The following is a 143,564-nucleotide window of genomic DNA, read 5'->3' as shown; positions in this document are numbered from 1 at the left end:
GTTTAATGGTAGGGCTGAGGGTAGGGCTAGGAGGTGATGGGGGCAGAGGGTCCAAGCACAGGCCTCGTAGTCTCTTCCATAACCCCTACCCCCAACCTTAGGGCTCATGGATGCAACCTCCTTGTTTCCAGGCTTTCTCTTCAGTCCTCTTTTCCCAAGGGAGGACATGCTCATCCTCCTCCCCCTGCAGCAGGTGCAGGATTGGGAATGAGGGGTACAAACCATGCTGCTTCCCTGGGAGCCAGCTGGTGAGGAGGAGGCTTTTTCCTCAGCCAGCTGGCCCATATGTCCCTGTACTGTGCCTCTCCCGCCTCCGTCCCACAGGCCCTGTGTCCTGTGCACTCCCACACCTCTTGCCCTCCCACTCTTAATTCTAGCAGGCGCTAAAAGCCATCGATTACACCTCACTTCACCTGAGCACCAACCTATGGGGCAGGAGTTAATACTGTCATGGTCCCCATTTTACAGAAGAGGAAGCTGAGGCACAGAGGTGTGTTCTCAGCCTCCCACCTGTTCCTCCTCCTGGGGAGACAGGCTTGGGCAGAAACTTAAAGGTCAGCCGAGAACATCTGTAGTGGAGAGAACCAGCTCTGATGGAGTTGAAGAGTCTCATCTCTTCTCAGACCCTCTCTTTGCTCCTCTGTATGAGTGGTTGTGATAAAGATCAAGGAAGTGGCTGGTCTGAGAGCACTTGGCTTCCCTTCCTTCCTCCCTTTCACTAGGAAACTGAGGAGGCTTATAAAACGTGGTTTGGTGGGAAGAGGGTGGGCTCAGGGGTCAGCAAGCTCTTATCTGAGGCCTGGTGTGGCCCCTTGCAAACTGTAAGAACTTCAGCGAGTTCTGGAACCTGTCTGAGCCTCAGTTTTCTCATCTGTGAGATGGGCCAGGGAGACCCTCCCTCACAGAGCTCCTGGGGGAACAGGCAAGCAGCTGGCACTCAGTAGCACTCAGGGCTCCGGGCTGCCACCTGTTCTCTCCACTTATTAGGAGGTTGGTGAACGTGAAGACCCTATGCCTCCCTTAGTCCCAGTCTTGCTCTGCTTCATCTGCGAGAAGAGCGGTTCCTCCCCACCCAGAGTCACTCACGCCATCCCATGTCCTCCTGAGGCCTTCCTTACCATCACCCCATATCTAGTCCTTCAGCAAATCCTGTCAGCTCCATCTCCCACATATATGCACCATGGCCCTCCATTTCATTGCCACCACCCAGGTCCCTGCCATCCAGTCTCCCTCTTGGGAAAACTGCTCTTCCTCCCTGTCCCACGCAACAGCAAGGGTAAGATTTTTAAAATACAAACAGGATCATGCTCAACACATTTCCGTGGGGCTTCCCAATGCTCTGACCCCCAAGGCCTGTGAGGCCTGGTCCCTGCCGCCTTCTCCACCCTCATCTCACACCTGGCTGCCTCCTGCGCTCTACTTGGCCTCATTTCAGCTATTACTCTGCACAGTCCCTTCGCACTTGCTGTTCCCTCTGCCAAGACAGACTTCTCCCCCACTCCACCCCACCCCCTTTAGTTAACTCTTCTCCTGCCCAGGCTGCTTGTGGTGCTTTTGTTAAACACGTTCCTGGCGTGTTGTGTCTTCCCTTCCAAGCACTGCGCTCAGTCCGCACCGCATCATTCACTGGGTGCCTGCTGGATTACCCTCCGCCCCAGTACACACAACTGTGAGCTCCATTAGCACAGGGAGCAGCGCTGGTTCTGCTTGCTGCAGCGTCCTGGTGCCCACACACAGGGAGAGCTGAATCAATGCTTATTGAGATGAGGGAGTGAGACAAGGCAGGGCCCACATGCCCTGGTTTCCTTGGGGTGGCCCAGTTTTCACCTGTCATTCCAGCATAATAATAATGGTGCCCTGGTTCACTCTCAAGTGTCCCAGTTTGGTGATATATTATATGGTCAACCTAGTTATTGGAAAGGATGGCGGTTCACCCAAGAGCTTCTGCTCTTTCCCAGCTACGATGGTTTCCCATGTTCCCTCTATAAGCCCAGAGCTTTTTCTTCTTGCTCCTGAGATGGTTTTCTTTTTTAAATATTCTCCATGGATTGCCCCCAACCCCCAGAAATACATAAGAATTCTGTCTGTTTGCCCATTTCACTGCAGAACTGTCCTCCTGGAAGGATGCCGTGGTGATCAAATGATGTCACTGCCCTGGAAACAGTTGCCTAGGAGATAAGTGATGTCATTTCCAGGAGATGATTGTCATGGTAACATCTCAGTGGAACTAGGGGGTGGCCAGGAAAGTAAAGAGGGTGGAGGGCGGATGCAGAAGGGACAGATGTGAAGGGCGGAAGGAAAAGGGGGGCAGTGCAGGAAAAAAAGGCCAGGAAGAGGATGAGGACTGTCCCAGAGCAGTTGAAAATGACACAGAATCACAGAATCTCAGAAATGGAAAGGCATCAGAGGCCACAAAAGGCAATGGCCTCCTTTTTAGAGGCTGCTGAGACCAGAACTTGCTCAAGGTCACACCACCAATTTATAGGTGATATCAGAACCAACCCTGAGTCCTCATGACCCTCGGTTTCTTATATGGCTCATCAGTAGGAGACCTGGGTGGGAATATAAAGGATTCCTTTCAGTCATTTCATTTTAAAATTGCTTTGGCCTCAAAACAATTATTTGTGAATTTAACAAATTCTTATTATGAGCTGTGTGCTAGGCCCTCAAGAAGAACCTAAGTGACATTTTCATAGTTATTTTTTATTTTATATTTTTAAGGTTTTATTTATTTTTAGAAAGAGAGGAAGGGAGGGAGGAGAGAGAGAAACATTGATCCATGTGTGAGAGAAACAATCAGTTGCCTCTCACATGCCCCCAACTGGCACCTTGGCCCACAACCTAGGCATGTGTCCTGACTGAGGATTGAACCAGTGACCTTTCGGTTCACAGACCAGCACTCAATCCACTGAGCCACACCAACCAGGGCTATTTTATATTTTTATTGTAACTCCCCCACTAGAGTGTTAGCCCCAGGAGGACAAGTAACTCATCAAGGTATCCCTAGCACCCTGCGCTATGTCTACCATATAGTGTTTGTTGGATGAGTGAAGACAAAGGGGCAAATGACATTGTGCGGTACAGACGCACAGGACAGGAGCCCAGAGAGGGCTTCACAGTAGCTGGCAGGAAGAAGATAGGATTTCATTGATAGGATTTGAGCAGGTGAAGAAAAGAAAGCCATTCCAGGAGGAAGAGTAATGGCTTGAGTCAAAGTGAGAGAGCAGGCTCACAAGTTGGGTCTGGCTAGGGAGAGATTTCAACTGGTGGTGTTTCGGTCCACCTCTTGCGTCATACTGTAGCTGTAGCACCTACAGGTGCCTCCTCTCCTGGTAGAAAGAGCTCCAAGGGTTGGAAGGAAGAGAAGCACTAGGGTCCATGTCCTGGATATGCCTGGGGGTGGGAGTGGGGCAGCAAAAAAGACTGATCTGGCTGAAGAGACAAATGTGCAGAAGGTACATGAGAGAAGTCTGGTCGGTGAGAAAGGATAAGGTCCCAACAAGGAAGACCTAGAATGTCAGGCTTCCAGCCTCTGCATGAAGGCAACATGTTCATGAGAAGAACCAAGGACCTTGGAGACCTGCACAGAGACAGGCTCTGTCACTTCCAGCTGTGTGACCATATGAAAGTCACTTTTCCACTCTGAGCCTCTCGATTAGAGCTACGAACTTCTTCATGGATTGCCAGCTTTTAAGTTGTATGTAAAGCCCCATTTATTACGATGGCTGCTAAGTCACCCACAGAACGCAATCAGCGAATGTTATTTCCCCTCCTCTTCTTTGTATAGTCCCTGCCCTTCAGAATGGCATGGGAGTTTTAAACTTGACAGTGGATTTTCCTTCTCTAGCTCACCCAAACTTTTGAAGCCCCCGTTCTGCTAGGCACCAGAGGGGCCTATGGTCCAGTGGAGAGATGTGCACAGTAACTCAGAATAATAAAAACAATAATGCAAAGATTGGGCCTAAGTCACCTGGCAGGAAGCTTCCAGCCAGATCGGAGGCTTCCTAAGACATAGCACTTCATTAGGTCTTGAAGGATTTGATTTGGATAGCATCTTCTATAGATTGGAGAAAAAAGGACAAGAGACCAGAGAGGCAGAGGGGCTAGCTATTGTTACAACTTTCCTAGGACTCCTTTTCTCCAGTTGAGGATCAAAAAAACACATGGTGTGGTGGAGAGCCTTGAAGTGGAACAGCCCCAGTTTTGACTTAAGTGTTTCCTCTTACTGCTATGTACCTCATACCACCTGATACCTGGTGTTCTCACCTGTTAAAAAAATTATAATTTCTACCTTGCAGAGTTGCTGTGAAGATTCAGGCCACACACCTAAAGTGCCCAGGACATAGTAGGTATTTGAAATAGTTACTTTCATCAGCCTAACAACTGGACAATCTTTAGGTTCCGCCTAGCTGTGAATCAGTGTTTGCGCTTGCCTTATAGTTACAGGTTCCCCTAAGAACTGAGCACCAGCTCTCAGTCTCTGAATGGCAGGCATTCTCTAAGGGTGTATGGGAGGGTGTGGAGGGCCCAACACCTGGAACCACACCTAGCTTATGTTACAGAGCCAAGAGGCACCCCAGGCTCCCCCATCCCAAGTGATTTAAGATAGCCTATTAACCCAGCAATAGCTCCATTTTCAAGAATCCTACCCTATCCTCCAATCCAGGCAAACTTTTGAGCAGGGTTTGAAGAGTTATTTGAAATCTGAAGCAATAGCACCAATAAATTTAAACATCCTTTTCCAAACACAATTCCTTCAACTCCGAAGTGAAAACCTTAGAAGCACTGAGTATCCCCAGAATGGTATGTGTCACATCGCCCTCCCTTTTTTCTTCCAGCTCAATCGCAAGAGCATGGCAGTGAAAAGAAGCATGAACTAAGATTTAGGGGATCTGAATGCTAGTTTAGGTTCTGTTACCAATTTGGCAGTGACTCTGGGAAAAGCCATTTCACGCCTCTGGACTGTTTCCCCTACAGTAACAAGATGACCCCATCTTATTTTATAAATTATCTTGACAAGTTTTATAACATTGAGTATGCAGCACTAGAAGGAACCTTTTGAGATCACACACCTTCCAGGTTTATGCCACATGTAATTCAATAGCTCCCTACTAGGTCCTCTCCAAGAGCCCTGTTTATAACCTACAGGGCTAACTGTAATTATGTGTCCATACTCCCGCCACCCCCACCCCATTCTCAGACCAAAGAGGATGCCTTATACACACTAGGTACTTTGAGTTGAATTACAATTTCTATTCAAAATCCTACACTTAAAAAATGAGGGACCTAAGCCTCAAAGGTTGTGTGGCTTGTCACGGCTGCCTGGAGCACAGGCAGCAAGGCACTGCTAGAGCCCCCAAGGGCAGATGGAATTCTGAATGAGAAGTCTTGGACAGAAGCCAACCTGACTTTCAGGCTGTGTGAATTCCTGAGGTCCACAACCTTTGCTCCTCAGTTTCATCTGTAGGGTGGGCACAAAATCTTTTACAAGATGGTTGTAAAATAAAAATGTGTTTTTCCTAAAACCCTTCCTCTGAAGAACACTTCAGATATAAGAACAGTTTTAATATCTACGTGATATCAAAGACACAAATGTCCTGGCCACATAGTTTGTAGCTTTAAAATACCTGACCTAATTGAAGTGAAACTCAGTAACCATTTTAGCTAGCAATTAGGCCAACTTCAAACAGGTTTCTTAAGGAGTATTTATTAACATGTGGGTCATACCTCTTACTTCAGAATGAGAAAATAGGTTAAACTTCCATGCTTAAAAGTTCTGTGCTCCACCACAATATAAGCTCAAGGACAGAAATTGAGTCATGGCCATTTTCCCCAGTCTGGTACCAAGCTTTAGTCAAGAGCAAGGTATTTAAGACATTTGTGTAACTGAACCAATCCACTTAAAAAGCACGTTCGGCCCTGGCCGAGTAGCTCAGTTGGTTAGTGTCAAACCAATATGCCAAGGTTGTGGGTTTGCTCCCCAGTCAGGTCACATACAAGAATGAACTAATGAATGCATAAATAAGTGGAACAAATCGATGTTTCCTTCTCTCGCTCTCAAAACCAATCAATAAAAAGACAAAAAAAAAAAAAAGAAAAAGAAAAAGAAAAAAGCACGTTTGGTCCTGGGCACCATGCTAAAGGTGATAGAACTCATGAGGGGCTGGAGTCATTACCTGACAGAGTCCAACTGGTGGTGCTGAGCCTCAGGAGAAGCCTTGGGGTGTAGTCAAAAGGGGAGCATGCCTACAGGGTTAGGCCTTTTTCCTTTTTAAACTCAGATGGGGGTTTGATTTTCTATTTTAAGCAATACTCAAAGCTTTCTTAATAATCAGTAATTATTTCAGGGATCCAGGTTGTGCCCCTAATAAACATTACATCTAGTTCAGAAAGAATAAGAAAATTTGAGGACATGCATAAGCTCAGTATCTACCTTGAGTGTTAAATATCAACCAGCATTCCACTAGTGTGGGTCGAACACCCTCCCCTCCCAAGGTAAACACAGACCTGACCTTTCACTGAGGTGCTCGCTATACTGCGGCAGACAGCGTTTTGGTCTGCTTGGCTCCCGTGTAAGCACCAGTTATCAGGAAGTGGGTAAGTGAGGATATGTTGGCTGGGTTCAAGAACACTACTAAAATGTATGAGTCTTAGGTGTATATTAGAAAATGTGTAATGGGATCAGAGGGCAAGAAAACTTATTGTATTAAATATTTTTTACTGCTTTTGAGTATTTGAGGCTCAAACCAGGATTCAAAATGGTGACCTGTTATATAGCTCTTTGAGAGGAGGGGAAATGAAGACCATACACCTAGAGATATCCCCAAAGCAGCATTTATTTACCCACTGAATTCCAAAACATTTAATTTAGAAGTCTGGTATTTCAATAATTACCCATTTTGATTGACATGGGCTAACACACATGGCGCTGTCAGAATATACAAGGACAATAGCCAGTTACAAAAAAAAAAAAAAAAAAAATTCCATGATTCTTAAAACAATATCGCCAAAAAAAAGTTACCAGGTATCAAAACTTTAGATGCATTGCATTGAAAAGGTTTGTGCACATCATAATTTAAAGAGGCAAAAAAAAAACGGCGCCACTGAAACCTCACTTTAACAGTTTATTATAAAGCTGATGGAAAGGAGCAAGTGTTCTCTTTTATCAGCTTCCCTTAACAGTTTTCCATTAGCTGAAGAGAGAGGTGGGAGGGGTGAATTCATTTTTGCATGCACAAGATGTACTGCTTATTAACAAAAACACTATTAGCTCATTTTAAATGGATCATTTAAATATCATTATAGCCTGTTTTGGCTAATTCTCCTTTCTAAACTTCCCCATTGCTTTAGCCTGGACTTCACAACTATCAAGAGGCATAGTAAAATGCCTCATTCAGAACGCACTTGTCTGCACAATTCAAAAAGAAAGCCCCTGTGGGCTCAAAGCAACCATCAATCCAGCAACGCCCATGATGATTTATCTGAAACTGCTTCCCAGGGGGCAGGGGAGCAGATCTGAGTAGCTGTGCTGCCAATACAGATAGGTTTAGCACTAGATATTTAGTGATTGTGGCAAGGAAGAATCGGTGATGATGGGGGTAGTGGGTGAAGGAAGGGCCAGGGACCCTAAGGCTTTTCAGTTGCCTTCGCCTGCTTCTTCATCCTGCTGGTCGCTTGTCCAGAGGGTGAGGTTGTCTCGCAGCAACTGCATGATGAGTGTGGAGTCCTTATAGGAATCCTCGTTAAGTGTGTCCAGCTCGGCTATGGCATCATCGAAGGCTTGTTTGGCTAAGAGGCAGGCCTGCTCCGGTGCATTCTGGATCTCGTAGTAGAACACGGAGAAGTTGAGGGCCAGGCCCAGCCGGATGGGGTGCGTTGGCTGCATGTGCTCTTTGCTGATTTCAAAGGCTTCCTTGTAGGCTGCCTCAGAAGCTTCAACCACACTGTTTTTCTTCTCCCCAGAAGCCACCTCTGCCAAGTAACGATAGTAATCGCCTTTCATTTTCAGGTAAAACACCTTGCTCTCATACTGGAAATCATTGCAGTTCTTGATGAGAAACTTGTCAAGCAGAGCCAGGACATCATTGCACACTGTTTCCAGCTCCTTTTCAATCTTCTCCCGGTAAGCTTTGACTTTCTCCAACTTCTTTTCATTTCCATCAGCCATGGTTTTCTGCTCAATGCTGCTGATGACCCTCCAGGAAGATCGCCTGGCACCAACCACATTCTTGTAGGCCACAGAGAGGAGGTTTCGATCTTCATTGGAGAGAGGTTCATTGAGCTCTGTCACCTAGAAAATGCCAAAGATAAACACTGAGATCCAAGTCTGAAAATTTTGGAAAGGAATCTTCCTCTCAACTCAATTAACAATCCTTCTCAAAAACAAGGTTATGAGACAAGCCACTCCGGAGAAAAACCAATCAGACATAGATAATATCTAAAGGGAAGACTGTAGTCTAACTGAAGAAATAAATACTTGAAACTCAAAATATTAAATGATAAGGCCAATTCATAATCAATTCATAATTCAGGCCTTGTAAGATGTTGCCTTCACCTTGGCAGCGGTACAGTAGGGATAAAGATGATCATGGAAGGGTTGTGAGGTCATGGTACATGATGGTGGGTGAAAAAACCCCAAAGGTTCAGCTATTCTGCAAAAGATATTCTCAAAAACATGATCATGCGATTCCTTTCTCAAATGTTCAAAAATTAGAAGTCTGTTCCAGATTCTACATCCAGCTTCTTATTCTAAAAAGAACCAATGAAACCTCCCTCAAATACATATTAATAGTTAAGAGCTTCACAGATGAGATCGATGTTCACCCAGATCTAGTGGCCAGTTTCAGCCTATGGTGGTTACACATGGAATCCCACTGGTACATCCAACCCTCCCCAGACTCTGCCGAAAGGAAGTATAGCTACTCAGCAGCGAGCTTTACTCTGACCTACCTGACAGGAAACCCTGACTGGCCATCAAGGGTGAAAGCACCAATTATTTTCACTGGAAATGTTAAATGCCACAAGCTATAACTTCCACTACTTAGTTTTCCATGATGCCACCTCCAAGTGAGCCAGTTATGTCACTGGTAGAAAGAACACTGGACTTTATTGTTGTTAACCCCTAGGACCTAGTTATATGACCTTATTTGGGGAATAGGGCCTTTGCAGATTAATCAGTTAAGATGAAGTCATACTGTATTAGGGTGGATCCTACATCCATTGACTGGTGTCCTTATAAGGAAAAGGAGATTTGTAGACACACAAACACATAGAGAGAACACCTTGTGACGACAGAGGCCGAGATTGGAGTGATGTGTCTACAAGCCACGGAACACCAAGGATTATCAGAAGCCACAAGAAGCTAGGACAGAGGCAAGGAAGGATTCTTCCCGAAAGCCTTCAGAGGGAGCACAGTGCTGCCAACGCCTTGATTTGTGAGTTTTCGCCTTGCAAATTGTGACAAAACAAATTTCTGTTGTTTTAAGCCACCCAATTTGTGGTACTTTGGGGGGAAGCCCTAGGAAACTAATACAGACTTGGAATCAGAAAACCTTAGTCTGGGCCCCAGCAAAGCCACTAACTTTCTAAATTCGTCTGTATGTTCTATAAAGTAGGGAGATTCCTTAATTACATGACCTACTTGTAAAGAGAAGCACTTGGGAAGCCATAAAACACTCAACAAAAAAAGGTATTACTATAAATCAAACCGAGTAAGGACAGAACCTCCTCCAGTGGAGGGAAAAAGCCAAGTTCATTGGAGAAAGTTATTAACAGTATATTAAGAACAGACATGCTTAACATGGATTGAGAAGACTAAGCAGCTGAGAACCAGAAATTTTAAAAACAAAAATCTTTGATAGGTTTATTTGAAAACTTAGTAGCTCAAGAAAATAAGCAATAAATGTAACCATTTTGAATAAAATTAGGAAACTTGTACCAAGTTCTTAAAAAGTGAAAACAAGCAATTGCCTACCACCACCCAACTCCCCAACAAAGCCGAAGCAAAATGAAAATGCCAGCTCCCCCTTCCCATGTATCCACTGCCCTACCCCCGACCCCCTATTCTTTCACCACAAATCTTTAGCCTAGTATTCTCTACTCTTCTGCCTGCTCTATCAATCCAGCCCCGCTTCTTTCTTCACTGTGGTCTTTGCCTACAAGCTGCCCCCTCCCCATTCCCCAGCATGGCTGCCTGGAAGCCAGGATCCTCAATCCTCCTCACACAGACAGAAGTGGTCTCTCATCTCTCCGGTCTCTGTGATCTGCCAATCTTCTCTCTACTAATCCACAATCCACGCTCCCTTCAAATCCAGATGAAGACCTGCAACCCCACTAGTTTTCTTCTCCAGTGAGTGCCTTTAAACACTCATTTGTTTACTGGAAATACAGTCTTTGTAGATATTTGTTTGATCACTTGGGTCTTTTTAAGGAAGAAATCTTTATACATCAAAATTCTAGCTCTAATACTCTGACAAGTCTCAGAATGCTTGAATCCTCTAGAATCTTTTCTAGGGCAACAGTCAATAAAACAAAATATGAAGCAAGAAAAGAATTTGGAGAGCCTCTTAGATCTCATAGTAAGTAAATGTAACAGAAACCACTTGACATTAAAATGCAAATTAGTCCTGACTGGTGTGGTTCAGTGGGTTGGGCATCATCCTGTGAAACAAAGGGTCACCGGTTCAATTCCGGGTTCCAGCACATGCCTGGGTTGCAGGCCAGTCCCGGTTGGGGGTGTGTGAGGGACAACCAATTGATGTTTTTCTCTCACATCAATATTTCTCTCCCTCTTTTTCTCCCTCCCTTCCCATTTTTCTACAAATAAGTAAATATTAATGCAAATGTATCCATAAGGAGTCACTATATACTTCATTCACCCTGTGACTAAGAAAGCTGCTTGTGTTAGACTGTTTCAAAGATACTCAAAGGTAATTCTCCAGAGCACATAATTAAAACTAATATATTTATAATCACATAGGGTATTTGTACCAGAGGCATTATTATTAAAAACAAAAATCACTGAGACATCTGGAGTTTAGCCTGAGCTGTGTGACCTTGAATAAATGACCCTTTCATTAAAGTAAAATAAGGTGGCCCTGGCCAGGTGGCTCAGTCGTTTGGAGCATCATCCCATACACTAAAAGGTTATAGGTTTGATTCCCAGTCAGGGCACATACCTAGGTCATGGGTTCAATCCCCAGTCAGGGCACATACAGGAGGCATCCGATGGATGTTTCTCTCTTCCGTCGATTTCTCTCTATATATATCTATCAATCTGTCTATCTTCCCCCACCTCCCGCAACAAAACAAAAAAATCAATAAACATATCCTTGGGTAAGGCTTTAAAAATTATGAAAAAGAAAAGATAAAATAAGTAGATCAGCCCAACCTCCGAGGACTTCTTCAGCTCCATTTTTCCTGAGCAACAATAAAAGGTATGGTTAAGGCATGAGGCTGACACTATTAACGTAAATGAAATATATCTGTGGTTTCAAGAATTCACGAAAATTCCTTTTCTCCATCAGGAATAAACTGCCAAAAAAGGCTACTGGGCAATACTTACAATGACACCTCCACAAGAAAAATAATTTACTAGGAGTATTCATGTTTATAGAACAATCCTCTGGTTGCCTGCCAGTCTGAATGAATCACTATCAGCATCAGCTGAGGGTGACTAACATCACTAAGCAAGCATTGTTCTTAGAACTTCAGCCAGGGCCTAACTAACTGGATATGTTTAAATATAGTATTTTTTAGTACTGCTGGGTTACAATTCAATTAACAAAGGGAAACTTATGGAATGAAGATAGTTTTATTACTTGATCAAATGACTAAAGAAAACTGGATTGGAAAAGTATAGGTCAAAGGGAAATCAGATGGCCCATTAAAACAGATTCATAGCCAACGTTCACCGGTGATACTTATTGTGAATAACCTTCATTAATATTAGCCCCAGTTCCCAACACTTCAAATTCCAAAATACTGGAGCAGGAGATCTAAAGAAAAGTTTGCTCCCACACTAAGAGAAGCAGACACTGGGAGGCAATGCAGCACAATGGAAAGAAAGGAAAGCCCTACCTACCAGTCTCAACCACACACACTAAAAACCAACAATATGATCATCTAGGGATTCTATGGAGATGATTTACTGCATCTCTAAAATCATAAGATTCCAAATGGTTTCTAATTAGGAACATGAAGACAAGACAAAGAATTTTGAAGATAGAAGTGACCTAGACAATGGTTCTCAACCTTCTTTCCACTCTTAATGCCGGAGTTTCAACACACTCACTTCTGCTGCACATTAGCCCTCCTGCAGCCAGCCACTCAGAGCACTGAAGTCTTCACGTGGCAACTCCATCTGTAAGGCGCTCCCCCACCTCTGCTCAGAGCCTCTGCCCTCTCCTGCCCATCTCCCCACCTCATTTAATCCTGTTTACACTCTTTATGAAAACCTTAAATTGACAGATCCTTCCCACTTATAAATGCCCTCCTCTCCATTTCCTTTAAGGATTGGACTCCCTATCAGCCATGCAACTGGTATCCTTACCACAGGCTTGGGCTAAACTCCCAACCCTGGGGCACTCGCTTCAACACTACACAGCGTTACTAAAAGTCACGAATAACCTGGTCTACTATGAATTCATTTATCTTCCTATGACATTACTGCTTACTCAGAAATCCCTAGGGGCCTCCTCCCACTAACTCACAAGGCAGTAAACTATGCATTTGTGAGTAAAAATAGATTCACTGCCAAAAATAGCACAGGGACTATTTGGAAAAACTTAGAAGTTCTTATTCTGGGGAACATCCAGCCTCAAAAGCAATACTGAGCAAACAAAAACGCCACCCCCAAATGGCCAGGCCAGTTAGGGTTGTTACTTCTCCTGAACAGCACTCCCATCCTTCACAGCCACACCACACACAATACTATCCCATCTTTTAGTTACCCACACCCACCCACTACCAACAAGCTTGCTTCTGATATTAGACTTTTATAACGAAATAAAATGATTTTCATAAACAGTTAGGTAAACAATCACAAAATCTTTAAGCTTCTTAGGCAGAATCATACATGGTTTTTTGGTGGTTGTTGTTTTAAAGGAGCTCAAGGGATAAAAGCTCTTTTGGTTGACTCTTTCCCAAGTCAACGCCCTGAAGGTGAGGGTTCTGCCTGGTCCCAAGCTGGTGAATCACCATAAGTCACCACCTGCCTAGGCCTGGGAAGACCACGCCCTGTCCTCACAAGGGTGAGGCTGCAGGTCTTCAAGACCACCAGAGGCTCAACTGCATGCTCAGAGCAGACAAGTCCAGGTAATTAACATCCACTCCAAGCTTAGTATGAATCAGAACAGCTACCCCTATTCCCCTGTACCCGAGAGACTACCTGTGTCTTGCTCTTCACATAACTGGACACTTTCATAGGCACTGACAGGAGTTAAGTACAAGCCCATCTGAATGGCATTACTGCATGCTATTGTCGGTGGAGGTACCAGGACTGAAGGCTCTGTAAGCTGCGCCAGGTTCTGATCACAGAGAAGTGGCAATACCCACCACCAGAGGGGAATGCCATGGCAGCGAGGAGGGGGCAGAAAACAGGTGGCCTCAACTTGGATACTAGCAATTTCACCAACCTAAAGACTGAAATTTGGGGGATCTATGGGCTAAGCAGAGGCAGAGTTAACGGCGGGCGCAAGGGGCGCATGCCCTGGGCCCCCACTTCTGAAGGGGCCCCAAGTTTACAACTTGTACATAATTTAAATTGCACATATGACACCAAACTTGGTGTCGTTAGAAAAAAGTGTAAAGTTGGGGTTTTGTGGGGCCCAGGGCATGCACCCAGTGCGCCCACCATTAAATCCGCCTCTGGTTAAGGCAATATAGAAAAACAACTGGTGCCAAGGATATCAAACAGTTTCTTAAAATACACAAGTATAATAATTTAACATAGTCCTGTACTTAATTCATAGCAGGAACTCAAAGTCCATTAACAATTTGCTTAAGCTAAAAAAAAAAATTTTTTTTAAATCCGAGAAGGGGAGTAAAGGGGGGAAAAATGGAACTATTGTAACAATATAATCAATAAAATATACTTTAAAAAAATCCTTAGAAAAAAATTTTTAATCCTGGTCTTTAAGAGATGAGCAAATTGCAGATGTGTGATTTTGCCTTTTATGCTCCTCTGCTGCAGCTAAGATCTGAAAGTAGAAGATTCTGTTTTTAGTCAAACTTGGCAAAAAATAACTCACATATAATAGATGAACTTATGTGTTCAGTAAGAGCACTCATGTAAAAGGCTTGGAGTTTCATCACCGATGATGACGAACACTAATAGGGATACTAGAAATATTGTCCCTCAGCCTCATGGGGCACCATCATAAGATGGTTAAAGTGAGAGCTCTAATTTTAAGAGTTCAAATTCTGGACTTATAACATGACCATGACAAAATTAAACTCTAAATTTCATTTGTAAAATAAGAGTTAATAACAGTATCCACCCAGAGTGATTATAAAGATTAAATGAGAATGTACACATGAAATAACAGCTACTATTTATTGAGTGTCTAGTAAGTCAAACAATAAACAACTTTTACAAACTTGATGAATTGTTAACATGGAAAACACATTCAAACCGTATTTCTGGGAAACTGTAGTCTACCACTAATATAGAATGCTACACCAAAAGGAGAAAACACATTTTTGGTTTCTTTAAGGCAGTAGTGGGTTCCTTGACTATGGAGCTCTTCTGGGGATAATTCAGGAACCCCAAACAGGAGCAGTGAACTGTTCACCATCTTAAGTGCCTTTTAATTCAGGCTATTGCAAAAATCCAGAGCCTTCTTTCTTCCTCAGACAACAGATGACAAAGCAATAATTACATTTCAAATGACTGGTTAGTGGGAAACTAGACTCACTTGTGTGTGTGTGTATCTATTTGTTTCAAACTGTAATACCAATGTGGCTTCACGGTTTCACACTAACCGCAATTTTGGTACGCCTCAAAATCATCTTTCATTTTACATCCTGCAACACGGGCTATGTCTCACTCAGGGCCACTCGGCCACGCTCTCTGTTACACACCACCTGCTCATTTCCCCACTCCCCATAATCTCACAGCTGTCGGAATAAGAGCCCTTTGCCACTGGCTGGGCCAAGTGCCTCTTCCTCTCTGACTCCTATTTCCTTAAACTGCAGCTTTGTTTCCTGCACTTAAGATTTCTATAAATATTCAAATCCTTCATACATATTTCTGCCCATCCTTTGTCAGTGCTGATAAAGGCCTGGGGTTCTACAATCTTTCAATGTTTCTCCCCACTATTATACTCTATGTAAGCTACCAGGTATGAGATGAGGAGAGCTTGAAGGCACTCCTTTGTTTCACCTCAGAAACATTTCTTGCCTCTTCAAATTATGGAGTGAGGCAGGGAACTGCAGTTCTCAATTGATGTGAAACAACGCCATTGATCCCAATACGCATGATTTTTCTTACAGCTTAGCGACACCATCCTCCAGGTGACATTGGTATAGCTTAAAAGAAAACACCCATCATTACAAGAAAGCAGTATTATTAGGTGACCATTTAAATTATAAAGGAAAAAGAAAACGTTAGGAAAATGAAGGCTGAAAATCAAACTGATAGTAACACTATTACTAGTTTTATACTGCAGAGGACCCAAAGCCAAAGTGTAAGTTTCAAGGTCAATGTCATGGCATCAGAACACCCCCTCACTCAGGTGTGCTGCTCTGTCCTCCTTACAGCAGTCTACTTACCTGCCCTGAAGAAAACCCACATAAACCCAGAGGGTTACTAGAACTCACTCTTTCAAAAAGCTCTTCCTAAGGCTGGTGATGTTAATAAAATGAAGAAGACTATGTCTTCTCCATTAACATTAAGAATTTAACAAACATCAACTTAGGTCTCCCACTGACCCCTGTCAAGTCTTTTCCAATAGATACATTAATTTAGATGACAAAAAAAAAGACATATTGACAAAAAAAATCTTATTTTTCAACAGAAGTTACCTTGAGGAAGTGGTTTATCACAATCCCGAGATGACATGATTAATGCTTGCACTGAATTTTTTATTCTGGATGGCGTATCTAACCCATCAACCATTTCAGATAAAGCTATTAGATCCCAACACATGGAGGGATCCATTAGTTGGCAAATTCCTAGCTTAAAAGCCTCAGAGTAAAACTGGACACAGTAGCTGCAGGAAAGCATTTTTCAAACCTGCATATAAAGAATAGAAAGCCAATTTTTTCTCTCCCCAAGCTATATTTTATTCTGGTTACACCTCTCTGTTCTTCCCTTTAGGTTGCCTCAGGTTTCCTATAGCTCCAGAATATACCTTCAGTCATTTCCCCTTAACCTCAATTCATCTTCTTTCAAGACTCATACCTTCATTCCCCCAAAGGGATCCTAATACTCACAGGGAGAGCGAGGGCCTCACCAAAACGTCCAGAGAAAAGTCACCCTGCCTAATTCCAGTACCGCTCAGTTACTGGGGAGAAGAGGCTCCCTTAAGTATGACTTGCTGTGTGGACAGAGTGGCTTTATCACAAAGAAATTAAAGCTCAGGGCCTCTTCCAAGGAAATGAGTTCACACAGCCAGTCCTGTTTCTGAAAACTTCTGGAATTAATGTATTTTACAGTTTTTTCTTAAAGAGGGCCTCCAGAGGTGCATAGACTTCAGCTCAAAACCTAGATCATCCCTGGTTTGGATGAGAAGCACCAATCTGATCCATGACATCATGCCATGTTACCACTGAATCAACAAATGGGCTGTAGTGGCGGTTTCCAAACACACTTTGTTCAGGTGAGTAAGGACACCACAGGAAACACAACTCTTCAAACATGTTTCTTGCCTGGCTAATCCTAAATACTGACTGCAACAACATACTTCGTGTGATATTAGTATCAAAAGCCTTAAAATAAGCTTTTCAAATAATTCTGAAATTTTACAGAACCTCTGGATTTGCCGTTTTCCCTAAGAAATTGCCTTACAAGGCCAGGAAAAGGACAAATGAGTTATGACCCAGCGAAGTAATTCTAAAACTTAAGCCCATTAAAATTTGCCATGAGAAATGGTTAAAGTGCAGATTTCGCGGGTCCCACCCGCAGTTTCAGAATCTTTAAGTCTAAGGTGGGGCCCAGACGGATGCTCCCTGGTCTCAGGAGGTTGTACACGGGATGAACACAGTAGGTTGGTGGCCGCAGTTGTAGCTCGACCACTGTGTGACCTTGAGGCAGAGAGAAGTAACGTGCGTTTCGAGAAAATGTAAAATAAGGTTAAGAGACAGGGACAGTAACAGTAACCGGAACTCTGAGACAGGCAGGTGGTGTCTACTCCAAGGCATTTGCTAGGGTGTGGCCGGCCCCGACTCCTTCACCGGAAATCAGGCTGCAGATCTATCTGTGAGGGTCCCGGGAACGCAAAGGCGCACTTGCTCGTATCCCTTAGGAGTCACACCTCATTTTAATCTCCAAGCAGATGGGTGCAGCACCGAACCTAAAAGTGGGGCCCCAGGCCCGCCGCCCTCCCGCCCGCATCCACGCCTAGACTGCAGGATGGGGGTCTTCATACACACAACCAGACCTCCGGGCGTGGGAAATTGAGACGAGCGTGATTCCGGCGAGCAGAGCAAAACACACCGGAATTACACGCTTCAGGTAGTGGCAGCAAAAGCCAGAAGAGGCAGGGCGCCACAAACTAGGTGATTCTTTATTACAAGTTAGGGTATGGAAGAAGCAGACAAGAGGTGAGTGAGCCCCAGGCCTGGAAGAACGCTCTAGAAGGAGGAATGTGTCTGCCTCACGTTTCCTCGGGCACCCCTCCCCCCACACAGGGCTCCGAGCTAGGATGCGGCGACCCTCGCCCGCCCGCAGGGGGACACCGACACCCATCCGTCCTAGCAAGGCTGCGTGCGCGACCCCGAGCGGATCCCTCCCTGGAGACCCCACCCGGGTCCGGCCGCAGGAAGTGGCGGGGCGGGCGCGGGAAGCACGGGCTACAGGCGGGCGGCCGCGCCCAGCGGGGTCGCCGCGGGCCCAAAGAGAGACGCCATCCGGCCGCCCATCCCTTCCCCACGCCGGGACCCCGGCCGGCCGCCCGGTGCCCTCACCGCCTTCATGGCGGAGGCCATGTCGTCGTAGCGCTCCGCCTGCTCGGCGAGCCGCGCCCGCTGCAGCAGCTGCTCCCGATCCCCCATGTCGCTCGTGGCTGGGCCTCGCCTCACGCCCTGCACCGCTCGCTCGCTTGGTCGCCCGCCGATCCGCTCCCCTGTCGCCGAGGAGGCTGCCGCCGCGCACGCGCACTGGCTCGCCGGCTGGCCCGAGGCTCAGGCTGCAGACAGCGCCGCCGCTCGCGCCCTCTCGCTGGCTCGCCCCGCGCACAGTGGCTCGCGCCGCGGACACCGCCGAGGGAGGAGAGGCGACCGCGACGCGGGGGGGCGGAAATAGGAGAATTGGAGAACGCCTGCGCAGTGGGAGCGGCCGAGCACAGCGGCGGGGAGCTGCGGGAGTGGGAGGGGGGAAGGGCGGGCGGGCCCTAACGGTCTATTTCAAGGTGACGTCACCTACTATAAATAGCTGCCGCTGGGGCCCCGCCCCAGAGCTGCGCAGGCGCCCTTCAGGTGCTGCATTTTACCACCGCAAAGGTGGAGGTAGAAGGGAACGTGCGGTGGGGACTGCGGGCTAGAGGAAGGGGTACGGTGATGGCAACGGAGCAGGCAGCGCTTTGGCGCAACTCCACCCAGAAAAGCCCCTCTGAATGCAGGTTAGAGGTCTGGCTTGAGAAGGGCCCGAAAAGCAAATAAACCTAGTGCTTGGGGAATCCGGGAGGCCAAGTGCCCCGAGGGGCGGGTCGAGCCCGCCCTGCAGTCTCTGCGCCCAGCGTGGCTGATGGGCTCCGCTGGGCCACACCCTGCACTGCCCCACCCTGATAAGTGGCTGGGCACACTGCCTTCCTTGAAAAGAGGGACACACCTACTGGGAGCCAGCCCAGTGCTATAACTTTACAGGGATAATCCTCTGTCATCCTCTCAACCCACCCCGCAGGTGGGCACAGCTGGGCTCTCCGTTTTTTCAGAGCCAGGTTAGTGACTTGCTTAAGGTTACACAGCCTTTAAGTGATGGGACTAGGATCTGCGTTCAAACCTAGGATCGACTTCCTCCGGTGGCAAAGAGAGGGGTGGATGCTGGCTGGTCACTAAGCTGTCCCAGGCCTGGCGTTCCGTGCTGAGGGTACCTCGTGCCAGGTCCTGGGCTGGGCTCCAGACAAGCTAGGAAAATCCCAATGACTAAAACAGGCCCTAACTTAAGCACAAAGTGCCAAGGACAACACAGGACAAGGGGCCTTAGGCTCAGAATTTTACTGAGCACCTACTGCATGCTCAGCACTGGGGGAAGGAGTAGCTATAGAATAAGTAAGACACAGCCCTGCCTCAGAAGCTATCTAAATACACAAGAGCACAGGTAAGCTGGACCTTGACGGAGCTGACAGGGGGCAGGTATTAGGGATTGAGGTTCAGGAGGGGCAGAATCTTTCCAGGGAGAAGGGAAACAGTGGTGAGAAGAAAGGCCTGGCAGTGGGAATTGAGGTTGGGTAAAACAAGATTATGGAGTGTTTTAAATGACAGGCTGGAGATGTGAGGCATTGTCCTTAGGTAATGGGAAACCACCAGAGGTGTGGAAATCATATTTCAGGCCAGGAATCTTGCTCTGGAAAATAAGCTGTGTGAGAAGGGAGAAGGGAGTAACTGGAGAGTGGGTCCTTTCTGGATCTTAGTTTTACCACCTGGAAACTGGACTTGAAAGACCGTTAAAAAGCACTGTAGAACAGAAATCTTGGAATGTCAAAGCTGGAGGGGAAGTTAAAAATCACCACTCTCTGACCCTTTATTCTGCATAAAAGGAAACTGAGATCTGAGAGGGAGGAGAGGGTGGCCCAAGTTTGCACAGTGAATGAGCAGAGCTGAGGCCTTCACCCCAGGTCTCCTGCCTCCCGGGTCTTCTCCTTGCTGTGATGCAAAAATGAGCATCTCAGTCCCCATGAAGTAGGATTTGAGCGTTGACCTGGGAGGAGGCCCCCACCCCAGGCTTCACCATGCTTTGAACAGTCACCTTTGCTAACTACAAATGGAATCGAGGTTAACAAACCAAGCTTATGCTTCCTCTAGTGAATATCTTTAACAAGCCTGATAGATAATAACTGTCCCCCACCAACCCTCCCCTCCATGAGGAGAGGGTACCAGGGAGAGGTAGGGAGAGGGCCAGCACTGGGGGGACTTCCACGGTTCCTCCAAACTCTTAGAGGGGTTAGAACCCTTCCAGCTTTTCTAATCAGGTTGGCCTGAGATTGATTTCCAAACAGTGCAAATTAGGTAGACTCGAGCATTCTAATCAAATTCAATTCTATTGATTTTGACATTCATAAGTGTCCAATAGGGGACACTTGAGTTCTCCCACCAAGCTTTCTCCTCACCAGACTTCAGTGTCTCCGCTTCCTAACCTTCCACCCAACCCTCAACCCAATGTACTGTGGCTCTGCCCTCACTCCCTCACGGTGGCCACCAGTAGCTCCTGTTGTCAAATCCAAGGTCACTTCATAGTCCTCACCTTCTTGGCCCTTATGGCTCTCATGACCCTGCACTCTCCTGGTAACCCTCTGCTGCTCTGGCCACTCCTCTCTGTCTCCTGTGTGTACTCGCCTTCTCAGCCTACCCTAAAAAGCTGGGGTTCCTCAGGGCTCTGCCCCAGGCCCTCTTCTCACCCTGCCCTATCCTGGGTGACCTCACCCACACCCACTCTTGAGGGGAAGGGAATGTCTACCACGTTCCCAGCACTGGGCAAGAAGATTTGCAGAAATGGGTATATTTCCTCAAGATACTACTGCAATGGTAGGCACAGTTTCTGTTCCCATTTTACAGAGGAGGAAGCTGGCTCAAAGATATTCCATGGTTTGAATAAAAGTCACACAGCCAGTGGTCAGCAGAGTCAGGATTCAGACTCAGGTCTGTCAGATTCCCAAGCCTCACACTGCCCTGTGGCATTAGGTGAGAAGGGGTCAAGGTGTGACTCCCTTTTGGGGGTCATTCAGATTGTGAGAAGCACACACAAGCCTCCCTTCTTGTAGCCTATACACTTCTAGTGACATCCATATTCTCCCTCAGGAGGGAGCTGCTAATACCCCCATACCTCACAAATAAAGACCAGAACACCCACCTCAGACAGGTTATTTACCCCCACAGTTCTAAGTGTCATCAAAAAATGTGGCCTTTACCTGGCTGCTGTGGCTCAGTGGATTGAGCGTCAGCCTGCGAACCAAGTGTCGCTGGTTCGATTCCCAGTCAGGGCACATGACTAGGTTGCACATCAGGTCCCCAGTTGGGGGCACGAGTGAGAGGCAACCACACAGTGATGTTTCTCTCTCTTTCTCCTTTCCCCTCTCTCTAAAAATAAAAATAAATTATTAAAAAAAAAGAAATGTGGCCTTTAAACAAATCCAGAGAGAGCTCCTGAGCCAGGTGTTGGGAGCTGGTGATTAAGGTCAAACATGCTGTGTTGCCACAGAGCTCAGAGCACATCCCCAGTGCTGGGGCCAGGTCTCAGAACAGAGCAACACCGCCCTGGGTACCTGAGGATGTGTGTGTGTGGTGTGATGGGGGAGAAGGATCTGTCTGGACTTGGGTTCGAATCTTGCTCTGCCTGGTAATAGCTGAGTACCCTTGGGCAAGCTACTTGTAAAATGAGACTAACCACACCTGTTTCTTAGGGTTGAGGATCAGCAAGAGCGTGTCTGTACCGCGCCTGCTTGGTGCCAGCACATGGGAGGCACCGGCCATCACAGCTATATAATAATTCCTTGGTGTGTTCCACCCTGAGCCAGCACTAATGACAGCTCCTCAGGCAGAACTGGATTTCCAAAGCGTTGCCAGAGCCCAGTGAATGGGTGACCCAGAAAAGGTACATCCTGTTTTTTTTTCTCTCAGGTACTCTGGGACACTCTGAGCTCCCTGAGACGTCTGGACACCAAGGGACATATTGCAAAGAAGACCTGGCATTGTTCTGGAAGAGATGGCGTTCACACTGTTGGCATGGTTACCATCTTGAGCAGGAGGGGCCACCTGCCCACAGATTAGTGTCACCCAGATAGGATTTTAATTTCTTTTTTTCCCTCAGATGCAGGTCTCCCACTGCCCAGGTGACCTTGCTGATCCCGAGCCAGTGATACCCGTCGACAGCAGCTCAGTTGATTAATCACTGGCTCTCTGCCTGGCTTGAGGGTGAACAATTTACCCCCTATATTATCTCACCAAATCGCACAACTCCTGGATGGAGATTGATATGGAATAGGAAAATGAAACCTAGAAGGGTTAGGCGCTTGCCCAGTGGTCAAGGCAGTGACCCGCAGCCCCTCATCATGCCCACTTCCTGCCATTTGCTTTGGCCGCAATATCCTTTTGCTGATACTAAATTCCACCCCCTGTGTCTAAGATCAGCCTGAGCATGCAGGTTTCAGGGTCATCCAGAGCCTTTCACGACTCTGTCAAAGGCCGCTTTGGGAGCAGATTGGCATTAAGAAGTGTGGAAATGTCCTGGTAGCTGCAGTCTGTGAGCTGGTGGAGCTCAGGGCCGGTTTCCTGCCCAGTCAGTCAGAGGAGCTCAGCTCTGGGGGAGAAGGTGAAGCTGTGGGATCACAGTGAAAATAAGGGCAAAAAAAAAAGCCTTTTTGCTTCAGTTCTGCAGATGGTCGAGGAGCTTGGGTTTCCTAGCCAGAATTTTCTGGGTCTTTTGGTTGGAACCATCTGGATAATCACCTCAGGCTGCTGGGTGACCTCCACATGGTGGGCCTAGGTGGGAGGGGCCCTATGGTCCTGAAAGCTGGAGGACCACATGAGAATGCCGTGACTTCCCCTCTCTGAGCCTTGGATTTCTTACGTGTGAAATGGGAGGCTGCACTGGTGGATGGCAGAGCTCTTTCTTTTTGTCCAGCTCTGAAGGTCTAAGGTGTTTCAACACTGGCAGTTCAGCAAGCTCAAGATGACGAACAGGGACGCGTCCTAGGACCACATCGGCACACGGAGTGGAAGACAGTAACAGGTGCCTACACCACAGCAGGCCCTGGGGCAGCCATTTGCCAGGGAGCTCCCACTTATTTAAGGTGAGGTCAGTATTATTGTTCCAGTTTTATAGATGAGGAAACTGAGGCCAAGGCAGATTAAGCGTCTTGCCCACCTGCAGCACAGAGAGCAGGGGCTGGAAGCAGAACCCAGACCTGCTTCACCAAAACCATTCTTTCCGCTGCTCCCTCTGACCTTCTGAGAGCCTGAGAATATTCTTTGGGCTGTTGAGCTGTGAGTGTAACTGTCATCACCTGCTGCTTAAACAGTAGTACTCTGGGAAGTAAGGGCGAGGGTAGCTGAGTTTTCACCAAGGTTCCCTGTCAGGCCATTGTGCTAAAAACCATCTTTTTCTTGCCAGTACATTAGTAGGAGGCGAGCAGATTACTATAGCCTTCTGCCTTCTTCCAGACAACAGTGGCAGGTGGGCCCCAACTCTGGAAACAGAGGGATCTGGTAGGACCAAAGCCACAGGAGAAGGCTGACTCCAGGGGGCTGGCGTTTGCAGACAGCACTGAGCTGCTGCTGGGGTAATAGGCAGGACGGCATAAAGATGCGGGCTCCTCCTTCCGGCCCTTCATAACCTGACCTGGCCCACCTTTCCGAGCTCATCACTCACCCCTGGACATCCTATGCCCACCAGGTTTCCAGACACTGCCCATGAGTATCTACCAAAGTGGAAATGTAGAATGTCCTGATTCCTCCGCCTCTTTGTTCCGTAAGTACTTTATTGCCCAGCTGAAATCTCGGCTCCTCTAAGGAACCTTCCTCGTTCTCCATCAGGAAACACTCTCCCCTTCTGCCCACTTCCACCGTGACTTTGGTATCCACTTTCTGCATAGAGTTCTTTTGGTAGGATTAGTGTTTACTGGCCAGCTACTAGGCATCAAGCACTATGCTATACAATTTAATCTAACACATGCTCTCGCTTAGTCATCATGACAACTATCAGGTAGGGATTCCTCTTATACCCAGTTACCCAAGAGTCAGGATTTGAATCCAGGTCTTTCTCACTCTGAAGTCCACACTCTCACTTATACTGCCTGCTCCCCGCTTCCCTTGTAGAATGTAAACACCAGAGGAAGGGTCTGTGTTTCACTCATCATCTGAGCCTCCAAGGAGCACCTCTCCATGGATGCTAAATTGAATCTGATGATACCTTGTGCGTATTGCAGAAATGCCACCACTAGAGCCCTCTGTAAGTGGCCAATGTCCTTCAGAGGGAGGAACACCTTAAATGGGCTGACAGCTAACATTAATTGTCAGCTGAGCGGAAGGTAAGACAAGGGAGGGAGCAATGGGAAGGAAGGCAAAGTTGCAGGAGTCAGGAGGAGGCTGAAAGGAGGAGAAAGACTCTGGGTTGAATTTGGCCGCTGTGCAGTTAGTTACACAGATCGGACCTTCCACAAACCCCAGCTCTTCCACAGTAGCTGGGGAAGCCTGGGCAAGTCGCTGTACCTCTCTGAGCTTCAGTTTGCTCATCCATAAGATGGGCACATTGCAACGGTGCTTGCTGTTCCTACTAGCCCCCCTGGGCTGCTGCCAGGAGGAATGAGTCTAAGGGAGAGCGTTGGTGCTGCCTGCTGGGCACTTGTGCTGTTACTTCCCTTAAATAGGGACAGTTGGGGGGTCAGCCCAACCTGAAATGTCCTTCCCATGAATTCACTAGGACCTGAAGGCCTGGGGGCAGCAGGGAACTCACAGCATCACAGACTGATAATCAGGATCTTGGAGACAACTCAGGTTGTGTTTCTTACTCTGAGAGACAGCACAGCATGGTAGACCGATAACCAGCTCTGCCAGGAGCTAGGCCTGGCTTCAGATCCAGCTGCCACTTGCTATGTAGTCTTGTGCATGTCACTTTGCCCCTCTCAGACTGATTCCTCATCTTTAATACGCTATCAAAAATTGTTCTTTCGCTATAGCTCTGTTGGGAGGATCAGACACCTAGGCAATGACAGCTGTTATTAGTACTAAATATGGAGAACTGAGGCTCAGAAAGGGAATGTAATTCACTCACAGTCACACAGCAGGTTAGCAGCAGAACCAGGTCCATGCCCAGGCCTCCCAAAGTCAAGGCCTGGGCTTGTCCTTGGACAGCTGCAGCCTTACCTCGAAGAAGGCTGAGACCAGCCTTGGAAATACTGTCAAGGACCTCACAGTGGGCCTGCTGGTGGGATCTGCGTCTTGATGAACTAGGACAACTGCTTGGGTTGCCTATGATTGGAGAATGGCAAAGTGCCCAAGTCAGAGCCTGGGGTTGCCTGTCCAGCCTGAGGTCTGATCCACATGATAACCCTGGGCATGTTGGGTTGCATCTCTGAGCCTCGGTTTCTCTGCTCACCATAGGCAGGTCAGGATTCTTGGCAGGGCAAAGGACTGATATAAAGGCACGGAGCACTTTTAATAACAGTACCCCCCTCCACCCCAAGCTGTCACTATGCATCAAATCCTGTTCTGTTGTTAGCCATGGCTTCACTTGGTCCTCCTAGCAACCCTGTGAGGGGACCCAGTTTGCAGAGAAATGGCTAGGAAGGGGTGGAGCCAGGATCTGGTTTCTGATCCCATTCCCTCTGCCTGACACACTTCCCTGCCTCCTTCCACACCTGACTTGAGCTCCTTTAGGTTTCAGAACAGCCCTACCCTCCTTGGGAGGTGTCTCAGCCTCAGGCTGGGCGGTCACAGTGCTGGACTTTTTTTTGAAACTATTTCTCCATCTCCTCCACCAGACAGGGAGTCCCATGGTGCAGGGATCTGTCACACTTACCACTGTATCCCCAGAGCCTAGCTTTGCACTTGGCATTCAGCAGGTGCTCAGTAAATACTTCCCAAATGGCTGAGTGCATTTGTCAGGAAGCCAGGGGACACTGAGGGCGCCAGGGAGATGGGAGGAAAGCTTTAGAACTCTTGCCACGCCTTACATTAGCAGTATCTTCCCTGTGTCCTGACAGCCAGCCCCCAGGGATGGCATCTGAGCCAGCTGAATTCCAGTCACTGCCTCACCTTGGAAAGGCAGCCGAGGCCCTCACCAAGTGGCCCAGTAACTGACATCACCTTGATACCAGGAGCTGCCCTGTTAATATTTAATGCCGCCTTCCCTGCGGCAGAGCTGCAGGCTAGAAGCACTGGAGGGGGCCATGCAGAGTCTCTGTGGGGTCATGAGGAGGGCACAGCTGGGAAAGGGCTTCATAAACCAGAAAGCCCCCAGCAGATGCAGTCGAGTGCTACACCACCCAGTTTAGCACCTGGCTTAACTCGGGAAAAGCCAGGACAGCATGTGCCTGCAGTGGGACAAGGAGACTGCTGGCTCAGCCCAAGCGATAGATGTGTGGGGGTTAGGGTCTCCCTGGGGCCATTTCCTGGAAACAGTGGAAGGGCAGAGCAGTGGCGCCAGCCAGACCTGGACTCCACTCCAGGTTTGCACCATGCAGCTGTGTGACCCGGGCAGCAGCCGTACCACTGAGCCTCAGTTCTCTGATCTGTGAAATGGGCCTGATAATATTGTACCTTCCTTGAGGGGCTGTTGAAAGGGTTAAATGTGACAAATCATGCAGAGAACCCAACTCAGCACATAGTAGGACCTCAGCAAATTCTGAGTCCCTTCTCCCAAACCAGGCATGGATTCTGAGGTTGGATGAAGAAGATGAGGGGTTGCTACACACATTTATTGGCCAGAGTGATGGCAGAGCGGAAGAAGGAATGAGGGGGCACAGGAAGGGTGACCTTGAAACCAGACATCTTGAGTTTGAACTTGTCATCATGGTGGGGCCACACCTAGGGGAGATGTCAGAGAGGATGGAGAGAGAGCCCGCGATGGCAGCAACAGAGCAGCTCTATGGGCCATCTCTTCTGATGGTCTGACTCCTTCATTCAACGGATGAAGCTGCCGAGGGCTCAGAGGGAGCAGCCCAGCCCAGAAGTTCACACAGCAGTGCTGGGGTCTGACCTGGTCTGCAGTCACCTGTATGGGACTGCATCAGATGAGGGATTTATCCAAGCCTGCCCACCAGGTCGGGGAGGCAGGTGACATGGTGAGATGCCCCCAATCCCTGGTGGGACCTCCACCTCCCTGGCCTGGACAAAGCAGGACCCTCATCTTTCAGCCCTTCCTGTCTCTCCGCTATGTTTCCCATAAATTCTGGGGGCTTTCCAAACGTAAATCTGACCATGTTATTTCCTGCTTAAAACTCTTCTGTGGTCCCACACTTCGAGCTGCCAGAGAAAACACAGGAGGCCCAGTTCAAACTGAATTTCAGATAAACAATGAATGATTTTGGAGTATAAACATGTTCCAAATATTTCATGCACATAATTACACTAAAAATATTATTTGTTATTTGCAATTCAAAGCTAACAGGACAACCTGTATTTATTTGCTAAATCTGGAAAGCCTGTGCAAACTGCCTTCAGGATAAAGGTCAGAGACTTTCATTGGTCTGCAAGGCCATTTGGGCCTTTCCCTCTCTTCCACATGAACTCTGTTTCAGGCACAGCTCTTTGCCTTTACTTGAAAATCCCAGCTCCCTCTCCCCTCTGGCCTTTGCAGATACTGTTCTTTCCACTGGGACACTCTCTGTACCCCCTACTTCTCCCTCTGCCCCACAGCACTCGACCTGACTCATCCTTCGGGCCTCTAAAGTGTTACTGTTTCCTTCTGGGAGCCTTCCGGGCTTTCCAGGTCTGGGTGCTGCCTCCTCTGGATTCCCACCATGCCTTGGGCAGGCCTTCTGTCTGTCCTGGCCACTTAGTATTGAGTAGGGGTTCAGCAAACATTTGTTACATTGAATTACTAAATTTTTCAACCCCCTACACTTGCCCTGTCAACAGTTTCCCCTCCCTCAGCCAAAATCCTGTGTGCCCTGCAAGGCCCTATTGGAATCCCACCCCCTTTAGGCCTTCCTGGGGCCCACAGTTCTTCCAGCTCAGTCACCATCCTGCTCAGTGAGCAATCTTTTCAGCCCATAAGCTCAGCATATTAGCATCCCTCAGACTCTCCTGTTACCTGCGGGGCTCACACTGTATCTTCCTTCAGATGGTGGTCCGCAAACGCCGATGAGCTTGGAGGATCCCAAACTGAGCTCTTGTGTTTGATTCTCTTCTCACTCAGTGGCCAATAAGCAAAATCTTAACCCTGCCCTGAAGCGAAGCCTTTTGCATCCTATATGCCTATGAAGGAGGCAGGGAGGTATCCTAAGTGCCCACTTGACATAAAAGGAAACTGAGGAGGTGGAGGAACCCCCATTGGTCAAGGCTCAGGTCTCTGGACCCCATTCTACCTCAGGACCTTTGCACCTGCTCTTCCTTCTGCCTAGAATACTCTTCCCGAAGATCTCCCCATGGATGATGTGCCAGATTAAAGATGGTCACAAATACTTTGCCATGCCCTCCCCACATCAGGAAGTGGTGTCTCTCCCCACCCATTGAATCTAGGCTGACCCTTTAACAGCATAATGTGAGTTCAGAACCCTAGACCTCAAGAGACCTAGCAGCTTCTGCCTTCACCCTCCTGGAATGCTGCCACCGCATAAGGCAGCTGTCCTAGCTGACTGGAGCATGAGGGACCTGTGACTGAGAGCTGAGGTGCCCCAGCCAACAGCCAGAACCATCTCCTAGATGCAGGAGCAAGGCCTTCTTGGACCTTCCAGCCCAGCCGGGCCGCAAGCTGCATGAAACCACATGTGTAACCAGGAGAAATGGGCAGAGGACCCACCCAGGCCAACCACAGACTCATGAGAAATAATAAATGTTGTTGTAAGCCACTAAGATTGGGGGTTTATTTCAGTTTGGGTTTGTTATGCAGCCATAGATAACTGATACAACTCATTCAGGTGTCTGCTCAGATGTTACCTCCTCAGAGAACCCTTTCCTGCCCATCCTGGCTGAGACAGGGTGCTCCCAGCCCCCACAGCCAGCACGCTCCATCCTATTGTCTATCCTTCTGTGCAGGGCGTTCACCCCTCTCTGAAATCATGATTTATTCACTTACGTGTTTACTGTCCGTTTCCTCCACTGGGTAGCAGCTTCCATGAGAGCAGGGGTCATAATGGTTTGTTCTCTGCCTCCTGCCTAGTGCCTGTGTGGTGTCTGGCACAGGGAAGATGCTGCAAAATGTTGGCGGTGGAGAAATTGTGTGCCTTCCCCTTGCTGGTGTGGTACTTAAGGAAGCAGAGTGACAGGTGTCCAAAATCATGCCCTTTGGAGGAGAGGCCTGGCCAGGTGGCTAGGTTGTGTTTCAGGGGCAAGAGCCTCAAGGAGTCCAGGTTGAGCAGGAAGAAAAGGAAACTGCCATAATGTTTATAATCAGCAAGGGCTCAGATTCAGAGTAAGGAGGTCACTGGGCTTTCTGTCCTCCACATCTACTGCCAATGACCAGCAGCCCAGCCACGCCCTCATGAAGACTCACAGAGCTGAGAAACTAGGCAGTGTTGGGGACACTGAGCCGCTCCTTGGGGCCAAGGATTTCTAAGTCCCTAACAGAAAGCAGATCCTCTGAACCTGCTTCTTTCCAGCGTCAAAAAAAAAAAAAAAAAAGGTCTAGCCACAGCCTCAACTGAGGATAAAACGCACAGCCAAGTGCAAAGGAATCTACTCTCTGATGCCTCTTTGAACTACTGTTCCACATTCTATGGGAGCAGAGAGAACATCACCTCTGCTCCGGGCAGGCTGCTTTCAAGTCAGGCAGTCTGGTGTTGGAATTCTGGCTGCACTGCTAACTACCTGGCTGGGTGACTTTGGCCTGCTGCCAAACCTTCCTGAGCACCAGTTTCTGCGTCAATAAACAGTGGGCAGTGAAGACCTCACACCTAAGGTTTTGATAAAGACCCATGCTCAGCACAGTTTCAAGCACGTAGTTAAACTGATTGTAGTTCCGCTTATGAGTATTCCCTTACCCATCAGTGTATGGCGGGGGAGGGGGGGTTGGGTGGAGAACGACATTTTCAGTGACACACAGACCCTTCCTGGGGACTGGAGCCATATTTAGGAGTTGCCAGGCAGGGACTAGGGCTATGGTGGAAAACCCTTGGTCTGTATTAGAATGCCTGATTTTACTTGGATTGTTCTCTAAACAGATGAGAGGACTCCTCAGAGCATCCCCCAGCCCTCCTGAAAGCCCCCCTAGTATGGATAAGTCAATGGTTTGAAGTTAGAGCCCTGACAAGAATTTGAAAGGCTGGGGTTGGCAGTCCAGCTCTGGCATCAGTATGCTGTGTGACATGGAGCAAACTGCTTGACCTCTCTGGACTCTGGTGTCCTCATCTATAAAATGGGTCATTTATCCCTGACTTACCAAACCCATAGGGTTGTTGGGAGGATCAGATAACAATTCAGATGACAGGGTGCTTTGGAAAGCTGTTTGATGAATAAAGGAGATTTCTACCAAAACTGAAGACAATCAGTTGGAAATCTCTTAACTTGTGCTCAATTTTGCTGTGAACCTAAAATTAAATAAAGCCTATTTAAAGAAGAAAAAGAAAAAAAGGACCTCTGGATTCTCTAGTGAGACCCTCTAAAGCCTTAAGTCAGGCAATATAATATGGGTTCAAATGCTAGCTTGCAACTTACATGACTTTGGGCAAATGAGTTAACCTCTGCCAGAGGTTTGTTTTTTCTTCTGCCGAGAGAGGAACCCCCCAAGAAAGAGAAAGGCTGGGAAGATGCTGCTAGATATAAGATAGATGAGATCAAGAGAAGCCCACCAGCCTGGGCAACCAAGGAGGAGGGTTCCCAACCTGACTGTGAGAGGAGGTGGGGGCTACCTGTCCCTCTTTGCATCCCCCTCTCCTCCCTGCCTCTCAGCTCCACCCCAGGTAGATGGTGACTCAAGTCATTCTGCAGACTGGTCCCTCTGCCCCTGTTGCCATGGTGCTGCAGCACAGCCTGGCCAATCAGGAAGGAGATGGGTATCTGAGCCTCTGTTGCTAAAGCTGAGGCAGAATGCCTGGCCAATGGGAAGGGCAGCAGAGTGGAGCCACCATGGAAACTTCAGCCCTGAGGTTACAACCAGGGTTTTGTTGTTTGCAGGGGATAGGCTAGGTTTTCTGCATTCCTTTTCTTGCAAAGAGCATCTTGCAGCCCAGGGAGGACATTCAGGAGGCACAGCAGGGGTGCATGAAAAGAAGCATCTTTACAGAGTCCCCAAGGACCCAGGTTCACAGGGCACAGCTTCAGATGTCCCCTTCACGATTCTTCTCCCCAGACATTCAGCATCACTTGTGATGGTGATCTCTGTTCATCCTCACAATTCTACCCATCTGTTGTAAGAAATGGCTGGCGCTTGCAGAGAAAGCCCTACCCTCAGAGAAAATGAATGCGGCGCTCACCCCCAAATGGAACTCTTCCACCGTTTAGCTTTGTGGCTTTGCACAAACTGCTCTACCTCTTCTCCTACATGCAGGGTAGCACTGGAGGGTAGAGACAGGGTCAGATACAGGTAGTGCCTCTCTGTAAAATTCAAAGATGGAGCAAATGGGCTCTGTGGTTCCTTTCATATCTCACAGTCTAGACTTAATGATGTCTTAACCTTCAGTCTCTGGATAAAGTCGATCTACAAGGACTAAATTTCCAAGGGGGAGCCCAGTCAATAGTGCAAATGGACACAAAGAAGACTCAGGTTGCTTTGTGCCCTTGAAATGCCACACCAGCAGGCCCATCAATTTTAGAGCTGAGACCCAGACGGGTGAAGCAGTCCCTTCAAGGTCACACAGCTACATGGCTGCAGAGCCATGACTGGAAGCCCTAGATCCCAGGCGCCCCCCTCCAGCCGGCAACCTCCTTCTGTGAGCCTTCTCGCCCTCAGACATGCCCACACTCTCAACATCCCTTATTTTGCAAACACGGTATGATCATAACTGCAAGTGAAAGTGTGTCCCACCCCTTCCCAGCTCTCCCCTGGCTTTTACTCTGTTGCCTGGCAACAGTTCTATCTGGAAACCTAGGTGTCATCCTAGACAACTTCCTCGCCTTCATCCCTCCCACCAAACCCATTGCCCAGTCTTGTCCATTTCACCTCCTAAATGGCCCTCAAGTCATCCACTCCTCCCATCTTCTCACCACTTCCTCAGTCTGAAGTTCCATCTTGGACTTCCTGGGCAAACACATGGCTTCTCAGAGGCTTCCTGCTTTTACACTCGTTCATCCCATCCCCCGCTTCCATTTTTTATAACCACAGCCAGACAATCTTTTAAAAATACAAATCAGATCATGTCACCTGATACTTGCTTAGAACCTTTAAGGATAAAAACCAAAAACAAAGTTTATTACAATTTACGTTCAATATTACTGTGTATTGGTTTCAGGTGCACAGCACAATGGTCAGGCAATCATATACTTTACAAAGTGTTCCCCCAATATTTCCAGCGCCCACCTGGCACAATACATAGTTGTTACAGTGTTATTGACTGTATTCTCTATGCTGTACTTTACATCCCCATAACTTCTATAACTGCCAATCTGTACTTCTTAATCCCTTCACCTTTTCACCCAGTCCCTCCACCCCCGCCCCTCTGGCAGCCATCAGTCTGTTCTCTGTATCTATGAGTCTGTTAAATATCAAAAGTCTTAACAAGCCCAGGAGGCCCTGCATTGTCGTGCTGACACCCTCAACTTCATCTTGCCTTCGGGGGTGCTCTTTCCTCTCTAACTGGAACATTCTTCCTTACCCCTCAATCCATCCATTTACTCCAACTTATCCTTTAGGACTTGGTTCAATGGTCACTTTCTTGGGGAGTCTTTCCTGCCCTCCCTAAATAGGATCAAATCAACCTGTTTCAAGCTCTCTTGGCACTGTATGCCCCCTGTTATCTGTAGCACTTATGAGGGTGGCAGTTTTACACTTATTCATGTAATTATTTGATTCATATCTGTAAGCCTGTCCTCCTTGATGTAAGCTTTGTAAGGATAGTCACTTTGCCTTGTTCTCTGCCTGAAACATATGGATGAATGGATGGATGGCGGACAGACAGGCGTGTGCGCAGGTGTCTGTTTGGTGACAGGTGGGTATGCGGATACTCTCATGTTTCCCTGCTCACTTAGATCTAATCATAGCTCCCTCTGTTCTATGGCCAGCCAATCTTCCCTCTGTGTATTCAACATATATGAAGCATCTCTGACATGACAGGAATGTGCCCGCAGTGCCGTGGGAGCCCAAGGAAAGCGAGATTGCCATGCCCTTGAAACTTAGGTAATAATAATAGCTACTTCGAGTTAACACTCTAGTTGACCCTCGAACAACGTGGGGGTGAGAGGGCTGACATCCTGCACGTTTTACAACAGTTAGCCCTCCGCATACGTGAATTCCCAGCCCAAGCTGACCCTTGAACAATATGGGTTTTAACTGGGGGGCTCAAACAAACCGCAGTCAATTGAAAAAAATCCGCGTATAAGTGGACCCACACAGTTCACACCCATGTTGTCCAGGGGTCAGCTGTACTGTGTGCCAGAGACCAGTGTATGCTCGTTTCTGGGAGACTCCCCACCCTTTTTAGGTGTTGCCTCCTCTAAGAATTCTTTCCTGATCAGCCTATACCTGGTTTCCCATCCTCAGAAATGGCCCAGCACGTAAGTCTGGCCACTCTTGTGTCTCTCTTTGCTCATAAACTGCTGCATGTTATCCTTTCCCTGTGCATCTCTCACTCCACCAGACTCCAAGGAAGCTCCCAGGGACAGAGCTCAGATCTCATGGAAGGCCTACCCGTGAGCTGGGCATTGTACACACATGCTCCTTTTTGGCCTCACAGGACCCCAAGGGAGGTGCGGTGACTCCCATTTTAAAGAGAAGGAAATTGATTTGTCCAATGTCATACAGAGAATAAGTGGTGAGGCATGTTGAAATGAGGTTGAATCTAAGAGCAGAATCCTTAATGGGTACCTCGGGCCCCAATAGCTTATCCAACAATGCTGGATGCAGCCACTCCACCTGTACCTGAGCACTGCGGGGGAGGGGAGGGCTTCAGAGGAGAGCAGCTGGTCCATTGTTGAATACCTGCCCGTCAGAAACTTTATTCCCAACCAGCTGAAATGTGCCTGTCAGAAACTGCCATCCAGTAACCCCCATTCTGTCCCCTGGGTGCAACCAGAACAAGCATGTCCCCTCTTCCACATGGCAGCCTGTCAATAATTTATAGCAAGCTCTCATGTCTCCCTACATGCTACCCCTCCAGGGAGGGCTGCAACGGGGAGAGCACCAACCTGAACTAGAAAACCCAGGTTCTCATCTTGGCTCAGCCGCTGCCCACAGACCAACAAATTTCAAAAGAAAATAAGTAGGTGATTTGACAAACAAAGACATTTAAAAAAAACCTATCACCACCCCCCATCACCTTTGTTTCATAAAAGCAGGAGCATCCTGACCCACAAAAAGCAGGGCAGACAATCTGAGAATTAATTGAGCTTTATGAATACTCCCTACACTGTCCTGGTTTCTCTCATTCTGCTGTGGCCTGATGCAGACTGCGAGGAACTGGCCCAGGTCTATAGCCTGCAAGGACCTCTGCTCCAACCAATTAAAGAAAACACCATCAGCCAGAAAAACAAGAACAAAGCACTCTGCCATCAGGACACCGGAGTTACCCTGTTTTGGGGGGGAAGGGAGGGCTGAAAATGTCTGGCAGTGAGACAGCCACACTTAGGAAGTGAGACAGACTTCTCCATCGAGTCCCAGCTCTAGGTCCAGTTTTTATCTCACTTAGATGAGCGAAGGCTTCCCTACTCATGTTTCTGTGAGCTCCTTGTGGAAATAGCACAGCAGGCAGGGGCTGCCCTGGCCACGCTGTTGGCAAGAGGAACCTACTGGAAGTTAGGAGGGCTGTTCCAGCCCCATGGTTGGAGCCTGGTGAGAAAGGCTCGTTGGTCATGCACAGGCAGCAGGTTTTCTTAGGGCGTTTCTGTGCTTGACCTGAAGGGCTACCCTCCAACCCAAGGCCTTTCTCCCACTCATTCATTCCCTCGTTCATTTAATATTTATTGAATACTTCCTATGTGCAAACACTCTGCTAGCATTGGGAGTACAAAGCAGGGCAAAGAATGACTTGGTCTCTGTTCTCATGAAGCTTAGGGTCTATGAGAAAAGTCAGATATTAATCCAATTGGAAGAAATAGAGGCAACTTAGGACTATACTAAGTGAGAGGCCAAGAAAGCAGCTGGACAGACAGGTTGGAATTCAGAGGTCAGGTCAGGTCTAGAGATTTTAGGCTGAGATTCATAGGCACGCAGAGGGTAATTAGAATCATGGGACTGGGTAACAGGGGAATGAGATGCAGAAAAGAGGTCCAGGGGCCACAGACTGGGATCCTCTGATGGATGAAGACTGAACAGAGGTGTAGAGGCTGGCACGGGAGGGTGAGAAGAAGGCTCTCCAAGGGGTCACAGGACAGTCTGGCCTGGCCCAGCTCTATGCTGACCAACTTTATAGACTCAGGCATTTGTCAGATGAAGAAGTCAAAGCTCAGCCTTGCCTATCTCATTTCCAGGCCTTCAACAAATCAACTCGCACTGTATGGAATACAAAAATACAACAAGACATAGCCCAAAGGCCCACCACTGAGTAGAATCCAGGCTCTGCCACTTATTAGCTGTGTGACTTTTGGTGACCCCAGTCCTCAATTGCCTGTCTGTAAAAGGCAGCCAATAACACCCACCCTCGGGGGTCATTGTAAGCAAATTGCCTGGCACAGCCCCAAGCATGCAGGTGGTCAAATGCCAGCTTCTTTCTCCTTTAAGAGGATTTCTTCCCTGAATCAGAAGAGTCCAGGTGGCTCTACCCTTTCAGAAGAATTCAGTCCTGCTGCAGGCCAACTCCAGGGCTGCCAGCTCTGTGCCAACCCACCTCTCCCCTGCATGGCACATGGCTGCCTTTAAAGGAATCAGGAGACTGCAAAGAGGGACTAGGTCATCTGGCCAGAGCCAGGGGCACTGTAGGGGGCTGGCAGGAGGGAAGGAGGCATCAGCTTCCCGGGCTGACCACAGCTGCAGACCGGAGCCTTTCCCAGGCCACATTAACTTGGCTGGCAATGAGCAGTGGTGACCGCAGAGAAATGCTTCTGCAGAGAGCAAGCTGGAGCTAGAGCCAATGTGTTCAGCGGTGATGACAGCACCTGGCTCCATGTCTCCTAGGAGCAGCCCTGGCGGGGAGGCAGGAACTGTGGAGGAGGCAGCTGCTGGAGGGGAAGCTGGGGCAGGAGCCCTGATTCCACCTCATCTGGCTCTGTCACAACAACTAGGCTAATGGCTCCACTTCTCGGGCAAGTGTTTTTACCCAAGGGCTCTTCAACAATCCCACAAGGATGGTGAACATGTTCCTATTGAAAAGACGAGGAAGGAAACTGAGATGAGAGAAGAGAAGGCCTTGCTCAAGGTCACCCAGCCTTCCAGGCATTCCTCCTCTTGAAGGCATGTCAACCAGGCAGGACCCCTTAGGCAACCGGCAAGGTTCTGTGTGATTCAGTCTGTGCTTCCTTCTCCAGCTACACTGGCCTCCCTGGGTCCCACCAAGTGTCCCAGGGTCTTTGGAGCCAGGAGTTCCTAGCCTCTTTCCATCTCTGCCCTTTGCAACTCAGTCATCCATCAGAAATGCCCCAGAAGTCTCTTTGACCCCTAGACTAGGTTGGGGGCCGCATTTAATCTCTCACAGTAACCTCTTCTTGTTCTTTGCATTTTCACGATATTATTTTACAATCATAACAAGACCTGTGTAAATTTGTGTTTACAGTCCTTCTCCCTCATGTACCTGCACACAGATGGATGGTTCTTAATATACTTGTTAATGGGAGAACAGTGAATGAGCATATAAACCATAAATGACTCTCCCTCTTGTAGTGATGCACTAGTTGCAATTTTGCTGGGAAACAGGGAATTTATATAAAGGACCATCTCACTGAGAGTCTAAATCATAACACCTGACAGAAGCAGTGCCTTCTGATTAGATAGATGGATGCTGGCCGAGGAGCTGTGTGTGAAGAGATGCTGCTCAAGATGTGTGTGGTGGGAGGTGGATATGTGTAGGTCCCCAGACCAGGTTGGCTTCTCTTTGTCACCCCCTGATCTCAGACCTCAGCAGCGGCAGCCGATCTGTGGTTCCTGCATGAGACAGTGGTAATGGGAAGGTCCGACTTGCCTCCTGTCCTGCAAGGGGAAGTGTGCCCCGTTTCACTTCTGCTTTGAGGTGAGACGCATCCTGTGTGTCAGACCATCCCGGGACTGCTCCTGTCCTCCTGTGCCAACCACCAATGGTGGCCAGTGCTGTGCTCAGGCGTGGAGGGCCTGTGGACTTGACCCTCATCACTACACAGCGAGTGCAGGCCCCAAGCCCAGCCCTCCCTCCTTCCCAGATGCAGCTACACGCCCACAGAAACCATTCACAGGGGGCTCCTTTCTCCCACTCCCCAATTCCTTCTCTCCAAGGGAAGAGCCCCGGGGGTGGAGAATCCCTGAGTTCAATCCTTCCTCTGCCATGTGTATGCTCAGTTACCCTGGGTAAGTCCCTCCTCTCTCCTGAGACTCGGTTTCTCCTCTGAGAAGCAGGGCTCCTGTCACCCTTCTGCCTCCCTCAAGGCTGTCCTCATGCTCTAGTGGGACAATGGGTGCACACTTGCTTGGGGTTCCATATAAAAGCAATATAAATATAAAAGTGCCTTTCTTCTGCCCTGACCAGTGTGGCTCAATTGGTTGAGCATTGTTAGATTCCCCGTCAGATCGCATGCCTGGCCCACCGTTGGGTTCATGCAAGGGGCAACCGATTGATGTTTCTCTCTCTTTCTCCCTCCCTTTTCCTCTCTCTCTCTTAAAAAATAAAAAATAAAAAGTACTTTTCTTCTGCTTTCTTTCCCTCCCTCCCCAAGTTTTAGACTAGCTAATGGTGTACCAGGTTCTTGGCGATCCTCCAGGCACATTTAAAACAGTGTTTGGATGGGCTCCATTAGGGGAGTGTTTATAGTGCTGCCTTAATGTTATGGGGTACTATGCACCACCCAGATACCTTTGTAAAGCTGACATCATTGGATCCTCACCTGACCCTTTGAAGGAGGCAGAAGAAACACCAATCATTGCCCACCCCCAAACTTGAGGTCCAATGAGGTGAACAGACTTGGGCAGGATCACATGCGTAGTTGGCGCTCAAGTCAGACAAGAACAGCAGGGACTCCACCCCAGACTCTGCAGGGGTTTAGTCCTTGAAATATTTCAAAGCCATTCCCTGATTCTCACATGGATCCCGCAGGCTCAGCATGATTCCAGGAGCGTGGCAGGGTGAATTTGGGAGCTGGGCTTCCAGCTCCTGCAGAGAAAGGGGATGAGGAAGGAGGACCATTCCCAGCCAGCCACCCTGCTGGAGACTGGGTGTGTTTAAACCTGTGTTCCACCTAGATCCAGAGCCAGGAAAAGCCAAGCCTGACAGGGAAGCAATGTTGCTTCCCTACCCCGGCCCAGTGATGTGACCCCAGGGCCCAGGCTGGCTCAGGGCTCTCAAACAATGGCCCGTTTGTAACTCGGCAACCTGGAACTTGACAATACTCACCTCTTTCTGGAGATCAGTTGTTGAAAACGCAGGCTGGATGGGGCAGTTTGGAGAGGTCTCTCTCCAGGTTTCTCCCTGGAGTTTTCAGGCTGTCACTTTCTCTTATTTGCTTTTGTGACAAAGCCCTTGAGCCCTCCAGAATCCCCTTTCCCACTCTCTGTTTCCTCCAGGCTGGAAGCACTCTGACACAGCCATCTTCCCCACTCCCTCATGCAGCATTAAGCCCCCTCCCTTATTCTACACAAGCCACACGAGGCCACTCCTAGAGCGCCACAGCTGCCGCTCCGCATGTGTGTTTCCCTCCCCGAGACAGTGGCACCCACATTGCTCCAGCTCCGTATAAATGTTGGCTGAATGAATGACCAGTGCTAAATGAGCACCTGGGTGTGATGGGCACTCACAGCGGAGGGTACAAGGAGGAGCAAGCTGTGCTCCCTGCCTTCAAGGAGCTTATATACAGTGGGAGAAGCAAGCTGTGTGTACAAGGAAAGAGAAATACCGCAGTGTTAGCATCCGAGCCCTAAACACAACCAGGATTCGAACCCCAGTTTGGTCCATAATTTGCTGTGTGGCTCTAAACAGGTCTCTTAGCCATTCTCACCTTGGAACCTAACGGAGAGCAATCGCTACAGGAGATTGGGCGTGGAGCTGCCATCGAGAAAGGGTTCAGACCTCCACAGTCAGGGCAAGTGGCAGGTCCCTCTTCCTCTAAAGTCGCAGAAGGGAGGGGACCTCTTACCTAATCAGAATTTAGTTCAGGATGTCTCAGCCTCAACACTGCTGACATTTGGGGTTGAAGAATTCTTTGTTGTAGGAGCTATCCTGTGCATCGTAGGGTGTTCAGGAGCACCCATTAGATGCCAGTAACACTTCCAACAGTTATTACAGCCAAATGTCTTCAGATATGCCAAATATCCCTCAAATGGGGGCCCAAACTGCCCCACTGAGAACCCTTGGCCAGCTCCTGGTTCTCCTCCAGCACGGCACCCAGGGTCCTGGAAAGGTGTCAGGACAAAAGTTTCACAGGCTTCCCTCTGGCAGATCCCTGTCCACCCTCTCAAGCTGCGTCACTCAGGCTCTGGGGACACACAGCAGGCAGGATATTTCGCCTTAAAAAGGGGCCCCTTTCCCAAGGCAGCGCCTGAGATGCCTCCCAGATGCTCTCAGACTATGTGGAGAGGATCCAGAAATGTAAGCTACTAGGGTTGGATGAACATCAAAGGCACAAGGGAGTGTTTCTCTCTCAGGATGCCATGGGCTTAAAAATAAAAATTTCTATCTCTTAAGAGACACTTGGGGGTTGGGGGTGCGGGTAGACAGGGAATTGAGCCTGGATAAGCAATTGGTACAAGTCAAAGTACACAGAGAGGAGGAAAGAGGGTAAGTGCCAGTCACAACTGCCATGAGAGGCTGAAATCTTGTGGCTCCTAATGTATGTCCCAGATTCATTGCCAGTTGAGTTCAGATGAAAATGCTGGGGCTAAGAGAGAAAGGGGATTGCTGGGGATCACACAGCAACCCCCATCTCCCCTCGCCCCCATGGGGACGAGGTTTTCTTCTTGGAAGGACTGTGTGTTGATTCACTGAGAAAGAGATGAACCTTGCTGCAGTGATTAAGTAAATAAAGGTCAAGTCTAAAGGCTGGTGGTACTGAGTTCTCAGTACCTGCATTGCCCGCACAAAGGCTTAGAGCAATCGTGAAGGCCAGTGGCTGCCTGAAGCATTCACAGGCTGAAGTCAGGGGCTGTGGGCCAGCAGGGAAGAAGCAGACAGTGGCCTTCAGATAGGAGCCCAGGGGAGAGGAGAGGCCACTGGCCCCTTCCCTTCCAGAGGGCCTGCTGTGAGACCACGTCCACATGTTACCCGGCACCTGCACCACACACAGACTACAGTCCACTGAAACGGACCCGGAGGGTCCTGGCCAGGGACCCAAGACAGCGCAGCGGGAGATGCCTCACTGACCCAGCACCGCCAGGCCGTAAGGAACACAGCACGGTGGGCGGGGGCTGGGCTCTGGGGACCCACAGACCTGATTCCCAGCCCCGCGGTAGGCTGCGCAGCCTGGCCTCCACCTTCTGAGGCTTTTCGCCTCTTATCTCTTATGATGGTGGCTGATAAGTCTATATAATGAAAAGGCATGTAAACTGTGCTAATGCCCAGAATACAGGAAACAGTTAAAAAAATGGAGTGACCATTATTGCTTCATGTACCCAAAAATTTCTGTAATTTTGCTTCTATTCAGTTTTCTCTTCCACTCTTTCCTACCCACAGATTTCCTTAGCGTCCCAAGTATATGTCATGTACAGTGACCCTTGAAGAACACAGGTCTGAACTGAGCGGATCTACTTATACACAGACTTTCTTTTTTTTTTTTCAATAAATATACGGTCAGCCCTCTGTATCCTGGGTTTCACATCTGTGGGTTCAACAGAACGGGATTGGGAGTCCGCATGTGCAGAGGACTGACTTACAATCTGTGGATTTTTGATTGTGGGGGACGGGTGCTTCTAATCCCCACATTGTTTAAGGGTCACCTGCACTTTTTCTTTATAGTACCTGAAGTTTCCGCTTTAATTATTCCGATGGGTCTCTTTCTACAAAGAGGATATGGGGGCTTCCGTGCCTATCCAGTGCAGCACCTGGCAGTGCGTGGCCCAGCAGCTCGGCCTGGGGTGGCGCTGGTAGCTCTCCATTTGCTCCCCCCGCCATCGCGCCATCAGTTGTCATTCCATTCCGCCGTCACATTCTCAGCCTTCCAGCATACGGCTTCTAATCTGCTTTGGTCTGAGAATCAGATTTCCAGGCTGGTTAGAGCTGCGTGTAAAGTAGACAGAAAGAAGCCCAGAGGAGGACTCGGGGGCAGTGTTTCTCAAATGAACCACTGACAGCAGAATCTCTTGGAGTGTCTGTTTACATGCAGAGTCCAGGCGGCCTGAATCAGAACCTCTTACACACAGGCGCATCAGAGAACCACGGGGACTAAGACAGCTACATCTCCAGTTATGAGGCCTTTCTGGCTTTTTTCTAGTTCCTTCGGTAAAGGGACATATTCCCTATCTCATGTCTTTTCCCATCACATTCTTTTGCATCCCACGCCCTGTGTGGTTCCTCACCCCAGACTCGTTTCTAAGTCCAGGAGGCCACCGAATAGTGCTGCCCCAGGTATACCCGGGCCTGTGTGTAGCCCTGGACACAACCACAGGCTGAGAAATGTCTCCAGAGCTGCCTGGCCTTGGGCAGCAACCTTATCACCAGGGGAAGCAGCCAGGGCAGTGTGGTCAGGAGGCCCTTCTTCCTGCTCTTGGCAACGGGGCTGCTCTGCCAACAGAAAAAAACTTCCCAGAGAGGTTCTTCGGACGCAGAAAAGCAGAACTACAGGGGGCTAGAGGAGAGCAGCCCTCCAGCCTAAGTCCAGACGATGGGCCCCGCCTATTGACCACCCTGACTCCTACACATTCCACAAGGCCAAGGCTACTTCCTCTTTAAAGACTACCCTGTCCACTGGCCCTCTGAGGGTTCTCCCATCATCAAAACAGCTAATGTTTAGGGAGGGGGTCACAAGCTTTCAGGCACTGTCTTAGCTTTTTACACACCTTCTCTCATGGAATTTTCACGGCCCCAGGAAGTGGTATTATTGTCTTATTTTACAAATGAGAAAGCCAAGGTTCTGAGAGGTACAGTGACTTACTCGGGGTCCCATGCTGGCAAGTGGCACTGCTGGATTCTGAATCCAGCCACTTGCCTTCTGAGCCTGCCCTTAACCACCATGCCACTGACTGCGTCCAAACGCCTAGAAAGGCACTGGGTCAGGAGCCAGGGGACCTGGGTTCCATCTAGAGCCAGCGGCATGTACCGTTTTTTTTTGACTGGGAGAAAATGAAAAGGTTGGACCAAATCTCCACGAATCCCTCTGCTCTAAGGCTCTTATCTTATTGGACTACCCTCATCTCCACCCGCACGGCCGTGATCCAAGGCATGTCTTGGCCTTAATGGCCTCATTTCTCAACATGATTGAGTGCCTTCCATGATTTGATTTAGGGGGTAAGATCGGGTGATTTCATTAAGGTCTTTCTTACAGTGGGCTCACGTGTCCTTCCTACATGCTGGGCCGTTCCCTCAATCTCACCAACTCATCCATTCAACTCTGACGGACTGAAGTGTGCACCAGAAGAATTTCTCAGCCTGGTGAGCTGAAACTGGTCAGCAAATAATTTCAGTGTCGAAAGCACAGAACAGCAATTCTCAGGTGTGTGTATGAGGGTCGGGGAGAAAGGTGAGGGCACATCATCTCTGTTTCACAGGTGAGGAAGCAGGCTCAAGACACAGAACCATCCCTAGTTCTCGCAGCTACAAAATGGCAGGGCTGGAATTTAAACCCAGGTCCTCTGGGGCCCAAGCCCAGGGCTGTTCTCTCTCTATCAAGGAATGGTTACTCACATCTCTACATCTGGGGAAAGCTTGCAATAAGCACACACATGCTCCACATCTAAGCAAACCACTTTTCCCCAAGAGCCAGGCTCTGTACCTGGGCAGCAGAAATGGAGGGATATGGGCAGGTGTGAGGGACAGGCAGGAGGGATAGGTGGGAGGGTTAGATGATTATGGAGGAGGAAGAGGATTGAGTTCAACTCCCAGATTCTGGCTTGGACAAGTGGGTGGAAGGAAGTGCTGGTCAGAGAGGAAGGCACAGCGAGCAGCCAGTGGGGCAACTGGGGCTCCAGAGCACGTGTTTTGGGCCTGGCTCTGAAGGATACTGACCCAGCATTCTAACTTGTCAGCTGACTCTTCTTCCACCAAATCAGTCTCAGGGCCTTCTTCTCCTGGGTCATCTTTGCAAGAGAGAAGGGGGCAGGGGTGATTGCTGGCATCACACGCAGGATACTGAGGATCACAAATGAAAGAAGAGGGCTCCTGGCCTGGGAATGTGAGCACAGCCTCCATTTGTTTATTGACTGTTGGCTGGCAAGTTCTTTCATCTACAGTACATCTGTCTTTTGATCCTCTAACCACCCTGCCTCCCAATTTATAATTGAAGGATATTGATGTTTAGAAAGGAGCAAAGGTTTGTCTGAGGGAAGGTGAAAAAGGAAAAGAAAATGGATTTTTATCAAGGACTTGCTCCATGCCAGGAATCAGCCAGTACACTTTCACATGTATTAGGAGGCGTGTTCTCTCAAAATCTATATACAGCATCAATAGCTGCATTTTGCAAATGAGAAAATGGCCTCCATTAAGTAACTTAGGAACCCAGCTAATGGGGGAAGAGATTCAGATGTAACACCCAGTGCCTAGCTCTTGAGCCCAGAGTTCAATCATTCAATCCACGCACTCAGGCAACAACCACTTTCCCATCATCCGCTATTATGCTGCACATTCAGGAACAAAGAGATGAACACAAAGGCAAGCTTCTGCCATGCTAGAGTGTCAACGTGCAGAGCATTGTGGGAGAAGTACAGGGGCTGTAGGAGGACGTCAAAGGGCATCCCACCATGCTTCTCTGGAGAGGTGATGTGAGCTGAGAGCTGATGGATGACGACCAGGAGTCAGCGGGTGTGGAGAGGAGGAGGGTTCAAGGCAAATGGAACAGCGTGTGCAAGACAAGGCGCCGAGCCGCTGAAGAGTTTGTCATGTTCCAGGCGGCTGCAGAAACAGCCTGGGACAGATTGTACAGGGCTGCGTCTAAGGCTTTTGAAGTTCAAGCCACCAGAGGTCTAAATAAGTGGCGGGCACCATTAGAGTGGTTTTTCAAAAAGACGCTGCTACCAGGTGGAGAATGGCCTGGAGTGAAAGCAGGTAATTGTCAGGCTGCCCTCTGGCTTGCAGGACCCCCCCGCCCAGCGGACTAGGGCAGGCACTGATGTTGAGGCATCATGCTGAGTCTTATCCTGTTACATGGTGGGTCCTAAACCTTGGTAAGAGCTAAGAGCGGCTTTCCTTTGATTTTTTTTCAGAACGTCATCAGGTCTGTGTGCCACAGCTGAGCTCACCCTCTTAGCAAGATGTACCTCCAACAGGAGAGAAAGCTGCAGTTTCCTGGTACTGTCCGTCTGCTCTCCAGGCCTGACCAAAACTTTCCTTGCCCTGGCCCATGGCCTATGAAAAGACATCTTTCAGTAGATTCACAGCCAGACCCTCCAAGACAGTGAATTCTAAAGCCCTCCTCACCATCTGTGGCTGCTTCAGTGGCCGCTATAGCCCCGGAGACAGGGGACAACTGTCCAGCCAAGGATGGGACTACTGCTGCCAGAAACCAGGCTGGTGACAGAGATGCCACACGTGGCACTTTATTCCAGCTTCTGATATGTACAGGTATATACAGTTGGTGTGAGCCTATGGTACATTATTTCACAAAATTATCTTACATCCTGTGCATACTTCTGAGTGGGAAGCAGCAGATTCTGCTCCGAATAGCCCACGGATGGTGGAGGAAAAGGACAATCAAAGGAGCCGCCCCCTTTCTGAGGACATTCATGGGGGCTGCCTGTCCCCTTCCCCAGTACTGAAGCCCTCCCACGGGCCATCTGGGCCTCCCACCTGCTCTGGGCGCTTGCTGCTTCCAAAATCTTTCTCCTCGAGTGGAAGAACACTGGTGGGAAAGAAGCCACAGCAGGGCCCCCACTCACTGACAGTGGCAAACTGACATCTGATCCCCAGAGCCTGCCTGATCCTATTGAATATCAATAGCCAGACGGGAATCCTCCCGTCCTCTGACCCCAGTGCAGTCCGGTCTCATGGGGCGCTGGCATGCATCTTCTCCAGGCAACTCGTCCAGAACATGACCAGCCGGTTGTCACGATTGAGGCAGAAGTCTGTGAAGTCCTTCAGCAGCCGATCGGCAAACTTCTCATCCCCTGTGGCACTGGAGCGCCACGTCTTGGTCAGCATGGTGTTGTAGGCCCAGTTGTAGCCGATCCGCTCCTCGCAGAACATGTTCTGGTTGGTGGAGCTGGTAGAGTTCCGCCGCCGGCGCTGCTGCCCGGAGAATTTGCGCTTGGAGTAGGGCAGCTGCAGGAACACTGTCCCTGAAGGGAAAAAGGGGGGCTGTCGCAGCCACCAGGAAGGCACCCAGGGTTGGCTGGGGTGGTTCTGCAGCCACAGGCTTGGTATGAGGGAACAACCCCTATGCACGGGGCCAGGCCACAGGGGTCCACCCACACACCTTCCGCTGGGAGGGACTCACCTGTAACGTGGATGTACTGAGGCTTGTTTTCAGCTGGGAAGTTAAAAGCAGACGCAGAATATTTATCTTGCACAAACCCAAACCTAAGGGAAAGACAGGAAGACACACTGATTAGGGCCCCTAAAGGGGCAGAGAGAGAAACTGTGGCTGACAGGACTTGGGCATCCTGGGCTAAAGGGATCCGGAAAGATCTTTCAAGATGGAACATTCAGGCTGCCTACTTCTGTCCTCACTACAACTCAACCTCACCCCCGCGGCTCAGCAGATCTCCCGCCCAGGCCCCTTTCGTCTCCACGGGGTTGAAAGCCCCCTCACCTGCCACGCTCTTTCTCAAGCAGACTCTCTCTGCCCAGCTTCCCCCTCCTCCAGCACACCCCAGCCGTCCCGTCGGACCTTCCCACTGTGCTCACCGCATAGTGAGGCTGTCAGGCCCTCCAGAAACCGCTCCTAATCCTTATCTACCTTAGCCACTCGCCCCTCCTTTTCCTCAGCATCTCCCACACTAAGCACTTAGTAGGTTCTCAATAAAGGCTTTAAAGTGAAATGAAATATCTTAATCAAAATTCTTTTCTCAAAGGTGAGGAACACCAATCTGGGCTCTCTGCTTTGCTGCATTCTGGAAATGGGCAGGAGGGGCCATTTTTCATCTATGGCTGTTCTACTTCTTATCTATGGCTTGTTCTATTCCTGGTTTTTCTATTTCTATAAAGCCCATTTATTACAGCTGTACCTGCAAAGTGCTGTAAAGGACATGTTAATAGATGTGGCTCCTGCCCTGAGTCTGAGGGGTTTATGTAATGAAGACAGGGATACAGGTAGAATTAAAGGAGGTAAAATGCCACCCTTCTTTCCTGGACCAAGTTCCTCAGGGAGGTGCTGTGTTGTTGTAGCTTCTCTATAAGCTGCCAGCTTTACACTGGCATTTGATGATTATTTACTGAAGAACATGTGAAGTCAGATATGCAAATTAAATGGATAGGCTGACATACACCGAAGGCTCCATAGTCCCTACAGGCTGATCCTCTGACGTGCAGCAACAGAGGTTTTGCCTTTCTCCTTTTCTACTTTCTATCAAGGTCAGCGTGGATCAGCCTGACCAGATTCTTGACTCATGCCTTCCTTAAACCGTCAGGAAGGACCTTTCATTTTAAAAAGGCAATTTAGCCACATGGTCCTCAGCCTCCTCACTGTCCAGTCAGGACTGAAGTGCGGGCGGGGGACTGCAGTCCGTGGGAAGAGAAGGTACCAATTTCATGCCAACCATCTAGAAGATGAAGGAAGAGCCGGGGAACTGGACACTTTTCTAGCTCTTTCTGAGATGGACTTATGGGTGGCTAATGTTTCATTTCAGAGCCACATTCCCAACCTAGAGCTCCATTCTATGCAAAAAGCTACATGTAGAACAACTCTTCTACGTGAGGCACTCAGGGAGGCCGTTGTGGAAGGAAACAAAAATGAGAAAAAAATGCATGCCCTTGCCTGCCAGGGGCCCCTAAGTCAGTGTGATAGATGGGCGGAGTGTACTGGGAAAAATGGTGGTAGGGGTTCAGCGTGGAGGGACCTGGGATCCCCGGTGAAGCAAGAGTGACAGGTGTAGAAGGAGCTGGGGGAAGGGTCTAGATGGGGAAAGAGGAGGTTTAGGTGCAGGGACACAGCAGAGTCCTGAGTAGTGATATGCAGGGACCAGGCAGGATACATATGACGACACTGGAGGCTGGAGAAGCAGGTTGAAGAGCAAAGGGCAGTAGTTTAAAGAAGACGTCACTGGGATCTGGCCTGAGGCGGACCGGGAGGCAGGTGCTGTGAAGAACAGAGCAGGTCTGACAGATACAGGCCACGTCCCAAGTGACATTCAGCTAGCAAGGTGCAGTGACTGCGATGACAGACGCGATGAGCAGTGTCAGACCTCACGATCAACTTGTCAGTTGGCTGGGGTCTTCCTAATGCGAACTTCTGTCTACGGAGAGCTCACTAGGCGCCAGGAAGATCAGAGAACCCTCCCAACAACCCTGTGAGGCGTGAGAAGACGAAGGTGGAGCAATTTCAGGACTCGTTCAAGGTTCCTCTGACAGATGTTCAAGGCTCCTCAGCCAGATGCTGGAGGCAGAGGTGAGCCAGGTCCCTGCTTCGCACATGAATGCCCTCTCCTCCGACCATTGCACCCCTCCCACTAGGGGGAGGAAACTAGCTGCCCTGGAATTCATTCTACAGCTTTGCTCAGCATCAGAGCCAGGTCTATGAATAAAGGGTCAGGATAAGGTCTCAGGCGGGGCCAACATGGGTGAGAGTCTGGACTTCATCCCGTGGCTGTAGAGGGGCATGCGCGTAGTGGGGGTGGTAGAGGATCTGAAGCAGGCACAGGAGGCTTTGCTTCCACCGTGATTACCAAGCAGCAGCACCTGAACACTGAGTCAGTGATTTCTACGGACAAAACTACTGGCCGGAGGGAAAGGCTTTCCCTAAAATACGTATTAAATACCTACTGACTTATCTATTGCTTTTCAACCACTGTCTTTTCAACATGTGTCAAGGGACTCGTAACACATTTGTTTTCCATCTCATGTCATTTCTTAGGTAGCTTGTCTCACGTCTTGCTGGAGGTTAAGGGGGGAGCTTTCTGCTCTCCCCTCAACTGGAGGAAGACAGAAATCAGGTCTGAAAAACAAGAGCCACAGGCACTGGAGAGGCAGTGCTTATCTTTGAAACCAAGGCCAGGGTCCTGTCAGAGATAAGCAGTGAAGCTGTCATTGGTAAACTAGATCTGTTTCCCCAGAAATGAAACAAACTGGCTTTTGCTTTGGTAACTGCTACTCAAGACAAACATGAACGCCTTCCCACTGTCCTCTCTCGCTAAGGAACAAACCTGTGTGCAATGGCTTCCTGGAAAAGGTGCATTCGATCCCAGTATGTTTCCGGTTCAAAGCCTGAAAAGACAAAAAGAATAAATGCTCAGTTGTAATCCCAAGGCATGTAACTCTCCTGGGGTCTGGACTTCCGTACCCTCTCTGCTCTTGGCAATGCCTCTCCTTTGGTCAGAGAATCTGCTTTTCCACACCACCTGTTTCCAGAGAGACCAGCCTCTGTCCCAAGGAGGGACATCCTACAGAAAGGGACAGCCATACATTCTCACCGTCCCTTCCCCTAAGCTCTATCAAGATCTGGAAAGGGGATGAATATGAGTCTTCAAAAAGCAGTATGAGCTACCAGAACTCGATAGAAGACTCGTTCTAATGAGCCCCTATGCATAAAGGAGCATGACAATAAAGTGCAGGCAGAAGAGAAGCTATAAATGCATGTTATCTGCTTCTGAGAACCTGGGGAAAAAAAGATTTTTAAAAGTTACTGACTTTCCACTTCCTTATAAAGAAAGTCAATATTATGAGTTCCATGTTAGGAGTAGGGAAATTTAAGCAAATAAATATAAAAATGATTTGGAAAAGTGATTGGCTAGGGAGGAGAGGGAACACCTTTCTCCCCACATCGCCCACTTCATTGCTCCAGCTTGCTCCTTCTGTTCCTTCTGTTCCTTCTGGGGGGGTGCTGTGATGATGAAGAATGGGAGGTGGGAGCGGGGGGCAACCTGTCACACAGCAACAGGCCATGGCCGGGGCTGCCCTCAGCACAGATGCGCCAAGGGCTGGAGCAGCAATAGCACAGCCATCCCAAAGGTCATGGGCGCCTGCAGTAGCCTTCTTACTCCTTTCATACTTGAAATCTTCTATCTAGGATATATCTGAGGATTCTGGGCAATAAAGAGCAAGGGAGAAGAAAGACTTTGGCTTTAATAGGAAAACATACATGCACAGCAGATTCTTGTCACATTTTTAAGGTTTTGAATTCACTGATATCAGAAGGGGTGACAACAGGAAGAGAAGCGGCACAGAAGCAAGAAAATCGATTTTTAGATTCAAGCCCTTATTCCTTTAGGCTAGGACTTCTTTCATGCAACTGTAACCATGGCAACCAATAGAGGATGCTGGTCTTGAAGTCTGGGTTCTAACTGGCAGGGAAAACCATCAGCTCACAGAAAAATATCCTGTAATGTCAGCCCCTCAAGCAATCCTGTGCTATTACCACAACGATGGAAAACCCCAGAAGAGTCTCTGATGGTGTAGGGAACAATCTGTCTGTCCCCTCAACATATTAAAAACAGCACTATGAGACGGTGCCTGGCTTAAACTCATCAGATACAAACATAACCATCTGACATTTTAGAACTTCAAAAATGGTCCTGTCTCAGCCACACATGACTGTGTGTGTGTGTGTGTGTGTGTGTGTGTGTGTGTGAAGAGTGCTTTGTAAACTCTAAGGATCACCGTGGGACTCACCTGGAACCCCAACTGTCACTTAAAGCATTGTTGTCTACATCAAAATATCTTCCAAGATGTAAACAAGGAATATACAGATGTGTCTTTGGAGCAAAAGTTGTTTGTACCCTGGGGGCAGCCTGTCATTGGCAAAGCACAGGAACACCTAGCTTGGCCTCCCCCACCTGGTGAGACCTCTCACCCTCTGGTCTAGGCCTCTGTTACCAACCATGACACAGACTTACAAGGGCACAGGAAGAAAGCATCTCCCTTACACCCAACATTTTTCTGTTCACATTGCTAATTTCGATGTCTGAGAAACAAAGGGGGTTCCTAATGTATTAGCAGCAACTCTAGCTTTCTGGTTCTAAAAAGTTCATCTGTGAGCTCATTGAAAGCTCTGGAGCAGCTACTTATATGTTTATTGCAATGAGCCCCTGGTGATAAAACGTTCTGGGCCATGGGAAGTAAGATGCAGGCTTCCATCCATTCTGCACCTGCCCTCAGGGTTCTGGTGGGTGAGGGCGGAGCAGCTCTGCCATTCGGACTGACCGCCCTGTTCCAAGGGAGGGGCTCTGTCTGGGTCCTGCTGTCCTCCTCCTGCTCTGTCTTCCTCGAGATGCAGGACTCAACCCCGTGCAGTGTTGCAGGTGCTGACATACCACAGCTCCGCACAATAGGACACTGTTTCCTGCTTTGCTTTCAGTGCCTCCCCCTTTTTTTAGCATTTTGCATGGAACAGCAGATTCAAGCCTCCTGTGAGGTTCAAATTCCTGCAGCCCAAACCAGTTAGGTTGGAGCATAGAAAGGACAGTGTGGGAAGGACGCCAGGGCTGCTCATGACTTACATGGTATCACACCCTCTCTCACCCACCATACTGCTCCAGGCCTTTCAACGGTCCTCCTGGCTGCAAAGCAGCTCTGACCACCCTCGTTTTAGGCATAAGGAATGTGAGGCTCAGAGGCACTAAGTGGCTTGTCCAGCCACTAAGTGAAGGATGAGGATTAAAACCCAGCTCCTTTTGGCCCCTTGTCCAAAGGCTCCCTCTGTGCAACAGCCTCTGGGGATTAGATACCTAGAGGTGTCCTCAGGGGAAAGAGGAGGTCTTACTCATGGAGACAGAAGCCCCAGGGGGAGTATCTCTTACTATCAAACAGGTGCTCGCTGCCTTCCTTGAGCAGACAGCTGATGTTGAGCGGGATGAAGAGCTGGGCTCGAAGCGGATCGCCATACAGGTAACTGGGCAGTGCAAAGGGACCCTCCAAAACCGGGACCAACAAAAAGCCGCAGGAGGTGGCTTTTCGATGCCAACCTTGGACCTGGGGGAAAGCACCAAAACAAACAATGTCATCTCCAACTCTGTACAGGCAAGAAAAAAATACCACTCAAGGGGTGAGGCTGCCAGGGTGGCGTCGTGCATTGACTGGCGTGTTCATTTATTGATGTTCGCTGGCTCCAAACCAGTCCCAGGTAGGAAAACGCACAGTCTAACCTCCTGACAAATACTTGAAGATCTGTGAGTTAAGCACACAGTTCCTCTTCATTGTGCAAGCTTCTGCAATTTCAGTGTTTCTCTTGGGAGGAAGAGACTGGAGAGAGCTATTTCTTGCGTCCTAAAAAGCCTTCACATTCTATAGGATGTTGGAGGAAGGTCACAGGATATAAGTTAAGTCCTTTTAACTTTGTCCTTGATCAAAAATTTACTAAGTCCCAAGTATTGAATAGAAAAACAACGCACTCAAGCTGGCCGAGTGGGACATGACGCAGGGCACAAAATGACTGTGGTGGCCTCGGGCCAGAAGTGATAAGCCCTGACCTGGCGGAATGAGAGCCGCTCTCCGGCAAACTCCCAAAAGCTGTCCGCCTGAAGACTGACTGAGAACAGAAGTTACTGGGGCGTAAAGAAAAACCTTCCCATTAATACCATTTTCTTAGGAAACAGTGGCCATGTTCTTTCTTGGTCTTCAGATACTTTTTAACCATAAACTGTATATATATATATAAATCTGATGCACACGGCTCTGGCACACAGATGAGATTTGTGTCAAATACTATCTCAAAAAACTACACTTTGGGCCATATCTTGATTTAAACAAATACAATTATCTTAAAAACTGAAGGGGCCACTCTTAGTTTTCCCAGGAACATTCATAACAATAGTACCAACAACACCACGAAAACTAAGTTCTCTGTTTGACCACAATAATATCTAAGGCTTGCTTGGTGACCTTTTTATTTTATGTAATATTTATGATTTATAACAATTTTTGACATGCCTTAAAATAATAATTAATATGCACTATGAGCCTTATAAAAACTTTAATGATAAAAGGATCAGCACTTTTCTTAAGGTTTTACATGAACTGATTTTTATAAGATAGTTGCTAAATTCCTGACGAAATACTCTCCTGGACAAGTGGTTACTATATGAGAGTGTTACAGTCGTGCTGTTCTGAGATAAGATTCTCTGGTAGGGCTTCCGGGGAGAAGGCTTAGCCTACTGGGTAAAAAGGGTTAATTCTGCCTGGAGAAAGTGGTCATCCCAGTGTCAATCAGCTGGGGAAGAGCTGGTATCTTCTGCAAGCTGAGCAGGATGGGGAGCTGGGCATCTTTTTAAATTTGGACCTTAAGAATGTTCCCCAGTCCTGGATGGTGTGGCTCAGGTTGTTAAGTGTCATTCTGCAAAGTAAAGGGCCACCAGTTCAATTCCCCTTAGGGTACACGCTTGGGTTGTGTGTTTGGTCCCCAGTCAGGGTACAGATGAGAGGCAACCAATTGATATTTCTCTCCCTCTCTCTAAAATCAATAAGCATGTCCTTGGGTGAGGATAAAAAATAATGTTCCCCAGATGAGAATCTCTCCAGGGGAGGGGTGCTTACAAGTGCTAATGTTCCCCCTCCCTAAGGATATATGACAAGATTTTTGGCTGTCCCAAGGCTGGTGCGCTGCTGGTATTTAGTGGGTAGAGGCCAGGGATGCTGTTCTACATCCTACAATTCATAGGACAGTCACCCACAACAGAGTTACACGGTCCTAGATGTCAGTAGTGCCAAGGTTGAGAAATTCTGATCTACACACTTTCTGACTGCTTGAATTGTTTACTATGCTTACATTTTTTTAAAGAGGCTATTTCAATAATCCAGGTGAAAGGTAATAGGAATATAAACTTAAAAAAAAAAAGACACAAATTGCTACTAAGCATCCACTGTGCCCCTCTGCAAGGTGAGCCAAGGCGCCACCCGCAATGAGAGGAGGCTCTCACCATCTCAAAGAGGACGGCGGCAGTCACCGCCATCCAGTGTAGCTTGATCTCAAAGGCTGCATTCAGGGAGAAGTTGCCATGGTAATAACAGCTGCACCACTCCAGCCGGTCTGTTCGGTTGTTCACATCCACGTCCAGGGTCACAGTCCTCTGCTCCGGAACAGTGGCAGCTACGTCAGCACATAGGAGGTGCCCCAAGAGAGAGAGAAAAGAAGGTGTGAGATGAGGAGGAAGAACAAACACCTGGACATGAAACTATAGAATCACTTAATAGAAAAACCACAGATTCTAGAAGCTTCCTGGAACTCATCTAGTCCAGGGGTTGGCAAACTTCTTCTGTAAAGGTCCAGATAATAAATACTTTATTTTTTACAGGCTATATGGTCTCTGTTTCAACTGCTCAACTCTGCCATTATAGTGCAAAAGCAGTCACAAACATTACGTAAACAATGGCTCAGCTGTGTTCTAATAAGACCTTATTTACAAAAACGTAGATTTTAAGGGTGGTGAAACTACTCTGTATAATACTATAATGGTGGATACATGTCATTATACATTTATCAAAACCCATAAAGTGTACAACACCAAGAGTGAACCCTAATGTAAACCACAGACTTTGAGTGATAATGTCAATGTAAGTTCATCCATTGTAACAAATGTCCCACTTTGGGAGGAGATGGTGAGAGCGGAGGAGGCTGTGTGTGTGTCGGGGCAGAAAGTATATAGAAAGTCTACTTCTTGCTCAATTTTGCTGCAAATGTAAAAGTGCTCTAAAAATAAAATTTATTATAAAACAGATGGTAGGCCAGATTTGACCAGTCAAACTATAGTTTACCTCTCCCAATCTAATACAACCCCTTCATTTATAGATGAGGAAACAGCATCCAAACAGGGAAAATGCCTTGGTCAAGACCATAGAGTCAACCTCAGCCAGTGAACCCCTGATCTTCCGATTCCAGGGACCCACAGAGGGACACAATTAGACTGGCAAACCAGACCACCGTCGGGAGGAAGTCTTGCTTTTCTGGCCTCAAGCCAGGAAGGCAACAGTTCTATAATCTTTCCTCAAGAAATGAAACCTCATAGGAAAGCCTAATGCCCTGTTTCATCAACTGTGTGTTGCTCAAAAATTCCAGGTCAGTATCAAACTCGCTCATCCTACCTGGGATTGCTGCTCAGAAAGCCTACGCAACCAAGAGAGGGGTATTCTTAGAGATGGCTGGTTTGGCTCAGTGGATTGAGCGTCGGCCTGCGAGCTAAGTGTCGCTGGTTCGATCTTCCAGTCAGGGCACATCAGAGAAGGAAAACTCTGACTCCAAAAAACCTCCGCTGCCTTGCGGCATACCTCTTCAGGGGAAAGGCTAAGGGAGTAAACCCCGACAGAAAATCCGGAGCCGGAGTCCCTAAGGCGGTTTGACGTTGTAGTCAACACCGGCAACTCCTGCGGCGCACCTGAAGCCAAGCTGTATTGACTCCGTCTTTCCCTTGGACCCTTCAGCTGCGAAGAGAGGGGGGGTCTGCTGCATGGGCAACAGCAGACCCTCCATATCACCCTGTCCAGGCTCTGCAGCTTCAGCTTCACTGGAGAGGACACTCCAGCGTCATCACAAGATGTCGATTCAACACGGGAGGAGACAGATACCGTGTCACTCCCGAGTTGGACTGCACAGTCATTCTCGGCGGTGCAGATAGACTCTTAAGAAGCTACACCATCATCTCTCGAGACGGACGGCTGCCAACGACGACGGATCAGATAATGAAGTTCCTAACCAGACTCAAGGCCTGAAACAGGCTCGGAAGTGAAGACAAGATCAGGGCTCTGCTCTGCCTGGCTGGACACTGCCAGGCCTCGAGTTTCTACAAACTGTTATTAGCCCTTCCTTCTCCCCTACTCCGAGTCTAATGGTATTTCTTTACCTGGAGGAGTCAGCATGGTTCTGAGGTCTGTTGGTAGAAGCCCTGAGTAGCTTTGATGCTGACAAGGATAAAATGGGTCCTGAGTCAGCAACCGTAGTGAACTGTTGTGGAGACAGGAGAACTGCGGATGGGACACTGAGTGGCACCCAGGCAGAAGATCCCCAGCTGCCTGGTTCTCTCAAAACCAGAACACCCAAAATGGAAAACCTTTCCGATTTGCAGTCAGAACTAAGGTCTGCTCTTTACTGACCATGTACCCCTGAGAATATCGTCTCGCCTTTCCTGTGTTAGTTCCTCATCTGCTGAGGTGGGGCCTGCCCAGCTGCTTCACAGAGGACGGGTAAGGAACAATGAAACGTGGATGAGAGTCATGGACTCGCTCTCCTGCCTTCTCCTACCCTCACCTGGAGCCACCCTCACCTGGAACTCCCCTCTATTCCTCCTGTTCCCGTTATTCCTTCCTCTGAGTTTAAGCCACAAGCTCCCCGATGCTCAATCTGAGGCCTGCCTGTGACTCCGACACTGCTTAGCTGTCTATGATATTTAAGGCTAAATAATTAGGTGGCTCCCATGCTAAAGGTTTCATTTAAACTGGTTTCTGACACCACCAGAGTAACCATTTATGCAGCCCAAACCAAAGGGAGATTTGCTCGCTGGTCGTGGACACTGTATATACCTCCGCAGGTGAAAAGCCTCTGGTCACAAAAGAAAGGGCACTTAACACACCAGCAGTGATGTCGTGCATCTCTTCTCTTCCATCTGGCATGTCAACTTCAGAACAGGCTGGTCTGAGAAAGCCCAAGAAAGTGCATTGCTCAGCCAAATGCTTAAGATGCCACTGGCCTCCTGCTCAGAAGTCAGATCGGATGGTATAGATGCTGCCAGCAGCTTTTGCTGTTGATAAAAGTGTAAGCCCAGCCAAGCTGCAGCTTTCAGTGAGTTCTCTGAACCACTCCATGAGTTTCATGAGAATCGACTTACTCACCTTGAGACAGGGAGGTAAGGCAAGGCCAATCAATACATGCAAACGCAGGTGGAGCCACAGTGAAGGGCTATTATTGAGGTGGGAAGGGGATCAGTGTCACTAGAGGAGAAATCACGAGATCAGAGAGGAGAGTGAAGCTCAATCTAACAACCAGAGCTGTCCAGTGATGGAACAAGGGGTCTCAGGAACGAGCGCTGTGTTGGCAGGAATTTTCAAAGAGCAGCTGACTCCTCACTTACCAGGAGTGTACAGAAAATGTTCAAGCGTCAGTGTTTGGACAGAGGTGCTCTACAGCCCCCTCAGACCCTGAGATCCAGTGTATTGTCAAGAAAAGGCTAAGAAGCCTGGGTGGCTCAGTTGGTTGAGCACCATTCCATACACCAAAAGGCTGCAGGTTCAATCCCCAGTTGGGGTGCATATGGTGGCAACCAGTTGATCCTTCTCTCTCACATTGATGTTTCTCTCTCTCCTTCCTCTATCTCTAAAATCAGTAAATATATCCTTGGGTGAGGATTTAAAAAAAGGGGTGTCAAATTTGGACCTACATTGAAGGTAGAGATAAAGAAAATGGAATTTGCGAATTACCCGGATGTAGGATGGGAAAGCAAAAGAATGTGAGACGGACTGAGTTTTCTGGCCTAAGTGACTACAGGATGAGAAGGGACGACTAAGGGAGAAGCATGGGGGGTGGGGACTGCAGAAGCTCTGTTTGAACACTTTACATTTCAGTCTTTTAAGTGAAGATACCAAGTAAGGAGATGGATGGGTGCATCTCCAACTGGAAGGCACCATCTGGGATAGAGACAGACGAAGGGTAATGAAGGCCAGCAGACTGGGGCATAAGGACAGGGGCCCCACAGAGGGCCGGGCACTGCCATGTTCAAAGATCAGGGAGCTGAGGAGAAACCAGTGAGGCAGACCGATAAATGAGGAGGAAAGCCCTGGAGTGCGAGAGCCAAGTAGAGGAAGCACTGAGGAGGAGTCAGGGCTATCTGACAAATGCTGCTGATGGGGCAGGGAGGACCAGGACTGAGGACTGACCACGAGACTGAGCCACGGAGCAGGCCCTGCTAATGATGGGAGTCGCCGTTCCAGCAGAGGCCATGGACAGAAAGCTGATCTGAGCTGTTCTGCTTTGGTCTGGTTTTGCTTTGCTTTTGCCACAGGAAAGGGTGAGTGCCTGCAGACGGATGAGCACACTTTGGTAGGGAAAGAGGGTTCAGAAGGCGGGGCTGAGTGCTGAGTGCTGAGTGCGTGGGCTCTTGTGCACAGTGGGGACACTGGCCACAGAGAGCAGCAGGGTGGCTCGTCCACAGTGGGGACAGACATGGCTACAGGGAGGGCAGATGCCAGGGGGGACCTGGAGTTACTTCCGAGTGGCACAGGAAGCTGAAGGCGGGGAAGGGCAGTGCAGGCCCAAGGCCTGCTGGCTCTGAGCTGTGTAATGAGGGAGGTGGGTGGGGAGATTCGCAAGGTCACCCGGTTGCAGGTCCCGGTGCCGTGGGAGCTGCCTGCGGGCGCTGGGCCTGGAGGAAGCATGCTGGGAAGGCGAGGGGGAGTGGCAGAGAGGGGAGCAAAAGCTGCACTTCGTGAGAAGAGCTATGGTTTTGTAGCAAGGGGCTGGGATCGGAGCGGCCTTCATCACTCAGGGCAGCCGCCGCCCCTGGACCTGGACCACCACGCAAATCTTCTGAAGTCCTGCCAGGCTTCAACTTTCGTCTTCCTGAGGCCGAGGCGCAGTATGGCTGGGGCTCAGGCTCCAGCGTCAGGCAGTCCTGAGAAAAAACTCCGGTTCTAACACTTAAAGAGAAGCAGAGCCCAGGCAAATCACTTCACCTCTCTAAGCCTCAGCGTCATGAACTCTAAAACATAAATCATAGCATCACTCCCAGGACAAAGATGAAGAGTGAAGGAGACAACTGTCTGCTTGTGCAGCGCCTGACACATAAACGTTCTGAATGTCGCCATCACCACAAACGCGCACGCAGAAAGCACAAGGAGAGCCAGGGCCGGGCCAGCAGAGGACAGCGCTTGCTTCCACCTGCCCGGCTCAGGCTCTCACTGACTCCTTCCGTCCCCAGCTGTGAAAATGCCCACGTTCCCAGCCCGACACTTGCTTAGAGAAGTTTCTGATTAGCTTCAGCGCCTCTCAGGTTTTGCTCAGCTCTCTGAGCTCGGCTCCTTACTGGAATCCTTCCATTCCCTTCCAAGGCAGCAGTTCTCAATTGGGGGCAATTTGCACTCCCCTACGGACACTGGGCAATGTCCAGAGACATTTTGTCACACTGGGTGGTAGTGGGGGTGCCACGGGCATCTCGTGGGTAGAGGTCTGAGATGCTAAGCATGCTACAATGCACAGGACAGCCCCCACCACAAAGAAAGATCTGGTCCAAAATATCTGCAGGGCCAAGGTTCAGAAACCCTGCTCTATATGGCTTTGCATATTCTGCAGGAGGGGACTCACATCAGAATGAGCCCTTTTATCAACACTTTAAAGGAAAGGAAGTTTCCTAAATAACTTAGTTACCTCCCCCACCCAACACACACACCTAAAGAGCTAAAATCTAACAGATTTGTTTTGCAAAACATTTTTCTAAAATGTATTAGTATACTTGTGCTCGCTTTTGTAGCACATACACTAAAATGTATTAGTATACTTGCTGCCATCAAGTGTCCCTAATTTCCTGCCTCTACTCTGGGGTGTTACTGAGTGACCTATAAGCAAACTTGTAAAAGCCCAGCAACAGCAAACAGTTCTAAGTGCTGGTCTGAGGGACTCTCACTATAAGAGGTAACACTTGGATGTCTGGAACTTATTCGGGTTCTCTGGAAATCTTTTTTGCTTCCTTCAGCTCTCTGGCAAATAAAGTATCACCATACACGATCCAGTATTTATTTAAAGTAACTCACTGTGCCTGTGTCTCAGAAAGTGACCTTGCAGAGTGGGGTGCTGACTTTCCAACTCCCTCTTCAGTATGTATCTAAAACCATCTAACTTTCAGCCTTATTCCCTTGTTCCTTGGAAAGGATTAAAATTCTTAACTTCAATCTGTAAGGAAAAAGCAGGCTTTAATACTTAGCTACTAAAAACAAGCTTGCTTTAGTGGGGGAAACGGTGCAGCACCTCGTTTCTTGACAGGCTTCCCCTACATGATCCAGCACTACAAACAAATGACAAATGCCACACTGACAGGTCCCTGGGCTTGTTATTATTTGTGATAGGTTTTCCTGACTCCACCTCTGTTGCTGGACTATTTATTGGCTTTTGTTTTCCACTGGCATCAGGAGACTTGCTGTTTATTTGCTGCTCCTAATGGGCTGCCAGGTCCTTCCATGGCATATAATGCACCAGCTTGCTGCTTGCTATTCCAGGTGCCCAAAGACCTTTGGTGTCAAGCCCTGGGTGGTTGCTGGAGGTGAGCATCCCAGGCTCACAGGGAGTATGTGGCCTCTTTGTTTCAAAAAAACTTCAAGGAGGTGGAGAGTTAGAAATGCAAAAGGGAGAAGGAGAATCTGCTCTTCTCAAAGGTTTGTTCTCTCCACCCCCCTTTACTTCTCACATGCAGTGCTGAGCATGCTCAGGGGAGGGTGTTAGGTGAGGTCAAAGCCACATCTGGATCCAAGTGAATCTCAGGATCTGGACACTGTGATGACTCAACACTTCCATTCTACCCACTAGGTAAGCATTCCAATTAACTGGGCAATTGGAAGTTAACTAATTAGAAGCTGGAATTTCACGAGTTCGGTCTTTATTTAACTTTTGCTTTTTTCCTTCCAGAGGGTTTTCAGGATCTCTCAAACTGACTTTGAGATAAATCTCATGCTGCCTTGCCTAGAGGATGCATTTCTGAAAGATGCTCACATCTCAACTCTCCACTCCATTCTTAAGAGTAGCGTTCCCCATTTCCCATCTGGGGTCACCACCATCCAATGAGCAGGTGTTCACCCTTCTCCCACAGCTGCAGGAACCGAGGAAAGGAGGGACGAGTCCTAGTTTACATCCCTCAATGAGGTAAGCATGTTTGGGGAGGAAGGAAAGAGGGAGATTCATGCTCAGCATGGGTTTTTGGAATGGACCACCTTCGAGGTCCCTTCCTCTTCTGAGGTCCTAGGATGCTATAGTCCCAGGGAAGGCCTTTGACAGGAATTAAACCACCAGTGAGTGCCTGCTCACACCCCCAGAATTCTGGAAGTCCCTTGGGAAAAGTGGCCACACTGTCTACTCTCTACTCTCTCCTGTTCGTGCAGGTTTCTCACCATGCCCTGATTTGAGAACTGTTTGTTGGTTGGGACAATAATGAGCTCGACCCACTCAGAAAGCAGAAGCCAGCACAGGAGCCCACAGTGCCGACAAACAGAATGGCCAGTGTGACAGCCATGGTGGCTCTAATCCCGGTTCCCACGGCGCCGTTCCCCGGACTGGCTGCCACTCTCGCTCAGCCCGGCCAGCTCATCCCAGACACCTACCCAGAAGCGCAGCTGCCTGGCTCCGCCCTCCAAAGCTGCGGCTGAAGGAGCTGTGCCTGCTCGCATAGGAAGCCGGCCGGCTGGGCAGCCAGGGCAGGAGGAAGGCTGGGATCTCGGAATGCAGGAGCTCTTCCGCCACAAAGGCCACCTCAAACCACTTGCGCTGGAAGCTGGCGAAGTCGTCCACCGCCGTCGTGTGCCAGGTGGTGGGCTGCTGCATGGGCCCTGGGAAAAGCAGAGGGGACAAGAAGCACCTTCAGCACGAATGCTTATTTTCTTACCGAAGCATGCTACCACCTGGATGAACCTTGAAAACATTATGCTAAGTACAAGAAGCCAGACACAAAAGGCCCACATTGTATGATGCCACTTAAATGAAATGTCTACAATAGGCCAATCTGTAGAGACAGAGAGCAGACTGGTGGTGGCCAGGGGATACGGGGAGGAGGACTTTGGGACTGGCTGCTAATGGGCGCAGGGTGATAGAAACGGTCAGGAACTAGACAGAGAGGTGGCTGTACATCACTGTGAATGTCATAAATGCCACTGAACTGTTCACTTTAAAATGGCTGATTTTATGTCATGTGAACTTTACTTCAACTTAAATAAGTATTTTATTCTCAGCTGAAGACCTTTCATTTCACAGCATGTAACGGTAACCAGGATTTCTTCAACTTGAAGATAAAATCAGTATGTACTGGTCAAACTTAGAATTGAAGGGAAGAGGTGGCAATGGACACACTCATGGCTACAAGGGGAAAACCTGCACAGATCCTCTCCTGACACATCCTTGGGTATGAGGACACAGTGAGTGGCACAGGCTGCTTTATCTGAGACATGATTCCTGAAACCCAGAGGCTGAGACGGGAGTCGTTTCCAGCCCTGTGTTGCTCTTAGTGGGCTAGAGATGCTTGCTGGGATCCTGGTGGCCTCCAGAGCCATGTGGGCCAGCTCTGACCATGCTGGAAATTGCTCCCCTCTTGGGGGTTACTTTTTCTCATTAAAAAAAACAAAGAAACAAACTTAAAATATATCTTGAAAAATCTGTTAGGACTTGATAATCTTCCTGGGGGAAGAAATGGAATCTGCAAGGCCATCAAGTACAAAGTGCTGTTACAGGCTAGAGGCCATGATGTCATCTCAGAACCACCTGCATGAGGTAAGGGGGGCGGGGGGCTACAATTAAAAACAGCTACCAAAACATGACCGACGGGAATTTCCTCACACTAGGTCCCTTGGCCTCTGTTAGGTTTATCTTCCATCCACATTGTTTTCACTAAGAACATACTGTAGCTTTAGGAAACCCCTGTCAAATTTGCCCACGTGTGGGTGCAGCCCCATACCAGGCTACACCACCCTGACCTAGAGTAAATCCCCAGAAGGAGTGTTTCCTGGGTTTTGTATTTGCAATGACAGGTGTGAGCATTCTAGCAGCAGTTTGATGATCATGTATGATACTGCAAACAAGAAGAAAAAACAAAAAAGAAACCCTTGTCATTCCAGTTAGGCTTAAATTAAATACAAATACTCAAGGGAGTTGAAAGGTCCATCAACTCTGAATATAAAGTAACACAAAAAGCTCAAGAAGCAACATCATTTGAAAGAGTAAGTCAGCAGGCAAAACGCCAGCCCCTGTAAACAACAGCATCTGCTCGTCTCTAACCTCGGTCCGGCTCTTTGTCCATGACTATCTTGTAGAAATAGAAGCCATAGATGAATGTCCGCCAGGCTTCACCAGATGCGTGCGTGATGAGCTGCTCTTCTAGCATTTTCTAGAGGGAGAGACATTGAAACTCTAAAATTCCTGCAGAGGGATATCTTAGAGGTGCAGCCCTCAGCTGGAGTCAAGGGAATGATAAGGGCCCCGAGGCGAGCTTACCCTCCACCCCCATCAGCCATAACTGCACTACACTATATATTGTGCCTGGTGCAGATTATATTATAACATACCAATGCATGTTATAATGTCATCAAATATTTCAAACATACAGAAAACTATAAAGAAAATCCAGGTATATCACCATCCAACTTGAACAAATTTAATATTATGCTATACTGACTTCAGATCTTTTTATTATAAAAAAAAAGTCTTTCTGGATTCTCCAATGTTCCAATCCTCTTCCTCTCTCCAGAAATAAATGGTTAGTGTGATGTTATTCTCACACGTTTTAAATAATTTTATTATATACAGACATATATTGATAGAGAATACAAGGTATTTTCATGGGATTTTAAATTCTAAATAAAAGGTATAATACTAATATTGTTTTGTGAATTGGACTGTCATTCAACATCATGCTTCTGACATTTATCCATATCACTACGTGTCCCTCCAGCTCATTTGCTTTAATGCTATAGTAGCATTCATTGTATGAACAAGGAAATACAATTCTCTGGGAGATCGGAATATAAAATAATAAGGCAAAGGCCTTGCACAAGTCTACTGAGACCCTCAAAAAGAGAACTGAAGATCGCGTGCTTATTCAACTCAGTTACTGATCTTACATTTCGGTGATCGACAACCCAGCTGCTCAGCAAACAGCGCTGACCTCCAGCGGGGGCCTCTGTGCGGACAGGATGGTGTGTACTGCGTCAGCTAACTCAACCTTTCCACTGCTCTCCTATCGAGTTTAATTCCAGTTCTGAACAGTGTAAATAAACTTGCAAGGGTTTGTGGAGTGCCTACCGTGTGCCAAACGACATGGAAACACTGGTGATACAGAAATGCACAGTAAGGGGCGGCCCTGCCCGCAAGGAGCCTGCTTGAGGTGGGAGATGAACGAGACGCACACAGAACCTTCACTCTGTGTGTTGAGTGCTCTGACAGAGTAAGCACAGGGCACCAGAAGGTCCCTGAGGCAGAGCCTTAAACCTAGCCTCAAACCCTGAGTGAGCAGGGGAAAATGGGGGCTTGAAGTCAGAGGGAGGGCATTCCCTGGGAATCTTTCAGAGATTCCCTTCAGAATATTTCAGTTCAGAAAATAAATTCTGCCAGATTTTTAAGTCAAGGCATAGTATCGTTCAAAGCAAGACCTGATCTTTCATCAATTCCAGACAGTCCCTACATTTATTAAAAACAGATCCTCACCCAACCTACAGCCCTCAGTACTGGAAAGGGTGGCTCCCGTTTCACAGGGGCTGAGCGGACGGCTGGGCGGGCCCTGCCCCTGCCGTCTCACCTGCATGATGTCGATGGCCATCGCCGGCGTCTGGACCCCGTCCACGTTGCTCACCAGCCAGTGCACCACCTCTGCGCTGATGAAGCAGCATGGCGAGAGGCCCTTCTGTTCAGAGAGCAACTGGACTCCTGTCCTGAGTTCCAACGTGGTGGGCAGCGAGCCGGGCACGCGTGTGCACCGTGGCAACAAGCAGGAAGAGGAGACGACAAAGAAGGGACTTATGCTAAAGCTCTTCATATCTGAAGTAAGGATCCCCATAGCGTAATTTCTCTATCCTATTTCTAGACCAGGAGAAATCCCCATGACAGAATCAAAACATGGTGTAATGGGGGGAGGAGAAGGGGAAGAAAAGGGACCTGGCTTTTAGAGAATAGCTGTGCTGGTCAGGTACTATACTAGGTAATTTACATAATTATTTTATTTAATCCTTTTGTCAAACCTGTGTTTTAACCATTATTATCCCATTTTACAAACAAGGTAATGGTCTCAGAGACCAGAAAGACCAAGTAACTTGCCCAAGGTCTCACAGCTAGTGAGCAACGAAGTCAGGAATGAATCCACCAAACCATACTGCCTGAGTATCACCCCGGCCTGGGCCTGTGGGACTCTCCTGACCCGGCACTCCTAAGCCCGCCGAGCCACTCACGAGGGGTGCTTCATAGCTTCCAGGATCTCCGCCAAGGTGGAGGACGATGTCAAGGAGCTTGCCACCAGCTGCAGAGAACTGCAACACAGAGCGTCTGGTCAGCAAAGTGAGAGGGCACACACGCGCGGCCAAGAGCACGGATCTTAGGAACTTCACTTCTTCTCACAGAACTGGGGGCTTGGACAACACGGACACTAAAGACATTCTAGCAAGTTCTGGGGTATCTTATAGGGGGGTTCTACTTCCAAAGCCTATATGTTAAAAAAAAAAAAAACACAGAATAGCCACAGGGGTGTAAGGTGCAGTATAGTTAACCCTTTGAGTGCCACCATTGCTGTGAGCGATGATGACAAATTTTCCCAAAAGTGCCAGCATTGCTCCCAGTGACTCTTTTTCAATGGATATAAATGTAAATAACAATGGAATAATTTGTATTTTATGTTTTGTTCTCTTTTTTTTGTACCTCAGGCTATATATTGATATAACTCTTTCTCATGTTGATCCAAATTTCAAATTACGCACGGCACTCAACGGGTTAATAAAGTAGCCAAAGAACTTACATGCATGACCCATAGACATGAACAATGGTGTGGGGGATGCTGGGTGGAGCGGGGCAAAGAGGGAAAAATAGAGACAACTGTAATAGCATAATCAGTAAAATATAATAAAAAAAAAATTCAAAGTGGTTTTCCATCTACACTTGCTTATTCTTAACAGGCCCCTCCCCTTTTAATAATTTGTCTCAGGCTTGACCACTTCCAAGAACTGCCCCTGGACTGCTGGACTGCTCTGGTTTTGTCCCAAAGGCCTTTCACCCATCACATCATTCACTTTACCATAGAGCACTAGGTAATGTCTAAGAACTTGGGAGACAGTTCCCAGTACCATAACCTTCTAGATGCAGGACCTCTCTCTAACTTTTCTCAGCCTCAGTTTCCTCATCTGAAAAACAAGGATCATACTATTCCTGTTTTTCAGGGTTTCTATTAGGTTAGTGTGTTGATAGGACTGATACCCACGAAGTCCAAAATAGTAAACAATACTAAACATAATAACAATAGCATCAACCCTTTGAAACTCAAGAGGTTAAAAGAACCAGTAAAGGTCCAAGAGCTGGGAAGCATCAAGGTCCAGGTTTGAATCCAGCTCTGGCTGACTCCAGAGCCCAGAGCTTTCTATCACCTCCTGCTTCTTTCTCGGTGGTATGATGGTCCCTTAAAACATGCTTAATGCTTAGCAACTGAGCCCAGATCACTGGGCATGGGACACACGTGCCAACCACCATACCAAATCAGGTTTATCCGGAAGCTCCTCAAGCTCCTTAAAACCTCTCCCTTTTCAGAACCCACCAGAGCATTTCAGAACCTCAGGGTTAAAAAAAAAAAAAGAAAAAAGCCTTTAAAGACCCTGGAAGTAAATTTTCTTCTAATGCCTGAGCGCCCCTCTAAGGGTCTGGATAGGACGCTGTCCCATCCATGTGAACATCTTCAGTGGCACAGAACTCAGCTCTGGAAGGCAGCCCATCTCCCTGTGGCAGTACCAATTGCTAGGAAGTTCTTTATCATGAAATGGAATCTGTTCTGATTTTTCAGTCATTGATCTGATTCCTGTCATGTTTGGTCTTCTCATTTCCAGCCTAAATATCTCCAGTTCCTCTTTTATTCCCAAAGCAGAAGAAAACCTACCACCCTACCCTCGTAAGCAACGAGGAAACAGAGAAACGCACTCCCTTCCTATGAACAAGGCAGCCCCTCCAATCTCCTCCGTGGCCAGAGCCAGAAAGTCAGCCAGGCCTCATGGGGATTGGAGCCTGGGAAGAGCACAGAGACTAGAGAAGTCCAGGTTTGCTTGTGCCTCTGAACTGGCCAGAGTGAAGGGGCTGCAGAGCATGAGACATGGGAAAACCGGGCCTGAATGGGTGACATAAAGGAGATAGAGTGACCACTGAGAGTGGTCAGCCAGGCAAGCTGCCCCAGGGGCCTTTCTGCTCTTGGGTGAAGGGATGCAAAAGTCAAGTTTCTTAGACCATTTAGCCCAGGGTTGCTCAGTCAGTACAGTGAAGCAAGAAGAACAGACTGGGTAATTATAAAATAAAGGAAATAAAAAAGAAGGTTCTCAGATGTGTTCACAGTATAAAAAGCTGGGGCACTGCTCTGGCTGGGTAGCTCAGTTGGTTAGAGCTGGTCGTCCAGATACTCCAGGTTTGCAGGTTCAATCCCCAGTAAGGACACAAGAATCAACCAGTGAGTGCATGGACAGGTGGAACAATCAATTGATGTTTCTCTCTCTACCTTCCTGTCTTTTTTTAAAGATCAATTAAAAAAGAAAAAAGCTGGGTATTTCCTCAAGCACATTAGGTCCAAGCAGCTTCTTTTTCCTTCAGACACTCAGGAATAGGAACACTATGGCCCTGTTTGGCCACAAGAACTGACTCATCCATGATCCGTTCATTTTCTCAAGGGGCATATACTGACCGCATGCTATCACATGCAAGGCCTCATGCCACAGGTGCCACACTGAACAGGACAGACTGGGTCTGGGCCCCTTTCCCAAAGCCCACTCCTGCATGGCCACTGACACTGTGCTGGGCCTCTATGGGAATCTCTCAGCTGTCCTGTGAGGAATGCAGGGCACAGACCATGAGACCCAGCAAACAGGTACTGGGAAGAACTGAGCGGCCCAGGCTCCCAGATATAACTCACGGCAGAGGCAGTACTCTGGACCCCCAGCCTCCGCCACCTCTGAGGTTAGACCATTCCCATTGCCCAGGAGAGAGGTTGGCTGTTCGGAATCTTACCTGCTGTCACTGGGGTTTGTGGAGGTGAAGCCCTGTTCCCCTGAGTTCTGGGAGTTCCCAAAGGTCTGGCTGTTGCCTCTGTCCACGGATTGGCCCGCGCTTACCCCCAAACTTGTGCTGTCTAACACCGGGACGGCCGTCTGCTCCACAGGTACCTACAGAAGATTTTAAAATTAACACCAAAAAAGAAAAAAAAATTCTTTAAGACTATTTACATTTGTGGTCCTTCTCATTCATCTCTCACTCCCAGTCCCAGCTGGTCCTGGAGAAGAGCTAAGGGGATCTAGGGGCTACTCCTAGTCTTGGGTGTGCTGCCTTCTACCAGAGCAATGGAAATTCCTGTGCTCCAAACCAAGGCTGACAGGTCACCATTCACAGTAAATCCCCAGGACCAGAGAAATAGCTCCGGTGCCTTACTCAGACTGTAAGATTTACACTACAGAAAAACTTCCATAGAAAGTAAGAAAGTCAAAGTTATTCTCTATGATGAGACTGGGAGGAGGGAGAGAGAACACAGTTAGAGATGAACCGGTGAGTATTGCAGCAGGCACCCTCCGCTGACCACAGCTCACCCTTTCCCACACAATCCTCCTTTCCAGTGTCCATGGGTGGTACAACCAGTCTTCACACTGCCCAGGTGCAGAGGTTGGGGCATCGGATAGCTCCCCTCTGCAGCTTTGCTGAAAAGACACGCCTCGTCCTGTGGCATCCCCTCTGCCCGCTCACATGCCTCTCCAAGTCATGCCCATCCCGCCACTCACCAGGCTCACACTTTCTCGGCCCCCGAGAGAGCTGTACCAGCCTCCTAACCGACTCCCCTGACTGTAGCCTTCCCCTGAAAACCCCACCTGTGATCCACCTCCACTTGCATCTTCCTAAAGAACAGTTCCAATCCCATTGCTCCACTACACTGAAATCTTTCAAGTCTCCCCATGAGAACCTACCCGCCGGACACTGAGGGTCCTGCACCATCCACCGCCCACTCATGCGTACACAGGCTGTGTGTTTAATCCTATCTACGTGCCCTGATGCCCTGAGATTCTGTTCCCCAAAATCACAGGCTAAAAACCCAGCAGTCTCCGAGGGCCATTTCAAATGCTGCTTCTTTGGTAAAATGTTTCCTCAATTGCTCCACCTCAGCCCCCAAACAGAAGCCATCTTTCTCTCTACTTTGGACCTCTATGACCATCTCCTGTAGCTGCCAGATTTTGATGTCATATCTGTCTCATACCCTTTATAGGCAGGCCCTAGAGGGCAGGACTATGACCTGCTCACCTGGAAAGGCTGCAGCCCACGGCAAATATTTGGGGAGAATGGTAAGCTTTGCGGAGCATTCTTGGAAAAAATAGAAGATTTCTAGTCCCTGGTACTAGGAGTACTTGGTACTTGCAAAAGGGAGCCTTATACTATTGGATGTTTTGTTAGATAATATAGAAATCACTCCTTCTAAGACAGAGCATCTCGACCTTGATATTATTGCTACCTGGAGACAGATAAGTCTGTTGCGGGGCGCTGTCCTGTGTAGGATATAGAGCAGCGTCCCTAGCTTCTACCCACTGGATGCCAGTAACATTCCTCTTATCCTTTTCCTCCGCCTCAGTTGTGACAAATAAAAATGTTTCCAGATATTACCAAATGTACCTTGGGAGGAAAAATTGCCTGTGATTCTGAAAGAACCATTTTGCTCTCCTACAGCAGGCTCAAAGATTTGAAAACAAACAAACAAACAAACCAAAGAACCACATAGACTCTGCTAGCACCATAAATATGCAGAGAAACACAGCAAGAGGCAGCTTGCAATTACCAATCACCATTTGCTTCTAACCAGCAAGACTTAGGAATGGACACTATACTGTCACTTTAAATTAAAGCTAATGGGGGAACTAGGCCCAGCTCTTAGGCATAGAAGAGTGGCTCTTCCATGCTGCCTTCTAGATCTGTTTAATCTAGATCCCCTTAATCTGGGTTCTCTTTCATCTACTATACCCTGAGAACTGCTCCACCAGCCAAAGCTGAAGGATGTTACCAAAATTCACATAATTTCTATAGTTTTATTCTAGTGGAGATGTGGTTAAAGCATTATCTTCTTAATCAGAAATTGGCAAACATTTTCTGTAAAGGACCGAATAGTAAATATTTTAGGCTTTGTGGGCCATTTGGCCTATGCCAACTACTCAACTCTGCATGAAAAAGCACAAAAGCAGCCATAGACAATGGAAAGATATCAACATGGCTTTGTCCCAATAAAACTTTACTTATAAAAACAGATGGTGGGCCAGATTTGCCCATTTCCTGACCCCTGCTCTAATCACACAATGTCTGCCTTTCAAGAGGCTGCACAGAAAGGCAATTTGCTCAGATCTTAACACCAGGAAAAGTTATGCTTCTCCTGGGAAACTAGTTTGTCTTTACTTTATGACCACCCTGAATCCTGCAACAAATGTTTCCCACTTTTCTTTGGCTGAATTTAGCACAAAACTCTAGGTACCTTGTAAGACCTAACATTATGTCCTATCATATCTTTTTTTTCCCTGAATTTCCCTCGAATGTGAAAATACAGTCATATTTTTATTCTGAAGTTTGTATTTACTTCCATAACTGCCTGAAGTAACTTTTTTGGAATATGAGCAGTGGAAAATGAAAAGACAAGGATGGCTAGATGGACAGCTGGCTGTCTTCTCACACAGGCCTAGAAAGAGCCAAGTGGAGGGAGGTACTCGGTCTAGAATGCATTTCAGCATAGACACCTTGTTCAAAGGCCTCCTCACAGAGGATTCCATTTAACTACGCAGATACTCCCTCTCCCTGGAGGTGGAATTTAATCACACCCCCCCCTTTTGAGTGGGCTACACTTAGTGATTTGCTTCAAAAAATAGAGTACAGAAAGGGAAACACAGTAACTTCATATGGAGACAGCTGTTAAATACTATTATACATCACCAAGCGATGAAGATTTACGTCACCAGTGATGTAGCCTCGTGTACCCCAATATGATGTGATGAGAGGCATACTTTACCTCTGAGGTACTCTTTTCAAAAACCCATAACTCCAGTCTAACCATTAGAAAAACATCAGACCAGTCCAGATTTGGAGACATGCTACAAAGTATATCTGGTCAGGGCTCCTTACAACTATCAAGGCCACAAAACACAAGGAAAGACTGAGGAACTGTCACAGATCAGAGGAGATTGGGGAGACAGGACCATTAAATGCCACGTGGTGCCCTGAATTGGATCCTGGAACAGAAAAAGGCTATCAAGAGGAAAACTGGTGAAATCAACACTGATGAGATCGTTTGTTCTCTTAGGTTACTCATTTCCATCCCCATTTGCCATTGCCAAAATCACAGGTGGGAATGTGCACCTCTGAGACCAAACTCAATGTCACCTGCCCTTGGAACTTAGATGCAGCCTAATTCCATCTGTTCAGAGCCAAGCTCAAGGCTTTGCTGACAGGACAGGCATGCACGGGCTGCAGAGTTTGACTGACCTGCGGGTAGAAGGCAGACGACGCTGTGCGTGGGCTGCGGACAAACTCCATAAAGAAGGCCCCATCCTGAAGTCAGAGGAGGAGGAAGCAGTGGCAGCAGCCGGTGCAAGAGCGCGAAGGAACAGAATGTGGACCAGTGGTCAACCATCAGGGGAAGGTGAGGGGTATGAAAGAGAAAAAAAAAAAAAAAAAAACAAGGAGGGAAGAGAAACAAGGGCACATGAAGGGAATGGGGAAAACTAAAGGGGAGAGAGAGAGAGAGCGCGATCCACCCAGGAAGACAATATCCAAATGCAAAGCATTAGCAGGAACTCACACCTTCTCAGGCAGAATATCCCATCGTGTGGGAACAAGTACCTGGGTTAGAAGGTGGGTCCAAGCTCCCTCAGGTCTCCTCAGAGCCTGGCTTGGATGCTTGTGCCCTCCCACATAGCTTTGAACTTTCTTCAGACCTATGCCAACGGGGAGGGAAAAGGCCAAAGAGCAGTTTGGAGGCGGAGGCAGGGAAGACCACACTGTAGTGGTCACCTCCTGGCCTCCCGCCTACCTGGGTGAGTGCCTACCTTGGAGAGATACACAGAGGTTTGAGGTTTTCAATTCTGTCTGTCACTAAACATAGAAGCCAGATGGGAGAAGAGGATTCAATGCAAGAAAAGTTCTTGACTAATTTTCTGAGCAAACAGGGGATACAGAAGCAGCAATACCTTCTCCTCCATCGGGTGTGTAACAAAATCACCAAGAAACTAAGACATACATAATGTTAGATATATATGCACTCGCGGGGAGCTTCCTGAAGCTGTCTTCCTCTCCCCAGCCTACTCTTTTGGGGTTCAAGTTGTCATGTATTTGAAACAAAAATGACATAGAGGACTTTTCCAAGGACGACTCCTCCCACCTTTCTTAAGGACAAGGCCTCGCGTCCTGTTGAAATGTTTTTACTTTTTATGCGTTATCAATGAAATTCAGAAATGGCACTTGATGAATCTGAAGGTTTCTGCATTCCTACAAACTTTTCTTCAATTCTATAAGTAGAATCACTGAACTATCTGGCTGTCTGTTTTATCAATTCTGCTGCCCTTTTCCACAAGCTACTACGAACTCAAGTAACAAACCACAAAAATACATGGCTGTAGCGACACAAACCCAGGTACCCTTCCATGCATTCCGACACAGGCTGTTGACTGAAGACATTGTCAGGCATTTCTGAGTATGCCAGTCAGGGCTCTCCACCTTTGCTTCTCCTTGACTATGTGGGAATCTACATTCGGCACAACTGATGGCCATCCGTCTGCATTTTAGTGTTCAGTTGGAAGATTAGGAGAGTGTTCTAAATAGCAATCTAATATTTGGTTGTTGGCACATTTTAAGCTTAATGCTTGTGGCTCTATAATTTCTCTACCTTTCAGTCCTGTCTCTGGCACTGTTTCTAATCCTTAAAGATGGCAGTGAGCAGAGATCGAAGCTAGTGGACAGCCCAGAGGGTAGTTGTGGCTTCTCATTGTTCCATCCGTGTCCCTTCTCTGCCAGAATATACAGAAGCAGAGGTGCTAACACTGCTGAGATTTATGTACGTGTACGTGAGGACAGGTGAAAGGCTTCCATCTTGACTGACAGGTCATTCCTTACACGCAGACTATCCTTAGAAGTACACCTAAAGTCACTGCCTGGGGCTGGGTCAGCAACCACAGCCTTTAGGCCAATTCCAGCCACTGGTTTATTATAGCCTGTGAGCTAGGAGTGGGTTTTAGATGGTTATGGAAGTACCTACACAAAAGCCTTGATCTTGCCTCTTGGCCCACGAAGCCTGTATTTATCAAGGTTTGCCAACCCCTGACCTATAAATTATACAAGCTGCCTATAGCCTCAGTTATAATTTTTCTCAAATTTTAATCCCTCATCCTGTAGTCTAATTCTGGTAAATTATGCTAAAAAAATAATCAGAGATGTGGTCAAATAATTATCTGCAAAGATGTTATTTGCAGTGTTATTGATAGTTGTAATACACTGTAGAATAATTACAAAATATTTTATTTATATTAACATAATGAGTTTTCCATTGTCATTTTTAAAGAAGATTTTATTTACTTTTAGAGAGAAGAAAAGGCAGAGAGAAAGAGAGGGAGAGAAACATCACTGTGTGAGAGACACAAGGATCGGTCATCTCTTGCTTGCTCCCAAATGGGGACCTGACCTGCCACCCAGGCATGTGCCCTGACTGGGAATTGAACCAGCAACTTCTTGGTTCACAGGCCATCACTCAATCCACTGAGCCACACCAGCAAGGGTGATAATTATAATACACTGTAGAATAATTATAAAAATTTATGGAAGAATTATCAAAAATTATTTTTAAAAACCAGACACCATGTACATTTTGAATAAAAAAGGTGAGTTATAAATGAAGGTCTATCTATATAATGAAACATTATATAATTATTTTGAAAAATCATTCTTTTGAAAAATATTTAATGATATGGAGAAATTTTCATGATATGCAAGTAAATAAATGGGTACATAGATGGATATACAATTTGACCACAATTTTGAAAAGAAAACACATTTATTAAATCTCCTTCATTTCAGAGTAATAGAGACTAGATAAAAGAACATACAACCAGCTCACCTACCACATCAGAATGATCTCAGACTCTGAATTTCCCAGAAGGATTTGACAGAGCCAAGGTTATTGATCTTAAAGGATATAAAAAGCCTGACCTATAGTTTTCGGCCCCTTTGCTGTACTTGCTATTCTGTATAGAGGACCAAAGCCTTAGTTTTTGTTTTGTTTTGTTTTGTTTTTCAGGAGTCTAAGCAAATTTACAGGAATTGCATTATCAAAAAGTGAGCTCTCCGATTCTGGAGTTGTGTTTGTAGGGAATTAAAGATAAAAAAAAAGAGTGAGCTCTCATGGAAGATGCTCTAATAGCTTTCTAACTACCCTCCAAGAGACCCACAGATGTGGCTAAAGGAAAACCAGATGGCCAATTTCAAAGCTCAAGCCAGATCTTGGGCCTTGACCAATACTGTTTAGCTTGACTGTCTTATATCTGCATTTACCTAGCAGTTAGCTTCCTTACAGCTGTGAGCAGGAAGGCTCCTCAATAAAAACAGCAATGCTTAAAAGGGCCCAGGGTAGAATGCATCCAAATCCTCAGCGTATTCAGTCCTAGCCTCAAGTGGCTGCCCACCCTACCCCCCACATCGGGCCTCTGAGAGCATGCGCCCTGCTGGAGTGGCCCCCTTTACCTTTCGTGGGCTGTCCATGTAGGTGGGAGTCATGGCAACGCTGCTGCTCTCGGCTGGCTGGGTGGAGCTCTTGATGCCATGCACAGCTGCCTGCTGCTCTCCCAGACACCTGAAAGGAGGAAAACACATGAGTGGCTTGCTCAGAGCCCCCTGGTGAAGGACCCACATTAGCCAACATAACATACAAACAGCTCTCCTACTGTCATCTTTGAAATACATACTTTTGCTTTGTTTCTCCTTCAGGCCCTACATGATACGCTTCGTTTCATTCACTGTCCTAAATAATCACCAGCCCCCTATGATAAATCAGAAAACTGTCCAATTTAAAAAGCATCTTGACAGCATCTGGTGCTTACCTATTACTTCGAAAACACAAGTGACATGGTTTGAGGGACTCCATCCATAAATACCACCTTTATAATCATCGGAGGAAGACTTTTTCCCAGTTTTCATTAAATATACCAACAGAAGCCCATTCTGAAAATCAGGGCTGCATTAGTGTGTGGCATAAACTCAGCAGGGGCAATGTGTTGACTCTCCATACATCCTGAAGTCTTACATGCTACTATTTCAAATATGCACATTTATATCCCTCCTCACCAAAGAAAATCACATTATCTTATAAAACAAGACAACTAGAATTTTCTTATGACATCTCATCCCACCCTGGTTTTGATGCACATAAATGCATACTTTCATGTTTATTTTCCTAATTTTTTCCACACTAAAATTAATATAAACTATTATAATTTAAATCCTCCCCAAATCAGATTGTTTTCCTATATCACTGAGTCTGTCTCTGGTAAGAAGGCTCACATTAGTCTTAAACGCTTCGTTACGATTGTAACATATACTTCTCACAGCAGACGCTGCAAGGCGCCACCCCGATCCCGTGGCCGTGCCTCGGTGCCGCAGGAACTGGGCATGCTGTCCAGCTGGCTCTGCAGCCAGTCCCCTCGGGGACAGCCCCAGCTGCCGAGCAGCCTCGCGCGAAGCTCTCACCCCTCCTCAGGCTGCCCACAGACAACGAATGATCAGCGAGGGGGTGGCAAGGCCTGGCCATGCCGGTCCAACAAGCTCATTTCTGAAGGCTGGTCCAGCTCCAGAGCTCGAGTGAGGCAGCCTGAGGCTGTCAGTGGGCTTTCCCAGCTTCTCGGCTTCTCCCTCTGCCCACTCCTGCTTCTCCCCCCGCTGCCCCATAGGTGCTGAGCCTAAGACTTTCCTTTATAAACATCCTACATGCGTAACTCTGCCTGCTTCCCTGGGACCCCAATCTGCGACATTTCTCTGGTCTGGAATTCTGACATGCTTGTTATGGCGAAGTAATTTCACACAAGAGATTAAAAATCGGTTTCCACAGTATCTGTTATACCCTCTTTTAAAACGTTTTTATTATGGAAAAATTTCAAACATATACAAAAGTAAAGAGGATAGTATAATTGAACCCTATCTATCCAGATCCCCAAATTGTTTATTTACAGCCAGTCTTGTTTCATCTATACCCCTACCTATCTACCTTAATTATTCTGAAGCAAAACTCACACATGATATTATTTCATTCATAAATAAGTCAGTATATACTGTATGTCTAAATGAAAATAAGTTTAAAAAAAAAACATAACCACAATTCCATCACCACCCTCAAAAAACATTTTTTAAATTTCTAATATCAAATATTTCTCCAATTATCTCCAAACATTTCTTCACAGCTTGTTCAAAAGAGGATTCAACTCAGATCCTTACATTGCAGTAAGTTGAGTCTCTTAAGTCACCTTTAAGCTATAAATCCCCTTTTATCCCACCTATCCCTGCAATTTATTTGTTGAAGAAAATGGCTCATTTGTCCTGTAAACTTATAGTCTGGGTGAGCGGATTATATCCCTTTACTGTTTATCATATTCCTCTGTGCCCTGCACTTCCTGAGAACTAGAAATTATATTGAAAGGCTTGAGCAGATTTATATTCAATTTTGGGCAAGGATTCTTCCTAAGTGTGTTGTGTACTTCTGTCCAGAGGCCCATAGTGTCTGGCAGACTCTCGCTGGTGATGTTAGTGGCCACTGATGATCTCTGCTAGATCTACTAGTGCATTAGAGACCACACATGGTAACAGTCTATCATTCCTCTGTACCTATTAGCTGGAATATTGAAAAAAGAAAAACTTCCCCACACCAATTACTTGGTTACTCTGTGGTGTAATTCATATAGAGAAAGCAGAATAAAGGCTGATCCCTTCTCCACTTACACCACTGTCTCTCTCCCGCATCGCAGTGTGTTTTCCTCTGAGCCTCACACGCAATCGCACACTGTGACATCCTCTTGGACTTCCTGAAGGCTGAGCGGCAGGCCATGACTGGGAGAGCAGTGGCAGGAAGTCTTGGTTACCCCTCAGACATGTCACCTGACGCACGGGTCCCTCTCCATTTACTGAGTTGCCGCGCTGACCCATGGACTAGGAATCAGGGACTCAGAGACCCTGTCCTTGCCCTTGGAGGCAGGCTCCTTGTTTAATGGCTCAGGAGAGGCGCCCACCACAAAATGACCAGTTATACATATTGTACATGTACATACATGGAACGTACATATGGGCACACTGCCTTCTGCCGTGAGGGGGTCACCAGAGGCAGTAACAACTACCATGGGGGTGTCTCTCTGCTCTGACTCCGCTGTCATCAGATCATCCTCATCTAACAGGAGCAGCGAAGCCCGCTGACTGGTGCCTGCTGCTCAGACCCTTCACGACCACACTGTTAATCAGCACAAGGCCAAGATTCCAGGCGCCGCGACCTTCCAGGAGAGCCTGACAGAATGTACATGCTACAGAGAAAGGCTGGAAGGGAAGTGAAAGAAATAAGCACTTATGGTAGGATGGCAGGACTACAGGTGACATTTAAATAGTTCTTTTCCTTACTGTTTTTCACAAAAAATAAAATTGGATTGGCTTGGTGCAGAAAAAGAAAAGAACACAAAAAATGTTGTGTGAGCAAACACTATACAAAGGTCTGCTCCCTCTGCTCTCCCTCCAGCACTGAGTAAGCGTACTGCGTCTCCCAACGCAGTCACCCAGGGCAGGGAATAAATCTCAGTCTCTCTGTCCTGCCTCTGGCTCTGGGGTTAGCAGTCTCGCCCCTCACGCAGGGACACCACCACCCAAGCTATCCTTCCCCTTCCAGGCTGAGCAGAGACAGGCTCCTGGGCGCAAATGAAATGATGACTCACTGACAAATTAAAATAAGATCCCCCCCACCCCAGCTTCACACCCTTCCCAGCAACATATGTTCCTTGTTCTTTTTTCCAGCAGGAAAGGCCTATGACTAGTTATAGGGGGAACCTCCCAGACAGAGTCCTAGGATCTTTCCTTGGGCACATGAAGATATTTTCTGAAGAGGACCGAGTGCCCTTAGTAATGAGCCCAACCTGTCCCAACTCTCTTCCTCTCATTTGCACCCCTGTCACCCCGCTATGTTCTTCACCTCTCCACTTGGGTCCCTTCCTTTCCATGCCATCATCACCATGGATCCAGCCTCTGTAGTCTGTTGCTGGACTAGTGAGAGCCTCCCAATGGGTCTCTGCCTCCTGGGTCCACCCACCGGGCCTTTCGATATGTGGGGCTCATCTCTGAAGACGGCACTGCTGGTAAAGACACTGAGTGGGTATTTCATGATGTTAAGGAATTGCTGTAACTTTTTAGATAAATGATGGCATCATTTTTTTTTAAAGAATACTTATCTTTCAGAGATACATACTGAAATATTATACACAAAGGGCTATGTCTGGGATTTAATAAGAAATAAAAAAGGAAGATGAGAGCAAGTGGGATATAAATGAGACAAGCTCGGCCAGGAGATGATAATCATTAAAGCCGGGTGATGGGTAAACAGGGATTTATTATCCTAGTCTGTCTCCTTTTTAAAATTCGTTTGAAATTTTCCATTATAATAAAAAAAATCTTTCAAAGGATCTCTCTTGCTATGAGAATGCGCAAGGACAGCCTAAATCCAACTTCCCACGCAGTCTTTGTGACTGCTACTCCCACTGTGCCTCATGTTTACCCCACATAACTTTCTGACAAACAAGCTCTAGTCTCCTCTAATGTCTTGTACAGGGACCCTCAGCATCCCTTTCTCCATCCTTCATGTCTATAGTTCACCTGCTATGTGCCAGGCACAGCACACAGCCTCTGCCCTCTGAACACAGACAAGTCGGGGGAAGATGAGGAAACCAGGTGCAGCCCTTAGAAGAATACTGATGGACGTAGGCCCAGGATGCTGGGAAGCAGCCAGGAGACCTGATCCAGCTGGGAGAATTAAGGGGGAGGGGAACGCTCCCCAGAGCAGGTCCCACTTGTTCATGGCAATGTTTTCTCCTCTTCTCCAAGTCCCACTTTTCCTCTACATAAATGCTTCCCTTTCTACAAGGCTGATTTAAATCCTACCTCCTGGGGTGCTGCCCCGTCCTCCCAAGCAAGATGTGGTCCTACTGTTACCCTAGTGGAGCACTTATTGCTTACAAAGGGGCCACACACTCAAATGCCTAGAGAAGTTGGTCAGGTAGCATGACTGAGGGTGCAAACAAGTCCAAGAACAGAGGGCGTACTGGTCTTACAGTAAACCAGAAGGCACACGTCCATTCTAATGCGCCAGCCCGTGAGGGCCGAGTATGACTGTGGACCCAGTGTTCACTGAGCCTCCACCATCTCAAGCAAAACTGCATTTTATATACCATCTGTAATATAATTTTGTATTATATTATCTGTAATATATTGTTTTATATATTACAAAATGTAACCATACATCTTGTTATGTATAATATTTTTTACATAAGAATTCATATAAAATCCATATTTTTATGTGAAATCGCCAAACTAAAAAAAATTGGCTCAAATATTTAAAAAATATTTTGTTTTTAGGGCATAGAAACTACCCTGTAATGGTGACTACATGTCATAAATTTGTCTAAACCCACAGAATGTACAACACCAAGAGAGGACCCTGACATAAATGAACTATGGGCTTTGGGGAGTTACGTGTCAATGTAGCTTCATCAGTTCTAACAAATGTCCCGCTCTGGTGAGGGAAACTGCTCAAAGGGGATGATAAATATACGTGGGGACAGGATATGTACGGAAAATCTCCATACCTTCTACTCAATTTTGCTTTGAACCTGAAACTGCTCTAAAAAATAAAGTCTACTAAAAAAAATAAAACAAACTAAAAAACAAACAACAAAAACAAGAACACTCTGTGAGCCAAATCAAATGTATCTATAGTTTACATTAAGCCCAGATTGCAAGTTTATAAGTTCTGGCCTATTTCATGTCATTCAATACTTACCAGGTATTAACCCAGCTGTCTTCTCATGTAAGTGTATTTTTGTATATTATAGGCTCCTTGCAAATAGAAATCATATTTCACTCCAATCACAACAGCGGGGCATTGAAAACGCTCAGGGTCTGTGGGGTGGTGACAAATCTCTCTCCAACCAGGCACTTACTTCTGACTGGCCTCCATCTCCAACAGGGCAGACAGAGCTGAGGTTCCCTTCTTCCCAACTGGGGGGCCGGCCGACTCGAGGGAATGTGTGGAAATGGGTCCAGTCATCTGTAAGCCTTTCATGGCGGTCCCTTTCTAAAGCAGAGAAAAGGAGACAGGGCCGTCAGCCTGAGCAGCGCCCCCAGCGGACACCACTCACGCCCCAGCACATGCTACTACATGTGTGATGTGTCAGGCTGTGAGAGACCAGTTAACTGAGGAACACGGGTTCTCAGTATTCAGTAAAAGCCAGAAAACTGCTTTTCACTTAAAGTGAAGTTCCCAAATGCCTGTTGACTCAAAACAAACTGCCTTTTTGAGGTAGTTTACACATATCATGTGACTCTGATCACAACTCTAGGAAGTAAATAACGTTATATCTAATTTACAGCAGAAGAAACTGAGTCTCAGAGAAGTTAAACAACTTATCCCAAATCCCATTGGAGCTGGAATTCAAAGGCCAGTTACCTGACTTCAAAACTAAGTTCTTTCCACTGTACAAGCTCTCCCGGACATGATGCTGTGTACAACCATAAGCAAGGCTGTGTACTGAAGGCAGCTGAGTGCATTAAAGAAGAATGAACTTGGGGTTAAAAACAAACAAACGAATAAATAAAAACATGCTCCACAATGGAGCTCTACTCAGCAATGAAAAAAAATGTACTACTGATATAAGTGACAACTTCAGACGAATCCCAGAGGCATGATGCTGAGTGAAAGAAGGCAGCCTCAAAGGCTACATATTGTATAATTCCATCGTTATGACATTTGGAAAAGACAAAAGTCTAGTGGTGGAGAACAAATCAGCGGCTGCCAGGGATTAGAGATGAGGGAAGAATGTGGCTATAATGGGTGGCATGAGGGAGATTTTTTTGAATGATGGAAACTATTCCGTATCCTAATAGTGGTGGTGGTTACAGAAATCTGTGCATTTATAAAAGTCATAGATCTACACACACACACACACACAGAGCTGGGCATCCTCAGACATATCACGTAACCCCCATGACCCTCAGTGTCCTCTCTGGGTAGCGTGTGGTTGAATGAATGAATGCCCAAGGGTGCTGGGAACTCTAAAAGTGACAAAAGTGATACTGCTGCTATTACCCTCTTCAGCGAGTTTCTACTCAGCAATCCAGTATCACATCACATAAGCGGCTATGCTCAGCACTGGGTCTTGTGTGGGGAGCACACGAAGGAGCTGTGTCCTCAGGTTACCCTGTGCCATGGAGCACAGCCCAGTGGCGGTCTGTACCCAGTCCCCACCTTCCTCACCCTGCCCTGGAGAAGAACACACTGTTCTGGATTTAAGATAAATGCTGGACAGTTTGGAGTAAATCAACCAGCCAGTCAGAGGTCCCTGAGATAGGAGGAGACAGCTCTTGAATCCCAGACCAAGCGCAGTCCCCAAGGGGCCCAGGGAACCCTCACCCGCATCATGCGATCCGAGCGATGGCGCCTGCGGATCCGGTTCAAGCCCTCCACAAAGCGGATAAAGCCATCCAGGAGCTGCCACTCCTCCTCATCTGCCCGGGGCCTCTCCCCGTAGATGTCACAGTGGGCCTCCCCCTCTGTGATGCGCTTGGTGGCAGTGACACAGGCTGGCAGCAGCAGGAAGCGGGTCCTCCAGAACTTCAGAGACTCAATTAAGCTGTGGAGGACCAAAGGGAGCAAAGGGGGTGAGGAAAAGTAGATAACGAAAGCGTTCCCGATGAACATACCATCTCACCCCTCTCCCCGAAGTGGGTGTGTGAGGGTCCCTCTCCCCACGGTGTGCCACATTTCAGGACTTCACTTAAAACACACGCTCATTGTATGTCAATGGTAATTTTAAAATGAATATTTAAAGAACGAAAACAAACCCACAAGCTCAGAAGAAAGAACTCAGAGACTGCATTTACTTTACATCCCAGAGATGAACCCAGGCCCCGTGAAGCTGTGGCTTTTAGTCATCACAATCACAAATCACACATAAAAGGCAGAAACAAGACACCACAAGTAGTCAGGGAAATGTCAAGAACAGGATCGTCACTGACATTCCAGCAAAGAGCACGTCACCACCAAGTGCTTTTAGTGTTTGTTTTTATGTAGTAAAATATACATAACAAAGCTTACCCCTTTAATGATCTTTAACCGCACACTTCAGCGGCACTAAGTGCCTTCATGCTGCTGTGCAACCTCGCCACCCCCCATCTCACCACTGAGTTTCTAACCCGAGGCAGACATGCTTTTGTTCTTCCATGTTTTTCTAAAACAGACATCATTTTGTAATCAGAAAAGGCCAAAAGTGTTAAAATATGGATACACCCGCCCTGGCCAGATGGCTTATTTGGCTGGAGTGTTGTCCTGTACACCAAAAGGTTGCGTGTTTGATCCCTGGTTGGGGTGCATACGGGAGGCAACTGATCAATAATTTCTCTCTCACATCGATGTTTCTCTCTCTCTCTTCCTCTCTTCTTCCGCTCCCCCTTCTCTAAAATCAATAAATATGTCCTTGGGTGAAGATTAAAAATATATACATGGATCTGCCCAAGGCAGCTATAATGGAAAGCCAAAGCATGCTCTCTGACCTGAAGTCCTCAGAGCCAGCGGAACAGATGTACTGATCTAAGTAATTCCACTTGTACTCCTCCAGCCGTTCATGGGAGAATTCTACCCAGCAGGACACGAACTCCGAGTCTGAGTGGGAAGGGCAGAGGCTGTAGGTGTAGTGGATTTGGGCAGACTCGTAAGGGTACCTAAAAATAAAAGCACGTGTTCAGAAGTCCAAAAGAGAGTCTTTCCCAATTCCTCTCTACCTTTTCCATCGCAAAACAGTTAGCATCATCCTTGGCATTCAACTCTCAACCACAACAGCCAACTCATCCCCGGGGACTGGTAATGGAGATTTCTCAGATCTTAACTTTCTCATTCTTCTCTCCTCACATTCTTTATTTTTACTTGGCTTGTTAATAATCAGGTTAAACATTATAAACTGAATCAAATTCCTTTTCGAAGTATGGGAGCTATAACCATAAAATGACCCTAGAAAGCAAAACAGCAATTCTAGAAGAAAGAAGAATCATCCAGCCTCTTCTGTTTGAATTATGTGTGACAGACATAACTCAGCATGTGGACACAATTCAGGACAGAAGCTCCAAACCTTAAACATCCAAGGACTCACTTGGGAAGGTATCGTGTCACTGTGATCATCTTATCCTTCAGTGTCACTTTGTGAAAAGTCCTGCCCATACTCAGCCAGTACTGGTCCTCCTCCTCAGGGCGATTTCGGGACACAAGGCCTAGTAGAGAAAAAAAAAAATCATTTCCACCATTTGGTTGAAGGTCATTCTGTTAACAGGCAGTTGCTTCTCTTCCATATAGATTCAGAAAAGGAGAAACAAAGCAACACTTACTTTTGAGAGGCAGTTTCATGGAAGAGCGTTATCTTTGGTTTAAAAAAGAAATGTTGTGAAGTTGGCAGATTTTTCTGTTACTGACCCAACCAGCAGCAGATTAGAGGCTGGGGCTGCTTGCTGATAGCAGCTAGATGACACACTCAAGCTGAACAGCCTGATGCTGATCTGGAAAGTTTTAGAGGTATTAACAGGCTGGGAGGTGACTATGAGGCAAAATGGAACTCCATCCCACTCAAGCACTAGCTGTCACCTTGGAATTTGAGGTCTTCACCCCAGGGTGGCAGCTAGCCCAGCTTTCTGGCCTGAGCTCCCATGATTCCCACACTGCTACACCATGCTTCAGTCTTAAAGGACTATTTATTTATTTGCTGTCATTTATTTCTCCAAACATCTGTTCCGGTTGCTTCCTCTGCGTTCTCTTCCAGGACCACCATCAAAAGCCTATGGGTCATTTAAGGTCAGCACCAAATGCCACCTCCCCTAGAAAGCCCTCAGACGCCATCTGCAGTCTGAATTCTCCTCTGTCTGTAGTTCCACATGTGCGTGTCTCACACCCTTACAAACTAAAAGTTCCAGGAGGCCAGCACTCAAATCTTCTTTGTCTTCAAATTTTCTGTAGCACCTGATAAAGTGCCATGCCCACAGTAGGTATTGAAAATATATTAGTTGAATTGAGTAGAACATTGAAAAGAGGAAAATAATGATATAAGAAAACGACAAGCTTTCAAGAGTAAAAATAGTGCCTCAATGAACAGCCATGCCAAGACAATTCCTGTGATCTAGAAATGAAACAGACCCCTCTTTCAGCTCTGAGAGACAGTCCCATGGAGGGAGGCCCTGTCAGAAGAAGACAGGATGGCAGAGGCTGAGAATTTGGAAATTTCCCAGATGATGGTTAGGGAGAGGCAGACAGGTTGCATATAAAAGATGCCTGGCTTTGACTCAGAGGACCCTGGGTTAAGCGCTTTCATTCGCCAGCTGTGTGATCTTGGGTACCAAATCTCTCTGAGCCTCACTTTCTGCTAGACAGCGAGCTTGTCCCAATCCTGGCATTCTTTCATTCACGCAACAAACACCCTGCGGGTTGTCAGGAAGACAATGTCATGGGATAATGTTCATGAACACCTACTAGCACGGTGCCTATACCCCATTTCTAATTAGGTACACCACACTTATCCCGGTTTTTATGCTGCATGGCACTCGTCACAACCTGTGATCAAATACATCCTTGTGGTTTATTGGTTTAACATCTGTCTCCCTAGTAGACTGTCAACTCCAGGGGCAGGGCTGATGCTCTTCTATTCACTACTGAACAGCATCCTGCTCACAATCAGTTTTCAATAAATCTGCAATTGGTGAGTAGCATAGGTCACTTATGGAGCCTACTTTTCCAGTAATTATAATAACAACGGTACCATTTCTGTTGCTACAGAAATAAAAGCAATTAAATTTGCCAAAGGAGAAAAATAGCCAGAAAGGGTTCAGTCGGGGTACTAGCCATGACACGAGGCTCATGAATCAGCCAGAAAAGAACTGGATGCTAGAGGAATGACAGACTTCTAAGGGACATCGATCAGCTATTCCAGAGAAAAGCAAGCAGGCAGCTTAAATGGGACCACTGACACTAAAAGCGAGTTCATTCCACTGCTCTTGGGATAAAAAATAAAATTATTTACATGGTCCTGTGAGGGAGGCCTGGGTATCCTGACATTTCTGGCCCCATCTCTGGTTTACTCCCTATGCTCCACCATACCGGTCTGCTTTGTGGTGGCCAGAAAGTGTCCCTATGCCTCCTGTTTCAGGGCCTTGGCACATACTAATCCCCCTGCCTGGCATGCTCTTCTTATCTAACCCTGCCATCCACCCCTAACCTGCTTCTCATCCTAGTGCGTCCTGCACTTACTTCATGTCTCAGCTCAAACATCACCTTCTCAAGGAAGCCAGCCTTGACCCTTCGGACGAGATCAGGTCCCATATCAAATATTCTCACAGTCCCTTGATTTTTCCCTCACAGTCTTTATCACAACACGGAATTATATTTCATAGTTTGAGTGATGTTACCCACTGAGCTATAAATCCCCCACAAAGCAGGAGGTTCAAAAATACTGTTGAATGAATGAACAAATGATTGAGTTCACGTATTTATCAACCCATATTGTTTGTTATATGCCAGGCACAGTGGTTTCCATTGTAGAGGATAAAAAAATGAAGCTAAAATAGTCCTAGCACTCAGAAAGGTTACGATTCAGTAGAGTCTAGAATATGAAAAGAAGGCAACATGTGAGAAATACCATAAGGGGTTTTCAAAGAAAATCCAGAGGGAATCCAAAGCTTCATCATAAACAAGACTTGGACCAGAAGACCACTCAGCTCCCTCTAACGAAACCACACTTCTCTGATCGTGTGGCCAGAGGAGGTTTAATGGAGCATAAGATGATCTGAGATTCTGAGCTGGGTGCTTAAGGGAATAGGGGGTCTCATTAGCTACAGGGAGGAAGCAGAAGACTGACTGTTCCAGGAAGTGATCACTGCTTTCTGATTCCAAGCACCCCCACACTGAATTTTCTCTGCCTGAATTATTTTAGAAGAGCTCTCCAGAGCGTGGCTCTAACTCAATTGGCCTCACTGAGTTTCTGTCACTTATTAGCCCCTGTCACTCACAGAGGGCCCATTCTTGCTTCAAGTCACTGAGTGTCAGTGACAAACAAGAAATAAATCCAGAATAGAAAGAAAAAGCATAAACTTCAGGTTTAGGTAACATCTGAGAACTTGCTGTGTGGCCGGTACTGTGTTAGAAACAAGTACAGATTTCTGGGTCTAGAATATTCACTATGTACTTTGACATTGCAGTCATGGCTCAGCTGCCTGCTACCCCAAGGTGTTGCCCAAGCCAGGCTGTAACATTTCTGAACTTAGTCATATTCTCTTCCTTAAAAAGGGAGTTATAGATGAAAGAGAGTTTTAAGATAAATTTGTGCCTAGTGGAGACTTTATTTAGAAAGAAAAATCTTGTGTTGAAACAATTATTCCTAAATTTATCTATTCCCTACCACCTGGAGAGTCTACTTGCACAGTGAGCAGAAAAGTAAGTCTAAGGAGAAGAACTCACCTCGGCTATACAGGGGGCTGCTGCTCAGCGGGGGCGGGACAACAGGGTTGGATTTCTGTGCCTTCGGCTGCACTATGATTTGATAGCCCTGCATGAGACGCTGACAAATGAATTCTTCAAACACCTGCTGGGCCGTCATCTGCACACCCTCCTCATCCCTTCTGAAAAAACAAATGACTGCTCACATGAATATGCTTAGCCCAGGGCAGAGTGACCCCCGAGGTCCACGGTCCCATCCGGTCCTTTGCTTCACTCCCACAGGCCAGCCCTCATAACCATTCTATGGTGGTTCATAGAACTAACGGTTTGTAAACCAGTTTTCAGAGAAAAGATCAGTTCGGGAGGTGGAAAAGGAAGGCAGGTAATTTGATGCCCAACTGGGTAACCTTTGGAAAGAAATGAGAACAACCACCATAGAAATATGAGAAAGGATCAATGAGGAGAAATAGTCAAAGGAGACAGGTCAATAGAACTGCAAAGAAAAATGACCAGTTTTTGCATCATGAAACTTCCTCAATATAAGAGGGCATGGGTTTGAAAATTCAGTGTTCCGACGCACCCCTGGCCATGCCCGAACTGCCCGCAAACCCTTTCCTCTGACACCAACCTGTCCATGTCTGCTTCCGGGAGGAGGTCGTAACAGCCCTCCGTGTAGTCGTTCTGCAGGCCCTGGCGGTCAGGGAAGTAGTCGGTGGTGAGGGGGAGGCATGCCGGAGTAGTGAGAGACTTCCAGTCCACTCCGACTGTGCAACAGAAGCCTGGCACTACAGGGGGAGCAGACAGTGTCAGAACTGCCTCGTGTAAACAGGGGGGAAAGGTACGTGTTGTCACCACGGCAAGCGTGGGAAGTGGAGGGGACGGGGAGGAGAAGGGTCGGGGGGTGGGAGTTCATGGTGAAAGGTGATAAAATTTCCAGGCAAGGGGATGGGGAGGGAGAAAGAGAAAGAGAGAAACAGTGGGTTAGACAATGCAATGCGCGTGCTTATCCAATCCCATCATGCAAATGGGATTCACAGCTGATACTTTTCATTTTTTGCTGATCATGAGCTATAAGCTGCAATGCCAAGGAGGTTACCACAGGGCAGGCAGAGTTACACATCGAAGCAAATCATACTGTAAGAGCAGAAGAGAGCTCAAGCTGGAGCCTCTCCTGAGGACTGCAGAGTGGCTGGGTGGAGAAAGGAGGCAAGCTCAGCTGGATTTTGGAGCAAACAGCACACGGTAGCAGAATTTAGGAATACTTTGAGAATTGTAAAAATAAGTCACAGATCCATAAGAGTAGGAGAGGAATCAAGAATGTTTGGGAAAGTTATGAGGCCAGACCTTTAAGAGACTGAGCTTAACAATCTAGAAAGGAAAGCTTCAATTGGTAGAGTGGGTCTGACCACATGGGTCTGCCCCAAATTGCCTGCCCTTTAACGCAGGGTTTCTCCACCTCAGCTCTAATGAGATTTTAGATTGGATAATTCTTGAGGGGGGAGGGTGCTGTCTTGTGCATAGTAGGATGTGGAATAGCATCCACAGACTCTACTCACTAGAGGCTAATAGCATCTCCTGATTGTGAAAACCAAAATGTCTGCAGACATTGCCCATATCCCCTGGGGGACAAAATCATCCCTAGTTCAGAATCACTGAGTTAACGTAATAAGAAGGTTATTTCTTTCAGTTATTTAAGTGAAGAGTATTTTTCAAATCTCTCTATCAGGGAGCGACAGGAAACAGAAACACTCCATGCCTCTGAGTCTCAAGTGAGATCCTCATACACCTTGTCTCTGCACAGCGCTATGTGGCTGTCAGTGTAGTGCAGCTCCGTTCTCGCATCGGCCCTCACACCACCTCCTCAGAGTAGGTGTGGTGTTCTCAGCCACCCCTCCTAGTGGTTATAGGACCAGAACCCACTCTGTTCAGGACTCTTTCCACCATATAGGCACACACTAACCAGTACACCAGAGTCCCACTCAAGCTGGATTTAAAGGACAAGAAGAGGACCTGTGTACTCAGTCACAGCAGGAAATAAGCCCCATGCAGTACCATTGCCTTGGGGAAGATGATTTTACCTGCAACAGGGCCTAACTCCATGGCCTACATAGGTCTTGGGTTGATTCTTTGTTCGTGTGTTTGAATTTTATTTTATTGTGGTAGGAACACTTAACATGAGATTTACCGTCTTAATAAATTTTTAAGTGTACAATACAGTATTAACTTAGGCACAATGTTGTACAGCAAATTTCTAGAACTTATTAATCATGCATAATTGAAACTTCATGTGCATTGATTAGCAACACTCCATTTTCACCTCCCCCATCAAATGCCTGGCAACTATCATTCTATTCTTTGATTTTATGAGTTTCACTATGTACAAGTCTTGTTAACTCATTAACACTTCAAGAATTCAAAACACAGCTCTGGCTAGGTAGCTCAGGTCTTTGGAGCATCATTCTGATACACCAAGGTTGCAGGTTCAATCCCTAGTGGGAGTACATGCTAGAATCAACCAATGAATGCATGGATATGTAGAACGAGTCAATGTCTCTCTCTTTCTGTCTCTCTCTCCCTACTCTAAAATCAATCAATAAATTTTTTTTTTAAAAAAGGAATTCAAAACATAGCCCTGAACAGCCTAATTAATCACCCCGATTTCTCTATATGGCAAATGAGGGGCTGAGCTTATTCCTACCTGCTGGTTAGAACTCATAGCAGAAGGAAGACACCTGATCAAAACCACAGCAGGGAAGCCAGAAACAGAAGACAGTTATATCCTACTATGCTCTTAAATCATTCTGGTCCTCATCAGCTTCCTGACTCTCAGGATTATAAAAATCTTTCTGAAATATTTTCTGCTGGCACACACCAAGATGCAAAGAATTTTTTAAAAATATTTTTAAAGATTTTATTTATTTATTTTTAGAGAGAGTGGAGGGGAGGGAGAGAAACATTAATGTGAGAGAGAGAAACATTGATCGGTTGCCTCTCGTACACGCCCCAAATGGGGACTGAACCCACAACCCAGGCATGTGCCCTGACCAGGAATTAGACTCAATGAGCCACACTGGTCAGGGCAAGACACAGAGAATTTAATAGTCTGGTCCAAAATCCCATGGTGAGAGGGGTTCCCAATTCTTAGTTTAATGATGTTCTTTCACTGGAGAGAGAGTGTGGCCTCTTTTCTCACTCCAGTATCTTCAGCTGTACAAAGACCTCTGAGGAGGTTCCACTTCAGGACCATTAAATCAACAATGATAAATACAGATTACTAAATCCAGTGCTGGGGTTGTAGAGAAGAAATAGGCTCATCTATTCATTGCTGGCAGCTTTTTAGAAAATAATCAATCTGCCAACTATACCTTGGAGAATATATTCCAAGGACCTGAACCAAAAGAAAAAACATACCAACTGCGCCATGCACATATCTATATTATATGCTATAGCAAAAAACTAGAAACCACCTAAGTGGCCACCCATAAGAAATAATTATTCAAGTTGTGATACAGTCATTTGATAGTGCCACTAAAAATGACTAGTATGAGGGACCTGAAAAAGCAGTGAAAGGATTATTAAGTTAATCATAACTGGGTGCAAAAAGACTCAGCGATGCATATCTACTGGCCACAGCTAAGTAAAATAGTCAGTCTCTCAGGTGGTAGGATTTTTTTCTGGTGTTTTGCTATTGTAGATATTTAAATGTTCTCTTAAATACAGTTGACCCTTAAACAGGATGAGTCTGAACTGTGTGGGTCCACTTATGTGTAGGCTTTTTCAATAAATAGTGTAAATGTATTTTCCTTGTGGTTTTCTTAATTAATTTTCTTTTCTCTAGCTTACCTTATTGTAAGAATATAGTACATAATACATATAATATATAAAACGTGTTAAATGACTGTTTATGTTATCAATAAAGCTTCTGAACAACAGTAGGCTATTGGTAGTAAAGTTCTGGGGTCAGCACCTCTAACCCCCATACTGTTCAAGGGTCAGCTATTTCAATAGAAAAGGATGATCAAAACAAATGCAACCCAGTCAAACATCTTTGTAAATAGTTCCAGTTCTTATTACTTCTTTCCAACCCTTTACCCTAAGCCATCATTAGGTATTTAAGGGCTAAGGTCGGCTCTGTGATCCGCACAAAGCCTCATGAAGATTCTGTTACCTTTCCCATGTTCCTCTGAATCACATTCCAGAACAGGTTATTTGGCCACTCCCTTCTCACTGTCCAACTGAGAGGCTGAAGAATCTTCCCTCACCACATTGCATTCCAGTACCCCAAAGCCATGTGGGTTTCCAGACCATTCTCTTCCCACAGGGCTCCCTCTTGCTTCCTCATGCTGTGACCACCCACACCTACACCTCCTTTCCACTTTCCCCAGCCATCCACCCACTCTTACTTGGTTCTGGAGAGGTAGAAACACTGTCCTCTAGAGAATCCTTATTCTGGGTCCTAGGATTCATACCTATGGAAAGAGGAAAACAGCTTGTTTTAATGAGGCTCATTCTTCAAAAAAAAGTTCTGACCAGTTGTGGTTTTAAAAGCCTAAAACTAGAGCTAAAAATAAAAATGTAAACCAAGTACAAAATACGTGCTGAATATTTCCAACAGAACAAAAGAATTAATTTTAAAAAAATCACTCTAAAATTTGGGAATGAGCCAGAAATTTACTCTGAGGTTATCAATACTATTCTTTGCCCAATGAGACCTTGCAAAAAGCAACTTATCATTTATATTAAGAAAGGGATGTATTTCAAAGTCATTTTAACTAATTAAAGCAATCTCTAGCCAATGTAAAATGATCTATTTAAATTAGGTCCACTGAATAGTCATCTTCTAGAATTTTTTTCCTCAAATCATGGCTTTTTGAAGTATGGCATCAAAACTCACTATTTTAAGAGAAACAACGATTTTACCTATAACTAGGCTGAAAGAAAAACATTCTTTGAAATGCAACTTTTTGACTAAAATGTAATAGCACTCATTTTAAAACACACATATAAATATTTAAATGTCCCTTGCAAAACATACATATTTAGTCCTGGCTGGTGTGGCTCAGTAGGTTGAGTGCCGGCCTGCAAACCAAAAGGTTGCCAGATTGATTCCCAGTCAGGGCACATGCCTGGGTTATGGGCCAGGTCTCCAGCTGGAGGCATGAGAGAAGCAAATGACTGATGTCTCCCTCGCACATGGATGTTTCTCTTCATCTCTGTCCCCCTCCCTTCCCCTCTCTATAAAAAGAAATAAAATCTTAAAAAAGAAAAGAAAAGCAGAACTATTATTTAAAAAAATATATATATATATATATTTACTAAAAATTATGATACTATAAAAAGGATTAGAAAGATCCTAACCAAACTGGCAACAGTGGCCATATCTGAGAAGTAAGCTGGAGAAGGTGGCAGAAGGTAAGTGAGAACTCATGCTTTTTACTCTAAATACTTTGTGTAATCTGAATCTTTTATAACAAGAACACATATTAATAAATTCCTTGTGAAATCTTGCAGAAGACAAGATACAACCTGGGAAAAAGCACTTTCAAAACACATGTCTGGCAAAGGACATGTATCTAGAACATATAAAGAACTCTGAAAACTCAAGAGCAAGAAAACAACCTGATGAGAAATGGGCTAGAGTTGAACAGACACTTCACCAAACAACATACATAGAAAGCAAATAAGCACATGGAATGATGTCCATCATCATTAGCCATGAGGGAAATGGCACATTAAAGCAGTGAGATACCTCCACACACCTCTTTGAATGGCTAACGTGACAGATCACCCCAAGAGCTGACCAGGGTGTGGAGCAACAGAAACCTTTATCCATTGATGGTAGGAATGCAAAATGATACCTCACTTTGGAGAACAGTTTTCCAGTTTCTTTAAAAATTCAACATATATTTATCATTTGACCCAGCATCCCACTTCTAGGAATTTACCAGAGAAATGAAAATTTATGTTCACATAGAAACCTGTTATATAAATGTGTAAAGTGGCTTTATTCACAGCCGCCAAAACCTGGAAACAACGCAAACGTCTGTGGGTTAAACAAACTAGTAAGTACATCCATACAATGAAATACAACTGGGCAATAAGAAGTAATGAACATTGACTACTATGATGCATGCAACAACTCAGATGTATTTCAAAAGCATTATGCTGAGTGAAAGAAACCAGACTCAAAAAGCTACATATTGTATGATTCCATGTGCAGAACATACTAGGAAAAACTAGAGGGGGAAAGAACAGAACAGAAAGATGGGAAAACTGTAATAGAACAATTAAAAAAAAAAAAAAGGAGAAAAAAAAAAGAACAGAACAGATATCAGTGGTTGCCGGGCGATGGGGGAGGGGTTGAGTACAAAGGGGCAGCACGCAGCAATTTGGTGGGTATTGGAAATGTTCTGTTTCTTGATGTGTTTGTTGGAGGTCATGACTCTGTGAATTTGCCAAATTTCATAGAACTGTACACTGAACAGAGTGAATTTTATTGTATGTGAATTTTATAATAAATATTTTTTAAATTTAAAATGATGATGTCAGTTGGCCAAAATAATTTTAGAACAACTTTTTTGGAACTGCCCTCAGCAGATTTTTAAAGATTACTGGTCATCATAATAAGAAGGTACACCTTATAAAGTCAGACAAATATAGCATTTCGTTTTATCCAAGCCCACACTATGAGGCAGATATGTATGTATTATCCCTTTTCCACTGATAAAGAAACAGGCTCAGAGAAGTTAACTGAAAAATCACACAGTAAGTAGGTAAAACCTGCACTTAGGCTCTTCTGCTTAACTCTACAGATGCTCTGCTTCCTGACTATCCATCTGGGGCTCCAGTTTTCAGCTATTGAAAAGGTCATCTATTCTTTGTCTACAGCCAAAAGTCATTTGAAGCTAAATTTTCTGAAAATGTTAACTTGGCTCATTACATCCACTTTCATGAAAACACAACTCATGACTATAAAGAAGCAATGAGGTAGAGGTAGATTATCTGTTCAGCTTAAGAACTGGTATGAAAGCAATTATAAAATTGGCATTTTCAAAACATTCTGAGCAACAGAATTATTAAAGCACATCACCTCACAGGTTTGGATGCTAAGTTGCATTGTTAATCACCTTTTGTTCTTTTGAAGAAAACCCAGAATTAGTGAAGAAATTCTTATACTAATAAACAGTTTAACTTACAACTGTGCAAACAATTGCTTGAGATCAAAGAACCAATCAATAAAAGGGTTCTCAGAGCAGATTTGGCGTCTAGGCCAAGGGTACTTCTGTGCCATTTCCAACAGATACAAGCACATTCTATGAAGTTTAGACATAGCTTCCTTGCATTTCAAGCCTAATTCGCTGCCTCTCCCACCAGCTCTGCCTTCGAGGCTTACTTTCAAATAGACTAGCTATTGGCATGTGAAGAGCCCCAACAACCAGAGAGAACAGCGGTGAGACCTGGTCAGTCAGCTATGCTTCAACCCGGTATTTGGGGATGAATCTCACTGTCAAGGTTCAATGCCAGACACAACTTGGGGAACCAATGCTGAGGAAAGTCATCTCAGTTCTGTCTCAACTGACATCTGTTCAGAGTCAAGTCTAAACATGTTCTCTGGGCCAAAAAGGATAATCAGTGTGGGGCCTTCGGGCTGATTCCAGGGGATATCTCCAAGCCTGTGCCTGGGGCAAGTCATTTCATCTCTCTCAGCTACAGAGATTGAGCTTACCCTTAAAAAACCCAACCTGCTTGGGCCCGGGCCAGGTGGCTCAGTTGGTTGGAGCATCGCCCCATACACCAAAAGGTCGCAGGTTCAGTTTCTGGTTAGGGCATATACCTAGGTTGCTGGTTTGATCCTCAGTCGGGGTGCACATGGGAGGCAACTGATTGAAGTTTCTCTCTCACATCAATGTTTCTCTCTCTCCCCCTTGCTCTCGCTCTAAAATCCACAGACATCCTTAGGTGAGTACTAAAAAAACCCAACCTCCCTGGATGGGTGAGTCTGAGGCCCTTCTGGTGTCAGTGTGCTATGACTTACTTTTACTGTAGCTCTCAGGCCAAGTTTGCCAAATGGACCTAATGCTCAACACAAACACCAACTTGGAGATTCTGGGTCCCAGTACCAAAGAGAAAGAAAACTTGGCATCATTTATTTTCCTTTTCAAAATTATCTGGAGCACTTACGCCCAATGACGAGAATGACACTGACTAATAAGTCATAAACTGGTGCCCTGTTAAAAAAACAGAGGGATAAAAACTATGTGCCCAGTCCCACCAATTACTTGGTTCCTGCTGGGCTGCATGTGAAAACCGTGTTAATAGTCCAGGTACAAGGCCCCAGTCAACAATGCTCAAAATGAAATTCAATGGGGCCAGAAGGGAAATCCACAGAGACACCACTCCTGTGAATCGTGACTCACATGTGAATTAAGTACAAATGCAGGAGAAAACCTGAGTCATGCCTGAGTGTCTGCAGATGGTGCAAATTGTCAAGCCCAAGGGGTGAAGGTGAGGTCACAGATGAGGTCTTCTATTTTTTCATGAATGAAACGTTAACTAGTTGTTTGTTTAGACCTCACCTTGTCCCAAAACAAGAATCCAATGTGACATTTTACCCTTAAGGAAACCAATTTACTTCCTTTCTTTTTTTAAAATTGATTTTAGAGAGAGAGCAAAACATTGATTTGTTGTTCCACTTATTGACTCTTGTATGTGCCCTGACTAGGGATTCAAACCTGCAACCTTGGTGTATCAGGACAACATTCTAATCAAGTGAGCTACCCGGTTAGGGCAGGTACCCAATCTACTTTTGATCCTTACAATTTTGTGAGATGCGAAGGCAAACAGAAAGGCAGGTAAAGATCTTTATGCCCATTATACAGATGAAGAAACTGAGGCTCAGCAAAGGCAGACAGCTAAACACCAAAGGCCATGAGAAGTAGGGCTGGGTACTTAGATCCGGTTGTCTTCATCACAGCATGCTCCCTCATGTACCCGATCATAATTTAGGCCACATGTTCAAACCACACCGTATCACTGGAACCACTCACAGTCCACCTCCCTGCAAGAGGGCTTTCTTTTCATGGTCGTTAGCCCACATGAAGCTGCTTCAAATAGAATCCCATGCCAGAGCTCCCTGAGGTGAGAAGAATCAGTGTCTTAATCATTTTGTTTCTTCTCAGGCCTTAGCACAGTGCCTAGAGTTCAAGAAACATTTCTGCAATGGGTAAGAGTTTAGTGGGTATGAAGAAAGCAAGCCATATTCTATGAGGATTGAGGAAGGCATGAAAGAAGTCAATTTCAAACCACACAAGGCAGAAAGAAACTGCCCAATGCTTTGATGAAAGGAATCCAGTTAATTGTTCCAGAATGGATGCTAAAGGCTATATAAGAGAGAGAAGGAAAACATTCTTCAGTAGAAAGCTAACTTCAGAAGGCTTTTAGCATTCTTTCAACTACCTGATATGTGCCAGATACTGTTTTAAACTCTGGAGATACAACCATAAACAATTAAAAGAGAGAGAGAGAGAGAGAGATGTATGTCAGGTGGTACTATGGAGAAATATTAGGCAGGGAAGATAGACAGGAATTGCCAGGGCAGAGAGTGGCAATTCAAGTAAGACCTGAAGGAAGAGACCAAGTTCTGGATAAGGTGGCCATATAATTTATCATCCAATCCAGAATGTTTTTGAGAGTGAAAGGGGACATTATTAACAATCATATAGGACAAAGAATTTAAACCAGGAGTGTCCTGGGCAAACTCAGATACATGGGCCTCAGGCATGAAGCTCTCTGGTGTAAGGGCATAGCAGAGGGCAGAGCAAGAGAAAGGACCCAAGATTCAGAGTGTGCCTGATACATCTGGGGAACCGGGAAGAGTGAGGTGAGAGGACGGAGGAGCCACAGGACGCAGGGGGCGCTGTCGGCTGCTACAATGCCTTTGGCTTTTATTCCAAGTGCACTGGGAAGCCCTCAGAGGTTTTGCATAGGTAAGTTTCATAATCTGACTTCTACTTTTGAAGAATTACTCTGGATTGCTGTGCTGAAAATAAGCTATATGGAAGGGCAGTTAGCAGGCTACTGAGATAATTCAGGCAAAAGATGATGGATGGTATGTTGGACTGAGCTAGGACAGGTGGAGGTAATGAGATATGCTCAGATTCTAGACATATCCTAAAGGTAATTGATTGGTTATTGCACATGGTAACAAAGATGAGAATAATTTTATCTAATTTCTTTCTGTGGCTAGCTAACATACATAATTGGTCTGGAAGTACATCAAAGATGGCAGTTCAATTCCCATGTGAGGCCAATGCTACAGACCACCTCCTGATGACCCCTGACCCCTTTGAAAACACATGCTACTGGTCATAAAGGGACTGGACAAGAGAAAGGATGACCCTATAGAACTATATTACTCTGACTAGAAAAAGAACTCAAGGGACCCATACCTTTCTAAGAAGCTAAACATTCTAGAACATATTTATGCAACTGAATGCTCACAGACCAACTAGAATAATCTTGTGGGTCATTCAGATGCTTCTCACATATGGCAGCTTGGTCTTGGAAGTATAAATCATTTGTCAATAAATGTGCTACACAACATGGGGATGAACAAAGATAAGCTCTTTCCGTCTAGTGAAGAGACAAACATGGAAACAGTGGGATCAGGATGTACCAAGTGGTACAACTGGATGATGCACATGAAGCTCTGTGGAAACACGCCCTGCGGCAGCATGGGGCGGAGAGAGAAGGCCGGAGAGGGTTTCAAAGAAGCGGTATTGTTGGAGCTGATTCATAAAGGCTAAGCTGACATTTCTCAGGCAGAGTCAGGGGTTGAAGATAGAGGAAAAGCCTATTTTATACAGAGACTAGTCTATGCAAAGAAAAGAAGGACAAAGTACCACTTGTTCCCCTCTGGGCCTCTCCTATTGTTTTTATGGAAGTGGGTTTGCCAAACCCCCACCCCTACCACACACACACACACACACACACACACACACACACACACCTCTGAAAGCTCTTGTGGAGCAGAGACCCCCCCCCGCCACACACACACACACACACACACACACACACACACACACACACCCCCTCTGAAAGCTTTTGTGGAGCAGAGATAACCCAGCTCTGGCTCTGGTGCTGCCCTTAACGCCAAGTTCATATGCCGCCCTCAATCACGATTCACTGACAGACCAATGATAAATGTGGCTTGACCAGAATGTTCCCAGCTAAAAATGTAACGTGCAGCCCATTTATAATTCCATGTATTATAAAGCACTGCTTCTAAATAGGTCACCCAAAATTGTGGCTGAAATGATCCCAAAATAGACCTGACCCTTCTTTTCTGGTCCCTGTGTCATTTCTAGATGTGAGCCTGCTCTGGCCATCCCAACTCTGTTACCTCTTGGATTGGTTACCTGTCCCACTGTTGCTAAGTAGGCTGACAGAATGCTCTTCTGTTCCACTGAAGTTCAAGAAGGACATGCCGTCATCAGGCTGGCGGGAAGCGCTGTGCCTGCAGAGAACAGAGCCCAGCCACCTGGCTTAATGCACACCGTCACCTCTTTTATCCTGCTCACCCTGTATCCCACCAGGGGTTTTCATCAAAAGCAGGCCTGAATATTCTGCCACTCAGGCTGGCAACCACTGGGATCCAAATCACAGGCTACCAGGCCCCGGCGCTTGGCTAGTGTGCCAGCTCTGGCCTCCTGTGACCGGCTCCTCCAGCCCCGGCACCTTCGTTGCCATTGCATGCTAGACCACTTGCCATTTCTGTCCTAAGCCTCCCCCTGCTGCCACCAACAGGAGGATGTGAGGTGCTTAAAAAGAGGTACCAAGTTAATCTGGTAAAGATGGTCACATCTGGTCTATATCCCTCATCCATCCCATTTGATGCTGAGGTGAGTGAAAAGGGGTCAAGCATTGCTCTTTGCAAAGTGTTTCCTAAAGCATCACAGGGAGTCCAGGTGTAACCCAGGCTCATGCTTGTCAAGGCTTAAATGACTTTCTTCCTGCAGAGTCTCTTTGGATGCCTGTAATACATTCAGAATTCAGGTTCAAAAAGAGTTATTTTTAAAAACACAGGCCTTGATTTTCATTGCTTTTACCATTAATTTATTCTAAACTCAACAGTGAAATATGACCAAAATGACAAAAGTCATGGACTGCCCAGAACACACAGGATGAAGCCCCTATCTCAGCACCTATTTTCACCCTTGACTGATGATTAGAAGAAATTCATGTTTGAGGCTTACAAAGTGTGCTTTGAATTACACCTAAAGCTAAAGCAGGGCCTGGGTAATTTCTGGCAAAAGTGACAGGCTGTTCACTCAGCACTTGGCCCATGGAAGGGAAAGACGCTGACTGACAAAGGAAAAACCCCCTCTCACACCATCTCTTCAAGCCTTATAAACAGGACGTTTGGTCAGTGGTCTCTCCCGCTCGCTGTCTTGGGTGAAGAGTGTTCTCAAGGCCCCACCTGCAGCCCTTGGCACATTCTCACCTTCCGGCGGCTTCATGATACGCTAACTCCAGCAGCTCCGCAGAGGAGTGAGTTGGGTCCCTCTGCCTGCTGCCCTGCAGCTCCACCATATTCTGTCGGGTCTGATGATGGATCTGGATAGCCTCTCCGGAAGGTCCTACCCAGACAAAGAGCCACTGAGCATCATTCCCACCCGACAGCTAGGGCTGTGCACTCAGCTCCAATCCTCCGCTTTCCTGGCTGCTGGGATGCGAGTGCTGTAGAGACTGAAGGAGCACACCACGGACCACACACACAGAGGAGTGTTACACACGTGACCCTCTGGCTCCCACACAGGACATCTCTTCCGGGCCGAATTCATCTTCCTGTGTGGTCTCATGCTGGTCATCCTGTTCAGCCTAAGGATATTTAAAAGCCTCTGTCTCATGCACATTAACTGAGATGCCATGGAGAGATACAGAAGTAGAGAAGGCAAGAGCCCTTCCCAGGAAGGTTAGCACAAACTAAAGGAAAAGGAACACACACGGGAAACACCAATGACTGTTAATATACACAGACAGCAACAACTGTGACTCAAAGAGGCAGAGGATGCATAAATGCAAAAAAGATGGGTAGGAGACAAATCAGAAACAGTCAGGTCTACAAAAAAATGCTTCCTGGAGAAAGAGAAGTTTCAGAGTGTTAAATGAAGTTAGCAGGGGCTGAAGGAGAGGATATCTGGATAGAAGAAACAATCTGTGTGATACCCCAAGCATGGAAGAGCTTGCAAGACATGTGCAGAAGACCACGAGCTGAGCCTGGGCAAGAAAAGAACCTCTGTGTATGGAGTGGAGAGACGGAACACCGGGGACTGGCAAAGGAGGGCCTCAGTGATTAGAGGCCCAGGTGGGCAAGAGGATAGTTTTGGAGAATATTGTTTTAGTAAAGTGTTATGTGCTGGGTGTTTGGAGGAAAAGCACAGAAGCAAGAAGAGCAGAGAGTCATGGAGAAACATCAATAGTTCTCCTAAGAGAACCCAAAGGAAACCACTGGGGATACCAATGGAAAGAAAGAGACACCAGAAAGAAAAGCCACGTGACTAATTATGGCAGAGATAAGGAGGGTAAAAAGGCATTTGAGAATGACCCCCAATTACAGCCAAAAGAACAGGATTCAATGTTCACTTACTTAACTTTTAACTCTAAAGCAAGTACAAAATAATAATAATAATAATAATAACTAGACATTACTAGGCATTCAGCAGGATGGCTTCTATAAAAAAACCCTGAAGTTCAATGCATCTGTTCCTTCCCAGCCCAGTAACAGCCCATTAAACTGAAGTTTAATTTTAGCCACAGCTTTCTAAAACCTTACTGTCATCTTTTGGACTGAATACAGATCCAAAAGGACAGGCTAGGAAAAACTGAATTTGGAGAAAAAATATTTTTTCAGTTGTCAGAGACCCCTGAGAGAAAACAAAGGAACATAACTGTGTAACCAAAACAGTAGCATCAATATCCAGAGAGAGCCAAGAGAGGAAGGAATGAACAAAAATGAGGGACATTAGTCTTAGAAAAGAAAGCAGATGGCAAAGTACAATCTCTTTCAAATAGAAAAACAGAAGCCCTCAGGTTGACACGGCTAATTATAGTTACAAAGCCCATTCCCAGTGTGTCCCCGGGATCTTCACATGAACCCCTGCGGTAGGCAAAGTGGGCATGGTTATCCCATCCTACAAGAGGGGCACCAGAGGTGCAGAGGAGTTTGAATACTTGACTGTAGCCACATGGTCGATGAGTGCTGAGGACCAGGACTAGGAGCTCCCAGTCCGGGGCTCTTTCCTGAGCCGCCAACTTACCGACAGGGAAAGTGTGCATCCAGCGCCTTCTGTTGGACGTGAGCTTCATGGGCATTCGTGAGGGGGCAAAGGGGTTGATCAGCGCCCGCTGGGGTGTGTATCCCCCAGGCCGAACATGTAGCATGGATTCCGCGCTGCCTACGTGGAACCGCCCTGGCGCGCTGGAGTCTCGCTGAGGGGGCTCCATCATGTTCTCCAGGACATCTGCCAGGTAACACAGAGTTGAGGTGCAAAGAGAGAGCAGAAAGCCACAATGAAACTGGAACTAGGCAGATCGATTTGTCAGAGGTGACAAAAACCTTAGACATCACACATGTTAAGTGGTGAGGGAAATGAGTAAAATCACCAAACTATAAAGAAATGTTGTGTTTGTTTACTTTTTAAATAATTAGTTTTGGTCCCCAAATTATTGGCCCAATGAAGCCACACCCAAACTGGATGGGGAGGACCACACATCACCTAGAGACCCTGGACTTTAAGCTGGGAATGAGTAAAGGGTAGGACTTGAGTCGCCTCCCGTGGAGATGGGATGGGTGTATTCTGTATGTGGGGGGAACAATAAAAATATATATTTGGTGAACAGAAGGCAGACTCTGGCAGAGACTGTCGATGTGTTTGCTAAACTTGTTTGATTTTCCTGTTAGGCACACAACAGGACTATAGTTTCCTGACCCTTTGCACCAGGGCCAAATAACTTAGCCAACTTTCAGCCCACAGAACACAGGTAAAGTGACATGCTCCGATTGAGAAGCTGGACCACAAACATCTCCACACATCATCTCCATCCTCTTTTCCCTGCTGTGACAACTTTGCAGACCAGTGTTGATATACATAGCATCCCAGGATGAAAGGAGCCCGAGGCCCTAAATCACTGGGTGGATCAGAAACATCTCCTGTTGACTCAGTGGCCCGAAACACAAGTAAGCAATCAAATATTGTTGTGTTTAAAAAAATACATTCTTGGGAGAAAAGCAATAGATGCATCTAGCTTTGACCAGGCAAGGAGATGACATGATATTTAGACTCAACCTGCCCCATCCAAAGGCAGACAGGTCACTATGATAGAGGTGGAAGCAGCACATGCTAAATTACCTGAGCAGGTCAAAGAGCTGAACAACCAATTCCCTTTGTGTTCATCTCATGTTCACTAAGCTACCCCCAGTTTAGAAAGTTGGTCCAGCAGTTGCAAATTTCATGGCAACAAGGATTCTGCCTTGTCCACCATTACGTACCCTGTAAGAGCCTGGGATATAGTAATATTTAATTGCTCAAGCCAGTTTACATGCAAGAAGAGAACATTAGGACTTCCATGAAAGCTATATTTTTCATTGTAAGTTAATGAGTTCATGCTCTGGTTTACCAAATAAAAAAGAATATGATCTAGCTAGGTATCATGGAAATAAAAGCAGAAAACCTAATTTTAAAAAATTAGTATATACTCTGAAGAGGTTGAGAAACTGGACTGAGGGATAAAGTGGGTCGAAAATGGGTGTAGAAGAAAGGGGAACGTTTCCTGTGTTACACTGAGCGGGCAGACAGGTGATGATCTCTATAACAGAGAAACGGGAAACTAAGGGCCTGTGGATGTACTGCCTTGCAATAGTCCAGTGAAATGCTTTTTGGCTATTCTAATAAACTCCAAAATATTACTAAAGGATGTTGAAATCTATTCTACTACTCAGCTCATTTTGAAGAAAACTGTTTTCAAAACTACTTGGATTAATACCAGCATTATCTCCTCAGAGGAGATTTGGCTTTTAGAATAAAAAAGATTTTTAAAGGATTAATGTTTAGCTTTAGTTTAATTTTTGCAGGAGTCCCTTCTAAGACTATTTTTAGAAAAATGGGAGTCACTGCCACATAAACTTAGAAATTTCCAGAAGGTGGTTAAAAGCTAACCTAGAAATTTTCAAATGTCTTAAAATTCTTTTGACTACTAACTTCAATTAATGCAGACAACATAGGTTATTTTCTATAGCCATGTAATTAAGTATCTTCTTTCTCTTTCAAAATTCATTTTTATTTTGAATAAGTAAAAATACAAAAAAACCTTTCACAGCAAACAACACTTCTCCTAGGCCCTTGGCACAGTGTGCATAGTGTGAATGGCTGTAAATGGCCTGCTCCTCTGCCCTGAGGTCACACATGGCATCCCCATCCACACACTGGGTCATGGAAAACAGTCCTCACACTTGGAGAACCCTTCCAGGGCAACAGGAGACAGCTGTGTGTATACAAGGTTCCTAAGTCAGTGGCCAAGTCAGGAGGCCTCTGCTTCCATTTATATAACATTCTTGAAATAACGACATTATGGAGAAGGAGAATAATCAGTGGGAGAGTGTGGCTATGAAGGGGTAGCATGAGGGAACCCTGTGGTGATGAACTAATTGTGGGTTTTAACTGCTGTGGTGGTTGTATAAGTCTACACATGATAAAACTGCACACACGCACACACACACATGACTGCATGTGAAAGTGGTGAATCCAAAGAATCTCTGTGGATTACAGCAATGTCATTTTCCTAGCTTTGATATTGTACTATAGTAATAACACAGGATGTCACCCCTGAGGGAAATGAGTGAAAGGTACACGGGACCTCCTGGTATATTTTTTAAATGATTTTCCAGGTATCCATAATTATTTCAAAATAAAAAGTTTAAAAAGTCAGGAGGGGCCTGTATACTCTAGTTGTTGGTTCTGCTCGATGAGAAAAATAAGATACAGAAAAGGTAGCACTTACGTTCCTTAGTGCAAGCCAGGTTAATAGGTGACTAGGAGGAGAAATGTTAAAGTGGAATATAAAATACAGACTGTTTCAAGCATGGCACAAATGGGAATAATAAGGAAATAAGCAAGCACCTTTGACCCTAGGCCTTAGAAAAGCTCTACATTAACATACAGAAATGTATGAAGCTATAGGTACAGGGGAAGAAAGGGCAGAGATAAAATTAGCATACTACACACATACATACAGCTCAGGTGATTTGTACTTGTACTGGCATTAAACTAATTAAAATGTGGGACTTACACCCCACACCTGGCCACAAACCCCCCACCCCTTACTACAGGAAGGACGCTCTGCCCGTGCTTCTGCTATCTGACCTCGAGTGCTGGTGTAGCCCAAGGAGCTGCTGACTTCATACTGGTGCAGGTGTGGGAGTGGGATCATGAGCATGTTGGCGCTCCTGCCCAGGGAGCTGTCATCAGAAGCCTGGCTCCTCACTTCCTCAGTGGGCAGCGCACGGTTGGGCACGGAAGGGCTGGATGAGACATCGCAGGAACTGGCACTCTTTCGACTTTGACTCTCCCGCTCTCGCACGGACCTGACCCAGGACAGACAAGTTACTGCCAAGTAAGGGGTGCTGCCCCACCCAGACTAAAACACCAAAACCTCTCACCAGCCCACGCTATGTTGGAAATTAATAACAAATGTCCCCAGCGAGATCTATAAGGGGAATATAACAGAGGAGGTACTTTGCCTAGAGCAGCTTGTAAGAAAAGGGATAAATTTATGACTGACAGTTCTCAGATGGCAGAAGTGCTGGGATCAGAGCTGTAAAGAAGCAGTTGCTCTGGTCTGACCCCACAGATCAATATCGTGTCACTGAAAATGGGGTAACCAAATATGACCCAACGTTATGTAAGGGGACATACACAGCGCCACCTGAGGAGTCTTGTTGCACCAAAACTTGAACCTAGGTCTAATCAAGCCTCTGGAGCTAAAGGCCAGTTTAGAGAAACTTTAGAGTATAGAGGAGAAGTTAAACTTTACAAGGAAGCAATAAACCAAACAAAGAAAGGAAGACATTCTAGAGTCATAGAAAAGACATTACAACCACATGTGACATGTGCATCTTCTTTAGATACCAATTCAAACAAAACAAGTGTAAAAACACATTTTTTAGTCAATTGAGAAATCTGAATACGGACTAGCTATCAAGGGATATTAAGGAATTAATGTTATTTGGTTACCAATGATTAGGTACTGTTTTGATCATTTAAATTTTTATTTGTTAGTGACATATACTGAAATATTTTCAGGTGAAAACAAAACAGAGTGCCTAGGATTTGTTTTCGAATACTCAAGCAAATTTAAAATGTGAGGGAAATGATGAAACAAGACAAAACATGGGGACAACTGTCCATTACACTAGTCTCTCTATTTGAACATGTTCGAACATTTCCTTAATAAAAGTTTAAAAAGCAGTGCATGCTGATTAAAACATAAAACTCCCTAGGGGGAAAACCTCTGGAAACAGTAAGAAGAAGGATCAGAAGGAGAGGTGCCTGATAGGTAGGAAAAGTCCACAACGAAAGAGTCAGAAGCCATTGATAGGGTTGTCCCTCTGGCATCAGAGCTGTTCTCTTTCTGCCTGGAGGGGTTTTGTTTTAAGTAAGAGCGGAACAGAGCCTGAAAATAGATCCCAAGTTCTCACTGCATGTTCATTATTTCAACAGTAAATATTTGAGTACACTACATGCTCAACCCTGCATAAGGGATAAAGCACTGATTAAGATAAGGTGTGGGCCCTGGTGGGAGAGCTCAGCTGGTTAGAGTGTTGTCCTGATAAACGAAGGTTGCAGGTTCAAACCCTAGTCAGGACACATACAAGACTCAATCAATGAAGGCATAAATAACAGGAACAACAAAAACTGATGTTTTTCTCTCTCTCTCCCTTCTCCTCTCTCTCTCTAAACTCAATCAACAACAACAAAAAAGACAAGGTCTGGGCTCTCAAGGAACACACAACCTGGGTGTCTGAAACACCAGGTCTTGTCATCTTTGATTAGAAAAAAGAAAACCAAGGATCTTAGACTATGAAAGCATTTTAAGGTAAGCACTACTGAGCTCCTAAACATAGTCTATGTGTACAGGAGCTTCTGTTAGCATCACTTATTCTAAGGTCCAAATATTCTTAGGATGAGACATTAGGATGGGATGAAGGAAGAGGATGGAAGACAATCATGTGACCATTGTAAGTTCATTTGTCACAATGTGAAGAGACAGAATAGTGTTATAATCAGCTGTGCTTAAAGTTGCATATTTAAGAAATCTTGTAAATTTGGTCAAATAGGGAAAAAATAAGCTAGATCTCTGTTTCTCACATTAATAATAAACTTCTATATAATGAGCTAAGCCTAAAACCAAGACTATAAAGTATTAGAAGAAGGTAGATACTAGACTTAACAGGGAGATCACTTGTAAGTTACATAAATGTCTTACCACTATGCTGTGCACCTGAAACTAATAATGTTGAACGTCAACTGTAATTGAATTTTTTTTTTAAATTAAGTATTAGGAGAAAATATTAAATACATATCTCTAACCTTACACAAGACCCAGAAATGAAAAGACTGGTAAATCTGACTACATCACAATTACTATATGACCAAAACCCCATGGAGCAAATTTAAAAAGCAGGAAAAAAGAGAGGAAAAAGTCTTTTGCCCTTTGGGAATAATAAGCCTAAAATAAATTCTGGGCCCTAGGATCTATATATGTTAGTGGCAGCTCTCCTTATCTGGGACTCAAACTTTATAGCAAACATAGCTAACAAAATGGCTGACTCAGAGAACCTGCAAACAACATCTCTAATGTTCTATATGGTATGGCTTCTATTTGGCTAACTTTAATATAAAAACATTTTCAAGATTGCTCTCATACAGGTCCCTGCTGGACCTCACATTTTCCTAAGCAACTTTTATATCCACCCCCAAGAGAATCTGGCAGAAAACCTGCAGGTGGCCAGGCGCTGAGCGCGGGATGGGCCTGGCAGCCTGAACACTTGAGCATCGTAGGCATCGTAATCTACTTGGATGGGAAGGGCGTTCTCAGATTCTTTAGGAGTCCCAAGAGCTGAAATGCATAAATAATATGAAATGTCGTCAAAACACATTTCAACCAGATGCCTTCACAGGGTCTTCATCAAAATCTGCAAGGCACAGGTCATCATCATCATCATTATCATCATCATCTCCCCCAGAAAAAAAATGGGATAACAACCATTCATCAGGTTATTGAGATAAATGACATATGTCAAAGGATGTAGGAAGAGCATAGCACTAAGTAAAGGCAAGGTGATGGCAGTATCTCATTCTTCTGTGATGCCACTTTTAAAATATCATCGTAATTTGTATGTTTAGTACTTTGAAACTTTATACCTGACCCCCATAATTGTACTATGAAAAAGAAAGACAAAGTTTTATTATCATCCATTTTGCAGTTGACAGGACAAAAATATACAAGTGGTTAAGGAATCTTCCAAAGGTCACAGAAGGGGAATTCAGGTCTCCCAACTGGGCTGTGAACCTTTTCTGTGACCTCACATAATCTTGTTGCCACAGGTTAGCTGGCTCTTTCTAAAGACATGGGAGACAAAAAATACTCACATGTATCACGGCCATTTTTTGCTTTCTCAGAAGCGGGCTGTAAAATTAAATAGAGAATTCATCATTCCTTTCTCTGCTAGGCTAGAACTTATCACAAGGCGCAGAATGGAGGTGGCTGCTCCTCAGGGCAGAGGCCATGTCTTACTCCTCACTGTAACTGACGGGAAGGCAGGAACTACCACCAGACACCTACCTACCATGGTGCCAAGCCCTGCTAGATCCTACTCTTCCCACCTTATGTCTTATTCACTCTCACGACTATCCAGTGGGGGCACGGACCCCACTTAACAGGTGAAGATATTTAATTCTAGAGAGAATAAGGGGCTTATTCAAAGTCAGACAATTAGCAGGTGGCAGAGCCAAAATCCAAGCCCAGCTCTTCAGACTCTTGGTCAGTCCACTAGTGTGTCTGTCCTATCATGACTAGGTTCCACCTGACCCCAAACCCTGCATGCGTCCCCCTTCACCATGGCCTTCTCGCCTCTTTGTCTACACACACCAGAGCTGAGTACACTCAGTAGATCACCCAATCTGCCGAAATGGAGTTCAAAGGTAGAGGGGAAAACTAAAAAAACTATCACTTTTAATAAATCTTTTTCAGGACCCTGAAACCTTCCATAACAACACTCATTCTTTCTTCTTTAAAATGATCACCTTGCAGAGAAGTTCCTCCATGTTCCACTTTGAGAACAGTTGTGGTGAAGGCATAAAACCTCAGAAGGGAAAAGAACCTTTCTGGGCAGAATCCAATTCTCTAGCACTTCTCTACTGGATATGGCCTATTTGAGAAGTTTTCATATCTCCAAATTAATATTTTCCCTATTAGAAGAGGAAGATTAACCCTCTTCCCTTGAAAAAAAGGGAGAGAACTGGCCCTCATACTACTAATGTAACAATCAAACGGGGCAAATTTCAGAGAGTTCACCTCGACTAGAAACAGGCAGATGGATGAGAAGCACCCTAGTGTGCAGCCTCCGTACTTAACAGCTTGTTTTTCTCTTCACGTTATATTAAAAAGGCTTTTTCAGATTCTTAAGAGTAGAATTTTTATTGACTACAAATATATTCTACCGAGCGCATATTTCATGGCTTATTTAGCCACTTCCCTATTATTTTCAACTTGTTATTATCATGAATAAAACTAGACCACGATCTATTCAAATTCAGTATCTGCAAGTATTTCCTTAGAACACAGGACCAAAAATGAAACGATCTGGTCAAACGGCATGACCATTTTGCACTGCTACTGATACACATGGCTGAACTGCTTTTCATAAGCATTGGACACCAACCAGGTACTCAAGCCCCAATCTCACCACACTTTTTGGCATAATTATTAATATGCATTAAACCTATTTGGTAAGCAAAAAAATAAGTCCCCATTCTTGTTTGAATTTGCTATTCTTTAACTAACTGCTATAATGTGATCTTTTTATCATATTTCCCCTTTGCTGCAACATGAGTCTGTGTTTGACCTACCAGTATCTGAGAGATCTCAGTATCTGAATAAACCACTCACATCATAATAAAAATAGTTCTTTTATTATTAAAGAACTAAAATAGTTCTTTGTCATATTTTTTACATATGGGGAGCTGCCTTGTTATTTATTTATTTAATGTGGAAAACTACATGTAAAGGTCTAAAATAATTTCCTAAACTCATTTATTACCTTGGGGAAGAGGGAATATCTCAGGACTAAAATAACCTCGAGGGTGGTATGACAGTCCCTAAAGGCTCTGCTGGTTGGTGACACCTACCTTCTTTCCTGCCAGTTTTATCCGGGGGGTGAAACTGTTACAAAAGAGCTGGCTTTTGGATGTGTAGAAACTGTAAAAGAAGCAAAACGGGTCATTAATGTAAACCCCTTTTGTTTTAAACCTCAAGACACAGTTGAAATCCCAGCAATGGATCAGCCTTCTTGTGAATGCCTTTGTCTCAGGCTTTACTGGTCTTCCCAGTTTTAACTTCTGTAATTACTATAAAACATTATGTTTTAAATTGTGTTCTCTTCTTCCCACAACCCCCTCATCCCCAATAAATTATTTTGTGCTAGTCTTGATGCCTAACTGGATTAGAATCTCCTTCTTATGGAAGAAATAAATCTATTTACACCACAATACTTTTCCACCTAGATACTTGGCATGATGCTGGGCCCAAAGGAAGTCCTTATTACTCCTTGACTGATCAGTACTTAGTGACCAAGAACAACCCAGACAAGAAAATCAAAAGGTGGCACTCAAGAAAAGATGGCAGAAACCATTAAGTCTCAGTCCCTCTGAAAATCATATCTTAAGGCAGTCACATCAGGCACACAAGAAAATTGGAGACCCAGCCTTGCCCTGGATATGTTGAATGAATAAGTGAATAAAGTCTGTGCAGCCTTTTCTGTTCCTTAGGCATCTCCCTGTGTTCTTCTTTTGAAAATCTACAATTAACTTGTGATAAACATATTTTGAATATTGACCATTCCCATCTTGTATCATAACTCTGATCATAAGCAAAAAAAAAAAAGGCAGTATCAATAGATAACCAGTGGGCTATGCAGCAATCCTAGCGGCATGTTAAGTGCATAAGAACACAGGAATACTGCCTGCCACCAGACCTGGAGTCCAACTAGCCCCTGGGACTTGTTTTTCACAGTGGTACCAAGAACGATACCAAGTAGAGGATGCTATTCTCTTTACAGACATTAACTGTAAAAGACCTGAGTGGTAAAGTGGTATCAGTCAGAAGAATGGGTTTCTAGTAGATTGAATAATATGAAATTGCTGTGTTTGAAGTTCTAAGATAGTGTAATATCATAATTTCAAATGGTTTATATCCATAGCTTCAGCTTTGCCATGAACTTGCTGTTCAAGCTTCAGCAAGCCACTTAACTTCTCTGAAACTCAGATTCTTCATCTGTACAATGTGATTAGATGTTCTCTATGAGCACCAAGACAGAGTTCAGTTAAATACTGTGATATCCTCAAAATCCCAGTTTTAGATTTCTTAAGGATCTGGTATTGATTTACTTTTTGAATCAGTTTTCATTACTAGCCAGTAATACCTTGGGAGGAGAAAGTTCTCACTGGAGACAATCTGAATACACTCAGTAGGGTGTCTGGCCTTACTACAGTGGGAACACTTTGACTGCTTCTGAAGAGGCTTTGCCGACAGGATGAGAACAATGGCCCCTGTGACCAGCCCTCCATCTCAGGCCACCAGTCCTTGTTCCCGTCAGAAGTTGCTTAAGCAATCAAGGCCACAATGAGATGTGGAAAGCAGGCCTCGGCCCTCCCAACTCTCAGAGCCTGAAGCTCCTCAGGTGGGGATCCACCCTTCATCTTAACTGGGATCAGAGAGCCAATTTAGGAGAAAAAATAGTGACAAATCAGGACATTTTCAAGTTATTATGAAGTAACATTTGAGGAAATTGTAATACTTAAATTCATATACTATTGTTTGTGTGTGTGTGTGTGTTAATAACTACATTTTCCAGTGTCAAACCAGAGGAAGAGAGCCACAGGATTTGGTTTTCATAAAAATGACTCCGTTTTCATAAAAATGATTCTGCTAACCAGGTACAGCAGAATTTAACAGAGGCTGGTCCCCAGACCGCCGATGTCCCTTGGTGCCACGCAGACTGTCATGTGAGGGCACAGAGGAACACTAATACTTTCTCACTTTCATATGCTTAGTTCCAAGTAAGGCTTTTACTTGAAGAAAGGGCCCGGCTGCTTAAGGAAAAAAAATAAAGCAATGGTCTAAAGACATGATTCTCAACAGGTGTGCAGGGAGGATTTTACCACGTAGCGGACATGTGGCCATGTCTGCAGACATTTAAAAAAATTTTTTTTCTTTTAGTCTAAATGATTTCCCTCCCTAGTTTCCAATGGTTTCAAATGTATTCTCCATAAACCTGAAGTTGTTTTTTTTTTTTTAAATCATAGAACATTAATTAAAAGGAAGTACTAGCCCAAGTCTTTTCACTTTTGGCTAGTTATCCGAGGACATCTAGTTCTCATCATTAGTTTCCAGAAGGTATGAGCTCTACCTGCAGTGTTTCAAAGAAACAGTTGGAATTTCTGCAGGGCTTGTGATAGGAAAACTCACTTAGCCCCTGCTTCTGCAGACATTTTTGGTCGTCACAACTGGGAGCGTGTGCCATCGGCATCTAGTGGGTGGAGGCAGGGGATGCCATGCGATATCCTCTGATGTGCAGGACAGCCCCCCAATAACGAAGAGCAATCTGGCCCAAAATGTCAGCACTGTCAAGGCTGAGAAACCCTGGCCTAAAGGATGGACTGGAGGGAAGAGATTATTAATAGACACAATGAGGTCATTGCAGTTGTTCAAAAGATGGGAGCTGGGATAAGGCAGTGGCGCTGGCAGAGGGACGAGAGACAACACTGTTCAGCAGGAATCAGCAGGAACACTGAGGCCTTGTCCCATGTGAAGAGGCAGGGGGATTTTTCTACAAACGGAGGAGGCCAGGCCTAATGTTGGTCTGCTATGGTCTGTGGGAATGAAAATAATAGGGGCTGGGGACAGTCTTGGAAATAAGTCCTTCAAAACTCGTTTTCTTATTTTTCACTGTAGATTGTTATGTTACTGCCACTGCTTTGCACATAGAGGAGCTTTAAACAAATGTTAAAACTTTGGTTTTCATATCTTGACCAAGGATTTTATAGTAAGAACCTGACTGATTTGAAGAGAAAATGGCAAGGGAGCTATTCAAAATTCTTATCACATGCTATGAATCAAGATCACACCGACCTGTGGTTTATCCAGTGAGGAATATTATAGTCATCGCCCAGACGAGAATCACAAGGAGCACTTCGATTATGCAGCTGAAAGGGGAAAAGGCAGGCACAGGTCAGCTTAAAAAAACAAGCAGGACATGTAACTGTTCCAACTTTGGGAAAACTATTCTCAAGATCACCCTGACCCCGATAACTGGCCTTTAGGAAGCAATCTAAAATCGAATTACCTTGAACAGTGGGACAGCATGTAACGGTTGCTCCCCCATGCACACCAAGTCCACACCAATTCCTAAAAAAGAAAAAAGAGTTTGGGTAGGGGTGAGGTGGGGAGAAGCTGATATAACACCTATTATCGATGTTATTTCCCTGGGTCAGGGTATGAGGCAAAGCCAACTTACCATCCTACGATTTATAACCTCCTCAGAGCTGCCTACACAGCAAGGAAGTAAATAGATGCATTCTGTTCTTTCTCTTTCTCTTTGCCTAGTCCTGTCACACCTGCCACTGTTCAGTGCTTGACAATCAGCCTGTGACTGCCTTGCAGATTTTTCAAACAACCAGACCTCCATTACTAAAGTGTCAAGGCCAGAAAGGAAAAGGAACCTTGTCATTTCAGTAAAAAGCAAAATAATTCATGTCACTTAACAGAGCTTCTTTACTGGCAATTAGGATTAACTTCCTCAACTCCATCTTGCTGTTGAAACACAAATTAAATGGGGGTTGGGATGAGAGCTGGGGAAGCATGATGCCTCACAGAGGGGTGGACTAGATGGCATGATGGTCCTTCCCAATATGAGCTGACGGACACTGGTTTCTTGAAACAATCCCCCCACATAGGGTTCTCCAATGTCAAGTATGTTTGGGAAACTCAGAGTACCAGTTTTGCCCTTTAAGATTAACAGGATACACTACCATATTAGAAACCACAATTAGGGAATGGGCCTAACTGTGTATGACCCAACCTTTCTCAAACCGATTTGACCACAGAACTCTTTTAGTCACCTAATGTCATTCACATTCCCAGATCTCTTTAGTCACCTAATGTCATTCACATTCCCAGATCTCTTTAGTCACCTAATGTCATTCACATTCCCAGATCTCCGATGCGCAGAGCCAGGGAAAGCTCAGAGCTCTCAGGGTGAGACAACACAAATCAGGGAGGATTACCATTATCTATCATCCGCTGCTTGGTCAAGATCATGAGTAGACGGTCCACTTCGAACACACCCACCCCAGGTGTGATCACCACGGACATCTGCCCAGTTCGGTCAAAGTTGCGGTTGATATAGTGCTTGTCAAACACTTGAAACAAAGCAAAAAGTCCTCCAATGAAGATGTTAAAGCTTTTCAGGAACCAGCCATTGTTAAGCATCTCTGTGCTCTTGGAGATTTTATCCAGATTTCTATTATAGCAATTGCCACATTCTGCCCTGATTTCTAGTCAGTCATGTTCACGTCTGTCTCTCCCCTTCTACATTAAGAACTGCTTACTACAAGACTATGTCACTGTTACCTTTGTTAGTGTCTCCACCAATATTTGCCTCATGCAACCTTAAAGGCTCAAATTTCATGTCATTATTTCTATAAATGAGTCTGTATTGAAACTTGTAAGAATCAAATATTAACTTCAGATAATATTTAAAAGAGATGAAACAGAATCCTACATTGACTGTAAATCTGGGAAGTTAATTTTTAGTTCTGGCCTGTGTAATTCTTACTCTGGAAAATCAGTGATATTCAAATATGATAAAAATATTTACTAATTAAAGACCCCATTCTCTATAGAGTACAGACAGTGAAGTGACCCTACATGATCACTTCCACCACTGGCAAGGGCCAGACAGATGCTTAATAGGAACTGGTCTATTCAGATGCTCTCTGCTGGGAACAGGGAATTCTGAACAGAGAGCAGAGACTGGGTTGCTGAGAGATGAACAAAGTTCTAGGAATTCCTGCTGCTGCACTTGCCAGAGTCACACTGGTCCCTACGTTCTTCGGCATGGTGTTCAGGCATTTCCTGCTTGCCCCACTGGGCCTCTGTATCCATAGAGTCAATAAATACAATAAAAATCTTTTAAAAAATAAAAGTAGATTGAAAAAAATTACCTAGAAGAACACAGTTTAGTAAAACAAAGAGCCCAAGGAAGATCCCCTCCAGCTCTTTAATTTTAGGTTACCACGAGAAGGAGATGAAAACAGCAAGTTAACATCCCAACAGACCTAAGAGCTAAGTGTTGGCCATCAGAAGTTATTGCTTTCGATTAATTTGGGGGGTTGGTGGGTGTGAACATCATCACCTAGGTCTGGGTCTTTGGGCGCATTAGTAAAGAGAAGTTCATAGTCACGAGGTAAGCAAGACGCCTGCTCACTGGGGCTGGTATCCATGCTCACCATTGAATGACAGATTGATGGCCTCTAGGTAGTTTCCTTGTGCTGAGGTAGAATTTTCTCCTTGAGGGAAGCCCTCTGAGCAAAAGACACAAGAGAAAATAAAACAGCTTATGAAAGATAAACCCTTTTTTATTTAGAATCTTTTTTTAAACTTATTGTTGTTCTATTACAGTTGTCCCATTTTTCCCCCATTGCTCTCCCCTGCCCTGCCCACCCATCCCCTCTCCCACAGTCAGTCCCCACCCTGTTGTCCACGTCCATGGTCATTTATACTAGTTCCTTGATAAACTCTTTAAAAGAAAACAAAAACACTTTTTTATTTAATTTATTGGGGTGACATTGGCTAACAATATTATAGAGGTTTCAGGTGTACAATTCTATAATAGTCACATGTATATTGTATTGTGTGTTCATCACCCCCGAGTCAAGTTTCCTTCCATCGCCATTTATCCCCCCTGTACCTCTTCTACCTCCCTTCGACCCCTTTCCCTCTGGGAATCACCATACAAGACAAACTCTTGAAAAGCAAGTGAGAGGTACCTGGCTCCAAGGGCCCCTACCCTGTGGTAAGTAAACTATTGTCCTCTGCTGAATACGTAATGAACAACGGGACCCAGCCACAAACAGAAACCTGACAGAAGCAGAAACTACACACTAGAAGGGAAACAGCGAGAAGCTCTTCATCTGCCAGCCTCCATCCTGTCCCTCCTTCCCTGCTGCACCTTCTATCACATGGGTGCAGTACCTGCCTGTTCCAGTCGCACCAGCACTGGGTACTGGATGAAGAGTTTTTTAATGGTCACAAGGAGTGAAGTCCACTCTTCTCGCCTCTCATTCTGCACCACCACTCTGAAAGGAGTATTATCATAAAATAGATATCAAGCAGTTATTACACTGTGATTATTTATAAAAATGCCCTTACTCTTTAGATATGCATAGGAACAAAATGTTATACTATCTATAACTTATTCTCAAACAAAATTTAGTCCCCCCACCAAAAAAAAAAAACAACAACAACAGATGAAGCAAATATGGCATAACAACAACTGTTAGAACCAGGTGTTGGGTAAACGGCTTCATTATATTACTCATTCCTCTTTGCTGCAAGTTTGAAATTTTTTACAATAAAAAGTTAAGAAAGTCTTAATGCAATGTGGTATCCTAGCCTGGATCCTGGAACAAAAGTGGTAAAACTGGTGAAATCTGAGAAAAGCCTCAAATTTAGTTAACAGTAATGTTCTTGTGGTTTTGACACATGTATCTTGGTTATAAAACGTTAACAGGGAAAACTGGGTGAAGGGTATATGGGCACTCTCTGAATTATCTTCGCAACTTCTCTATAAACCTAAAATGATTCTAAAATAAAAAGGTTATTGAAAAAAAGTTAGGCCCTGGTTGGTGTGTCTCAGTGGACTGAGCACCAGCTTGTGAACCAAAGGGTTGGCAGTTTGATTCCCAGCCAGGGCACGTGCCTGGGTTGTGGGCCAAGTCTCCAGTTGGGGGCATGCGAGAGCAACCACAACATTGATGTCTCTCTCCCTCTCTCCCTCCCTTGCCCTCTCTCTAAAAATAAATAAAATCTTCAATAAGAAAATTAATTAAAAAAAACAAGTTAGGAAACAAACCAACAAAAATAAGGGGTGGGGCCTAGTGAAGGACCCAAAACATACTTATAAAAGTCTTCACAGAATCGTCCCTTGTGATCCTGTCGAATTGAAGCTCGGTTTACTTCAGGAAATTCATCTGAAACAGAGAAAACAAAGTATGTAGATCAGACTGAAAAGAGAAACTCACAGTTTCTCTGCTCCCTCTTCTGGGTTGGACAACTGCAAAAGAAGTAAATATAATTATATACCTATTAAGTTGGTTTTAAGATGAATCACAGCCCACAGACCTCTTATATCCACTAATGGACTATGATATTTGCTATTTTACCCTGTCCGCATAACAGGAAAGATAAGAAAGATGGAGCAGTGCAAATGGAAAGAAGACAATAAGGAATGGATGGGGGTAGGGGTATGAAAAGCTTAACAAAAAATAACTAGGAGACTTACTCACCAAGAGATTTTGCATCATAGAACGTTCTAGAAAATAGGACCACTGTCACTTCATGACTACAGTTCTTTTCCTAGGCATGAGTAGAGAAAAAGAAGGCTCAAGTTTATTCTGTTTACTTCAATATGAAGCAGCCTACATGAACACAGTATTCTCACTTCTAGGAGGCATCATGGCAGCATAGTATTAGATAACATCAGGTAATTACAGGTTGCATAATGCGATGACAGAGCACTGCTGGGAGTCAGAAGACCTGGATTCAGTCCTGGCTCTGAAATCTCCCACGTGACCTTGGGCAAGTTACCCAAAGTTCCAGGAATGTGGCAAATGCTTTGAAAACGGCGTATCACTGAAAAGTATGGGTCCTCGTCTCCCAGCTCTTGATTTGGCATGAAATAGATCAGCCCAGTGTCAGAGGAGCATGGTATTTGTATCTGTTTCAGTCTTTTTGAATTTCTACACAAGTGTCGTTCAGGGAACAAGAACAGAACTGCTGGTGGTGGATGTAAGAATCGAAGGCACTCCCAGATCCTACCACTGTCACAGGATGAGGACTGGGAGCCGCAGGAGATGCAGGGATTAAAGGCAAGGTAATGAATTACCTTTGGACTCGGATAAGGACTAGTGAGAATAAACACTTCTACTGAGTTTGGGGATCAATGTTCTGGATGCAGAGTGTTTTCAGATGGCATGAAATTTGGCTTGCACCAGTGAGCCTGCAAGCTGTTTCAGTTCCTGCTGAGTCTTTATTCACCAACCCCCTCTCTAACCCAACTGTACTTATTGACTACACATTCACCATATAACATACACAACACAACCTCATATTCTTCCATGGATACATCCCAAGGGGAGAGAAATTCCTAAATATAAGCCACAGTATGAAGAGCAGAGTGCTACGATAAAGCAGACCTTCCTTAGCCACCAACGAATTTATTGGACTCTAGTGCTCCAAACTGAGCATTTTTACCTGATTTTGCTCTAAGTGATATATAGGGAAAATGCCTTACAACGGGCTGGTGTGGTCTTTTGGGCTTCTCAACTCATGTGTGATGGGGAAGATAATATACAATAGGAGTAACATGCCTGGGATTACAGAAACATGGACAGGACAGTGCAGGGGTGAAGAATTTGGGCTAGCTCTGGATGAATGGATGGAGCAAGATGAGAATCCTTAGTCTGCTTTTACAGGCTACTGATCACGGACAGGGTACCCATCCTCTTAGAGCTGTACTTCCCATCCCTATGTAATAGGGACAAGAGAATTAAGTTGGATAATACCATGATACCTGCTATGTCAAAATAATAAATATTAACTAGGATTACTACTAGTATCTCCACCACTACTATATTTTGGGCTCGGAAACGAATTCATAAATTCCCATGTTTGATCCTGCTACCCACAGTGTCGGCTGCTCGATAGGATATACAAATAGCTTTCACCAAACTTCATTAAATCAATAGTATGATTACAGAAAGTTATTTTAATTCATTTTCAAGTTCTTGCTTTATAATCAAGCTCTTGAATTAAAAAAGAAATAGCCCTGGCTTGTGTAGCTCAGTAGATTGAGCACCAGCCTGTGAACTGAAAGGTCACACTTTGACTCCCAGTTCAGAGCACATGCCTGGGTTGTGGGCCAGGTCCCCCACGGGTGAGGGGCAACCAATGCGTGTTTCTCTTCCTTTCTTTCTCCCTCCCTTCCCCTCTCTCTAAAAATAAATGAACAGCCCTGGCTGGTTTGGCTTAGTGGGTTGAGCTCTGGCCTGTGAATCAAAGAGTCGCTGGTTTGATTCCCAGTCAGGGCACATGCCTGGGCTGTGGGCCAGGTTCCTGGCTGGGGGCATGAGAGAGACAACCAATTGATATTTCTCTCTCGCATTGATGTTTCTCTCCCTCTCTTTCTCCCTCCCTTCCCCTCTCTCAAAAAAATAAATTTTTAAAAAATAAAGGGAAAAAAGTGAAAATTCTTGTCCTTTTAAAAATAAATAAACAAAACAAACAAACAAACAAATCCTATGAGCGAAGTCTTGTAAACTAAAGCCTGGCCTTATGCCATATTTTGTCCCTATATCTAATCATGTATACACTCACAAAATCTTGGGTTAGGAGACATCTAAAGGGCCACTGTACCAGACTTGAAATGGAGGTTTGCACAGACCCAACACTGAAATGGCCATTATGTGGTCCAAGTTGATCATCATTCAGTCCACCCCGAAGGCCTGGCTTCCTGCAGCTGGCTTTTTGTGCTCCCCTCACACCCCCACACTGAGGCAGATGCAAAAGGCTGAGCACCCTTAAGCCACGGGACTGCAGAACCCTCCTACCGGGTCTGTTTAATTCCAGTCTGTCCCTTCACCAAATTGCCCCTGGCCACTGGGTTACTCTTCCTCAAATTCTCTCCAACTTTGATTGACCCCCTACTGGAGTGGAGATCTTTAATAGCTCCTACTTCTTATCAAATCAAGTCCAAATTGCCTGGCTTGACTGGACCCTCTCCTAATCCAATCATACTCCTTGATCATTCCCCTGACAAGCCCTGTGGAGTCACCTACGACCACACCTCATTCTAATGCCCGTTCTCCTTCTTTTGCTCATGTGCTTCTCTTCATATGAAACATCCTCTGTCTTCCTTTCCAACCCCTTGAAGCCTTGCTCACTCTTCCAAGTCCAAACTCAAAAGCAAATAAAATTCTAAGCCCTAAAATGTATGGTTCCCTGGCCTGGTAGCTCAGTTGGTTAGAGCATCGTCCTGATATGCCAAGGTTACAAGTTTGATCCTCGGTCAGGGCACATACAGGATCAACCAATTAATGTATAAATAAGTGGAACAACAAAGCAATCTCTCCCTCTCTCTCTCTCTCTCAAATCAATAAATAATAATAAAAAAAATTTTAATGCATGTTTAACTGATGTTTCAAATACATATATCCAATCTCCCCAGTAGGTCTGCAAGTTCTGAGAGCAAGTATCATATTTCTATTTCTTTAACCCTCAGAGCTGAAGATATTTTCCCTATATTGCTGAGGAAAGAGAATGAGACTTAGATTCCATTGACATCCAGACCCCACTGAGATCTTATTATGTGCAGATAATTTAAAATACCTTGTGAGGTAAGAAAATGGAGGCTCAGAGAGACTGAATACTTCCCAAATATAAAAACACTAATCAGAGCAGAACCATAATTTAAAACCCAGCCTTTCTAAATCAACTCCATGCTCTTTCTGCTACATATGTGATCTCAAATACTTCTTGATCAAGATGATGTTTCCATGTGAAATCAGGGTAGGGTAACTGATTATAGTCAGTTTTGGTGTTTTTAAATTCTGGTCAAATACATGCAACATAAGCATTACCATTAGTGACATTTAGTACACTAACACCATTCTGCAACCATCACCACTGTCTAGATCCATAACATTTTCATCCCTCCAAAAGGAAACCCCATACTGACTAAGCAGTCATGCCCCATCCCCATTCCCTGGCAGCCACTAATCTATTTTTGTCTCTATAGATTTGCCTGTTCTGAACAGTTCATATACACAGGATCTTATAATACGTGGTGCTTTGTGTCTGGTTTCTCTCACTTAGCATAATGTTTTCAAGGTTCATCCATGTTATAGCACTCCTCTTTATGGTTGAATATTACATTTTATAGATAATACCACATTTTGTTTATCCATTTATTTAGCAGACAAACATCTATGTAGTTTCTACTTTTTGGCTATTAGGAATAATGCTGTTGTGAACATTCACATATAGGTTTTTGTGTAAACATATTCTCAATTATTTCAGGTATCTACCCAAGTGTGGAATTACTGGGTTATGTAGTTATTCTGTTTAACTTATTAAGGTGCTACCAAACTGTTTTCCTCAGCAGCCATACCATTTCACAGCCTCAGCAGAAAAGTACCAGTGTTCCAAAATCTTCACATCCTTTCCAACATTTGTTATATTCCATTTTTTAAATTATTATTATAGTCATCCCAGTGGGTATGAAGTGGTATTTTATTGTGGCATTATTTTGCATTTCCCTCATGACTAGTGATGTTAAGCATCTTTTTATATGTTTATTGGCCACTTTTATATCTTATCTGGAAAAATGTCCATTCAAGTCCTTCGCCTATTTGTTAACTGGGTTGTTTCTCTTTTTGTTCTTGAGTTGTAAATGTTCTTTACATATTCTGGATACTAGACTCTTATCAGATAGCTAATTTGCAAATATTGTCATCCATTCTGTGTGCTGTCTTTTCACTTTTTTGATAGTGTCTTTTAATGTACAAAATATTTAATTTTAATGAAGTTCATTCAATTTATTTTTCTTTGGTTGCTTGTGCTCCTGATGACATATATAGGAAATCCGTGCCAAACCCCATGTCATAAAGACTTTTCTTGTGTGTTTTTTTTTAAGATTTTTATGGTTTTAGCTCTCATATACAGATCTTTGATACATTTTGAGTTAATTTTTTAATATACTGTAAGGCGGAGTCCAAATTCATTCTTTTGCATATGGGCATTCAGTTGTCTTAGAAGCATTGTTGAAGAGACTATTGTTTGCCTCATTTAATGGATTCGACATCGTCTAAAATCAAGAGCATAGATGTATAGGTTGATTTCTTTATTTTCAATTCTATTCATTGCACGTAGATAAAATCTTTATGCTAGTACCACACCGTTTTGACTACTTTTGACTTTGTTGTAACTTTTGAAATGAGGAAGTGACAGTCACCCTATTTTGTTCTTTTTCAAGAATGTTTTAGCTATTCACGATCCCCTACAATTCCACATTAATTTTATGATCAGCTTTTCCATTTCTGGGGCTCGGGGGGCAGGCCATTGGGATTCTGATAGGGGCTATATTGAGCTGTAGCTTGCTTTGGGTAGTATTGCCATTTTAACAATAGTAAATCTTTCAAGCCATGAAAATTGGTTAGTTTTCATTTATTAACGCCTTTGTTAATTTTTTTCAACAATGTTTTGTAGACTTTAATGTATAAGTCTTGCACCTCCTTGGGTAAACTATTCCACAGTATTCTATGTTCTCTGATGTTCTCATAAATGAAACTTTTTTTTACTTGCCTTTTAAAAATGTAATTCCTTGTTTCATTACCTCTTTGTTCATTGCTAATGAAACACAACTGATTTTGTGAATTGATTTTGTATCCTGCAATTTTGCTGAATTCCTTTATCAGCTTTAATAGTTTTTAAAATATATTTTTTAGGATTTTTCTACATATAGGGTGCCATCTGTCTTCTTTTCCAACATGGATGCCTTCTATTTCTTTTTCCTACATAGTTGCCCTGGCTAGAACTTCCAGTACAATGTTGAACACCAGTGGTAACAGCAGGCATCCTTATCCTGTTCCTGATCTTATGGGGAAAAGTTTTCAGTCTTTCACCATGGGTTTTTCATAAATGCCCTTTACAACGTTGAGGTGATTGAAGTAATTTAAATCTTGCACCTTATCAATTTAGGCATTAGCTAAGATAACTCAATTAAATGCAGCTTAATAGAAATAGTGTATTTTTAAAATCTGCATTGAATAATGTTTTCTCAATGAGATTTAGTGCATTAAAAGGTACATACCTTCCACTTGGTAAAGAGATCAGCAAGGAAACCATTCACAGCTTTCTCAAAATACAGATCCCCTGAAAAGAAATAAGAATGGGGTGAGGATTATTATTATTATTATTTTAATTATTTATTTCTAGAGAGAAGGGAAGGGAGGGAGAAAGAGAAGGAGAAACATTGATCAGTTGCCTCTTGCATGCGCCCCAATCGGGGACTGAACCCACAACCTAGGCATGTGCCCTGACCAGGAATCAACCGGGGACGATGCCCAAACAACTGAGCCACACCAGTCAGGGCCAAGGATTATTTTTATTTCTTGCTTACAATTTCTTCTCTCAGTAATGTAACAGGAATGGGACTAGTCAAAGAGAAGGTGGGTACTGCTACATCCTAAAACAAGATCATAAAAGCCAAATATATACAAGTGGTTTCAACCTAGACTTTCTATGGAGTCAAATTTAATATTTACCCCACTCAGTAAGAGGCCATGGCTTCCATGTCAAATGCAAGATTAAAAAAGCTTTGAAGATTAAAAAATATGGTGTATTTTCAAAATGAGAGAACCATCTAACTTCCAAACATAATCATTTTCAGAGTGATGCTTACAGAAGGTGATCTGGTAGAGCCTAGAGATTCACTGAATGACCATTTTCAGTTCCTGCTGGTTTTGAGTGACCCTGATGACTCACAGCAAAAATTAATTTATGATTTTGCTAAACACAAATTTAAATTACATGCACCATGAGGACAGTGTGTTGGACACAGTATCAACATCTTATAGCAGCTTTATTGTTCTCTACTTATTGTGTAGCAATTCTAATAAAATGAGACGAATTTGGTGATTTCTCGGATGATAGGGCAAGAAATAAAAGAGATCAAAGAAAATGTTGGTTCCTAGCCACAGAGTCACTCTAGGACCTTTGACCCTGTACTTGTACAAAATTGAAGATCTACTGGCATTATGAGTGATAGTGCTTTTTTTGCTTATCTTTTTTTTTTTACCTTTTATTACTTGGCCACATGTCATGAAATTCACTATATTTAAAAATATATAAAAAAGTTTGTTTTAGCATTTGAGGATATGTAAAAATCTCAGGACACATCACTAGAGAATGTCAAGAGCTTACTATAAATGACAACAACTTGGGAGAAACCAGAAACTTCTCCCCATTAGCAGTTACAAGCAGCATTTAGGAACAGTACCATAAATATCAAAATCCCACATTTCACAGCTCATCTGAATAAATATGTAAACCATCGCCGACGTAGAGCGGAACACCACCTGAAATAAACACAGACATATTGCATTAAAAAGGCAATGATGCAGAGTTTCAGTTTTGGAAGATGACAAAGTACTAGAGATCTCTTTCACAAAAACGTAAATATACTTAACAGTACTGAACTGCACACTTAAAAATGGTTAATATGGTAAGTTATTTGTGTGTGTGTGTGTGTGTTGGTGGTTTTTAAATTACCACCAACCAAAAAAAAGCAATGATGGAAGATTTCTTTTGTCACATGGGTCTTCAAAAAGCAAGCTTCATCCCTGGCATCACAGGCCTTCAGGGGAAGATTATGTTCCTTTATCCTCAACTATAAGCCCCCTCTAGGAGTTTATTGTAGAGGATAAAGGCACGTAAAATATTGCAACATATACAAACATTCCATGAAGCTTCGTACAGGAAACATGGGAGAAGGGGCAGCAAATCCACCTGGGAAAGTCAAGAAAACCTCATTATGGAAGTAGAACTTGGGCTAAGGCCAGCTGATGAGCTGTCAGGTCTAATAAATAATTCACATCGTACCCTAACTCCATACCCAGACTGCCTACAGGAAAAGTCTAAGTGGTTTTATGTGCCTGTGTGCTTTACCACAAAGCCCTTTGTCCAGCCCTTCCTTCCTCCACAGGGCTCTAACGACATTTGGTGGCAAAGCAAACTAAGCCTCTGACACTCAAAGCAAAATGTAAGTCCCTGACACTCCCTGGAGGCCTCACTTCCTAAAGGCAGAAGTGTGTTCACCATTAACGTCCCAGGGCTTTCCACATTCTCTGGGGCATAATGGACAACACTCAATAAACTCGCTCTCCCTCTCTAACACACAGAAATGCAAAGACTCAAAGAAAATACATCTTGCAAAATGTTAACCGTGATCACCTCTGGGTAGTGGCATTATGAGTGTGCTATTTTTTTTGGTTTATCTTTTTGTTTGCTTTTTAAAATTTGAAATATTTCAGAAGTCTCTATGGCCATACCACCCTGAACGCACCCGATCTCGTCTGAAATATTTCAGAAGAGCAAACAGAAAAATATACTGTCTGAATTTTTTATAATAAATTTGCAATAGTCTTATAATTAAAGAAGTTATTTTTTTTTTAAGATACCTTTTTGGGAAAAATTTTTCTAGAGATAGAAGATCAATGGTTGCCTTTGTATATGGGGTAATGACAGCAAAGAGGTACAAAGAAACCCTTTGGGGTGACAGACATGTTTATATTTGATTGTAGTGCTGGTGGTATATACATTTGTCAAAATTTAAAGTATACATATATAATGGATCTATTTTGTTATGTGAAAACTATGTTTTATTAAGTAGATTTAAAAGATACTCTTCTAGATCTTGTTAACATTCCATATTTATAGTGTATGTATACATAAATATATAAAGTGCTATTTTTAGTTATGTCTCTGTTTTACAGTTTTTAATAAATTATTTACTGCATTTCAAAGTCTTTTAGAGATACTTTGAAAATTCTAGTTAATGCTGTTAGAACTTCAAATGTGTCCTTCACTTTGAAATTGTTAAAGTGTCAATTACTATTATGCTCAAATTGTCCTCCTAATGGTCCTTTCCCTTTTTTGTTTTGTTTAGGTAGATTTTTTAAAGATATAATTCACATAATATCGACCATCTTTAGTGAATTCAGTGTTTTTTAGTATTTCATAATGATATGCAACCATCAACAGCAACGCTAGAACGTTTTTATCACTCCAAAAAGAAACGCTATACCCATTAGCAGTTGCTCCCTGTTACCCTCTTCCCTGGCCCCCACTAATCTCTATGGATTTGTCTCTTGTGACCACGTCACATAAATGCGATCATACAGAACGTAGTCTTTTGTAACTGGTTTCAGTTAGCGTAATGTTTTCAAGGTTCAGCCACAGTGTTGCATGAATCATCACTTCATTCTTCTTTTGCTGAATAACATTCCATTGCATGGCTACACTATACTATGTTTATTCATCAGCTGATGGACATTCCTGGTTGTTTCCACTTTTTGGCTATTATGAATCATTCTGCTACAAATATCTGTATGCAAGTTTTTGTGTGAACACATATTTTCAATTCTGTCAGGTATATGCCGAGCTATTTGGTAATTCTACATTTAACCAATCTGTTCCACAGTGGCTGCAGCATGTTACACTCCCCCCAGCAGTGTATGCAGGTTTTGATTTCTCCACATCCTAACACTTGTTATTTTCCTTTAAAAACTTTTTATTTTTATTATAGCCATCCTAGTGGGTTTGAGGGGTATCTCAGTGTGGTTTTGATTTACATTTCCCTAATGACTAATGATATTGAGCATCTTTTCATGTGTTTATTGGCCAATTGTATATCTACTTTGGAAAAGTGTCTACTCAAACTATTTGTTCATTTTTTAATTGGGCTGTTTGTCTTCCTTCTTTTTCAAAGTGAATAAATCATTTACTGAATTTGAATACCTCTCAACTGTACTTTGAAAAATTCTAGTTAATGCTATTTGGAACTTTTTCAATTAATATTTTAATATTTATATAGAAACATAGCCATATCGGCATAATACAGTTAACGTTGCCATTTGTAATTTAGAATTTGGGGTGATTTTTATTATTTGATTTTGAAAATTTTCAAACACTCAGGAAATTTAAAAAAAAATCCATACAGCAAACACCCACATACCAACCACCTAAATCCTATACTGAACATGACATTTGCTTTAACACTTATCTATCACCATCTAGCCATCCTTCAATGTAGCAATCAATCCATCTTCTTCTTCCTATATAAAAATAACTTGCTAACATCAATACTCTCTTTCTTTTTATGTTTGCTACTTCTAATCCTTTGTGGGCTGGAAAACCAGGTAACTGAACTGGTTATAAAGTTTATCTAATGTAAGAGGGTCTTGTGCCATTAATTAAACTGTGTAGTGCTGATTTCCTTTCATACACTAAACTTTTTTTTTTTTTTTTTTTTGGTTTTTCAATTATAGTTGTCCCCTTTTCCCCCAATTTCTCTCCCCCACCCACCCACCCCCTCTCCCGCAATCATATCCCTCCCCGTTGTCCATGTCATACACTAAACTCTTATTTTCCAAATCAGAGTATGAATTCTTGGGTGGGGAAAGCATGTCTAAAATTTCACGCAACAAACATCTAAAAGACTGTTAAGTGCAGGAGCCGTGCCAGGGAACTCTGGGATATAACAGTGAAAGATGCAGTCCTTGCTCTCACAGTACCTGCAGTCCCCTAGCAGGCACGCGAGCAACCCTACCTACCACAGTGTGGTAAGTGCGAACATGTGCTAAGTCCGGGGTGCCATGGGGGCACTTCCAGCCTGGCTGAAGCAAGAAGGTGCTGAGGAATGGATAAGTGGCTTGGGAAAGGGGGGGAGGTAGAATCTCTCCCAGGCAGGGGAGAGCAGCCTACGCAAAGACATAAAAGCAAGAAAAAACAAGGCATGTTGGAGAAACAGCGTATGGTTTCCATGGCTAGGATCTGTTGGAGGTGGAGATATGGGAGAACTGATGAAAGGAGCTCCAGACTCAACTGCCTTCCCTGATGTCCAACAGGCACCTCACAAACTGGGCTTGTTAATAGCCCCCCAATCATCTCCTCCCCCGTCTTTTGCATCTCCTAAGTGGCACCATGATGCATCACCTCCGCTGCTCAATTCTTCCTTTCACTCCTCACATTTAATACGTCAGCAGGTTCTGTGGATTCTACCCCCAAATGTATCTTAAATCTTCCCATGTCTCTTCATTGCTACAGCTCCCACCCTAGTCCATGCCACCATCTTCTAACTCCCTAACTAGTCTCTCTGCTTCTACTCTTGTCCCTACAAACAACTCTCCACACCAGTCAGAGGGGCTACAGCAGGCACTGTGGATGTCTATCCAATATCCTTTCTTCTTAAGAAACAAGAAGCTGATTCTATTCTGGGAGGCAAGGGACTGAACCAAAAGACTAAACCTCCTATCCTCCTAACCAGCTACATGTGACTAAATTTTGGCCAATAAGATGAAAGCAGGAGAATGCACCTGTCTGTCTTTTTTCCCCTCCTCCTTCCTCTGTCTGAAATAGGGATGTAGCCACAGCAGCTCTAGATGGATAACGGAAGCCCAATCTTGAGGATGGCCCAACAGGAAGACAGAAAGGAGCCGTATCGTCGGCAGCCGTCCGTCTCGAGAGACGATGGTGTAGCTTCTTAAGAGTCTATCTGCACCGCCGAGAATGGCTGTGCAGTCCGACTCGGGAGTGACACGGTATCTGTCTCCTCCCGTGTTGAATCGACATCTTGCGATGACGCTGGAGTGTCCTCTCCAGTGAAGCTGAAGCTACAGAGCCTGGGCAGGGTGATATGGAGGGTCTGCTGTTGCCCATGCAGCAGACCCCCCCTCTCTTCGCAGCTGAAGGGTCCAAGGGAAAGACGGAGTCAATACAGCTTGGTTTCAGGTGCGCCGCAGGAGTTGCCGGTGTTGACTACAACGTCAAACCGCCTTAGGGACTCCGGCTCCGGATTTTCTGTCGGGGTTTACTCCCTTAGCCTTTCCCCTGAAGAGGTATGCCGCAAGGCAGTGGAGGTTTTTTGGAGTCAGAGTTTTCCTTCTCTGATGTGCCCTGACTGGAAGATTGAACCAGCGACACTTAGCTCGCAGGTCGACGCTCAATCCACTGAGCCAAACCAGCCAGGGCTGAAAGGAGCCGTAGATCACCAATAATTGTAACACTGTCAATACAAGCCATGAATTGCCTACCCATGCACTACTTTTATAGGACAGAAAAAAGTTGACCTTTAAGCATCAATTAGCCTCTGTTACTTTGGCTTTTTCTGTTCAACAAAATCCAGCTGAATGAAAAAGTAATTTTTTTAAAGCATAATTAATGTATCACACCCACAACTAAAATCCTTCAATGGATCCTAATCGTCCTTAGAATAAATGGCCCTCAAGGGCCTGCATGAATTGGCTGGAACCTGTCTACCTCCTCGCCAACATCATTTTCCTTATTAGTCTCCTAGGTTCTGCCACACTGGCCTCTTAAAATTAATTCCTCTACCTAGAACACTCGTTGCCTCAACCCCCATATGCTGGCTAAGTCTTACCTTTCCAGCACCTTCTCAGAGAAGCCTTCCTGCCCAACTTTGTTTTTTGTTGTTGTTTGTTTGTTTTTAATTATTTATTTATTCTTAGAGAGAGGAGAAGGGAGGGAGAAAAAGAGGGAGAGAAACATCAATCGGTTGCCTCTCTCACACAACCTGACTGGGGACTGAACCTGCAACCCAGGCACGTGCCCTGACCGGGAATTGAACCTGCAACCTTTCATTTTGCGGGACAGTGCCCAACCAACTGAACTACACACCTTTGTAAAGAAGGGTCTCTTTCCCTCAGAATTTATCATTTATTTCATATGTTTACTAAGGAGGCCACCCTCAGTTATTCCTTCTCATTACTCAATTAATTTCCTTTGAAGCTCTCATCACAACCTGTAATTACTACATTTATGGACTGGGTGTCTAGTTACATCTGTCTTCCCACCAGGGTACAAGCTCCTTAACAGGAGGGATCTTGCCCATTATGCTGTTCACCCATGAATCCCCAAGGAATGTGGATTCTCCCCTTTGAAGTCCCCTCTAGAATAAAGGTTGTTCACTGATAATGTCCTGCACCATATATATTTTTTTAAAGGGGGAGGGGGTAAGCAGAGTAACTGATATACAAGAGGAGCTTCCATATTATTTGTAAAATAAATGAATGAATGAGGTTGAAGAGGTAAGCAAATGCCAAATTATCATGCTTAAAGGTGAATTTTTAGAAAACCGGGGAAAGCACATCAAGGTCACTATAAAATCACAATTATACATATCAGAGTTGCAAAAATTTAAAAAATTTAGGACCAGGTGTTGGAAAAAGTGGAAAAAAAAATACAGGAGATTTTATATATTGCTACTAGGAGTACAAACTGATCCAATGAATTTAAAAAATAATTTGGCATTGCCTTACAGAGTGGAACCTATGACCCAGCAAATGCACACCTTCTAATTGTAGATTAAAAGTATAGTATTGAATACAAATAAACTAGCTTTAAAAAAAAAGACTACATACACTTTTATTCCACTTGAATAAAGCTCAAAAACAAGCAAAACAAATAATACCTAAGAGTAAAATATACAGGGGTTGGCAAAAGTAGGTTTACTCTTGTGAGTACATGGAACAGAGTTCATTCTTATTAATTTGCATTTTTCCACACAAACAACAGAAAACCTACTTTTTCCCACCCTGTATATGCATTACTGCTATGTAAACAACAAGGAAATTACAAAAGTAAAATTTAAGTAAGGGTCACCTGTAAAGGCATGGTTCTCAATCGGGGCAATTTTGCTGCCTCAGAGGACACCTGGCAGTGTCTGGAGACGTTGCTGGCTGTCATGACTTGCAGGGCTGGGAGTGGAGGGTGCTGCTGGCATTCAGTAGACAGAAGCCAGGGATGCTGCTCAACACCCCACGATGCACAAAACAGACCCCCCACAACATGACGGCCACTGGGAACAAATATTTCTTTACTGGCTGCCCTGCACAGTGAGGTGTGTTTAAGAGCACCCTCCTCGCACCCCTGTTTCCGAGAACCAAGAATGTCTCTGCCAAAAGACCTCTGGAGAGGCAATACTGCCCCCCATTGAGAACCACTGCTCGCAGGGGAGATGGGGGTGAGGACAAAGAAGAGCAGGTGGGTGGGTTCACGATTGTGGGTAATGTTCACAGTTGTTAAGTATGGACCTTTCCAACCAGAATAGAGCAAAGAAGGAGACTCCTTCGCAAAGGTCTCTCTTCATGTTTACCAGTGCAATCTTCTACTGTGCCTAACTTTTGCTATGTATAGTGGGCAGAGAAGCCTGCAAGTTAGACACTACATCTCTACGTCTGATATTAAAGAGACCTCCTTCAGAAGCAGAAAATGAAGATCTACCCCAAATGAAAGAGCTCCAGCTATAAAACATTAGAATTTCAGGAGTCCCCGACAATAACAAGATAGTCCACCTGTATGGGCAGTAAAGTAGCCATCAGGAGATTGTCAAGTTTTTGCTTGTCTCCCTGTTCGGTTTTTGATTTCAGGACTTAGGCATAACGATATAGGGAAAACAAAATCAAAAAGGCATTTTGTCAATCTTACCCTGGTATCTTCACTGATATAGCCACACATGACCTTCTCATTCTTGACCCACAGCTCACCAGCCTGTGCCCTGAAAAGAGAAACACACACAAGTTATTAAAACTCTTACATAAATAACAAAGAAACAATGGTGACTTCAGGGTGGCTCACTCTACTCTGTTACTTATATCCAAATGACCTGGCCAGGTGCAGATTTCCATAGATAGTGCCATGAACAAATTACCCAAAATCAAGAATTCTTGGACCATATTGAATACATAAAACAGGAGCTCTTGATCTGAAAGTCTATAAAAAATATGTGGGTCTAAAAAAGAGCTCCAGGGAACCCATAAAACCCCTGGAATGATGCAAAAATTTCTGGGCATAGTATTATAGCTTTCATCAAATCTTAAAAGTGTCCTCCCTGAGTGCAGAGCAAACCTCCAGCAGCCAGGCAGCGGCATTGTCCCCTTTCCAACTCCTCCCCCACATACAGAGCCACAAAGCAGTGAAGCCAGTTGCCCCACCCCGGGGGTACACCTAAGGCTCCACCCCATAAAACTTAACAGGTATGCTAAGACAGGGAGTTAAAGCAGCTCTACCTAAAACACAGAAATAAACACAGGGAGGCTGCCAAATTGAGGAGGCAAAGAAATATGGCCCAAACTCCAGAAAAAGAACTAAATGAAATGGAGATAGCCAATCTATCAGATACAGAGTTCAAAACACTGGTGATAAGGATGCTCAGAGAACTCATTTAGTATAACAATCTCATAAGGGAAGAAATGAAGGCTACACTGAGTGAAATAAAGGAAAATCCACAGGGAACCAACAATTAAGGGAAGGAAGCCAGAGTTCAAATCAATGATATGGAACATAAGGAAGAAATAGTCAACCAGAACAATGAAGAAACAAGACTTCAAAAAAAATGAATCATAGAGATGCCAGAAGGAGAAGAGCAAGAAATGGAAAACTTATTTGAAAAAATGAATGAAAACTTTCCTAATTTGGTGAAGGAGGACCACACCAAGACACATCATAATTAAAATGTCAAAGGCCAAAGATAAAGAGAGAATCTTAAAAGCAGCAAGAGAAAGGAGGAGTTACCTACAAAGGAGTTCCCATAAGACTATCAGCTGATTTCTCCAAAGAAACTTTGCAGGCAGGAAGGGGCTGGCAAGAAGTATTCAAGGTGATGAAAAGCAAGGCTCTACAACCAGGATTACTCCATCCAGCAAAGCTACCATTTAGAATGGAAGGGCAGATAAAGTGCTTCCCAGATAAGGTAAAGCTAAAGGAGTTCACCATCAACATCCCCTTATTATATGAAATGTTAAAGAGATTTATTTAAGAAAAAGAAGAAGATCAAAACTATAAACAGTAAAATGATAACAAACTCACAGCTATCAACAACTGAATCTAAAAAACAAAAACAAACTAAGCAAACAAACAGAACCATAGATATGGAGATCATTTGGAGGGTTATCAACTGGGAAGCGAAAGGGGGAGAATGGAGGAAAAGGTATAGGAATTAAGAAGCATAATTGGTAGGTACAAAATAGACAGGGAGATGTTAAGGATGGTAAAGGAAATGGAGAAACCAAAGAACTTACATGCACAACCAACGGACATGAACTAACTTGGGGGGATTGCTGAAGGGAACAGGAGTACTGGGCGGAGGGGGGAAACGTGGTAAAAATGGGGACAACTGTAATAGTATAATCAATAAAATATACTTTTTTAAAAAAAGGGTCCACCCTGACTAGTGTGGCTCAGTGGGTCGGGCATTTGCCCAGCAAACCGATGTTTCTCTCCTTCTCTTTCTCCCTCCCTTCCCCACCCTCTAAAAATAAATAAAGTCTTTAAAAAAACCTGTTTAAATATATTCATGTAAGGCTTTTTCAAATTCTAAAATTATTAGTCTAGACTTCCTTTGTTAAAGAATACCAGACGGCTTCACAACTTTCAGGACTCTAGTGCATTTTTTGAGGGGGAGGAGGGGTTTGGTTTGTTTTAGCTACAACAATCTAACATTTTAAGCTACTGTATCACCTATTTTATTAAGGGGACAACCAAATACCTCAAATGCTGTTTGTAGCCCCATTACTGCATTGGATCCTACTCCCATTTACTAGCAGATAAGTCAAGAGCCATGTAGTATCTACCTGATGCCAGCAAATTCCACCTTCTGAGTGATATAGGCACATGTGCTGACCTAAGGAAAGAGAGAAAGATTCAATAATACATCAAGGCCATAAAAGTATAAACAAAGTCTCCTAGCCCTCTAATCTCTTCTAACAAGCCAAAGTTCAATTAACATGGAAGTAATAGATTTATCCCTTTTGAAAACCTGCTGGGGCACGTATAACAGTAGGTTCTTGAGAGTCTAGCAAGTATAGACAATAGTAAAGACCAGGTGGGTAAGCGGCCAGCTCTGCCAATATCCTTATCCTCACATATGTTGCATCATTACTTACATTTACATACTGATTTAAATACAGAACATTTATTTCTCATGTAAGCTCTCATTTCAGAAAACAGAACTCTCCTCCTACCATTAAAAATGAGCAAAGATTTGGCCCTAGCCACATAGCTCAGTTGGTTAGAGGGTTGTCCCAATTCACCAATGTTGTGGGTTTGATCCCCAGTCAGGGCACATACAGGAATCAACCAATGAATGCCTAACTAAGTGGAACAACAAATTGATGTTTCTCTCTCCCTCTCTTTCTCTCTCTGAAATCATTAAGTTAAGAAAAAAAGAGCAAAGATTTCTTTTTTCTGAAAATATACACTGTATGGAAATTCTATCTATAATTTGTCATTTCATAATTCTCAAAAAGTTCAATAAGGAGAATTTTAGCACCAGCTCACAATTTTGATGAACTCAGCATTTTAAGTGGAACATGTCAATTAAAAATAAAATAAGGAAAATGGGATGAGTGTACAGCAAAAACAGTATAACCTGGAAGCAGCAAGATCTGGATTTTAGCTCAGTGTGGACTGCTTACCAGCTTTCTAATTTTGGCCAGTCACTACTTCTCAATCTCAGGTTTCACATCTATAAATTAGGGGTAATAAATACATGTCCACAAAGACGTGTGAGGCACAAATGAAATCAAGTGAAACTTTGAAAACTAGAGTCTCATTCAAATGTAAAATAATATTATCATTTCTCATTCAAACCAAAATGGCAGAGTAAAAATCTCTGACAATAAACAAACAAAACTAAACTAAAAAAAAAAAAGAAGAAGAGGAAGAGAATAGAAGATAAATAAAGCGTTCATAATAATTGTCTGTGATGCTACAATCTGAAATGACTGTAAACTCTTCTCCCTTACTAGATCTTCTAATCCCAATAAGAACATGGGTTATTAATATAATGAAAAAAGTCACAGACTTTTAAAAAATCATATCTTACCAAACTTTTCTTTAGTCTCCACATATCCCCACGGCCAATATATTGATCCTTAAAGGTTAATTCCACTAGATCAAGGGTCACATCCTAGAAGAGATAATCAAATATATCTCTCTGCATTACTCTGCCACACTTCATAGTCATAAAATAATGCCCAATCACATGGAGGATCCTCTTGGCAAAAAAAAAAAAAAAAAAAAAAAAAAAAGAAAGAAAGAAAGAAAAGAAATTGGAAGACCATTCAATAGCAGAACCCTGACAAATAGCTTTTATCCCACCAAAAAAGGCTTTTAAGAACGGATGATAGGTCTATAAAAGATGCTATAGCAGCTGTATCATGGTTAAGTTCAGAGTACGAGAGTACTAATTCTGTGTTTTAGTTTTGATTCTGGCACACAGACATGACATTGAACTGTGTCCTTCACTTCCCCCTAGATAATAACTTCTTTTAGACAATGACTTTCTACCAATTATAGCATCGTTTCTAGACGTGTGAGAATATATAAAGAAATTTTAGTACTTAAATAGAAAAAATTTCACATTTAGCTTCACCAGCACACACACACATATATAAAATCTTTATAAAGGGAGCAAAATAATACATACATACATAAAGTTAAAAAAAAGACTGCATCCACCCTGGCTGGTGTGGCTCAGTGGACTGAGCACCGGCCTGTGAACCGAAGGGTTACCAGTTCTATTCCCAGTTAGGGCACATGCCTGGGTGACAGGCCAGCTACCCAGTTGGGGGCATGCGAGAGGCAACCTATCGATGTTTCTCCCTCCGTCTCCCTCCCTTCCCATCTCTCTAAAAATAAATAAATAAAATCCTAAAAAAAAAAAAAAAAAAGACTGCATCCTTAAAGAAAAAAGGGCAAAAAATCATGTGGGGGGTGGCATTTAAAATGCAACTTCCATATTACTTATAATCTAAATGACCTACATTTGACCACATATTTAATAGTTTAACACTACACTGAAGCAATTCACTATTTCCTTAGAGATCTAATCTTGACGAAGGCCTCTAATCATACCCAGAAGAAATTCAAGTCCAGAAGAAAGATATACCTTAGGGTCTACTACATTCACATAGACATCTTGATAAGGTCTTAGACGAAACACTTGGGTCACGGTCTGGTCCACACTGATAGTTTCTGGAAAAGAGAAGAAATCTAATAATACATCCTGGAAAAATGCAGATACATATATCCTAAATCTGTAAACACTGAGACATTCAAGAAGCAACACAACTGACCCTTCACCATGGACAAGACACATTTTCTGCCTTCCAGGAGCTTAAAATTTAGAATTCTCTGCTTTTCAGGTGACACAAGCAGGTAAAATAAGACCTGAACACAAACAATTAAAAAATGGGGGCGGTGGGGATGCATAGAGAAAGAGAAAACAAAGAATTTAAGAAGCAACATAGAGAAGTTCAAACCAGGTGGCTCAGTGGGTTGGGTGTTATCCCCCAAAGCAAAAGGTTGCCAGTTCGATTCCCAGTCAGGACACACAACTGGGTTGAGGGTTCAGTCCCCAGTCAGGGCGCATAAGAGAGGCAACCAATCAATGTTTCTCTCTCACGTTGATCTTCTCACTTTCTCTTTCTCCCTCTCTTCCCCTCTCTCTAAAAATAATTAAGTAAAATCTTTTTTTTTTTTTAAGTTCTAAGAGCTGTGAAAATTCTGAAGAGGAAGAGATCCTTTCTTATTTGGAATGAAGCAGTGATGGCAGTTCCAACAGAAACAAACTTCGCAAGGAGTCTGGTAAGTAAGAAACACACAGGCGGCAGGAGATGGGTGAGGGTAAGAAGGACACTCTTAGGGTCTGGATCTTACAGAAATCTTAACTCTCAAGATTTGCGCTTTAGAGACTGTTTTCCCAGCAAGTTGAAATATAAAAAAGTAGTTGACATCAAGATCCTTCAAAGTAAATTAGAAGTTACTTTTGCATATTTTATTTTATTTTAGGCATTACCTTATTTGCTACCAAATGACATTTTGGTTCCTTGATCAGCATGGTATAATCATTAAGAGGAAAAAAGAAAGAATCTGCATTCAGAATGAATATGCAGAGTTCGGATTCTGGCTCCTCTGCCTACTGACTTCAGGCATGCCAATTCGTCAGCTGAGACTGTTTCTTCCCCCACGAAGAGTTGATAGAAACCTTCTTCAGTCCTCCTGAGCCCACGAGCCTGGCCTCTCAGGCCCTGCCTCAGGTCTGACTCCTACTGCTGGGGCAGGTGGTCCCTCCTGGCTTCCCCTGTAGGGCACCTCTTCTCCCATGTCCCACCCTAGAAAAGGTGCTCTCATGGCCTCTGGCCCCTTCCTGAGCCGTTGCCCTTCAGCCATGGGGTACTTCTGGGCTCCTGACAGAGGCCAGAGGGAGGTCTCAGCGCCCTTCCCCTGGGTCTATGATACCCAGGCTGTGCTCCTCAAGACACTCCCCCTATGCACAGCCCTGGGGGGAGAAGCAGCCCATTATTCCTGATTCTCTGCCATCCCCAGATGTGCCATGCCTGCCCTCTCCTCTCAGCTGCAATTGACGGCTTTAACTTTGCACATTTTGAGTCACAGTTATATCATTGTACATTAAATAATCTGAATAAATCAAGAGGTCTCAAAAAATTAAAAAATAGAATTGGTGGGAAGATAGAGATTACAAAAAGCTCCCAGGACAGTGCCTGGCACATGTTGTAAGTAACCATCAACATGTTTCTTTCCCTGCCTCACCCAGAGTAGGCACTTAACAAATATTTTGTGCAAAAACATAGTATTTAAGAAATACTTTGCCAACAATTATTTTGGAGTTAAGTGTAAATAAAGCTTTATCTCTTCAGATTAATTTTCCTCCTGACACTAAATTAAGATAGTTTTTTTTCAGTGCCAGATGCTGACAAGGGAGAGTCCTTGACAGTTTCGATAGCAGACCATTTTTCAAGAGGGTACACAATTTGATAAGGAGAGAAGGACTGTGGCCTCATTCCCTGAGATTGTGAAGAGGTTTCTTGCAATTTCTGGGACAGAAAAGTATTAAAATCTTAGAGAAAAGAAATGGAATTCTTACCTTTCTGTAAATCTTCCTTAAGTGACTTGACCTGCAAAAGCAGAGGACTAGGGGAAAAAAGCAACAAAAAGATAGGATGTTGTATGCAGTAACTTACTAGCTTTTCTCACCACCACCACCCCACCCCCCGTAAAGCAAACAGACCACTCTGGATACATTGTAACTCCCGAGAAGCACAAGGATGGAGAAAGTTCCCTTAGGAACAAAGAAACTCTGCACCTGTGCTCAAGGAAACAGAAAAATGCTACACAGTGTTTCAGTTGTGTATCAGCTTTAAAAACAGAAAGAATGTACTACTTTTAAAAGGTTACTGGTGTACCAATACCTAGAGGGCAGGAGCATTTTTATCTAAAGGTGAAGAGGTGTCTTGTCCTTCAAGCCCCTTAAACAAAATACCATTTGGAAACAGCCACTCAATTAGCCCCCTTGATCCTAGTCAGACACTCACCTGTATTCATCGTTGGGGTGAGCAATCTCCACAATGTCTCCAAGTTTGATGTGAGGAAACACTTTGGGGTTCATTACCAGCTCATCATCTGAAAGACAATTCAACAGTCCCAACCAGAAAACACACTCACTTGGGTGACAGGTTCTGGTGCATGTTCTCATCTGGGTCCTCACAACCCCATCAAGTTTGTATTACAGAACAATCCCTTATACTTATCCAAAATTATTCAAAAATACTGTCTTAAAGTGACCCTCACAACAAATCTTTGAACCTAGCAGAAATGAGGAAATAACCTAGAATAAGCAGACAGCTAGTAACAGCACAGCCAGGGCTGATGATTGACTAGTCCAGAGCGCCTTCTGGCTAAAGCCCACCACCTCTCATGTTATAAAAATCAAGGCAAATAAAATGCAGATAAATATATTCTAAATCTGTAAATACTTCAGGTATCAGTTTACATCAGGATCCAAGGAGACCCTTAAAATGAGGGACATAATTTCATGTATTTTTTTACTCCTGCCCCTCATTGAGGGTGGGGGAGAATTTTTTCAAACGCAATATACTCAGAACTGTAAAGATGGAGTGATTTTTTTTTTTTTCTCATTTGATTTTTGGGGAAAGACATGGCCTTTATAAAGACTTTTTAAAAAAGATTTTATTTATCTATTTTTAGAGAGAGGGGAAAGGAAGGAGAAAGAGAGGGAGAGAAATATCAATGTGCAAGAGATACATCAATCAGTTGCCTCTTGCACATGCCCAGCCAGGGACCTGGCCCGCAACACAGGCATGTGCCCTGACTGGAAATCAAACCAGTGACCCTTCAGTTTATAAACTGGCACTCAATCCACTGAGTCACACCAGCCAGGGCAAGGCATGGCCTTTGATATCCTAAAGTCATGGCAAGTATATCTAGATTTAAAATATAATCAGAACCAATAAAAATTCAGTCCAAGAAAACAAAGCACTGGGTTAATCGTACGTTTTATTTGGTATATTGTTTCCATAGACAATTTTATGCCAAATACTCTGTGAAGCCTTACCCTAACTTCTATAGTCTGAGTTAAGCTCCCTGAGCATGTAATCCAGTGGTTCTCAACCTTCCTAATGCCGCGACCCTTTAATACATACAGTTCCTCATGTTGTGGTGACCCCCAACCATAAAATTATTTTCGTTGCTACTTCATAACTGTAATTTTGCTACTGTTATGAATCGTAATGTAAATATCTGATATGCAGGATGTATTTTCATTGTTATAAATTGAACATAAAGCATAATGATTAATCACAAAAACAATATGTAATTCGTCGGCAGCCGTCCGTCTCGAGAGACGATGGCGTAGCTTCCCGAGAGTCTATCTGCACCGCTGAGAATGGCTGTGCAGTCCAATTCGGGAGTGACAATCCCTGCCGCACTTGGTACAGGTGAAGGCAGATGGCCGTTGTTGCTGCTGTTGACGCTGCTTCCGCCTCGATCTTTTCTGGGCCGCCTCCTCGTTGCGCGCAGCCTCTGCCCGTGACGTACCTTGCCTGACCGCGAGCCTCCAGGCTAGGCGGTCGTCTGCTTGAACTTCCCATGTGTTGAGATTGATGGAGCATTGTGTCATGTCCTTTTTGCAGATGTCTTTGAACCGCAGTTTTGGGCGCCCTGTCATCCTCTTGCCTTCTGCTAGCTCGCCGTAGAGGAGGTCTTTGGGGATACGGCCTGCATCCATTCTTTTGACATGGCCGAGCCACCTGAGGCGTCTCTCGCTAAGAACTGCATGCAAACTGCTCATATTGGCTCGCTTCAGCACCTCGGTGTTGGGGACCTTATCCTGCCAGGCGACATGCAGGACGCGTCGCAGGCACCTCATGTGGAAGCTGTTGAGTTTCCTTTCGTGCCTTGCGTAGGTGGTCCACGTCTCGCTGCCATAGAGGAGAGTGCTGAGTACGCAGGCTTGGTAGATGCGCAGTCTGGTTTTCTCAGTGAGGCTGGAATTGTTCCACGCTCACCGGTTCAGTCTGGCCATAACTGTGGCTGCCCTGGCGATTCTCCGATTGACCTCCAAGTCGACTGACAGAGAGCTCGAGATGGTGGACCCGAGGTAAGTGAAGTCGTTGACAACCTCCAGGGTGTATCCGTCGATGGTGATGCATGGGGGAGTCCCCGTGCCTTGAGCCATAACATTCGTCTTCGTCAGGCTGATGGCTAGTCCGAACTCCTTGCATGCGTGGGAAAGGCAAGTGACTAGCTGCTGGAGTCCCTCTTCGGAGTGTGATGTCAAAGCTGCGTCGTCGGCGAAGAGCATCTCACGGATGAGCACCTCTTTGACTTTGGTCTTGGCTCGTAGACGCACCAGGTTGTAGAGCTTGCCATCGGATCTGGTGTGAATGAAGACACCCTCGCTGCAGTCCTTAAAGGCGTATTGGAGGAGCATGGAGAAGAAGATTCCGAACAGCGTAGGCGCGAGGACGCAGCCCTGCTTTACTCCGCTGCTGACTGGGAAGGCCTCAGAGGTTGCGCCGTTGTAGGACACCGTGCTGTGCTGTGTAATTATATATGTGTTTTCTGATGGTCTTAGGTGACCCCTGTGAAAGGGTCATTCGACACCCCAAAGGGATTGCGACCCACAGGTTGAGAACCGCTGAAGTAATCTATTCTGCTTTGTTTTATCATTTCCTTTTTGCACATCTGTTTCATCGAGCTGAATGGCTCTTAGAGACAAAGGACTTTGTCACACTCATAACCTTTATGTTTGGCACAGGTATGCATTTAATATTTGCTGGATGTGTATTTATAGTCCTGCAGGAAGCTGGGCACAGCACCTAGCTACCTTCGTCTCGTGGACATGAAAAAAGCAGACTCATACACACTGCATATATTACTACACAGGATGGGGCAAAAGTAGGTTTACAGTTGTTCATATGGAAGATGCGGTAATTAATCAACAATAACACAAGAATAAACTGTTTCACGTACTCACAGGCTGTAAACCTACTTTTGTTCCATCCTGTATCCTCATATCCTTCCTTCTACCAAAAGTTATTTCTGTTGACTAGTCAATTCTATTTCACCAATATTTAGGCAGCATCAACTGTATACCAAGTATACTGTTAACAACAGATTGTGCGTGTTAGCAGAAATTGTTTTAAATATAGCAATGCCTGGTATAGCCTTACCCTGGTAATTATAGTGGCTACATTTATTGTGCTGCACTAATGAGCCTGGTGCTCTGCTAAATACTTTATGTACATCATCTAACTTGATCCCCACCTTATGACATAGAAAGTATTACTTTTCCTTTTTGGCAGTCCTTGCCTTTGGAGCAAAGGCATACTAATATACAATTTAAAAAAGACTCATTGGGTTGTTAATTCCAATTGCTGAAGCAAGTAAGGTTATCAGGATGAGAGGAAATTTATTTATTTACAAAACCAAAAAAAATCATATTATTAAGTGTTGGCCTATTCTGCAGATTTATAGACTCAAGGTGCTAAGAGAAACTACACTAAAGCACATGGATTTGTAGGGGCTTGCTGGGGGTCACAGGGAAATTTAGAGGCAGAGCTAATATACTCTGAATTCTGGTTTAGTGCAGGACAACACGCAGTGTTTCTAGCCCCTTCTCACTGTGCCTCAGAGCCACACAGTTTCATGCTTCAGTCTTACCTGTCTTATGCATATCGGCTACTTCTCTCTCACTGAATAAAACTTTCTCTTTTCTGCCAAACCAGTGCAGACTGGAATGTTATGGAATGCATACAACAAACACATAATAAAAAATACAAACAAATAAAGGGTAGCAAACTGGCAATATTCACAATGTTCCTTGACAGTCAGAATGCAAATGCTTTTAGAAAAGGCCTGTACTCTCCTGAACGACTATATTCTATTTGCTGCTTCACTCAGACAAGGTGCTTGTCTAGCCTCCCTCCACGATCATGTGGACTAGTGTGTAAATTTCAAGGCACTGGACACGCCAGAACCTCAGCCACCTCACACAACTCCCAAACACCAATCAATACTGACCACTGCCCCCAAAGCCCTTCTTGTGGATGACCAGTTTGTAGACTTTTGTTGTTTTCATCTTGTACTGATCTTTCCTTCAGCGGTTCCAAGCTTGCAGGAGAGAAGTCATCTTGACCCCCTGCCATTGAAACACAAACGAAAAGGCTGTCAGAGTTTTCCTTTCAATTGCTCTTTCATTTTAAGCTACTGGTGCTGCTTAGCTAAGAGGTGGCACCAACCCTTGGATGAAGTCACCCCTCCAAGTACAAGGGGGGATGGAGAAAAAAATAGCACCAGATAACCTAGGAACCAAGGCGAATTCGGGCCATGCTCTAGTCCAACCTCCAAGAAGACTTTCTCTCTATCACACTCCCAAAGGGAAAACCTGTAGTGAACGGGGCATTCATACCTTGCCTCTATCTATATCAATAACACTCAAATAATAGAGATCTGAAAAGATAAGCACACTTATTCCGTAGACGAAAGTGTGGGCCAGAACGAGGGGCTTGGCCAAAGTCACTCAGAGACTGAGAGACATTCCCACAGTTGACGTTTTGCCGTCGATGTCTTGGGCAAATAAGAGTATAATGGGAGGAAGGCGAGAGTTCATTACCCAGACCTCCGCCTGCACAAACTCTCAGCGGTTCCTCCCCACAGACACTCATTTCACAGCTGAGGCCACTGAGGTTCAGAGAGGTAGAGTCTTGTCTAAGGTCACACAGCGGGTTGGAGGTGGGGCCAAGACTCGAACAGGAATCTCGGCCTCCCCCCCACCCCTTCTTGTTCCCCAAACCCGGGCCCCGGCTGGCAGCTCCACTCACCCGCAGCTCCGGAGCCCCTTCCCGCTTCCGGCCGCGGCAACAAGGATCGGACCCTCGCCAGGTCCCCTGCGCTTCCTCGGGATGCCCTCCCTACACCCGCACAGCCGTGCAGTTTTATTGCGGGAGCTCTAGGGTACGACCCGCCCGCCGCAGCCAAGGACCGCTCACCTGAGAACCCGCGCCGCTCCAGTGGCTCCGCCCAGGGGTTCCGCCCCCTTCCCGCCCACCTGCCCCAGGCCTCTCTGGCCCGGCCTCCACCTCCTCTCGGTGTCCGGGCCGCTTCCTCATCCGGGGCTTGTCCCGGGGGCGGGGCGTCGTGTGCGGCCTCGAACCCCTGTTGCCTTCTGCGCTCTTGCTGGCTTACCTGGAGACCGCTAGCTCTAGAGGGGAAGTCGCTGACTGTCTAGGCGTTCCTAAACAGATCCTAGCCCGAGATCTTCGCTTCCAGCTTGGTGATTCCCCCAACAAGGCAAACTCGGGAGAGTCCCCGGACCTATAAAGGGAATGTTAAGGACCCTCGTCTGGCTTCACTGGGCTACTGAGCTGCACAAGAGAAGAGTTTCTGGGAGAACTTTTGTTAAATGCAGAGGACTGAGCACTTGCGACTGCTGGGAAGCACCCATTGGTGGTGGTGGGGCTTTTCAAATCCAAACGCCAGATGATGTTTGTGCCTGTCTGGTTATGAAATAATAGCTACCATGGCTTTCACAGACATGCTTATGTCGTCACATCCCTATTAGGTGGCAGATGCTATCGTGTTGAACACACGGGGAAACAGACTGGGGACATGAAACTCCTCGGAAGGAAGCAAGGATGGATCCTAACCCAGTCGAGTCCAATTTGGCTCCGAAGGCTGAACGTTTAACCAGCATCCTAATCTCACACCGGAGGGCTCAGCCTAAGCCTCTATCGGTCGGGAGATTTTTCTCTCCTTGAGGAGAAAATCAGAGCACTGTGGGCTGTGCATGAAACTGGCCAAAGGCTTCTGTCAAATATCTGACTGACCTATGGTTTTCGGAAAAATTCCGAATGTGGAACGAAAAAAGTATTGCATACCAGAAGGAGACTTGAGAGTGGCAAGACAAGTAAGAGCTTAATTAAATTAAGCATCCACACTTTTGCTTTAGGATTCACAGTTAAATTATTAAACCATCGTTAATTTTTATATTAAGGGAAACATAATCAAGTGGACTGCAACAGATGCAAATTTTTTCAGGGACAAAATGTGACATGTTGCCAACTCAGGGACACACCCAGATCTCCCAAACTCTTTTCCTTCCTTAGCAGCAATGGCTGATGGGAAGTCCTTCCATCCCAGAGGTAGCTAAATGGGATTTCTCTCTCCCTGCGCCTTAGGAGAATTTGATTTCTTCTCAGAGCTGTCCATAATTAGTATCATATCTTAGAAATGCAATTATCCCACTTTTTAATTTGGCAAAAACTTGTGAAACACCTTGAACAAGTTTCGAGATTTTTAAAACTTATCTAAAGCTGGTCAAGATAAGGGGAGGCTGGAACTCCCAAGAAATCAGTGAACGAGATAAATATTTATTTAATGCAACATTTTCAAATCAAAATTAATTTAAAAATGTATGATGTACAAATTAATCGCATTTTTAAATAAGGACAAGATCAATAATGGTGCTGTACAGTCATGTTAGAGCCTGAGGCTGAAGGACAAACCAGAATTTACTGGGTTTCCCAAATCCCCTTCAATAGACAAATAGTTGCCTGTGGAAATACTTAAGGAAGCAGATTCTATAAACATAGAAATGTTTAAAAGTGCATCTCTAGTTAAGTCGTCCTATTATCTGTACATCTAC

The 143,564-nt window shown here is 45.2% G+C and overlaps 2 protein-coding genes and 1 non-coding gene across 3 annotated transcripts; 1 reads left to right on the top strand and 2 right to left on the bottom strand.

Annotated features, from left to right (window-relative positions):
- Positions 1-6,818: 6,818 nt before the first annotated feature.
- On the bottom strand, positions 6,819-18,474 carry YWHAH (tyrosine 3-monooxygenase/tryptophan 5-monooxygenase activation protein eta). The gene is made up of 2 exons (XM_090257944.1): positions 18,127-18,474; positions 6,819-8,290 (listed from the first exon to the last, which is right to left on the bottom strand). Exons 1-2 carry the CDS (start codon positions 18,211-18,213, stop codon positions 7,637-7,639), a joined length of 741 nt encoding a protein of 246 aa, XP_090114070.1. The 5' UTR covers positions 18,214-18,474; the 3' UTR covers positions 6,819-7,636.
- A 26,415-nt stretch (positions 18,475-44,889) lies between these two features.
- DEPDC5 (DEP domain containing 5, GATOR1 subcomplex subunit) lies at positions 44,890-141,916 on the bottom strand. The gene is made up of 43 exons (XM_090257828.1): positions 141,742-141,916; positions 140,942-141,059; positions 136,933-137,020; positions 136,485-136,531; positions 134,487-134,572; positions 133,422-133,505; positions 132,169-132,218; positions 130,025-130,094; positions 122,799-122,877; positions 121,611-121,672; positions 116,029-116,098; positions 115,641-115,713; positions 114,716-114,819; positions 113,971-114,045; positions 112,747-112,881; positions 111,807-111,868; positions 111,593-111,666; positions 108,592-108,661; positions 106,834-106,870; positions 106,180-106,300; positions 103,546-103,766; positions 100,444-100,647; positions 98,628-98,763; positions 97,543-97,640; positions 90,529-90,594; positions 86,754-86,910; positions 86,147-86,307; positions 82,803-82,920; positions 82,210-82,377; positions 81,071-81,290; positions 79,602-79,735; positions 74,110-74,218; positions 70,864-70,929; positions 67,375-67,529; positions 64,578-64,655; positions 63,932-64,064; positions 62,416-62,524; positions 60,753-60,977; positions 53,384-53,553; positions 51,269-51,440; positions 48,677-48,737; positions 45,814-45,896; positions 44,890-45,655 (listed from the first exon to the last, which is right to left on the bottom strand). Exons 2-43 carry the CDS (start codon positions 140,997-140,999, stop codon positions 45,363-45,365), a joined length of 4,782 nt encoding a protein of 1,593 aa, XP_090113954.1. The 5' UTR covers positions 141,000-141,059; positions 141,742-141,916; the 3' UTR covers positions 44,890-45,362.
- On the top strand, positions 62,043-62,221 carry LOC149997060 (small Cajal body-specific RNA 16). The gene has a single exon (XR_016507336.1).
- Positions 141,917-143,564: the final 1,648 nt, after the last annotated feature.

This window comes from Furipterus horrens, unplaced genomic scaffold (genome assembly GCF_987537825.1).
Source record: "Furipterus horrens unplaced genomic scaffold, mFurHor1.1.pri manual_scaffold_11, whole genome shotgun sequence".
Taxonomy (NCBI): Eukaryota; Metazoa; Chordata; class Mammalia; order Chiroptera; family Furipteridae; genus Furipterus; species Furipterus horrens.
The sequence above is the reverse complement of the archived record's forward strand: the minus strand, read 5'-3'. Positions and strand labels throughout refer to the sequence as shown.

Coding starts and splice junctions, on each gene's coding strand:
- YWHAH (XM_090257944.1), bottom strand. CDS start 18,213: ATGGGGGATCGGGAGCAGCTGCTGCAGCGGGCGCGGCTCGCCGAGCAG. Junction 8,291..18,126: donor TGGCCTCCGCCATGAAGGCG/GTGAGGGCACCG, acceptor GGCATTTTCTAG/GTGACAGAGCTCAATGAACC.
- DEPDC5 (XM_090257828.1), bottom strand. CDS start 140,999: ATGAAAACAACAAAAGTCTACAAACTGGTCATCCACAAGAAGGGCTTT. Junction 112,882..113,970: donor CATCAATCTGTCATTCAATG/GTGAGCATGGAT, acceptor CTTTGTTTCAAG/TGTTTGACAAGCACTATATC. Junction 111,869..112,746: donor GCAGCGGATGATAGATAATG/GTAATCCTCCCT, acceptor TTTCTTTTTTAG/GAATTGGTGTGGACTTGGTG.